Source organism: Equus caballus, chromosome 4 (assembly GCF_041296265.1).
Source record: "Equus caballus isolate H_3958 breed thoroughbred chromosome 4, TB-T2T, whole genome shotgun sequence".
Lineage (NCBI taxonomy): Eukaryota > Metazoa > Chordata > Mammalia > Perissodactyla > Equidae > Equus > Equus caballus.
The window spans coordinates 56419057-56563235 of record NC_091687.1 but is presented as its reverse complement, the minus strand read 5'-3'; the positions used below and the strand labels follow the sequence as shown (position 1 = coordinate 56563235).

Below are 144179 nucleotides of genomic sequence, written 5' to 3'. Positions count from 1 at the left end.
ACCTTTGCTATGTTCTTGGTTCTGCCTCCTCTGTATGTTCCAATCCACCCACCTTCAGATTAACAGATGCGTGGATTTCTCTGGCATCCTGATGTGCTGGGCAGAGGAACCTTTGTTGAGATATGGATGTTTTACTGGTTGTAGATTGAAGGGGAGAGACAAAGGGAGTGTCTCATGCTGCCATGATGTTGATGTTGCTCCTTAATTTTTTCTTTATTATCTAAAGTTCCATGTAAATGTTGGTGATTGCAAATTATAGTAACTTGAGAGTATTGAAAGTAGGCTATTGAATACACTTAAGTCTATCATCTGTATCTGTTATATAGCAAATCATTTTGAAAATGGACCTAGATTCTTGACAATTTTACTGGTAGAAAATAAACTATGTCTCCATATTTGAAAATAAAATGGATCTGGATTCTTGACACTTTTATTGATAGAAAATAAAGTGTGCCTATTTATGTCTGAAAATATGTGAACCTTTCTTCCCCCTTAATTCTCTCTGGACACATTGTTTCAATATCTTCCAAGGAAATTATAAGAGGAATGAGGAGTAAAGTAAGTGCTTGGCTATTAAATGTTTCTATAGATGCCAGTAATTTCATTTTACTAGCTTAAGTGCTTTAAAAAGGGAAAATCAAAGTGAGATCTCATTTTCTACTCATTCCTTTGGGGGACAGTTGTCATTTCTTGGGAATTTTTGCATTTCACTCTAAAAAAAAGATCTGATAAGGAATCATTTATTCATTTAGAGGAAGGGCATGCACCGTGGGTTGTTTTTCTGGTCGTGCCAATCAATTTCTGCTGGTTCTGCACACCCTCTTGCCCTGTTCCTGTTATGAAACAATGACTCTTGTTATGAGACTGACCAGGGTTGGGGTACATTCTGTAACCACAGAACAAATGAAGCCACTGGCTGAAATATGGACAGAATCTTTGACATTGAACCCTATTACTATTTTAACCAATGTGGAAACTACCAGAAGCTTTGACTTAGAATTCTCCTGAACCGCACGATGTGGCAGATAACACTATTTGAACATCATTATGATTAAAATGCCCCTGTTTGTGAAATAAAGTATAAGAAAATAGCCCACTGTTAAACCAGTTTTGGTACCTTACCTGCCTTTTGAGATTAATAAATTATTTAATTAATTATTCTAATAATAGCAGCAGCAGCAGCAACAATGATAGGTAACATTTATTTAGTGTTTCTTATAGGCTAATATTATGGGCTGAATTATGTCTCCTACCCTCATCGCCAATTCAGATGTTGAAATCCTAACTCCTAGTACCTCAGCATGTCACTCTATTTGAGATGGCGTCTTTATATAGGTAATTAATGACGTCCTTGGAGTTAGCCCTAATCCAGTATGATTGGTGTCTTTATAAGAAGAGGAGATTAGGATGCGACACAGAGGGAAAACTACGTGAAGACACAGGGAGAAGACCAGTGTCTACAAGCCAAGGAGAGGGGCCTCAGAAGGAACCAACCCTGCCACACCTTGATTTTGGACTTCCAGGCTCCAGAACTGTGAGAAAATAAATTTCTGTTGTTTAAGCCACCCAGTCTGTGGAATTTTATTATGGCAGCCCTAGCAAACTAACACAAGACATGCACTGTGCTAAACGTTTTACATTCATTTTCTCAGTTACTTTTCATAATAACTTATGGAGTACATGTTATTATTATTCCTACTATGCAAATGAGGGATCTTAGTACAAGATGATTTTTCAAAGGCTTGTGAGTGGGAAAGCCAGGTGAGAACCATTGCAGTTGGATTCTAGCATCCACAGACTTATCCCTGCAGACATATTGCCCCTCTCCTACAGTATCTCAGGTGATACAGTCAATAACACTGCCTTCATCAGGGAGGTACTGTTACTATTATAATTTTGTTGTTCTCATTTTACAGATGAGGAATTTGAGACCCAGGAGTGTCTTGTCTAAAATCACTCTGCCATCAAGTGCCTGAGTCAGAATCCCACGTCGGATGTGTCTGAACCCACTTTCATAAGTTGTTGAAAATCAAACTGTCCCGCCTTTGTTTCCTTTTGTCTGGAGAAAAGGAACCATGTCTTAATTTATTATTAGGTCTTTAGATCATTCTGGCATAGTGCTTGAACAAAATTGAAATTGATGAAAATAACCTACTTCATTCTACTTACTTTAATGCAGCATTTGAAATTTTAATAATTATTTATTATTACTTAGAAGTAAGGGGAAGGAAGAGATCTAAAAGGAAATCACAAACAGCATAGTCACTTCCTTCTGATAAAAGCAATAATTTATGGCATTGACCAGCTATTTTATATTTTGGTAATACTCACAAAAGAAAGGTATTATTACTATGTGGTAGAACATGGTGGGATGACTGTGCTTGAGCCATTTGATTAGTTTGTCTTCTACCCTATTAGGCTTCTATTTTTTACGTCCACAAAAAGCGTAATAACATTTTCTTTTAGCTTACTTAGCAGAGGTTTTATGAAAATTACTGAATAAAATAGGAATTGGGAAGCAATAATAAAACAATTTTAATTTAACTAAAGAAACATGTAATGGGGGGAAAAATTCAAATAACCTAAAAGCACTTCTGTTAGATCATTAGGTGATCCATTTAAACCCAGCACATTTACATGCATATCTTTAAAAGTATCATCTGGTTTTTTTTACAAATTTTTTTTTAAGATTATTTTTCCTTTGTTCTCCAAAGCCCCCTGGTACATAGTTGTGTATTTTTAGTTGTGGGTCCTTCCAGCTGTGGCATGTGGGATGCCACCTCAGCATGGCCTGATGAGCGGTGCCATGTCTCAGCCCAGGATCCAAACCGGCAAAACCCTGGGCCGCCAAAGCAGAGTGCTCGAACTTAACCATTTGGCCATGGGACCAGCCCCTAAAAGTATCATCTTTTTAAACTGTTCTGTCATATTTTTAAGCCCCTTATCATAAACAACAACAAACATTTATGAAAATTCCAGGCAGATGCAGAGAGATATAAATATGGATGGAAAATTTCAGTTATCTGAAATTTGCTCTAGTAAATTCCACTCTTCAGAACCTGTTTGAAAACCATGAAGTTTGGAAAAAATAGGCCTTGTGCTTCAAAAAGACTTCACAGAATCCATGTGTTAAAGTTTCTGTGCTCAGAACGTATTTCCTCCTGATGCATATCAGTATAGAGTGTGGCTTTTGCAGACAAACATTCCTGCCTACAAAATCTCCATTTACCACCTGTTTAGTTCTATGACCCTAGGCAAACTATTTTAAATCTCAGTGTCTGTTTTATCATGTGTGAGATGAAAATAATACACTCTAACTTGTAGAGTGATTGTACGGATTAAATGAAATAACTTGTGCAAAAATGCCTGGTAAATATTTGTTTCATTCTCAGGCCCAAAAACACATCTCTGTGTATACTTCTATAGCTTTCAAAACTCACGGGATCCTAAAGTAGCTCATATTCATAATAATGACTGATACTGGATTGTTTTGAAAATAGTAAAGCTAGATACAATATATTCTACTTAAGAATTTATGCCAATATGTAATTTACGTTAGAAAAATACATCAAAATGATTATTGTTTAAGTCATCCCTGGAATGGGTTACCTAGTCCATTTTTCTCTTTGGCTCTTGACATTACCCTCTGGGAACTTGTACTCTACACTCTCCTCCTTCTAGGACCCAAGAAGATAGGGCAGCTCATGTCTCAAATGTTGCCAAAGCTGCAACACTATGGAAACAAGCGCTCTGGAAAGTCTCACACTGGCAATTAAATGCTCTTGCCCAGAAGTGACACATTGCTTCCATTTACAAATGCATCACTGTCACACGACCTCATACAACCACAAGGGGCCAGGACGTGAAGTCCTGCCCTCTGCCCAAAAAGTGAAGAACTGGAAATATTTGGGGAACAGCCATATGACTGAACTCAAAAGAGACTGATGTATAAACCAAGTCGCCAATATATTTATTTATAAGGATATTTAGCATGGACCAGATTAGCTGCTAACGTTCATCTATGAAAAAATTTGTTCCTTTGCCATTTTATTTGTTTAAAATGGGGAATATCTATGTCTAGTTTTTGGATTGTTGATGTTGGCTTCCCAGGGAACACTCTTCAGGTATCAGAGCTGAGAAGCTGGAATTAGAAAATTCCTTGGTGGGTGCAGAATCAGATCTCAGGGACTGGATAATTTGGGGGAATGATTTGTCTACATTTTGATAAAGCCTAATAAACTATCCTTGCCTCCCAAGACAGAACACTTCTCTAACAGTAGTAATCCTAGATTCATTGTCTCTCCTTGGTAGATTGTGGTGAATAATCATCAGCCAATTTTATATTTCTGACTTTTTTTTTTACCCTCTTCAACCTGCCTCATCTTTTTTGACAGGTTTCCTTCAAGTTTATCAATAATACTTTTTATGAGGCTTAATTCAAGCCCTGCTGTTTCTGCTTTTGTGGGATTTTTTTTCAGCTTATTGAGGTAATTAACAAATAAAATTGTAATATATTTAAAATGTACAGTGTGATAATTTAATATACATGTACGTTGTGAAAGGATTCTCACTATTGAGTTACTTAACACATTCATCATCTCACTTATTTACCTTTTTATTTTTCTTTTTGGTAGGAATACTTAACTTTTACTCTCTTAGCAAATTTCAATTATACAATATTGTGTTATCAACTGTAGTCATTATGTTATACATTAGATCCTCAGACCTTATTCCTCTTATAAGTGGAAATTTATACCCTTTATCAACGTCTCCCTAATTCCCCTACCACCTCCCCACCCCTTAGCCCCTGTCAACCACCATTTTACTCTCTGTTTCTATGAGTTTGACTCTTTTTTTTAGATTCCACATATAAGTGATTCCATGCAGTGTTAGTCTTTCTTTGTCTGGCTTATTTCACTTAGCACAATGCTCTCCAGGTTAATCCATATTGTTGCAAATTATTGGATTCCTTTTTTAGTGTTGAATTATATTCCATTATATGTTTATACCACATTTTCTTTATCTGTTCCTCTGTTGACAGGGACTTAGCTTGTTTTCATTCCTTGGCTATTGTGAATAATGCTGCAATTAATATAGGAGTACAGATATCTCTTTGAGATAGTGTCTCATTTCCTTTGGATATGCAGCCAGAAGTAGGTTGCTGGATCATTTGGTAGTTCTGTTTTTATTTTTTTGAGGAACATCTTTACTCTTTTCCATAGTAGCTACATTGGTTTACATTCTTACCAACAGTGTACAAGGGTTCCCTTTTCTCCACATCCTTGCTAGCATTTGTTATCACTTGTCTTTATGATAATAGACATTCTAAAAGGTGTGAGGTGTATCTCATTGTGGTTTTGATTTGCATTTCCCTGATTATTAGTAATGTTGAGCATCTTTTCATGTACCTATTGGCCATTTGTATGCCTTCTTTGGAAAAATGTCTATTCAGGTCCTTTGCCCATTTTTAAATTGGGTTATTTGTTTTTTTTGCTATTGAGTTGTGTGAGTTCCTTATATATTTTGGGCATTAACTTCTTATCAGGTATGCGGTTTGCAAATAATTTCTCCCCTTCTATAGGTTGCTTTTTCATTGTGTTGATGCCTTCCTTTGATGTAGCCCCATTTGTTTATTCTAGCTTTTGTTGCCTTTGCTTTTGGTGTCAAATCCAAAAAATCATTGCCAAGACCAATGTCAAGGGGATTACCCTGCTCCTGCTTTTATGTTTTAATTGTTGGTTGTTTTGTTGTAAACAAAGTATATTTTTCTTAAAAGTTGTCTCCTGCATGTATCTGATCTCCTTCTTCATATTTGGCTTAACAAGCTTTATTTTAGGGTTGGGATTTGTCTCTGAGAGAAATGGAAATATTAAATAGATTTTTAAAAATCTCACTTGCTGGATCTGTTCACTAGGTTGTAGGTACTGAAAGCATTCGGTTGAAGAGGATTCTTGGGTTTGATCTGGGTTCACTGGGGAAGAATGGTGAGATGGATTAGTGATGGGACCATGAATCAGGAGGAGTGATGACTGCACATGAGCCTCATATTTGTCATGTCAGGGCTAAAGCAATGATGGGGACAGATTAGCACTGTGCCCATATCACATCTCTAGATAATGGTGGTATTATTAGTCACCAGAATTGTCAGCCCAGGAGGAAGAGAGGTAGTATAATTTTAGAGCAGAATGGGCCTTGTTGGCATCACTCAGTATTATTCTGAACATTTTTATGTTCATGACTGTGATCAATAAAGGCTAAAAGACATGCTGATTAAATATATTTTCTTTAGAAAAACAAATTGTATTTAACTTACCACATTTAATCATAAGCTTGTTAAAGAATATGGAAAGAATGTTCCTTATTTTATAACCAGAGATGAAATCAGAGCCAAAAATGAACTCAGTACTTACAAGGTCAATACTAGTTGATATGTTTCCAAAAAGTTCTCAACATTAGTGTACAGAATAAGGTTTCAACATTTCATTGAGCAAAAATATACAAACTGCTTGCTTGGGAGCAGATCGTCCTTGACTAGAAAAAATATTCCAGGGTAGAATAATCTCTGCTCAGTTTTCCTGCTAACACAAAGTCTTGAGATATGGGATATGGCAGAATATTGCCAGTAGGAGTACTTTTCTTGATGCCTAACAGCTGCAGCACCTTATAGAGCAAGCTTCTACCTCTACACTGAAAATGTCATGGAGTAGGTGGCCAGGATATTTGACTCACTCTCTACTAAAAATGTCATGATGGGGGTTATAAGAAAAGTAATTGTGTGGTGAGAACTAAAACAATGTCAGTACTAGTTCTCATGTTTCTAAAAACATTCTCAATATCAATGTACACGAAGAAAAGAATCAAATATTTCACTGAACAAAAATGTATATGCTGTTTCCTCAGGAATTTGATCATTCCTTGACTAGGGGAAAAATTTATGGCGAAGAATTGTTTATTTACTCTAGGAGTCTCTTGTTTCCAACTGTTCTAGAGAAAACTTAATGTGATGCTGAGCAGATGCAGGATCAATTAATCATTGGATGCAGTTCCCATCATCAGACATTTCAAGTTCATTACCCTGCTACATCCCGTGAAGTGAATAGGAACACCAGCCTCTCAGATTTCCCTGCAATTGCTTATGGGTTTATAGCAAATCACATTCTTAGTAGTTAGCATTTGTGAACTGGCCTTCTGATGAGGCTGCCTGAAGAGAAGAAGCCTAAAATTTTAAACCAAATGACAAAAGCTCCAGGGTATGTTCTCTCTCTCCAGCTCTCTTTGTTCATAATGCCTGAGTCCACTGTGGTCTTGGGTTTGGAATTATCCTGGGATGCAGTGAGCTTCACTGAATCATTAATCCTACTCTAAAGCTGATACTTCCCAAACCTGTCTTTAGGAGTTTTCATTCAGCAACATTTATTTAACACTTACTTTGTGCCAACCCCTGCCTTGAATGTAGTATAGACATTTTTTAAAAAGAAAAGAAAAAGATACAAGGAGATAACAGTTTGTTGAGGGGGAGGGACAGACATATAAGGACATAATTATAATTTAAAAATTATAATAAAAATTTATTTAGCTAGGTCCAGAATTCTGAGGAGACCCAGAATAAATGGGATATTGGGCAAGTTTCCACTGGAGAGGTGATGAAATTGCTGGATCTTGAAGATGAGCAGTTTGTCAGTCAGAAAAGGTGAGGTGCAAACTATATCAAAGAGCCTGGAGTACTCAGTGAAGTGAAAATAGGAGACAGGTCAGTGCACACTGGAAGCAAGATCTGTTGGTTGGGAGGGGGAATAGTTGATGAGGAATCGGGGCAGGAAAGGGAGATTCAGATCATGTCATGAAGACTGAATTCCATGATGAGTGTTTAGAACTTTATTCTGTTGACAGCAAGGGGCCCACTGAAGTTCTAAAGCAGAGAATGCCATGATCAGACCTCTTCTTCAGAAACACCCCTCAGATTTACAGGGAGGGTAGACTGGAGGTGGGGAGAAGCCTGAGCAAGGAAGATGGATTAGGAGGCCATTATAGTATCCCTGTGAGAATTGATGGAGATCTCGTAATTGGCTGCTTAGAATACTGAATCAGCAGGATCTGGTGACTAAAGAAGAAGAAGATACATTCTTACATTCATTCAGTAATTGTTTGTAGACCTCCTATTCTGTGCCAGACACTGTTGTAGATGCTGGGGATACTGAAGTGAAACAGACAAAGTTCCTGCTCTCATGAAGTTGCATTCTAAGTGAGAGAGACAGAAATAAATAAGTCCACTAAAGTACATCATCACATCATGTCATGTGATGTTAAGTGCTGTGAAGAAAAATAAAGCACGTGATGGAAATGATGTTATGTGACTTCTGAGCTTGGAGCTTCTGCTTTTGGCCTATAGAACACTGCCTGCGATGGCCACGTAAGGAAGCCAGCCTAGCAGATGGGATGGATGATCAGAGGAAGAGGAGATCCTGGGCATCCCAGCAAGTAGCCAGCGTTATCTGCCAGAATAAGGAACATTCTAGCTCAAATTTCCGCTGAAAGCAGCCTCATGAATGAACTCAGAAGAAATCAGTAGAACTGCCAAACCAACCCACAGAGTCATGAGAAATCATAGATCTTTGTTGCTTTCAGCTATTAAGATTTGGGGAGTTTTATTACTCAGGAATAAATAATAGAAACAACAAAGAATGAGAGAGATTTACCATTCAAGAATGATGTCTGGATCCCTGACATAAGTGACAGGCTAGCCAATGGTACCATTAGCTAAGAGAGGCAGAACTTAAAGAAAAGGAAATTCGTAATTGCCCCAGGATGGAAAGTCTTTGGCCATTCCAGATGGGGGCAAAGTTTAATTGGTATTCTTTGGTATTAGCTTTGAAAGGTCGGATTTAAGAAGAACATTTTTTTTTAACTTGAGAAAGTAAAGTCGTCAATGAGACAGTTCATTAGTTTGCATTTTTAATTAAAGAGTAATCACTAGTCAATATATAGCTATAATTGTTCATCAGATCTTTCCATATTTGAGTTTGTGTTGTTTTGATTATTTAGGTAGAAAAGGGGCAGGGAAAATGAGGAGAACAACAGGGCTCCAGAAATGGGTAGAAATGAGGGGGGAGACTAACAGCAAGAGGAGAAAGGATGGAAACAGAAGGGCTTGGGGAAAGGACAAAGTTTGCCTTTGTTAACTTTTATGCACTTGTATAAAAGGCAGCTGACGGCAGAACAATGTTTTGTCATCTAGTCTACTTTGCATGATTGATGAATTTTTTTAAAAAAGATTGAGTTTTCATAAAGTAGCCATTATTCTTAGGGTCTATATTAATCCTGGAGTTACTATCATGCATTTTTTTAAAGTGAGAAGAACTTATGTGTTTTTTTGGGTTACAATATACCATACTGTGTCATAAATGAGTGAAAAAAGTCTTTGCCAAATATTCTCAATTTCTTTTTCAGAAATTCTAATCTAGTACATTATTATTAGTTGTAACACAGTTGTAGTCATTTGTTTTAGATACCAATAAGGATATTTCATCCTTTAATTGGCAGCAAAAGTCACAGAAATGTCTTATAAGAGATTAGTAAATCATCCTTGTCAGATCCTATTAGTCTAGAAATTGTTGCCCAATGCTTTTGTTATGGGTTTTCCCTCAATCTCAATGAGATTCAGTGCAGAAAGAGAAGATCATTTTATGGATGATACACTTGTATTGTGAATAGAACATTTGAACTTCAACAAAAGAAAAAGTAACCTTGGCTTATCCATCTACCCTGTGCAAAAGGTACCTAATTTGGCTTTGATATTGACCTTAATTCTCCAAGTGTGCACTTTAATTTGACAACATGATCTAAGAATGAAAATTCAAGATGAATCCAAAGCTTTTATGTGTCCCCCTTCTCCAAGCTGAATTTATATGAAAACTCCTCCAAAGAGAGGACAATGATAAAAATAGGAGGAAAATAATGAAATAATTAAGTCTGTTGATTAGTGCTATGGACTAAATGTTTGTATCCCTTAAAATTCGTATGTTGAAATCCTAACCTCCAATGTGATGGTATTAGGAAGTGGGGCCTTGGGTAGTAGTTAGGTCATAAACATGGAGCCCTCATGAATGGGATTAGTGCCCTTATAAGAAGAGAGAAGAGAGAGTTTGCTTCCTCTTTCTCTTCTTCCCCACCATATGAGGATACAATGAGAAGATGGTGATCTGTAAACCAGTAAGAGAGCCTTCTCCAAGAGCTCAGTGAGGCTAACATGCTAGTCTTGGACTTCTAGCCACAAGAACTGTGAGAAATAAGCGTTTCTTGTTTAAGCCACCCAGTCTGTGGTATTTTTGTTATAGCAGCCCAACTAAGACAATAAGATTTTTAAATAGGAGGGAAGCAATGACATAACTTTGGATTTTTAAAAAATTGTGTTTAACATATACTTTTAAACAATGGAATTCTCAGTAGTGAAATTATTAATCTTGTCAGAAGAGTGACCTTGACACCTGTTGAATAAATTCTAAAAGGAATGTGAACTTCTGTTTTCCTTCCAAAGTGCAAATAAAGTACTTTGGTATGAAGAAGCAGCTGCGTTTCTTGCTACAAATGGACGTAAGAGTGTCTGCATTATATAGCTTATCACAATTGGCCTTGTTTTGTAATTATTTATGTCCATGTAAGTCTCTCTCATTAGATCATAAGCCCTTTAAAAGCAAGGAGTACCTTTCCTTCATCTTTATATGCCTGATATTACCTAGTACAGAGCCACACACATAGAATGAGATGGATGAATCAACTGAAGTCATACATTTGTTTCTCAGGTCTTAGCTCATAGCACTTATAACAGTAGTAATTATTGTATTAAATGTGAGCATTGCTGTTTACTGCCTAAGCCCTCAATGGACTGAGAACTTCGTTAGGGCATGAATGGTATATGTCTAGATCATCACTTTATTCCCAGGACAAGCACAGTGGTGGAGTATGGTGGCTGATTGGTAAGTACTTCTGTCATAGTTAAATGTATGAATTAGTAAAGAAACATAGCTTCAGTGTACCATCTGTCTTGGAGAAGGAAGGGCCCAAATAGTGCTTCTCTTTCCATGGATGCTAAAGTTCATCCTACAACCTTTTTTTCACAGTAACAATATCAGCTACCAAATCTTTCTGTTTGTTATCCAACAGCCAAGTTGTGGAAAAGTCTGAGGATTCTGCTCTTCCTGGGCCTCTCAAGGGTGTAAAGTAGGGTTGCCTGATAAAATACAGGATACTAAGTGAAATTTGAATTTCAGAAAAACAATGAATAAGTATGCTAAGAAGTATAATTATATTTCGATTAAATAAAAAAAATTGGTTATCTTAAATTCAAATATCACTGGGAATCCTGTGGTTTTATTTGCTAAAGCTGGCTACCTTAGTGTAAAGCCATTTCCTGTATAGGGCTAGGAAGGGTCTGTCTGTCCTGGAAAATCATCTCTGAATTCAGGGCCATGTTCCTGCTTAGGAGCTCTGCTCCCTCCACACAGAGCTATGTGCAGTGCACAGTTACGGAGCAAGAGAATCTCCAAGACCCTCACCTTCAGAGTCTACAAGTTGCTTTCCTATGTGTCTCCTTTTCTTACAGGAGCCCTGCAGAGATTTTATTTGCCTGGCTTTGGCTTCTTGGAAGTATTTGGTCTCATAAAATATTACCTCATAAAGTCCTTCCTACAGAGACATGAATGACTGATAAGGTTAATGTGTAATTTCTATCAGGCGCATTGATATTGTAAATAAGTGCTATCAAAAAATTAATAATTTCAAATCGTGGAATTTCAGAATTTCTCTGAGTTGTTATTAGAGGTTGTTTCAGAGGTAAAAGTTGTTTTGTTCTCTTGAAATTAAGCATTCAGTGTTTGACTACTATAGCCTCTCAGGTGTGTACATGTAAATTTGAGATTCAGGCTCCAAAATCCTGGGGATTGTTAGAGGGAAGGAGTTACTCTAAACTATTCAAGGCTTTTTATCCAAAGACCAGAGAGGAAAAACAGACTGTTTCTAACTTAAAAATAAACACATTTATGAAGCGCCTTCCATTTGTCAGTGTTCCTTCTGCTAAGGGTTCTCACATGTCATTCTTGGAAAAAGTCCTGTGAGGTGGACGATATTGTATCCACATTTTAGATGGAGCAATTTAGGGTTTTTTGACTTTGAGGCCAGAGATCTTTCCATTACACCACGGTGACCACCCACCCCACAGCCCCCTCTTGGGAAGCCCCAGGATCCCCCTGAAACTGTTCAGGCTGTGGGCCTAGCATGTGGTTGTTGGGTAGTAAATGCCCCGTGGTTAAATGACTTTTGATTGCAAAGTTTTCAGAAAAAGCAATAATACCAGATTACTTCAGTTTCAGAGATGGGAAAATGATTCAGAATCATGTGTTGTTGGGCAACCAAATTTGGTTGCAAGTTTTTCTTTTCAAGAAGTTGGATTGCTCTTTATCCATGAGTAAAGCCACGGTGGAGAGTACATGGATCATGACACCACCGTTGAGATCCATTTCCAAGACTATCGGGCAGTTAAAGGGGAAGTGAAGCAAAACTGTGATGTAAGGGAACTTTGTCTTTGCTGTCCTCTCACTGACCCTTTAAGGCAGCTTCTTTCTTCTTCCTTAGCCCTGCAGAACTTTACTGACAGTTTTGAAAGAATCTGAAGAGTCACTCTACTGTTGTATTAATTTATGAGTGCTCAAAATGGAACCTCACTTCACAATATGAGAACTTTAATAAGGGATATATTAAAAAGTAATAAAGAGTTGAATTTCTAAGTGGTGGCATCCTAGTAGGTCAATGAGGAAGGTCTTTTTGGGTAGGAAACTACCAGAACTACACTTAGGTGGTACCAGAGAAAAGTGACTATGAATTAGAATTAGATAATTTTTATTGTGCTGGTTAGTATTATTCAATTAGTAAATTGAAGGCAGGACCCCATGACTCAAAGGTTGTAGAAATATGGTGAAAATCAACAGCAAATTTTAAAATATGGACTTAAATACCATAAAGAGTTGATAAATATTGAGATAAACATTTGGTCTGTGGGAAATAAAAGCAAGACATAATTTCCCATATCAAGTAGGAATTCAGGGATTTGGCTGAGTATCTTCATCTTTATAAAATAAACAACTAAGAAAAGACAAAAATGAATAGGATTTGGTGCAGAAAGAATTAATGGGACATTTTAATGTTGGATTTCGTGATGGAAAACTGTCTGGAGTTACTGGAATTTGCTACAATACTTAACACTTAGACTAGCAGGTGGTATGATATAGTAGAAACAACCTAGTTTTGGAATCAGATAGAGCTGGCACTTGTTCTGACATTATGTCAATTACTTCATCTCTTTGAACCTCAAATTCCTCCTCAGTAAAATGGAAACACTAATACATAACTGAGTTATTCTAAGAATAGTCTAAGAACTAAATGAGATGCTATTTATAACATACCTAGTAAATGTATGTATAGGACTCAGCTGTATTCTCATACTTCTCTTTCCCTTTATTTTAATGAACAATTTATAAATAATCCTGCCTAAATATAATAAACTAATTAGTTATTGTTCCTAGATGAAAATCCTACCATCTAGCAGTGAAATAACAGTAAAAAGTCTTGGAAATTAAGAACAATGTGCACATAGGGTTAAAAAGACAGAAGAATGGTTTTGATTGGAGGAGGAAGCCATGAGTCCTGTAGGGGGCCGAGCTGGTGTGCAGCTCTTCCCACTGAGAGGAAGGGCAGCCACAGTATCAGATGCTTTGTTGTCTAGAGTGATCTGCAGTCATTTTTGGTCAATCTTGATCTTGGGCTATGAGTTACTTGTAAGTGAATGAATTCTAACTGATTTATAGGCATTCAATAAATATTAACTAAATGGCTAAATGAATAGGAAAACATTACTATGACATAATATGCAGCCATTAATAGTGGTGAATCGGAGCTATAAACATGATGTATTTATTATGATTTCATATGAATATGCGTTTATATATGTATGTGTATGTATGTATGTATACATATATATTTAGTAAATGTCTATAATATATGCTTATGTACATAGAGAAATGTACATATGTCCATATCTTTATCCCTTTTCATGCAGTATAGTAGGTACTGGCAAACCCTTGAATGACTGAGCACTAAAATGCTAGTTCGGAGTCTTAATCTAAGAAGCAAAGTAGGTTCAGGTCCTCATATCAACCACCAGGTTCACTCCAAATTCCAACTTTTCCAGCCTGCTGAAGACACCTTTCTCTTTAAGGTCCCAAACATTTGTTCCAAGGCCTCTTTCCAAATTTCTGCTCAAAGCTCTCATCTTATTTTGCATTCTCTCTACCAGTGTTAAGTACTTCAGGAAGTACTTACTTGTTCCCCAAATCCAGTGAGATTTGTGCTTTCCAGGGCCATTTCTGATGATAGCTCTGGACATTTTTGCTCTCTGCATCCTGCTGCTTCCTAATGGCCTCTCCAAACTGCTGCAGCTCCCCATTCTCAGACCTTAATTCTCAGTGCCCAGTTGGCATTAGACTGTGGTTTTAACATAGCTTTCATTAAGGCTTAAGGACACTTGAGTTTACAATGCAGACAAGAATTTAACACTGCCTCAGTAGTCACTGCTCTAGGTCAGGCTTCTTCAGAGAGCACCCCTACTAGCCATTGCCAGGGGACAGCTTCTCTTCCCGCCACTGGAGAATCTCCTTCAGATTTCCTCTTCTTTCCTTCCTCTCTGGGCCACAGCAGAGCTCCAAACATTTTGGCCTTTAGCCTAATCCAAAGGAAGGAAAATATCAACACAAATAGACAAACAAACAAACTAGCACAAACAACACTGTAATTGTCCTCGGGCCATTGGGCCTCAAATGAAGCCTGCCTTTTATATCGTGGCACAGATGGATTAAGGCTTTAGTCTGAAACATCTGCATTTACATATTTCATCACTACTGGCCCTTCCTGAGAACAAAATCTCCCTCTGCATTCCTTCTTCTCTGTTCATTGAACAAATATTTATTGAGTGTGTACTACATGCCAGACACTCTACCAAGTAGTTGAGATACAGTGGTAAATAACAGATACATCCCTTATACTCATAGAACTTACATTCTTACAGTTAAAAGACTCAACATGGTAATTCCTCCTAGACAAATTAGATAGAGTTGGTCCCAAGAACCAAGACCAGTTTCTACTTTAAAATGCAGAAATTACTTACTATCCTCTTAATAGCAATATCCCAGCTCCCCTGCTCAGGTACAGACACCATCTATAGCAATAGAAAATGATGCCTTGCTACATCGGTAATGAAGAATGCTAGTGGGGTAAATCTCTGAATTGTGTCCATAATAAATAATTTAGTCTAAGTGAAGTATTTTTCCAATCCAAGGTCCAAGGATAGAATGCATCAGAAACACTTGGGAACTTAACACACACATACTCAAAACACACACACCACATACACACATACACCCCCACACACACACGCATACAAACCATCCCTTTCCCACCCACACATACATGATAGAGCCATGTATGACAGAGCCATGAAACTGTTGAAATTTCAAAGGAAAGTATTAGGCTTGGGGTGAGGGGTAGGGGGTGGGGGATTTGGAGGCAGGAAATCTGTTATATTAAAAAAGTGACTGGAAATCCTAATTATATACCAGATTTGGACACTAATCCAGTAGAAAGTTCAGTTGATTGCGAATCTGGAGAACTTGGTTAGAGAGATGGTGACCATGTTCTCTGTGGTAATCTACAGGGCATGGGGAACTAATGCCCCCTTGAGATCCCATCTCTCCATAATTGTACTGCTGTCCCCACCCTGACCCATAATTCAGATATGATTACCATTGCTTTCCCAAGTACAGAACCTTGCTTGTCTTCCTCAGAGCATATGCACATGGACCATGGTGGTGGAGGTAAGTGCCCTTTCGTTGAAAGCCCAGAAAAATCTTACATGTAATGCAGCATAGGAATTCTAGAAGTTGTGATTTTATGTAAGTTGTATATTCTTGCATTTGCTAGAATGTAAGCTCTTATAGACCTCTTCAAATCTCCAGTTGATATTTCTTCTCCATCTTTGGGTAAGGCCAGTTCTGGCCATAGGAAGAGAAGTTTCCAAGCCTTGATACTTTCTTCTTTGTCAAGCAAATTCCAAGGCCTGGGGATTTGTCTGGATTCTAATGAGGCTCCCCACTGCCCAGCCCTAGTCCCAAAATCAGAAGAGAGACTTGGATTCAGACCTGTTCTATTTCCAAAAAGAGCCTAAAAAGCAAGCACACATTGCCAAAACTGGGGCCTTATTTTTTGCCCTGGACACAATATATTAAGAAGGTGCAATCCTGTTGTATACATGTCTTGGATCAAATTCTTGGCCTAAAAATAACGCTGGCATGACTGGATTATGGAGCATCTGAATTCCTTTTTGGGCCTGGGTTGTTTCAGGAATCACCTCATTAGCTGTGCGTGGCTCTGCCTTAGCCATCCTGATGATGGCACCAGCTGCACTTAAGTTACTTTTTATTTTTCTAATTAAAAATATTTTAATTACAAACTACTTCAACATACAGAGGATAATACAACAGATGGTTATATTTCCATCACCCAGATGTAACAATTCTTGGTTTTCCTTCTTTTTTTAATGAAAAAATTATAGATACAGTTAAAGAAACCTCTATCCCCAACACTTTCCACTCCCTCAGTCCCAGCAAGACTCACTATTCCAAATATGATGTGAATACACACTTTATTTATTTTCACGTGTTATGTATTCATAAATATTTGTATTTGTGTTGTCTTAAATTTTAGATGAATAATAATAAACAAGGTTAAATTTAACTAGATCTCCATGAATTATGATTAATACATTTTTAAAACATAATGTTTAATTTAAAAAAATATCTCCTTATTTAAGGAAGCAACAGAAGAATGGTTTTAATTTTTTCCATCACATATATTCAGATAAGTAGCACCAGACTATATTAATGATGCCCATTTTAAAAAAATAAAAGAGATCACACACAATATCATATTTGTATATTTAAAAACAATTAAATGCAAGGGGAAAAACATCTATCCTCAAAAAACAGTAAAGAAAAGAAATACACTTTTCTTTACTACCAAAGAACTGATGACATGGTTAAGACAGGATGACAGCTGTAAACAGTTGGGAAAGTGCTTCATCAGAAAGTGCCTCATAAGTTAGCAAACACAGATTTGAGTTTGGGAAACCCAAAAAGCATATTTGGAAAAACCCATCATCATGAAGCAGTTTACAGTTGCTTCATGATCTTATTAGATTGCAAAACATGAAGAAGAATAGATTAGCACATAAAGTCATCACTTTGGCACTGGGAAAATTTTTGTTACTGTTAGACATATGAGCATTTAGTAATATAAAACGTAGATAAAATAATTTGATAAAAATAATGTCCAAATAAAGTAATTTAGAAATCTCGCATGAGGATTAAGAAAGACTTGAGCAAAAAAAAAAAAAAAAGACTTGACCAATGGTTTGAATTCGTTCTATTTCCTCTTCATTTTTTTTTCTGATTTTAAAAACCTGTGTGTATTTCTCATACAAAGTATAGAAGATATAGAAAATCATGATGGGGAAATAAATTGTTCACTATTCTTTTATCCTGACATAATCACCAGTAACATTTTTTTCAATTGACATATTGTGAACATTCACTTTAGTATTATTCTACAACCTCGTTTTCTTTCATAGTTTTAAAATTATAAATTATATGATTATTATAAAAAATTCAAGCAACACACACACATACACGCATTAAAAAGTCTATTCTTGACTACCACTTTCCATGAAAATTTCACTCCATCATTTCAAACACTGTTTAGTATTTATTCTTCCAGATATATTCTATGCAAGTTTTTTTCAAACAATGGTTATCCTGTTATACTCTTCTGCTTTTTCATTTGTTAACTTAATAATTGTGATAGACTGTTATATTGGAGACCCCCCCAATAAATCACGTTTCCTGGAATTCACACCCTTAAGTAGTCCTCTCCCACATTGTGTCTAGACATTGGCCGTATGTCTTGCTTTGGCCAATGGGACATTAGTAAACTTGATGCAAGCAGAGGCTTGACAAGAACTTGCACAATTGAGTTTGTTCTCTTGAATCACTCTCTTTTGGAACCTACCTACCATGCTGTAAGGAAGCTGGGCTAGACTTCTGGAAGGAGAAAAGCTTCATGGAAGGGAACTGAGGTGTTTCAGGTGACAGCTAGCACCAAATGACAGATGTGTGAATGAAGTCTTCTTGAATGTTCCAGGCTCTGTTCACCTGCCAACTGAATGCAGCATTCTGAGTGGCCACAGACAACAACAGAAGGAGCAGAAGAACACCTCCAGTCAATGCACAGCATCCTGAGAAATAATAAACAATTGCTTTATATTTTAAATGGTTTATTTATATTTGAATGGTTTATTATGTAGCAGTTGATAACTGAAACAATAAATCAGATCATTTTCACCCACCTCATTCTTTTTAATTTCCACTTGGTGTGCAATTATGTGAATATACAACCATTCATTCAGTTCCCACGTGATATTTTGCTTGTTTGCACCAACAGTATTGCCATGGACATCACATTTAACACTAAGACCATATCTCAATATACAAATTTCCATGTGTATATATGAATATGTCCTTAGAGTAAATTTCTAGATACTTCTGTAGCAAAGACTAGTCAGTGTTTAAGGTTGTTGTTAGATTTTGCCAAATTGCTCTCAACAAAAGGTGAGAGATCTTTATTTTTCAGAATGAGCACACCAAAGATTAGAAAGGCCACAACTAATAACTGACAATCAGCTTGGACTCTGGCCTAATTACCTTAACTAATTACTTGGCTTGAGGAGATGGAACATAATTGTGGATAAAGAACAAACTTCTTTTAATGTCTGCTGGAATGAGGATCCACCCAGAATCAAGCATTGTTGGAGTTGAAATTTATGTTTGGTAACATCTGTTTAAAAAATTGAAAGAAGAGACGGGTTGTGAATTTGACCTCTTTCAAAACAATTTTTCAATATCTAGTTTAGTTGAAGTTGCACATACCTTTTGATCAGAAATTTCACTTCTAAGCATAACCTATGGAAACTCTTATGTGTGAACACAGGTTTAAAAACATTTAGAACAGTATTACTTGTAATGGCAAAGCAGTCCTGTTTGTCAATAGGAAAATGGTTATATATTGATATGATGGAATTATGCAGTGGAAATGTTATTACAGATCCTTCTATATCAGCATGGATGAATCTCACAAACGAAATGATCATTCTAAAAAAGAAAAGAAAAAAGCAAGTTGCAGAAGTGTTCATACTGTATGAAACCATTTACATTTAGTTTTGGAAACATGAAAAGACTGTGATATATCTTGTTTAGGAATGCATTCAGATGGAGTAAAAATATAAAAAGTATATGGAAATAAGCATCAAATTCAGAATACTAGTTATGCTGTGAGGGAGTGAGGGGCATGTGATCAGGAATTAGTTATCAGAGGCTTCCAAAGTTTTGGTCATATGCTATTTCTTTTTTTTTCTTGAATATGATAGTAATTAATATTCTGTAATACAGCATGGCAAATCTAGTTTTTGGGTAAATGCAAATCTTTACACATCTCAATATCTTCAATGTGTTTTATGAAAATAGTTAAGAACAAAAATTCTACTTTCAAATGAAGGAAATTCATGACGTGCATCTTGGGTTTCGGTTTAATCACTGTATACCCAGGAAGGTATCGACAGTTGTCCCGTGGAAGCTATTAAAGTTGCTGTCCAAGGTTAAATGAAATTGCAGTTTATCAGAGCAGCATTGAGAAAATAAGGGAGTCTGTTCATGGCTCCTGATTAATGCCAACCGTGATCAACACAAGGGGGTTCATTAAGCTATACATCCTGTGGGTAATTTAACATGTCATTGTGCCTGCTGTCTGCTTTGACGGTAAACAGCCCTGGGTGTCAAGTCATATCTCTGATGCCACTGAGTTCTACACAGAAGCATCCCTCTTACTTATTTTCCTGTACATTTTCTTTCTTTTCTTTTTCTTTTTTTTTTTTTTGAGGAAGATTAGCCCTGAGCTAACATCTGCTACCAATCCTCCTCTTTTTGCTGAGGAAGACTGGCCCTGAGCTAACATCCATGCCAATCTTCCTCTACTTTTATATGTGGGACACCTGCCACAGCATGGCTTGACAAGCAGTGTGTAGGTCCACACCCAGGATCGAAACCAGCAAACCCTGGGCTGCCAAAATGGAACACGCGTACTTAACTGCTGCGCCACCGGCTCGGCCCCATGTACATTTCCTATTATGCCTACTTATTTTTTTAGACATGTTAAGCATTTTATATAAATTATTTAATGCATTTTGGGACAAAAAATATACCTTAGCTTTTTAATGGGTTCCCCTAACACTATGTGTAATAAAACTTATTAGGAAACTGTTCTCCTCTTGAATTTTTCTTTTACCCTAATTGTATTTATGTCTTAAAATCTCACTAATATGCTATTTCTTAAGTTGTATGTCTTAAATATTCTATATATACATTTTTTAAAGACTGTGCTTGGGGGGCTAGGTAATGGGGGAGGTGGCAGGTGTCTCTTCTCTGGTGTACTATTTCTTTGTGCTGAGATGGGGAAAATAAAGGTGACGGCTGGGAAATCCTCTGTCATATGTACAATCAATTCTTTGGTGTCTGGTCCCTGCTGACTGGTAGAGGAATCCCCAGTATTTTGGAAATGTTTAGAATATCAAGAAAGTTTTCCAGTGGATAGGGCCTTTTCTCACTTCCTTTAAAGTACTTCCTAATGTCTCTGTATCATGACAATGTATTTTTGGCTCACTTGGGAAAATAATCTGTAGTTCATGTCTTTACCCATTGAAGGGTCAATCCTTCACCTTCATGTATAAGGAAATTAAAAGATAGTATGGTGTAATAGACAGAACATGAACTATGAAGACAGATCATCTTAAAATCAGATCCTGGCTTCTGCCCCTACAAGCTATATTAACTTGGGCAAGGAGGAAATTACTCAATTTTTCTGATTTGTTGTGAGAACCAAATGAGATACCCTTTGTAAACTGCCTGACATGCAGGGGCTCGGTCATATTCTACTTTTTTCTTAAGCTGTCTACAATTTCTGCGTCATTTTAATGATATCTATAATCACAGAATTGAGTGTTTGTGTTAAAAAACTATATTGAAAGCCATACATTGAAACCAGACCAGTGATCCTCGAGGTACTTGTTTTTGCCTTCTAAGCATTAAAATAGTATGCTGAAAGAGTCAGTTAGGCTACTCTTTCATCTTACTGTTGAGTGAGCTGTTGTTAATCAAAGCTAAGGACTTCCCCCTCATATGCAACTGCACAGTAGAAGGTTCCTTTTTATATTAGAACAGATAAGAGTACATGTCTTGGTACTTGTACTTTCTATTTGCAAATAGGTTTTATGATATTTTCTTTTAACTAAAAAAAATGTAGCATTTAAATCCATCAGAATTTTAGATTTTAAGTGGTCTTCAGAGAATATTCCAAGTCTATCATTGCTACTGTTTCTTGGCCCCTCTCCATGGTTTGTCAGGACCTACGATGGGGAGGGTGATCCCTAGGGCCTGCTCACAAAAAGACTCCATTGATTCATCCTCAACAGCATCTTTTTCCTTCCTTCCCTCTCCTAACTGTGGGGCCCCAGTGACTTCATTCTCTAATTATCACACTCTGTCCTTTTCCTCATTTTGCTATGGTTTTAAGACTTTAGGGAAAAAAAAGTTACTCTTCTTTGGGAGGAATTTAGATTTTCCTTACCTCCTCTAAGCCCCCTCAGCTTCTGCATCACTGGTCACTGAGTCTCACTCTTCATAGCTGCTGTTCTGCTTTGATTCCCATTACAAACTTGTTCCATTTTAATTAATGGCCTTTATAGAGAGAAAAGATAAGTAGAAGTTTAATAGAAGCCAAAGAAGGTTAAGCTTTTTTTGTCTTGACAAATTTGAATGGCAATAAAGTTGAATTAATTGGCTTTTTACATTCACAGGGAACTTATGCCAACAGAACTGGTGCAGCACTAAAGCACTAAAACAAACTGAGATAAGGCAGAAGGGAAAGCACCAAAACACAAGGCACCAATTAGATAAACAAAATTCCATTATTTTGATTTTCTTTCCAAAAATTCTAGAAGGTCAGCTCAATTATATTTGGCTTTTAAACAAAGGAAATATATGTTAATGTCTCATAGCGCACACTTTTTTCTATTTCTGTATTCTCTGGTTGGAATATCGTTTGCGATCTATGTTTTCATTTTTTCTTGTTATTCTTACATTTTGTTTGATTAGCTAATGCTATGTCTTCCATTATGGTAAAAATTCCAGAGAAGGAAACTAATCATCAGATGAATGAAAGCAAAATGGAAAGAAAGTGTGACATAGGTGGCCCATTCAGCAAAGTAATGACTAAAAGTTCCACGTCTGTAACATCAAAAACATTCAGTTTCACATAAATACATCTTTCAGAAAATTGAAGATAACTGTTTTAAGCACATTAATGGAAATATTTGTTAAATATATCTGGAATAAATGCATCTTTTTCATAGTATAAACTTCAGTGAAATTTTTTATTTTTTTTTCCCTTGGTGAGGAAGATTGGCCCTTAGCTAATATCTTTTGCCAATCTTCCTCTATTTTGTATATGGGATGTTGCCACAACATGGCTTGCATAGTAGTGTGTAGGTCTGCAGCTGGAATCCAAAACCTGCAAAGCCCGAGCCACCAAAGCAGAGCACGCAAACCCAACTACACTATGCCACTGGGCCGGCCTTAGTGAAATATTTTCTTGATAGCCTGAAGGAATATTTATGAATCTAACTTTCTCTTTAGATGTTCCTGTAGAGTATCCACTATACTAATGGGCTAAGATGGTTATGGTTTTAGAAGTCAGGTCTACTTTTCATAGATCTTCTCTTTCACCTTAGCTTTCTCTCAAATATTAATAAATGTTCCCCAATTTGCAGAGACTAAAATGAGACATTTAACATGTCTAAAAAATGTGCCTGGTATATTAAAGAATTCAATAAATGTTACTTTCTGAGAAGTTGTTTACAATTAGGTGTAGAGTAAAAGTTTGTAGGTTGATCTGGAGGGCTTTTGTATAGGTAAAATATGTAAGCTTTATTCATGGATTTTTTTTGATATCTGTTTTGCTTCTATTTTTATTGATTACTTTTTCAGTAAGTAAATAAGCAAAAGATAAGGGATATAGTTCCACAGGAAATCATAACAAAATTTTCAGAGTAAGTTTTCCTAAATTTTGTAAGCCTTTATGACAACACTAGTACTCTGCCCTGGCTAAAACTCACTGCTACAGTGACTTCCTATTAATGCAAAAAGTGTGTAGTTTAGATGAGGGACCTTGGGATAAGTTAGTTGTTCATGTGGTTCAAGGAAAAAGGACAAACTCAGTGCCAATTAAGGAAAGACTTAGAGTTGAGATTCCAAGAATTAGATTTATGTAACTTTATGTTTTCAGTTGCTTTTAATTGGAATTCCACTTACTCTATATTTGTGGTAGAAGTTACGCATATCACAGAAAATGAGAGACAACCAGAATGTCCAACAGTAAGGGAATGAGTAAATAATTTATGATACTTTCATATGAAGGAATATTATTAAAATTAATTAGTTTTAGACTAATATTTACTGAATAGAAAATGCTCATGATGAAATAAAAAGTGGAAAAAAGTACGAGAAAAATGGTGTATGCACTTGGATATCAAGAAAATAAAAATATGTGTATGCATAGAAAAAAACCAAAATAGTGGATAATACTTGACAGTAATAATGCTGGAGATTTGAATGGTTTCTTTATTTTCATTTCCCAAGTTTTCTAATATATATTGTGTATCTGTTATATCTATCTATCTATCCTAATATATATACAGTATATTAGGTATATGCATATATTATTGGGAAACTACCTTAAAGAAATAGGCAGCTAACATCCACATACTACTACCACTACTACTAGTAATAACTAACAATTATACCTAGTTATTATTATCCTTAGCACCTTGCATGTGTTAACTCACTCAACTCTTCCAACAACCTGTTGGAGACAGTCTAACATGGGTCTCTTGCACTGCCACCCATCTTGCTGGGAATGCCAAGAATGCAAGGCCTTGACAGCTCTTTACTCGGGTCACTTTTCAGGATTGTGTTTGCAACGACAACCTTGGGAGATGAGGTAATATCTCACTCTGGGACAAAGAATAAGACTGCTTACAGACTGCTATAAAGCAGCAACTTCCCTAGGCCCAGTATTCCTCTTCTGTAACACAATACACTGTGTATACAGGCATCCATCTAGGTAAACCACAGTGCCACTAGGAACTTGGGTTCAGGGAACTGACACAGCAATGCTGACATTCTAGCTACTGCTTTTGTAGTAAAGTCTTTTGTCTTTGATCTAGGAGTCTTGTTTCTTCTGTCAGTATTCATGAAATCGTGGCAAGTTAATTTGTTAGCTTGCAAGTAAGGTAAAATCTAAGACTGCTCGCAATTCTTGACAAAATCCCCCTATTATTCCCGTTATATAGTTGAGGAAAGAGAGACATAGAGAGGTTAAGTAACTGGCTTGAGTTTATATAGCTAGCAAGTGGGGGAGTAATATGTGAACCTGGCAGACAGGGTTCACTGTTCAGGCTCTTAATTACTACTGTATACTGTCACTTTTAAAGCAGCTGAAACTAGGGCGCATGTCTACCAACTGCCCCATGCAGTCCACAATCCTGCAAAAGAGGGCTGAACTGTCACTGTGCACGCCTGGGAAAGCAAGTCATAGGTCCCTCTGTTTCTATAAGATAAATTAAATGTAAAAACAAGGGAGTGGGATAAAAGCGGAAATGTTCTATCATCTTTATATTTGTCATTATTTTATGTTATTTTATGCTTGCTATTTTGTAATATCTCTATTAGTGACTAGAAGAAGCCCTCCTCAAAGAGAAAGGAAAAGTTATATTTGGACATCATCACTGTCAATTATCTTAGTTATCAAAAATGAAGGTGGGTCTCCTTATCACTTCAAAGCAGTCACTAGGTTCAATTTTCAGAGCTTGACTCTGAATGAATCTCTAATTGTACTTGGATCCAGGGCTGCTGCTTTATACAATTCCTGAGAGCACCATTCACACCTACACAACGTAAATGGTCCCGTCTATAATTGTGTGATATAGGGGTATTATTTAACCTTTGATACAGTTCTCAAAGAGGAACATCACTGACACTGGGCTTAAAAAAGACCAAAACAGTGCAGGTAATATCTAATTTTTAGTTAATGTCATCTTGAATTTGAAATAAAAGGATTTTGTTGGAAAGCACTTCTGAGTGAGCTGTCTCTCTTAGATTTCTTTCTCCTTTGCCTTTGTTTTTCAGATGAAACCTTTCCATAGCATACAAACTATTCATATTAAAATATTATAGGCAGATCCTGGTTCCCTGGGTTTGGGGAGTGGGTTGAGATGCTGCCTTTTTAACAAGTTTCCAGGTGATGTCGCTGCCCCTGGTCCATGGAATCCTCAGTGAATAGCAAGATAGCATTTCACAAACTTCTCTGATGATGAGAATTACTGGGCAGCTAATGTTTAAAGGTGCTCTCAGGCTCCACCCTTAGACATTCTAATTAGGTGGCTCTGGGGTATGGCCTAAGCTTTTCTTAACAAGCAACCTAGGGGAGATATCATCAGGCAAGTTTGGATATGCTGTTCTAGATCAATGATTACCAAATCTGGCTGTGCTTTACTATTGCAGTAGGTCTTGTTAAAAAAACAAAGAGATGCCTATAACCAATAATGAGGCCCAGGTATCTGTTAGGGGTCTAAGAAATTGTTACTTCTATCAGGGCATGGACAAAAGTTATTTTGTTCAGGGCCGTATCTAAAGGGCTTACCGCAGTGTCTGACAAAGTGAATGCTCATAAAATATTTTCTAATTGCCTTGTTCTAGGCTCCCCACAATCTAGCTCTGGATTAGTCATCAGTCTTGTGATTTCAAGTGACAAAATCTCATCTTAAACCAGCTTATCCCAAACAAGGGAATTTTTGGGTTAACAAAACAGAACAGTCTAGGGTTGTTCTGATTCCAGGCATAGATGAGTTCACATGTTCAAACAATATGATCAAGTATCAAGTTTTCCTCCTTCCCTCCTTTCTTCCTTTCTTTCTTTCTTTCCCCTGCTCTATTTCTTTCTTTTCCTATTTCAACTCTGATTTCCTCTGTATTTCCAGTGGGAATCTACATGGAAGAAGATGTCCAGGGGTATCTCCATGTCTACATGGTCCTTAACTCTTAAATATCAATGGAAGAGAGAGTCTCTTTCCATGATAGTGCCAACAAAATTCTAGTGAGGAATTTAAATGGTCTTTTCCTATATGTGTATATATGTTTGGGGGAGGGGATACTTTGATTATTGAAACCTGGGGTTAATTCTGACCAAACCATATGGATTGAGAAAGATTAAATGGAAAAGGTGGGCAAGTCATTCAAAGCTGGGAGGTGGTATTATGCAAATAAACATATGCCCACCATAGGCTCACTCAGTCTACATTTCCAGCCTTTTAGCCTATTACTCAATGGCGTATGACTCGCCCTGAACTAGTTGCTGATCTGTGACTATTCTGCATCTTCCCAACTCTATCCCTTCCCCCAAGGTATTCTCTTGTTTTAAGATTCCCTAGAATTGTCCCTCACTCCTGCCAACTTATTGTAGTCATTCATATTATTGTTGAACTCAAATGATCTTTCTCTCTGAAGCCTTCTTTTTTTAAAGTTTTGGTAAAAAACACATGACATGAAACTTATCTTAATCATTTCTAAATGTGCAGTTTAGTAGTGATAAATATATTCACATTGCTGTGAAACATCAATCTCCAGAAATTTTTCATCTTGCAAAACTCTATAGCCATTAGACAATAATTCCCCATTTTCCCCTCCCTCCAGGCCTTGGCAACCACCACATTACTTTCTGTTTCTATGAATTTGGCTACTCTAAATACCTTACATAAGTGGAATCATATACTGTTTATGTTTTTGTGACTGGCTTGTTTTGCTAGGCATAATGTCTTCAAGGTTTACCCATGTTGTAGCATGTAGCAGAACTTCTTTCCTTTTTAAGGCTAAATAATATTCCATTGTATGTATAAACCAAATTTTGTTTCTCCATTCATTTGTCAGTGGACACTTGGGTTGCTTCCACCTCTTGGCTGTTGTGAATAATGCCGCTGCAGCATGGATGTACATGAAGCCTTCTTTAATCCCTCCTTCTTCTTCTCTCTCTTCCAAGGAATGAATTTCTCCCATTCTTATAAAAATGCTCGTTCTTCTCATGCCATGATCTCATCTTACCCATGCCACTCTGCACTACATGTACATTGATAACTTTTAAGGTGAGGCATATATGGGATTTGACCACTATCTGTATTTCTCTTGACATATTTATTGACATCCATTCTTATGGATGGCTAACTAGTTGTAAGATTCCAGAAAAGAACACCATCACAACTATGTAAAAGCCAGTCTCTATTTTTTCCAGCTCATTGTAAATTTAGATACTAATTTTCTTTTGAAAACTAGGAATGAGCAGTTGAAAACTATGAGGTGAATGGTTAAGCCAGATGATCTTATAAGGAAGACAAATGTTTAGGACCATCTGTCACAATTACTTCTCCATTTTGCATGTTAAAGTAGAACATCCAGTGTGTGAGACTGTGTGTGTATGTCTATAAAGCATTTGATTAACAGATTTCATGTTTTTGTTCAGATTAATTGCTATAAATGATTTGCTAAAGAAAACTTGTAGTTTATCCATATTATCTATAGTTAACAAACTAATTCCTGGAAATATATTGCCAGACCCCAAACCCCATGCAGGAAAAGGCATAACCAACTGCATGGGAGTTAATGGTTTTGTATAGTTTTATATAATGGTTTTGTATAATTTTATATAATGGTTTTGTATAATTTTAGTCCTAACAACTCTATTTGGGAGTTTTGGCAGCCATCTGAAACTACACATAGGGGTAAATCCTTAAGTTGTAGCAGTTGTCTCTCCAGTCTTTCTTGCTTTCAGAAGCTAATTTCAATTTTGATATTTTTCCATAAATACGTTTTTTTTTTTTAAAAGAAAGAGGCAAAAATAATACTACTTGAATTAGAGGTTAGATATTTTTAATTTATAAAACTTGAATAAATGCAAGGTTGCAACCTTCTGTTAAGAGCATGTTAAGTATTTCTTTTTCTTTCTTTCTTTCTTTTTTTTTTTGTGAGGAAGATTGGTCCTGAGCTAACATCTGTTGCCAAATCTTCCTCTTTTTGCTTGAGGAAGATTGTCACTGAGCTAGCATCTGTGCCAATTTTCTTCTATTTTATGTGGGGTTCCACGACAGCATGGCTTGACGAGTGGTGCTAGATCCGTGCCTAGGATCCAAACCTGTGAACCCCTGGCTGCCAAAGCAGAGCACACGAACTTAATCACCATGCCACCGGGCTGGCCCTAAGTATTTCTTAATTTGTAGCAGGATTGTTTAGTTAAAAGGAAAAGGATTAGTGATATGTACAAAACTAATCCCGTATCTTCTTCAATGGCTAGGGACTAAATCATGCAACATAAAATACAAGCGTTAAATAACCTAGAAAACATTCAATACTGCAGAAGACCTTCTGTTTAGTGCTATTTCACCTTTTCCAACCAGGTAACTATTTTTAGCCATGGATAATTTTCATTTGCTGTTATACTCAAAATCTATGAGGGGAATTTGTGTATTTCTTATGAAAATCAGACTCTGTATGAAAGTAGATAAGGCCTACAAGATGCAGAATATTTCCTCTAAAATAAAAAGTCTGAGAAGTCTGGTCTAATGTGGAGCCCCTTAGTCTGACTATCAAAAGGTACCTCTTTTCTGCCAAAACCTTCATCTGCCATATGATAATCAGAATTAAGAAGCAAGTTTGTGGCAAATTTCCCTATCTCTCAGAAAGTTGAAGAATTTAACTTGGCAAACTGAGGACAATATTTGCTTACACTGCCTAATTTTCTGTTTTAACATAAAGGTATAAGATCATATCAAAACTGTAATTAAAATTCAGGTAGCCTGTGTCAGCAACCAACAGAGAACACAGGATAAGTCTTTAATCATGTCCTCATCAGAAAGGAGTGTCTATCTAGTGCCCATCAATTGTCTGCCTGAGAAGAAGGATATTTATAGATAATCATTTTTGGCATAAGTGGCTCACTTTGAAGGTAAAGTCCATGAGGGCAGGGGCTTTTATGAATTACTCGGTGCTCTATCCCTGGAAACTAGGACAGGATCTGTTCACAAAGTATGTGAACACAAAGAATATTGAATAAATGCATACATTCAGGTGTGCTATATTGCTCCTTGGATAGATCTCACTCCCAGGACAACCATGATCTAGTCCTTTCAATTTTGTTTCCTAAGTGACTCTCAGATCTTCCCACAGCTCTCCAGATTGACCATACCAACTCCTGTAGCCTTTCTACTTGCTCTGCTTGCCTCCATTGTGGTCTCCGCTGTGGTAGTCAGACTCCAAAGATGACTATGTCCTAATCTCTGGAACCTGTGACTGTGTTAGATTATAAGGCAAAGGGGAATTAAGGCTGCAGATGGGATGAAGGTTGCTGATTAGCTGACCTTGAGATGGGGGAGATTATCTTGGATGATCTGGGTGGGCCCAGTGTAGTCAGAAGGGTCTTTAAATGTGGAAGAGGGATGTACAAGAGTCGGTAGCAGAGGGATGTGATAAGAAAAAGACTTGATTGACCGTTGCTAGCCTAGAAGATGACAGGGGGCCATGAACTAAGGAATGTGGGCAGCCTCTAAAAGCTGGAAAAGGCAAGGAAATAGATTCTATCCTAGAGCCTCCAGAAGGGAATGCACCAGTGTTGGCAACTTGATTTTAGCCCGGGGAGACCCACTATAAACTTCGGGACAATAGAACTTTAAGATAATAAAATGCCTTTGTGTAAACACTTGAATGATTTTCCTATTCCTCTTAAAGTGAAGACCACATTCCTTAATGTAACCCATAAAGCTCTGCCTGGTCTGCCTTTTTCTAACTCTATGGTTTCACCTTCTTCCGAGTTCACCCTCAGCATCTGTCTGAAGTCCAGGCACACCAGCCTTCTTAGCTTCCTTTAGTTCCTTCTAACACTGGGTCTGTTGCCTCTTGCTGCTTCATTTGGCTGGTTGCTACTCTTCATTCAACCCTCAGAAAAATAATCACTTCCTCAAGGAAGCATCTCTGACCTCCATAACCAGGTCCATTTCTACTATTAGAAGCTTCAATAACACTGGAGAGTAAGCGTCTCTTGTGTGCAGTTATCAAAGGTGCGATTTCACGTTTGTTCATGTGATTCTTTGATTAAAGTCTTCAATCTCATTGGGGTCTTTCCCCCCATTTCATAATACTTCTTATGCCTAGCATAATTCCTGGCACACAGTAAGCACTCAATAAATATTTATTGAATAAAGGAATGAATGAATGAATGAAGCTGGACTACCAGAAGACTGGGTCCCAGGGTTGTTTGTGGTTAGCTGTTACAGAATCATTCTCATGGAGAGGTGTGTTAATGTTATCCTCTTATCAAGGATACAGTAAAAAACAGCCCCATGAAATCTGTTAACTGTGTTTCCTGTAGGGCTGTTGGGGAGAATTTTTTCCATCATATTACTCAGTTTTCTATATACCAAATAATAAAAAATAATTTATTTTTCATCCTGTTTTGGAATAACTTTGCTTTCTCAGAGAGAGTAATCTATTTTCTTTCTTTTGTAAGTGAACAGTAGGAGTGCAGCCCCAATCCATGACCTTCCGGATTGAAGCACATATAACAAATCTCCTGGGAGAACTAACAGCTGATAACTTGCAAATAAGACCCTTCCCACCCACCCCAATTGCCCACTGCTGAAAAGAGCCACCTGGCCCAACATTACTCTACTTCTCAGGAGCAGCCTGCATAATGACTGCCCAATCTAGGGGGCGAGGGGTGGAGTGAGAGGTATAAAGCCTTGTGTTATCCAACTGGAACAACTGGCAGAGCCACCCCAGCTTCAGTGCTCTCCTTGGGGAGCTTTTGTTGCTTCACTGCCCAGTTCCTCTCTCTGCCCATTGGACTTTCCTCACTCCTACACAGGTGCTAATCCCAAGAGCCCTCCCCAATAAACTTCCTGAATACAAATCTCTGCTTAGAAGTCTACTTACTAGAGAACCTGACTTGTGACCTTCTCTTTCTCCAGAATGAGAACTGAGTGATTATATGCCCCTTTACTTCACCTGGCAACTCAGAAACCCAACTGAAGAAGCTACAGTGATTTATATGATCTGCATATTAATAAATTTGGGCTAGGTTCTCTATTTATATGCCTGTTCATATTCTCTCTTCTTATTCATATTATATAATTATTTTTATTGGTCATGCTCTGACTTTAAAGTGTTCTAACAACTTTGGTGTACAAGGCAGATTTCAGTGAGCAAACAAACCAAATAAAGTTGGGAGACAAAATGAACACTAAGCACAGAGATTTAGGGTTACCTAAGGCATATTGAGATTTCTTGCACTAAAGGGAGACAGATACCTCCAAATATTGGGCATCTTGATTCTTTTCCCTCCAGGATTCTGCCTTTAGGGTACAGTTATGACTGTTGGAAGTAAAAGTTAGCTGGGCAGAAAAAGGAGGTGTGAGTGCATTTGTCTTTTCCTTAAAATTTACCTCCTGCTTAAGAAGTGACCTGGGAGAAAAGAAAAGCTAGCCATGAAATGGGAAAGTCAGGAGGCAGATGGTTCAGTCAACCTTCCACATCCTCCCCCTCTTAGACAGATGTCCTTAAATAACCTTCATCAGGATGTCTTGATTCTGCACTATTTTGAGCCATTTATCTCCTGAGAAATGAAGCAATGTGCAATGTTAAATTGCTCCTATAAAGTGGGTATGACTCTGCTTCTCAGTTCCTCATTTTTTAAACCCTTGTTGTGACCAAAGTTACTAGACACAAAAATAGCTTGAGAGTTAAATAACAGAAACATTTCCTGATACAGTCATTAAGTTCATTTACAAGAGTCTCATAGGTTCAACATTTTTAGCAAGTAGAAAGCAAATCTTTTGACACTGTATTTTGGCTTGGGTGAGTGAGCTGTGGGCTCACTAACATTCCTGATAGATTGCTTTCGTGCCCACATCAAAGACATTTACATTTTGTTATTCTATTTCCTCATGGGAAGGTTTTCTGATCCTATTTCCTCATCTGAAATTTTGTCTCGAAAAATGAGATCAGAAACACAAACTTCCTCATGTTGGGGGAAATGCCAGGAACTCTTTTTTTCTTGCAATTAAGGTCTTCCTTGAGAACACTACATCTCTTGATAAGGGAACGCTTTACATAACCTAAGGAACATTGAATATAGTGCATTTCCTATCAATGGCAAATTACTTCTTGTGGCCAGGAGTACATATAGGATGTTTAAGGTAGACCTCAGAGACCATTATAACTTGAATACTTACCTTGGTAATATCTGAGTGTCCTAGCAGAGAAAAGGTATGGATTGATTCTAGGGATTCATTAGACTATTTGCTAACTTATTTATTACTCTCTATTATGAATTAATACAAATTAAGATCTGTTTATGGAAATAATAGAAAATATAGTTACCAATTTATTTTAACTGCCAGGCAGTAGAAGGATTTCTCCTTCAAGATAGAATTGATCTAATAATATAAGTTAGCAAAAGAGTGCTAAGTCATAAGAAAAATATGCTTTTTAAATCAGTTTGTTCTGATAGTCATCCTAAGGAATGTTGCTTCTTTTAGAGATAAAGGATTTTTTTTTTTTTAACAAACTTTGGGAGATTAAAATAGTTACTTAGCAAAGTTAAGATGGTGTTCAGAAACATGGCTTGGCGAAAAGAATCCTGATGTAAGAACACTACCCCACCCCCTAGGAAGATAACAGGAAAAAAATGTGACAGTAAAAGTTGTGACATCCTTAACCCAATTACACTTTTAAAAAACACCATCTCAGTCTCACAATTTGGCAATAAAATTACTAAGTGGACTTACTAATAGAGGATGGAAAGGAAAAAAGAAAAGACTTAGAAGAATTTAAAAGAATGTCATTAGAATGTAAGATGATTTCAATTAAAAAAGAACTGCAAGGGATCCTGACACTAACTAGGCCTAACTTCACAGATTAGCAGCACAGTCCTCTATAAGACTGCCTTCATTTTGGGCACCAGCTGCAAGGAGACCCCAGGCTACCCTTACTTCTGACCAGCTAGCTACAAATTTAGGCGTTGCCACTACCCCTTCAGGTGTGATAATTTGCTAGAATGACTCACAGAACTCAGAAAAGTGCTCCACTTATGGTTGTAGTTTTATTATAGTGAAGAATATAAATCACATCCAGCCAAAGGGAGAGATGCATAGGGTGAGATCTGGGAGGGTTTCAAACACAAAACTTTAGTTGTCCTCTCTGTGTGGAGTCAGGACATGTTACTTTTCTAGCACATCTAGTATATGACAGTATATGTATTGCCAACCAGGGAAGCTGACCCCAACTTTGGTGTCCAGAGTTTTGACTGGTGTTTCATTGTATAGGTGTGATTGAACTCCTTCTCCAGTCCCTCTCTCCTCAGAGGTTGAGCTGATATCACCTGGCTCAAAGCCCAAACCTTCTAATCACATGGTTGGTCTTTCTGGCATGGCTAGCCCCCATTCTGAGTCATCTCATCAGCATAAACTATCCAAGGGCCTACCATGAGTCACCTAATTAAAATAAACACAAGTGTGGTTCCAAAGGTCCACCATGAATAGCAGAGATACTTCTGTAACTCTGGAAAGTCCACGGGTGTAGAGGATACCTCCCAGTAAGCAGGGACAAAGACCAGCTAAATTCATTATTAAATAAAAGGGAACCAAGATATTATAGGAGCGTGACCTTATAAAGAAAAGAAGATAAAAATGTGACATCACGCTTGAATTTTTAGATTATTTGTGTAATTACAATTATATAAGTTACTCTAGGGCACAGATGGTGTTTGTGCTTAATGAGTCCAACTACAAGGTGAAGGTATTGCTAGGCATTTATTGCACTGACTGGTAGTAAAATGCATTTTTAAGGGCTCTTTTATTTTTGAGAGTTTCAAGTAACCAACATCCATTTTCATTGTACAAAGAGTGACTTAAATTACCAGGACAGCACAAAATACTGAAGGTGTTAGATGACTTTCCGTGATAAAGAATATGGCAATTTTTTTGTAAAATATAAAAAAAGCTTTCATTTTGATACAAAGTCTGCCTCATTGTGTAAATTAATCTGATTTTTTAAAACCAAGTCAGTATTAAAATTCTGACCTATTTTGTGTTAATCAACATTTTGCACAGGAACTATGGTTTATTGAAAATTACTCAAAAACTAATATATTCCAACTTATGATTAAAACAATGATGTTTAGCCACTGAGTTTTGTATTTAAATGTTTATAATTAAATGTTTGTGTAATGCTAACTGATTTCATTTTTTCTAATAATCCATTCTATAATATATGAGATTTTAAAGGTTTGACTTTGCTAGATAAGAAAATAACAGATGGTGTTCACTTGGTTCCAATTAAGAAATATGTGCTTCTAGCTTTGCATTTTAGGATTTTTCATTTTCTACCTAATGATTTCCAAAACATTAGACTGTGCTAATCTTATTTTATTTACCAAAAAGATAACAATGAAAGCTATTCCCAATTAATTTTGTAAAACTTAGCTAATTGGGTTTCAAAACAAGTTTTGAACTTCAGTCATTTCACATCCAAAGGCTTTTCTAGTTTTCAGAAAGTTACTTCCATCTGGAGAACCCCCAAAATAATTTTTCCTCAAAGATATTTAGGAAGATGACTTGCAGGAAGGCATATTGATTAAAGAAAAATAAAGCAAAATAGAGAAATGAGAATTAGATCTGATTCTTACATTGGAAAAATCCCTTGAATTACTAGCTGTATGAGTTTCTTCCACTTTTTTTCTTCCCTTCTCCTTCGCTCCATTCCTCCCTGTCTCCCTCCTTCCTTTTCTTCCTTATTTTCAACAACATGGTGCTTGGTGAGAGGGAAGTTTCAAATTTGCAGATATTGACAGCTTTCTTCCTTCTAGTCATTTATAGTTATTTAAAATGCTACTAATATTCTACCTAAAGTTGTCTCCTTGTAATGTTAAATTTCAGCACTTTTTAAAAAATTACTCACTGTCTTAGGATTCTAGAGTAAAAAGTAGTGAAGCTCTTTATTTTTGTGTGTGCTAACATACTTCCAGAAACTAAGCAAAATGCTTCATCATCATAATACAGCTGTATAATAATCAAGTCCAGAATTTTCTACTATTCATATCCCGAGCATGCAGCTCTAGGCAATTCAGAAAATGTGTGTGTATTGAGCCAAGTTCCTTGTGAAAGCATTTCTCACTCTGTTCTTTCTTGTTGTCAAATCAAGTGGAAGCAGTAGCTAGATGGAGAGCTGGAAAAGAGCCAGGTTGATAAGTGGGAAGGCCACTGGAGATCAGAACCTTCCCTAATCAACATTGCAGAAGAGTGGATGGTCTTTGGTATTTCCCCAGCAGAGATTAATAGCTTTGTTCATATCTTACCTCCACAAGCCTAGAAACAACCCCCAGCCTTTTCTCTACCAGTACACTTTGTCCTTTTCCTGTTAATACATTATCTCAATTAATAACCTCCTATAAAGGATCTGATTAGTGAATTCACACTAATAAGTTAATAATGACTGATAAGAACCAAATATGTTCCTTCTCTCCAGAAGGATATTGTACCTTAGACATGATGTTTTGATTCAAAGGAACAAATGTTTAATGATAAAATTTTATGAAAGCAGAAGAAATGATCATTTTTGCAAATAATTTGGTGATAACCTAGCTAGCACAAGAAAATAATAAAAAATGCTAAGAATTAAAAAAACAGATTAAATATAATAAAAGAAACAAAAAAATCAGTAAGTTTCTTGTATGCAATTAATATCTAGCTAAAAAATATAATGAAGAAAGAGAATGGGATATTCCTTATTGAATAGCAAAAAAGAAAGCCTTGTAATATATCCAGGAATAATCCTCCAAAACATTTGTGTGGCCTATGAATAAAGCTACAACGATGTATTGAAAGGTATAAAAGAAGAGTTGAATTTGCAGATTTATACAGAAAGACTGCTTTTGTTTCTAAAGAGGTCAATTCTTAGTAAATTAATTTTTGAAACCTAATAGAATTACTAATAGAATTTCTTTCTTGGATGGATGTGGGACTTGATGCAGAATTCTGAATTTCTTTTGAAAGAATGAGATTAGCTAAAAATAGTCTGGATAAAAATATAAAAAGGAGGTATTTTCCCTAAAATACATGAGTATCATGATTAAAATATTGCAGTAGTGCAAGAGTAGATTGACAGACTAACAGATCAGAGTACATAATTACCCTAAAATAGATAGAATAGTTGGATAGATCATCCTAGTGAGTATTCACACTTTATTCACAGCAATCATAAGGGACTTATTCCTGAAGATTTCCTGTAATTCAGCAACTCATTCAAGATGAATCCTGACTAATGGCATTTCCGTTTACCAACTGAAGCAGAAGCCTTCAGTCCCAAACCCAGACCCCTGGGCCTCACTATTACAGTACTGAAGCCAGGTCTGCCTCCAGAGGTGGCTGGAAGTGCTGGAGAATTAGCACCGTGGCCAGTAGCTTTCAAATATAGACTGATGCGAGTTGCTGCATAACATCTCCAGCTCCTTCATCCCTAGGGTGGACAACTCCGAGCAAGGAGGTCTACACTGACTCTGACTTACAATTCCAGTTGCCCACAGAGGTAAAGAGTCTGATCTATTCTTGAAAGATTTTTTAATTTAGAGTGCAGGTATTAAATTTTCTGCACAAAATGATGCTTTACTAACATTTTCATAGTAGAGTACGTTTTAACATTTTCTTATTTCAAACTTAAAAGCAAGAATACAACTTCAATTTGTGTAGTTACAGTGATTTCACATATTAGTAAAAGAAAGAATTACATGATAAATGGTGCTGGGACAATTAGTTAATTATTTTGGGGGAAAATCAAGTTATCCCTAACCTCATATTTAAAGCAAAAATGAATACCAAGTTGATCAATGAATTAAATGTAAATAGAAGGAAAAATACTTTTAAGTATCTAGAAAATATTGCAGAATATGTTATTTTGGGGTGGGAAATGACTTTGAAAGAAACTACAAGACATTATTAGATATTACTGCATAAAAATGAAACATTTCTGTGTCATAATTAATATAAACAAAGTTAAAAGGCAAATTATAGAGTGGGGAAATATTTTAAGTTTTGACAAAAGGCACTAAAACACAGTATTAACATTATGGACTTTAGAGATAGAAATGGATAAATTTGTTGGTTTAATATTTGACTGTATTTTCTAGCTGTGTGACCTTGGGAAAACTAATTAATCATGATAAGTCTCCATTTTCTTATCTTTAAAGGGAGATAACATATCTATTCATAAGGTTGTTTTGAGTATTAAATGAGATTATCTAGATAAAGTATTTTGCAGAATGACTGGAACATGGCAAGTGTTCCATGAAGTTTAATTCTAAGTATTATTATCTTTACAACTGGTTTACATCTTTTATAAATAGCAAATGCTTACAATCTTATTATTTTTTTTTAATATGAACATGTCATAGAGAAATCAAAAAAGGACATGAACAGTTTATGAAAGAAGAGATTCAAATGATTAAGTGCTAGGCATTTATTCTAAGTACTTTACAGGCATTTGTTATTTAAATACTTAGAACAATCTTATAAGATAGGCACTATTTTTATTCTCATTTTTATGGATGAGGAAACTGAGGCACAGAGGGGTTAAGGATCTTACCTGTGATCATACATCTAGTAGTATTATAGTTATTTCTTAAGAAGTTTCAGTGATTATCAAAAAATATAATTTGAAAATTCCTTTACATAATTCAAAGCACCAAAAGATTTTAACTATTTTATAATCAATTTATTATTAATAATAAAAATGTTAAAAGTATTTTTTGATGGAAATAGGTAAAATTCTTTCCTTGGGAATAGCCTAAAAATTAAATTTGATTGAGTGACTTGAGTCCTTCTACTTTATCCACTTTCTTCTCAAAAAACTGAAAATATTTGGTGTTTGTGGAGAAAGAAGCTGGGTGACTAGGGAGAGGAGGGGGAGGAAGACTCAATAATAATAAAAATTTTTCCAATAATGTCTAAAATAGAAAAAATATTGATGATCAAACTAATAAAATGGACAACTGGAAATCTAAAGGTCAGAAAAAAATAAGAGATTATATAAGGAAAACTAATTTACTCATATAAAAATGTCTCAAGTATAGGGAGGTACTTCATTGTTTAGGTGTAGTGACAGCAAGAGGTTCTAAGTCTGGGGAGCTGAACAGCATAATCTAGAGCCATCTGGAATCCTTAAATACCTGTCATTATTCTATACCAACCAGGACAGCAAGTCTAAGAGTCAACACTGGAGGTAGTGGGGATGGGGAGTATATGGGAATTTACCTTGTTGCAATGGAAGCCTGCAAGCATACAACCAGAGAAGCTTTCCCAGAGGTCACGGAATAGAAAGACTCAGAGATTAAACTAAAATCATCAAAGTTGACGGTTTATTGACTCCATATAAAAAAAAGAGTGAGAAGCAAGAGAAAAGAGATGAATAAATTAACACACTTAGGAAGGGGTAGAGGGATGGAATGACCGTACTATGTGAATTCTATGTTACACAATGTTTCTATGACTTATCTCTCTTTCCACTTATCAGCCATCCCCACTGTCAGTGTGATTACAAGGATCAGAACTGAAAGTGAGCAAGGAACTCAGCCGATGGAAGGTACCTAGAGTCAACAAATGCTTGTGCTATAGGAGGGACACAGGGGCAAGTAAGCCTGGCTGTAGCTTGCCCATTAGCTTGCTGAGCAGTTGTAGATTTTATCTGCATGTCTTAGGCAGAGGACATGTGAGCCAGAATGCGTGTCACCAGTAGGTGGGGGGCAATTTAAAGTCTAATGAGTATTGAGTATCTCATGAATATTTGGTATCTCTTTTGTCTCATAAATATTTGGTAGAACATGAAGCTTTGGTGTCTCATGTGCCATATGAATATTTGGTGCCTTTGGTCTTTCCATCTCCATCTTTGTTTATTATTTTTGTTCTTCTTACTTTATCTATGTCTAATGTATCTCACAGGTTACTAACTTAATGTCTATATTTACATATTATGAGTTTCTTGTGGGTCTCACAAGCTACTTTTATACTTACTCTTTATATTTAAGGTGTCTTATGAGTCTCATTGATTACATTTGCTTTTCTTGTTGGGTGAAGAGGGACAAAGAGGGATCAGGGGTTACACGGAGGGAAGACTTCTGTGTGTTTATGGATTAGTTCCTCAGTGTGGTATGGCTCTGCAGGAGCTGACAAAGGGTGAATGAGGTACTCCTCTTCCCTCTGGGTACTTCCTACATTCCCTCTTGGCTCAAATATCCTTGACTGTCTATACTAGTTTTCATGGATGATTTATAGACAGGCAATGAAGGAGACTTTTCACATAGCTGTAGACTTTAAAAACATTTCTTTTATATACTGTTTTATTCTGTTTATTCTTCTACCATTACATCTTTACTGGAAATAATAAATTATTTACTTTAGGTTGACAAGGCTTAACTAGAAAACATACCAAAAATCAGAGTATCAGAAGCTAGAAGAAAGGGGAAAACAGAGACTTTCTCAGGCAGATAGCTCCCAAATTATTAAGGTAGAATTAAGACTTGCACACAGAATTTGATTGTGGGAAGCACATAAAATTGGGATTTATGAAGTATTGTAGTCTATAATTCCTATGGCAATTGACTTGTATTTGTAATTCAAGTCATACATTTGATGTTGACCATTGAGTGCTGTAAATTCCAGCTGAACTTTAATTAGCTGAGTTCTAATATAAGAGAGAAAAATCCCCACTATCATTTACAGGATAAGACTTTCTTCTTTGTTTTTCATCTTGGATCGTGGAAATCACCAAAGTTTTACTGTTGTGTCTTAAGATTCTGATCTGAGGGGGGGTAGTGCTAATCCAACATTTGGCAATTTCTGTTTTCCCAGGCAGTTACTATGTACTATGTCTGCCACACTAAGACAAATAAATTTGAAAAAGAATATTTACAGTTTTCAGTTCCTTGCCCTGGTAATTTAATAATCATCTGGAGACTGTTATTAAGGCCAAAACCGAAAATATCGAAAAGCATAGGTGGCAAAATACTTCCATGAAAACAGGTGCCAGTTTCATCACAGGAAATTCCAACAGCGCCAAAAGCTGCACTGTTCAGAGCTCCCATACGGTTTTAATTTTAAAAGCTGGCTTTAACCAAGGTGCTTTTCATTTTTAATTTTTAATGAAAACCAGTTTGCTATATTTTAAATGGGTTTTCTATTCAAAGATTATGAGAAAATATTCAAAATAATTTTTACAAATTAAGAATTATATTTCACAATTGTTTGATAATGAAACTGGTTCTGTAAAATTATACAAAATAGTGCTAACTTGATGTTAATAATGTGTTTATATGCCATATATTTTAGTATTTGTATATTGCATAACACTTTTTAATGGGTAGAAGGAAGCTGAGTGTGTGTGTCTGGGGTGAGAAACTACAAAGGAATAAAGATTTCAACACAAGAAAAAATAAGTGTATACAGAACATTATGTGTAATTTTAATTCAGGGATATCAAATACTTTTTATTTTTGTATACCCTACAGAGCTCAACACAGTGTTAATTACAAGGTACTGCTGAGCATTTATTGAATAAATAAATATAACATTGTATCTTATTCTTTTATCCATATTTTTACAAAAGATTTTCAGAGAAACAGGAGGCTTTTTTATCTTTGCAGTTCCATCAAAAAGAATAAGCATAGTCTTCCAGAATTGTTCCAAGAGCAGTCAGGGTGGGAGGAGGATTATCTATGAGCATAACATTACTGGAATCTCCCCAGAACTAGAACAAGAAATTCCCTGTATTATTGTACTAGGAGAAAAACACCAATAGTGATACTCAAATATTATGCTACCCTGCCTCCTCAGTACTATCCTCCACTGATTCTTATCTCAACCCCCTGACCCCAGCAATTCCTCCCTCTTCAGGCCTTGTTATTAAAAAATATATTGAAAGAGTGCTCATGTTCAGATGATTGGCCCATGGAGAGAGAATTTGGATAACTGGAGAAAAGTTAATGGAGGAGTTGGAATTAAACTAGACCTTAAAGGGAAACAGAGATCCAGATGGGTGGAGGGAGAAGAGCGTTGTGGGTCAAAGGATGAGCATCAGTCAAGGAGGATAATGAGGTATCACAGCTTAGAGTTTGTGATTGCACCTTGTGCAAAATATGGCTGAATATGTAGAGCGCTGTTATACTGTGGGAGGTCTTTAAAAACAGCTAGGTTAGTTCAACATTCAAAATAAAATCAATAAATGTAAATCACAATATCAACAAGCTAAAAAATAAAAAAATATAATCATGACAACAGATACAGTAAGACATTAGAAAAAATTCAACATCCATCATGAAAGAACTCTCAGCAAATGAGGAACAGAAGGGAATTTCCTCAGCTTGATAAAGGGTATAAATATAAAAGCCTATAGCTAACAACTTGCTTAATGGTGAAAAACTGAATGCCTTTGCACAAGAGTTGGAAACAGTGTAAATTGTCTGCTCTCTTCATTCCTATTCAACATTGTAGTGGAGATCTTACCCAGTGCAATAGGGTAAGGTAAAGATATAAAAGCCAGAGACTTTATCATCGTGGCAGCATGGAAAAATCCCTTTGTCTCTCTCCTTCAATCTACATCCAGAACCCAACAAAGGCTACATTGCCCAGCAGACCAGGACACTGGAGAGATCTACATACTGGTACATACAAAAGTGGGTGGATTGGAGCACATGGAGGAGATTAAATGGAGGAACAGCAGAGGTAGATCCCAGGACCCTAGATCCTGGGCTGCAACAGCTGAGCCAGCTGCCCTCAGCCCCAAAAAACTTAGTGGGTGGCAGCAAAGGCATGTGTACAACTCTGGCTGGCACCTGTGGCTATGGAAAGCAGAGGCAGCAGTAGAGACAGAGCCTTGTGATCCTGAACCCTCAGCTGTGGCTTGAAGCCTGGTAGCAGTGGAAGTGGTATGCACAGGATTCTGACATCCCAACTATAGTGGTGCCTGTGGCCATAAGGTAACAGGAACAGCTGAGGCAGTACCCTGTGAACCCAGCTCCCTCCTTACCTTCCTCCTCCTCCTCCATGACAGTGGAGCTTCCAAACCAGGTGATCCACTGTGGAAGTTAGCCATACCCGTGCCCCTGGTGGTGAAGTCAGTGACTGCAGTGATACCAGTAACAGCAAGGTGTCAGTGACCTGTAAAGGTGCAGGGGGTGAGGACAAGATACTGGTGACACCCCAAATAGAGGTGGTGGAGCATGGAACATGCAGACCCTCAAATATAATGAGAGGCAGCTCAGGAAAGAGAAATGAAAAACTAGTGTTATAGCACCACATTCTGAAAAACAAAAGAAAGGCTTTGAATCTCCAAGTGGTCAAAAAGTTTGAATCAAACAAACAAATCTGTACCTAAATAAGAAATGTATTTGCTCCAACAAATGTGCCAGCAGAAGAATAACTCAACAAGCTCCCAAAAAAGCCACAGTAACATGGCATTACAAAAATAAAATGACAGTTCTCTGGAAACAAACATAAAATCATGGAATATAGTGATCTAACTGATAAAGAATCCAAAACAGCTATCATGAAGAAACTCAGTGAGCTCTCAGAAAGGCAATTCAATGAGCTTAGGAATAAAATCAATGAACAGACAGAATACATTATCAGAGATTGAAACTCTAAAAAAGAACCAAGCAGAAATTCTGGAATTCTGGAGCTGAAGAAGTTAATAAATAAGATGAAGAATGTATTAGAAGGCACTGGAAATGGAACAGGTCATACAGAAGAGAGAAATAGAGAGCTGAAAGATAGAAACCTAGAAATGACACATGTAGAAGAGAAAGAACTAAGACTTTAAAAAATGTAGAAAATCTGTGGGAATTATTTGACTCCATTAGAAAGGGCAACATAATGATAATTGGTATCCTAGAAGGAGGAGAGAGAGAGTGGAGCAGAGAGCTTTTAAAGAAATAATAGCTAAGAACTTCCCAAACCTAGAGAAGGAACTGGATATACAAATCCAAGAAGCTAGTAGAACACCCAATTACCTCAATGCAAAAAGACCTTCTCCAAGACACATGATAATAAAACTGTTAAAAACCAATGACAAAGAGAGAATATTAAAGGCAGCCAGGGGGAACAAAATCAGTCACCCACAATGGAATCCCTATTAGGCCATTAGCAGATTTCTCAGAAGAACTGTACAGGCCAGGTGAAAATAGAATGACATGTTTAAAATATTAACAGGTAAACCCGTAAGCCAAGAATACTCTATCCAGCAAAGGAAGGAGAAATAAAGGCTTTTTCAGACAAGCAAAAGCTGAGGAAGTTCATTGTCACTAGATCTGTCTTAACAAGAAAAGTTGAAAAGCACTCTCCTAAATGAAATAAAAAGACAAAGGTATACAAAGCTTTGAGCAGGGTGGTAAATGGACAAACAGAATCAGAAAATTGCAACTCTGTATCAGAATAGATTAGTAAACACTTAATTATAACAAAAATGTTAAAGGGGAAGGAAGCATTAAAAATAACTATAACCACTTGAATTTGGTAATTAATTCACAACAGAAAAATGGATAATTTGTGATAACAAAAACAAGCAGAGGAAGTGGAAAAGGACAGAACCTGCATAAGAAAATTAAGATAAGACACCATAGGCAGAAAAAGGACTATCTTATTTATGAGACCTTTTATGCAAACCTCATGGTAACCACAAAATAGAACTTTAGAACGGAGTCACAAAACATAAAAAAAGAAGAAACTGAGAATCACATCACAGATAACCACCCAACTGAAATGGCAGACAGAAACACAAGGAAAAAGAAACAATAGAAATATAGAGCAACCAGAACACAAAAGATAGCATGGTAGAATTAAGTCCTCATATGTTAATAATCACCTTAAATATAAATGGATTGAATTCACCAATCAAAAGACACAGAGTGCCTGGATACATAAAAAAAAAAAAAAGACTCAACAATATGCTGCCTGCAGGAGATTCATCTCAGCTCTGAATACAAACATAGGCTCAAAGTGAAGGAAGGGAAGATGATACTTCAAGAAAATGGTAACCAAAAGAAAGTGGGTGTAGCCATACTCATATAAGACAAAATAGACTTCAAGCCAAAAAAAGTAACAAGAGACAAAGATAGACATTATATAATAAGGGGGATGATCCATCAAGAAGACATAACATTTATTAATAATGTATGCACCTAACATAGGAGCACCAAAATATATAAAACAATTATTAACAGACCTAAAGGGAGAAATTGACAGCAACACAATAATAGTAGGGGACTTTAACACCCCATGTACATCAATGGATAAATCATCCAGGCAGAAAATCAACTAGGAAACTTCAAACTTAAGTGAAACATTAAACCAGATGGACTTAAGAGATATATACAGAATGTTCCATCCAAAGCAGCAGAATACACATTCTTCTCAAGTGCACCTGGAACGTTCTCAAAGAAAGACCATATTTTGGGACACAAAATAAGTCTCAATAAATTTAAGAAGATTTAAATCATATCAAGCATCTTTTCTGACCACAATGCTGTGAAACTGGAAATCAACTACAAGATGAAATCTGGAAAAGTCACAAATACGTGGAAACTACACAATGTGCTACTGAACAACTATTGGATTGGTGAAGAAATCAAAGGAGAAATAAAAAATACCTGGAGACAAATGAAAAGGAAAACACAATATACCAAAATATATGGGATGCAGCAAAAGCAGTAATAAGAAGGAAGTTTATACCAATACTGCCTACCTCAAGAAACAAGAAAAATTTCAAAAAAACAATCTAATATTACACCTAAAATAACGGCAAACAAAAAAGAACAAATGAAGCCCACAGTCAGTACAAGGAAAGAAATAATAAAAATCAGAGTGGAAGTAAATGAAATAGAGATTATAATAACAATAGAAAAGATCAATGAAACTAAGAGCTGGTTCTTTGAAAAGATAATCAGAATTGACAAACCTTTGGCTAGACTCACTGAGAAAAAAAGAGAGAAGGCTCAAATAAATAAAATCAGAAACAAAAGAGGAGAAATTAGAATGGATACCACTGAAATACAAAGGATTATAAGAGAATACTATGAAAAGCTATATGCCAACTAATTGGATAACCTAGAAGAAATGGATACATTATTAGAATCTTGCAACTTTTCAAAATTAAATCAAGAAGGGGCCAGCCTGGTGGCTCAGTGGTTAAGTTTGCACATTCTGCTTTGGTAGCCTGGGGTTTGCCGATTTTGATCCCAGGTGTGGACATATGCACTGCTTATCAAGCCATGCTATGGCAGGCATCCCACATGTAAAACAGAGGAAGACGGGTATGGATGTTAGCTCAGGGCCAATCTTCCTCAGCAGAAAAGAGGAGTATTGGTGGCAGATATTAGCTCAAGGCTAATCTTCTCAAAAAAACCCCACTGAATCAAGAAATTGAGTATCTGAATAGACTGATCACTATTCAATCACAAGGAGATTGAAACAGTAATCAAAAACCTCCCAACAAACAATTCAGGACCAGGTTGGTTCTCTGGTGAATTCTGCCAAATATTCAAAGAAGATTTAATACCTATCCTTCTCAAACTCTTCCAAAATATTGAAGAGGAGTGGATGCTTCCTAATTCATTTTATAAGGCCAGTATTACCCTGTTACCAAAATCAGACAAGCGCAGCACAAAAAGGGAAAATTACAGGCCAATTTGTTGATGAAAATACATGCAAATTCTTCAGCAAATTATTAGCAAATCAAATACAACAATTCATTAAAAAGATCATACATCATGATCTAGTAAGATTTATTCCAGGGATGTAAGGATGTTTCAACATCTGCAAATAGATAATGTGATACACCACATTAACAAAATGAAAACTAAAAATCACATGATCATCTCAATATATGCAGAGAAAACACTCGACAAGATTCAGCATCCCTTTAGGATAAAAACTCTCAAAAATGAGTGTAGAAGGAAAATTTCTTAACATAATATGGCCATATATGACAAACCCACAGCTAATATACGCAGTGGTGAAAAGCTGAAAGCTATCCCTTTAGCAACAAGACAAGGATGTCCACTCTCACCACTCTTATTCAACCTAGTATTGAAAGTCCTAGCCAGAGCAATTAGGCAAGAAAAAGAAATAAAAGGGATCCAAATTGTAAAGGAAGAAGTAAAACTTTCACTATTTGTAGATGACTTGATTTTATATATAGAAAACCCCAAAGAATCTACCAAAATTATTAGAAGTAATAAATGAATATAGTAAAGTTGCAGGGTACAAACTCAACATACAAAAATCAGTTGTGTTTCTACACACTAATAGTGAACTAGCAGAAAAAGAAATCAAGAATACAATCCCATTTACAATCATAACAAATGAATAAAATACCTAGGAATAAACTTAACCAATGAGGTAAAAGACCTATACACTGAAAACTATAAGACATTGTTGAAGGAAACAGAAGATAGAAAAAAATGGAAAGATATTCCATGCTCATAGATTGGAAGAATTAACATAGTTTAAATGTCCATATTACCAAAAGTAATCTATAGATTCAATACAATCTCTACCAAAATCCCAATGATTTCTTTTGTGGAAATAGAACAAAGAATTCTAAAATGTATATGGAACAAGAAAAGACCCCAAATAGCCAAAGCAATTATGAGAAAAAAGAACAAAGCTGGAGGTATTACACTCCCTGATTTCAAAGTATACTACAAAGCTGTAGTAATCAAAACAGCATGGTACTGGCATAAAAACAGACATGAAGATCAATGGAACAGAGCTGAAAGCCCAGAAATAAACCAACACATTTATGGACAGCTAATTTTCTACAAAGCAGCTAAGAAGATACAATGGAGAAAGCAAAGTCTCTTCAATAAATGGTGCTGGGAAAACTGGACAGCCACATGCAAAAGAATGAAAGTAGACCATTGTCTTACACCATACTCAAAATTAACTGAAAATGAATAAAGCACTCGAATGTAAGACTTGAACCCATAAAACTCCTAGAAGAAAATATAGGTAGTAAGCTTTTTGACACTGGTCTTAGCAATATCTTTTTGGATATGTCTCCTCAGGCAAGGGAAACAAAAGCAGAAATAAACAAATGGGACTACATCAAACTAAAAAGCTTCTGCATGGCAAAAGAAACCATCAACAAAACAAAAAGACAACCTACAAATTGGGAAAAGATATTTGCAAATCACATATCTGATAAAGGGTTAATATCTATAATATATGAAGAACTCATACATCTCAACGATAAAAACCTAAACAACCCGATTAAAAAATGGGCAGAGGATATTAACAGACATTTTTCCGAAGAAGATATACAGATGGCCAACAGGCACATGAAAAAGTGTTCAACATCACTAATTATTAGGGAAATGCAAATCAAAACCACAATGAGATATCACCTCATGTCCCTCAGAATGGCTATTTGTAAAAGACAAGAAATAATTGTTGGAGAGGATGTGGAGAAAAGGGGACCTTTGTATACTGCTGATGGGTATGTAAATTGCTGCAGCCACTATGGAAAACAGTATGGAGATTCTTTAATGATTTCATTCATATGTCGACTATAAAAAAACCAATAACAAACAAACACAGAGATACAGTGAACAGATTGGTACTTACCAGAGGGGGAGAGGAGTGAGGAAAGGGCAAAACCTTAAAGGGGGACATTTGTACCATGACAAATGGAAACTAGACTTTTGGTGGTGAACACAAGGTAGGCTATTCAGAAGTTGAAATATAATGATGTATGCCTGAAATTTATATAATGTTATAAACCAATATTACCTCAATTAAAAAAATCAAGGTTAAAAAAAGAAAGAAAACTGTACAGATTGGAAAAGAACGAATATTATCTTTATTTACAGGTGACATGATTATCTAAATCAAAAATCCAAAAAAGTCTACAAAAAATCTACTGAAACTAATAGGTGAGTTTAGCAAGGCCACTGGATAAAAGGTCAATACACAAATTCAATTGTATTTCTCTATGCTGACAATGGAAAATTAAAAATTGAAATTAATAAAACAGTACCATTAAAATTGCGTTAAAATATAAAATACCTAGGGATAAATCAAACAAAATATGTGTAAGATTTGTATGTTGAAAGCTATAAATCATTAATGAGAGAAATCAAAGAACATCTAAATAAGTAGAGAGATATGTCTTCTTCATGGACCAGAGGAATCAAGGTTGTTAAGATACCAATTCTCCCCAAATTGATCTATATATTCAATAGAATCCTAATCAAAACCTCAGCAGGCTTTTTTATAGAAACAGAAAAAACATATTTTAAAATGTATGTAGTAAAGCAAAGTACTTAGATTAGCCAAAACAATTTTGACAAGGAAAAACAAAGTTGGAGAATCCATCTAACCTGATTTCAAGATTTATGTTCTAAAGCTAGACTAATAAAGCCAATGCAATATTGATATGAGGATAGACCAATAGATCAATGAAATAGAATAGAGCCTAGAAATAGAACCATACACATGTAGTCAATTGATTTTTTTTCAAAAGTGCCGAGTTTATTTAATGGAGAAAGAATAGTCTTTCGTAAGATATGATGCTAGAGCAATCAGACTTTCAAAAAATAAACTCACACCATATTTTAAAAAAACTCAAAAATGGGTCATATATCTAAAAGTAAAACCTAAATTTATAAAATTTCTAGAAGAAAACATAGGGAAAAAATCCTTCAACTTTTCATTAAGCCAAGAGTTCTTAGATATGACATTAAAAGCATGAACCACAAAAGAAAAAATAGACAAATTGTACTTCATCAAAAGATAAAATTTCTTCTCTTGAAAGATTCTGTTAAGAAAATGAAAAAGCAAGCCAAAAGCTGGGAGAAAATATTTGAAGAACACCTATTTTATAAAGAACTTATACCCAAAGTTTACAAAGAACTCTTTTAACTTGATAATGAGAAGACAAATAACACATTTTTAAAAACAGACTGAAAGTTTGAACAAACATTTTACCAAAGAAAAGATATGAATGGTGTGTTAGTTATCTATTATTGCGTAACAATTTACTAACTAATTTGATGGCTTAAAATAATGACAAACATTTATTTCATAGTTTTTGTAGGTCAGGTAATCAGGAGCAGCTTAACTGGGATTGTTCTGACTTTCTTTGAAGTTGTAGCCAAGACGTTGGCTGGGTCTGCAGTCATCTGAAGTCTTAACTGGGGCTTGAGTATCTGCCTTCAAAATGGCTCACTCACAAGACTGGTAAGTTGGTGCTAGCTATTGTCAGGAGACCTGAGTTCTTCACCACATGGTTCTCTCTCTAGAGTTTTTCCAATGTCCTCGTTACATGTCAGCTGGCTTACTTCAAAGTGAGTGAGCCAAGAGAGAGCAAGGCGAAACTAGCAATAGCTTTTATGATTTAGCCTAGGAAGTCACATACCATCATTTCCACAATATCCTACTTTTTACAAAGCCCTATTAAATTTAGAAGGGAGCTACATAGAGGTATGAATACCAGTATGTAGGGATCATTCCGGGGACATCTTGGATGCTGGCCACAAATAGCAAAGAAGCACATGAAAAGAAGCTCCACATCTTTAGTCATTAGAGAAGTACAAATTAAAACCACAAAGATAGAGCAATACACACCTACTAAATGGCTTTTAAAAACCTGACACTACAAAGTCTTAACAAGAATGCAGAGCAGCTGAAACACTCATATATTGCAGCTGGGAATATAAAGTGGTACAGCCAACTTTGCAAAGTAGTTTGGTAGTTTCTAATAAAGTTAGCCATACACTTACCTTTTGAACTAAGAATTCTGCTCCTAGTATTTAAATAAGAGAAATAAAAAAAAAATTTCTGCATTAAGGCCTTTATGAGAATGCTGGTATCAATTTTACTCATAACCACAAAAACTAGAAATAGTCCAAATGCCCTTTCAACCAGTGAGTGGATCATCAAATTGTGGTACATCCATACAGTAGAATCTTACAATTCAGCAGTAAAAAGGAATTACTTATGCATGCCCACGTGGTTGAATCTCAAAAGTATTATGCTAAGTGAAAGAAGCCATACACAAAAGGCTATGTACGGTATAATTCCATTTGTATAACACTCTAGAAAAAGCAGACTATAGGGACAGAAATCAGGTTAGTGGTTGCCAGGGGCTGGAGATAGAGAGAATTGACTATAAAGGGGCACTGGAAACTTCTGTGTGTGAAGGAAACATTCTGTATCTTGTTTGTGGTAGTGGTTATACAACGATATGCATGTGTTTATCGAGATCCACCTGAAAAGAGTGAATTTTTCTATGGGGTAAAGTATACTACAATAAACCTGACTTTAAAAAAAGCAAATGTAATTTATTTAAATATTATGCTGGCTTCCATACTTTAGTATTGCTTTGAAAAGATTGGGTTTGGGTAAATGTCAGGTGAGGGGCTACTAATTCTGAGGGGAATTACAAGTAAGAAAGCTGTTTGGCTATGTTAAGAAAAATTGGTGATTGCATGAAAGGGGAGGTATATTGGGTTCTCCAGAGGAACAGAACCAATAGTATATATATATATATTTTTTTCCCTATATATATATATATATATATAGGAAAAGATTTATTTTAAGGAATTGGCTCATGTAATTGTGCAGGCTTGGTAAGTCAAAAATCTGACTGGGGAGACCAGTGTGCTAGAGACTCAGGAAAGAGTTGCAGTTTGAGTCCAAAAGTAATCGGCTGTCTGCTGGAGAACCAGGAAGAGCTGATGTTGCAGATGAAGTCCAAAGAGCCAGCATTGCCCCACAGGCAGTCTGCTGGAGAATTCCCTCTTGCTCAAGGAAGATCAGCCTTTTGTTCTATTAAGTGATAGAATAAACTGGTTTGGCTGTGACTTTAGCTGATTGGATGAGGCCTGCTCACATTATGGAGGGCAATTTGCTATACTCAAAGTCCACCGATTTAAATGTAAATCTCATACCAAAATGCCCTTACTAAATATACAGAATAATGTTTGACCAAATATCTAGGCACTGTGTCCCAGTTAAGTTGACACATAAAATTAACCGTCATAGAAGGGGATAGATTGGAAAGGGGGATAATGAACCTTCTGAAGTGACAGAAATGTTCTATACCTTAAATGGTGTGGTGGTTATGTAGGTGTATACGTTTGTCAAAACTCATCAAATTGTGAACTTAAGATCTGTATATTATATTGTGTATAAATTATACAGGAGGAAAAAAGTCCTAAAGGGGTCCTGGGCAGCTGTGTCATGACTAATGTGATATCTCATACAGAGTATATGTATGGGAGTATGTGGTTGTGTTTGTGTGTGTGTGTGTGTGTGTGTGTGTAAGGGCTGATAGATAAGTGGTGATTTTTCCTGCTGTGACATTTTCTTCCTCATTTGTCTCTCCTTTATTCATGAACCACCCACACACATCATACTCACTGATGCCTTCTTCACTCACCATTATTTTTAAGGATGCATTTATTTTCTCCCCAATTCTTTGGAATTGTGTGGGTTTCTTCTTCTATTCTGCTCTTGTTTTCAAATAATTACTGACTAATTAGGCCATTGTCTACCCATTACCAGAATAGAGTTTAAGAAGTATGCTGATTCTTACTAAAGGACTAAGGAGCTAGGAAGAAACTTAAATTGCATATTTATCTGTTATAATAGAAGAAATTTAAAAGATGACATATATAGTTATTCTAGTCATCAATTTTGACTCAAAGAGTTCTACATATTTTTTTACTCAAATAAACTCAATATCATCAGAGGACAAGCTAATGAAATCTTAAAGCTTAATAATTGATCTTTTCACCATTTATCCAAGGACAAAGGAGAGCACTGTGGTCATTTTAAATGTTGAAAAACATTCTGTATTTCTATTTTAAAAAATAAAAGCTCTTAATCAAAAAAAGGAAGCTAGGAAATTGCCAAGTGAAAAGTAACCAATATTTGCAAAATCAATCTGTAGATTGAGGTAAATATTTTTTATGTAATCTCATAAAGTTTAAATACACTAAAACATAAATTTGAATTAATTTTAATAAACATAATAAACAGTATTATTGGAAATGTTTTAATACATGTCTTTTGTTCTTTTAAGATTCTCTGGTCAGAGGAGAGTTGTAAATTATATCCAAAGGCATTCTTGAGAAGAGTCTGATATTGTTTTGGTATTTGAAAGGAAAGAAAATGACACATTTATTCTGTTTGAAATTATACTCTAACCTGTAGAGTGACAATAGACATTTGAGTTAGGATAGACATACCTAGTACTAGTCATTTATCCCCTTTAGTTTTCCTGAGAGGAGATAGAACCTAGGCCATAGTCATATGTGTTATCAGCACTTATCTATGATGAAGCCTCTTTTTCGGGCATGAGCCAGGCATCAGACTTTTCTGTCTCCCAAATGTAGGGAATACATTTCAGAGCTCCTAGTGGTTCCCTTGAAGCCCCACTAGGCTAGAGGTTAGAGAGTATATCCCTCACCCTATCCTGAAAGAGTGGTGGAGTGGAGACTCAACACAGGGAGCTCTCAAAAAATGTTTTTTAACAATCTCCTTTCCCTTCCATCTCTGCCCTCTCTTTATATCCTCCAGGGCAGGGCCCAAGGGATTCAGAGTCACAGATCAGGTTCTCAGTACCATTTCTTATTCTTTGGGTCTGCCTGACCCTTACATACACGTATGTATATATTTTCTTTCTCTTGCTATTCATTAGCACTGTAGGGGTTATATTCCCTTCTCCAAGCCCACACTAATGCAGACATACTACAAAAATAAGTGCAAAATTTAGTTTTCTAGAGGCAAATTTGGATACGTGCCTGTAGAGCTACTTTTTTTTTTTTTCAAGGTAAGATAAAACTGGATCTGGGGCAAGGGAGAAAGGGATGATTTAGACCTGAGAGAAGAAGAATAGACAAAAGAAGAGTAAACAAATGTGATCCTCAGAGTAGGAGAGAGCAGAAAGATTTTCTACTTTAGTGACCAGGGAGTGGAATGGAAGGGATGATGCATCCAGCTGTCCTTGGCATAGCTGTCCCCCTTGTATTCCCTGAAGACAACCAACAGACCTGGGCACTGTGTCTCTGAACAGAGGAGAGGGAGAGAAGTTGTATACCTTGGTGGATATGAGAATGTGAAGAGAAGATTTTGTCCTCTGACCAAGGTGGAACTCCATGGACGATGTTAGGAATTTTCCTATTAATAAGGGCATTGGTCGAGATCCACCAACTGTTTCATACGTGCACACAAATCTACATGCATTTAGCTTTTGGGAAGGATAGAGAGGGTTTCAGTGATAGGAAAATGAGAACTGGCTGTGGATAATAAAAATATTTATTGTAGGCCTCTACAAACACTGGAGATGATAGGCTTATTATAAAAAGTAATTGAAGTCAACCCTACTTTTTTAAACAACTTACCAATCATTTTATTACTTTGATTTTAACTAAAACAAATGACAAATTTTGAGCACAGTCTTTTCTTAGGGACAGGTCTGAGGGGCTCAGAGAAAACAGAACATTATTGACTCACTCAACACTTATTTATTATGTACACTGAGTATTGTGTCAGGCACTGGCCTAGGTGCACTGGTAAGCATAATCTATAGCTTAGGGTCTCTTGAGGCTAGTTTTCATTCTTCATGGAAATGGTTCTCAAACTTTGGCAATAATTTCAGAATTACTTACAGAGCTTGTTAAAACACAGATTACTGGACTGCATTCCCAGAGATTCTGATTCAGAAGATTTGGACTAGGGACCAAAAATCTGCATTTCTAACAAGTTTTCGTGTGACAGGGACACTGCTGGTCTGGGGATGACTCTTTGAGAACCGTGGACTTATAGATTATCCTGAATTTAATGGAGGAAAATGTGAAAAAAAATTGTTGTTAATGGCAAATTAAGATTTTCTTAAGTGGATAACTCTCTCTCATGACTTTAATGATGGTTAGAATGTATTTTGTAGTCATAACAATGGAAAAATAGCATACAGTATGACAAAGCCCAATAAAGAAAGAGTTTTCATCTTACCACTATAGTCTGAGAATTTTTTTAGACCTTAAACCAATTCACTGGAAGAAGTCTAAACAGCATAGAGCCCTAAGTACTAAATAATGCACTGGTCCAAATCAGTGCTAAAGGATTGCCAAGTTGAAATCCAACATGTCATTGTTTTTCTCATGCAGCCCACCACTGCTTCTAATTATAATCAAAATATTCATATATAAATAACTAGATTAAAAGGAGATGCTGCCTATCTTGCAGTTAGGTTTATTTTGATAATATTGAAAACATGATCATTGACATGGTTTAAAAATTCACAGCTTTAGTTTTGTGTGGCCAAATATTTTGATGAAGTTAGAATTTAGTCTAAAAGTCATGGATTGTCAAGAACAATGTAGTTTGTGAGACCAGATTGGAAATTTTATCCCATTTGGAGAGAAATCTGTAGTGCTTTCAGACTTGGCATTAGAATTCTCTTCAACTAACTTCTTTCCTTATCACCCGGGTCTAGCCAGTCCTAAATTCTCTCAAATCTTCCTTGCAGCAGTAGCTCATATTCCCTTCCCTTGTGCTTTTGTGTAGATCTTTACTTCCTCATGAAAATTCTCTAAGCTCATTTCACTTACTCCTGTTTATCACAGTTTGAAACACCTCCCCTATTATAGCTTAGACCAATCCAAACCTTCCCAACATAAATATTTCTCTCTATTTCCCTCCTTCTCCTCTGCCCTTGTAAATATGCAAATCTCTCCCATTCAGAAACAATGTATTTAACCAATCTCCTCTTGTTGAATACTGAATTTGTTAACCAGTGTTTTTATTTGATAGTATATCCTGCTCATTCTTTTTCTCAATGAATATAAGAGCTATTATTGTGGCACATTCATAGATGGGATAAAATCTACCTATTAAAACAATGTTTAAATCTTGACATGGAAAGATGTTTGAAGTATTTTTGAGGAAAAAAATATCCTCACAACTAGAAGGACCCACAACTAAAATATACAACTATATACTGGGGGAACTTGGGGAGAAAAAGCAGAAAGAAAAAAAAAAGGAAGATTGGCAACAGTTGTTTGCTCAGGTGCCAATCTTTAAAAAGACAAAACAAAAATATCTTTATACTAGACAATTTATAGCATATTTCTTTCTTAGCTACAAATAGGTATATGGCAATGGTCCGCTCTGGGTGGTTGGATTGGAGTAAGATTTAATTTTAATGTCTACTTGTTTTTGGATGTTTTCTAATAAATGTGTATTATCTGCACAATAAAAGTTATTAAGTACCTAGAAAAATAAAATGAAAATATGCCTACGTGTGAAAGTGATAGCAATTAGGAAGTTGAATTTTTTCTGCTTTTGTATATTAAAAATTTACTTGAAATTCAAATTTAGTATTAAATAGCATTTAATAGTATTAAATAGTATTTACATTTAGTATTAGAGGGTATAAAATTAATGTTTAATTAAAAATTATATTTAGTTTATGTAAATATATGCCAAACCATGTATAATTCCAATAATATCACTTTTCTGTGAAGAAACTTCAGGACTTGCTTTTTCCTGGTAACCAAAGTTCAAACAGCTTAGCCTGTAAATCAAGCTCTCCATAACCTGGGACCTGTAGATTATTGCCTTTCATTGTCCAATACTGCATCTCAACAAGATTTCAATGTTTGATGGAACCCCCGCTCTTTTCTGCTTTACCATTTCCCTAACTCTCCCTGACCTCACCTTTCCACATGTGACACTCACCTTTCCTCCAAGGCTTAGGGCCAAATGCTATCCTCCATGGACCTGGTCTAGTCTAACTGCAGTATCTGAGTGCACTTAGTATTTTGTTTTTCATTTTTAAGGTCTGTTCACGTCTTCCTGTGTAGTATGTATGCACATGTATCAGCTCCTCAACTTTATTTGTTATACCTGCTTTTTGGGGTATGGGGATGTAGTTAAACTACTAAAACTAGTTAAACTAGTAAAATCTAACCTCATGAAACATATCACCAGTCAATTATGGAGAGAAAAACAGATTTGGGTATGAATCCTGCCTTGGCCACTTACTAGCTGTATACATTTATACAAGGTTCTTAACCTCTCTGTGCTTTGATTTCCTTATTTGAAAAAAATTGAGGGAAATGGTATTTAGTATTGCTGAGGAGTCAGTGAGACAAATTATATAAAGAATACATCATTAGTTAAAGTACAGATTATCTGCTACAACATCAAATGCTGTGGTTTAGCTAAAAGGATTGTTTCTCTACCAGGGATCAGTCTTGAGGTGAGCAGCCAGTAGCTGAGGGGGAAGCTCTAACCATTTCAGCACAGGGTTTCCTTTTCCAAGACAGATGCTCCAGTTGTCCCAGACAACAAACAGAGGGAAAGAGGAAGTGAGACCTGCGGTTGTACATATCACTTCCTCTCCCATCCCATTGGCTAACATAGTCCTGTAACCACATTTAGCTACAAAGGAGTCTGAGTAGTCTCAGGTGTGTGCTCTGCTGAAACTCAGGGGGTAGGTCCTATTACTAAAGGGGGAAGGGAAGAATGGGGCCAAATGACACTCATAACAAAATCAGGGTTCTGAGCCTGAAAGATATAGCCCAAACCCAACTGGGATGAATTTTCAAAAGTAAAAGCCTTGTGGGCCGGCCTGGTGGTGTAGTGGTTAAATTTTCATGTTCACCTTCGGCAGCCCAGGGTTCTCTGATTTGGATGCTGTGGTGCTGTGGCAGCATCCCACATAGAAAATAGAGGAAAATTGGCACAGATGTCAGCTGAGCGACAATCTTCCTCAAGCAAAAAGAGAAAGATTGGCAAAGATGTTAGCCAAGGGCCAATCTTCCTCACCAAAAAAACCACAACAGTGCAACCCTTCTATCTATAGTTGTGCTACACATAACTTTTCCTTCAAACTATTAAAACTCCTTAAAGACAGGGAATCTTTCTACATGTCTTAAACTTTTAATGTGTCCCCTCACCTACTTTACTTTCTCCCTCAGTTAAATAAAGAAAAACTGCAACACAAGAGTATTTCATAAATTTCGGTTGTTTAAATATGACTCTCAACATGATATATTTGTATCAAGGTGATGGTAGAAGTCTCTGGCTGGTAGAAAAAGCCTGATTTATCTTTTAGCTAAGTTTTCAGTTCTTTGTAATTAAGATATTCCTTCTGCTTCCACCATTGGGCAGCTGTTGAAAGGGAAATACAGCAATTAGGATAGCCCCACGTCTTTACCATTGGCCCTACAATTTTCTAGAAGTAGTAGCTTTTTGGAATTATGTAATGTCCTTTACCAGTGACAAAATATGGATGTTATTACAGTTCCTTGTGTGACGTGTGCTGTTGTCTTACAGCTCTGAGGGTCATGCAGCACACAATGGTAAATAAAGAAGCATTCTGTTCATTCTTAGATCTTTACATTTTTATTTTAAAACATAAAATTTCATATCGGTTAACACCTACTTTTAAACACAATGATGCATTAATTAAATGCCTTGTCATAACTGTTATAAGCTCTGTTAGAAAAATAAACATCTCACAACAAACTACAGTGTCAGCTCTTTAATAAATACATAAAACAGAAGTTAGTAGTCAATCAGAATTATATGAACAGGTTCATAGTATATTATGTAAAGTTATCATATTCCCCAATTTTCTGTGTCATTTAAGGCGACTTAACTTTATGTATAATTCAAAGCCAGAAATAATAAGAAACTTGTTTAATGAGAATTTGTTTCCTTTTTAGAGCTACTTTGTATTCAAATATTTTAATTTAAAAATATTCTATATTAATTCTTTTTACAAAAACAAGACTTGTTAAATGAAACAAATAAGGTTATATTATTGATAATTTAAAAACATTTCTAAAATTTTTTTATAGAGGTTTAAAAAATTTAAATGAAGTAGCTAGTAAATGCAAAATAGTTTTAAAGTTACGTTAAATATACACAAAATGAATTACTATATTAATATGTGCAAATTTATATTTTCTTATAATTTAGAATTAAAATATTTTATATTCAATATTCTTAATAAAATCTATGTACCATACTTGTCATTGTGTAAAATACTTATCAAAATCACATTTATCCATGGTACAGTGTAAAGTTAGCAAAAGTTCTTTACACGACACACACATTTTCCATCCTTGATGACTGCAGTGTTTTTTTTTTAAACTATTGTTGGATAAGATAATTTTAACTGAAGTAGGTTGTAGAGATTAGAAACCTGATTAATAGAGTTAGTTTACAAAGATAAATTTTATATGGGAAAGTATTCCAGGTAGATAAAGGAGTAGTGTTATTACTCTCAGGTATTTCGTTAACAGCTGCCAAGATAGCTAAACAATTGTTTCATATAATTCAAATAACTTAAATATGCAGTTTTATGACAGTCATTACATGGGCTTGAAGGTAAATTTATCAGAGCCAAGGAAAAAATCAAACAAAAGAACAGAAATGGTAAAGAAGAATTAAAAAAATAGGAGGACTAGAAAGGCAAGTATTTTTCCCACAGCACTGATTGGTTGTATCATATTTTTCTCCTGTCATTGACAGAAGACATACAAGATGCTGCAAAATCTAATTATGATGGTTTCATGTAATATTTTTCCAGTTCATTCTGTGTGAAAATGAGATGATCATATGAAAGTATTCCTTAGAAAGGAATAGAAAGAATAAAAATTTGTTAATGAAACTGGGAGAAACCTAGCATGAAGTATAAACGAGAGGTTGAAAGAGCTTTTACAACCTAAAGGTCTGCAGGATCTGAGCTGAAGTCAGACGGTGAGTCTCCACGTTGAGTTGCATGTGATTCAGTTATACTGAAAATTGGCTTCCTATGTTATCACATATGGGTTCTCAAATATTTATAAGAAAAGGAATGTCCCTATACCCTTGAACATTTAGTTAAAGATGAATTAGTGTAATATTTACTCAAGCACAACCTTAAACACTGCATCTAAGATGCCAACGATTGCAAGATACATCACAATTTCAGAGATATTAAATTGAAAAAGTGGATGTCTTAGAATCAATGATATATAAATATGTATAATCAATTACCCATAATAAATTTGCCATAGAGGAATTATAAAAGAAAAGGGAAGTGATCTGAAAGAACGCTAGTTTCTTTGAAAATATATATCAGTTTAAATTGCATGAAATGGAGTTCTTAAGTTCACTATAGATAAGGATAGTTCTAACTTAAATGTTAAGAGTAAATAGAACAATACAATATGCACATGATTGAACTCTCAAGTAGCTATATTTCACTTGATACTTTTATTAAAATATATAGATCTCAAATCCTTTAAAAGTGAAAAGCTCAAACAGTTGTAAAAATTTAAAATTCTTAGTTTTTAATGAGTCTGTCTTTCTTCAGGTGCATAGAATCAAATGAGTTTTAAAATCATTGAGATGTTTGAAAATGAAGAACTTCATTATATCATTACATTTATTTTTCACAATTAGGATTTTTGAGCTTGAAGTTTTAGGGCAATCTCTTAGGAGAAGTGAGTGGAAAAAAGAGTAAAGAAAGGAAGGAAAAGCCACTGAGTCTCATTTACTATGCCAGGTACCAGGAGGAATATAATTCTATGGAGAAAAATTTTCAGAGTCTATCATAATCATATTTCAGTGTCTCATGGATGCCTGTTGTCATTACATATGAATATCTTCAATGAAGATTAAGTATATATTTTAAAAATACTTGGAATTTATTCTTTAGTGAAGTCTTACATCTGATGTATCCACTAATTTTGAGTTTTAAAAAATTTGTCTCCAGAGAAATCTATTCTGTTTAACTTTAGACTTTTTTAATCTTTATAAACCAAAGCTAAATTGAACATTTAGAACATAGTAAGATTTTTAGTGAATTTTTGAGTCTTGCAGAGAATACCTATGACTTCATAAATATTAATAAATTTCCAAAAAAGATATCAAAATGCTTGTAAATCCATGTACACTGCAGTGTAAAGATGTCCCCAGAGAAATAAAATGCATGGAGTTATATTGTAGTGTATATATGGCACATTTCTAAATCATTACAATACTTTAGGGCACAGAAATACTGTCGTACCAAAAAGTGTTCAAGTTCTTAACTTTGTTAACTATTTAAAATTTCTTTACTTGTGTTTAATATCAGTGAATCTCAAAAGGCTCCTGTGGTCATATTAGTTGAAAATAGGTTCTATTTACATAAATTATTTAATCTAAGAATACCCTGTTCTCCCTTACCTTTTAATTAATTCTAGCTAGTCAAACATTAATTCTCTTCTCACAAGCCATTATACAGGAAAATATCAATTATTCAAGTAAAATATAAGCTCTAAAATGTTTAAGAATTAGACCTTTAAGTAAAAAAAGAAAGAACAAGACATCACAAACATAACTGCAATCATCATCTAGCATTGAACTGCCTATCAGGAAGTTTGTCCCTTGCTAAGATAACAGCCTTGGTCTGTTATCAATTAGTGCAAACTAGTCAGAGTGTAAAAATATAAATCCTTGATTTTTAAGGGTTTCGTTTTATTATGCTCTTTTGGATAATTCATACCACATGGAAATTAGTTTATGAACATTGTAATGTTCACTTTTTAAAATGTCAACATTTTAATGAATGGATATTTTTTACTTTTCCCTTTTGAGGGGCTGTCTACCATTTATTTTCCTTTAAAAAAGGATGCTGTATGTGACAGGCAAGCCAAAAAATATGATTTTTAAATTATCCTTGGTGATTAAAAGTATTTTACACAAGTGAGTCACCATACTGAATTATATTAATGTCCCCAATCTCTCATTTGGGGAAGGAAATACAGTTCAACTTAGCGTCATAATTGCTTCTCTGTAGGGGACGGCTAATGGAGCTGCTGTGTTTGTTGGCTCCAGAACAACTTATTATATGTTTTTAAATCCTCTTTATGGTAGAATATGGAGTGGGGGTTAGTTTTCATTGAAATGCAAATATCTAGTAATTTGATCAACTCAAGTGCTGGAAGACAACAAATCTGAGAAGATAATTATAAAAAGATGTTTTAAATAAATTCCTTTTTTTATCATAGGCAAAGCTCTGTACTGCACACAGGACTGTTGGGCTTCTAGTCAATAAAATCAGACTGAGTATGTCTATAGGGATATGGTAATTGTGAAGAAGTTTCCATTGGGGAAGTTAAATGTTCATGGCCTCTGTAGTATCAAGCTCTTGGGCTGAACACCACACAACTCCAGGGGGCACTGTTCACACAGGCTATGGTATGACTGGGTTTCCCTGAAGTTAGGCCATGCTGAAGTCTCTCGGAAGCTAATTAGCAGGAAAGACTGGAAGCCAATCATGGACATTTCAGTTTGAATTACTCTTTTCTGCTTTGCTTTGTAATTTTCTCATGCCCATATACTTAAGACTTGAGTAAAACACATTTAAAAATACTTGCCAATTGAACATTTTAAAGATTTAAGAGGTAGCATGATATTGTGCAATGAACACTGACCTGGTAAGAAGATAGAAGTTCTCTTCAAATGCTGCCGCTTAATCACTTGGGTGGTTTTTGAGAAATCATTTAAACTTTCTGAGCCTCGGTTTCCTGACTGACTAAAAGGGTGAATTAGCTTATTTCTAAGATATTGTCTATCTTCCTCCAATTGTATACTTTTAGAATTCTGGTGAGTGGAGTTGAGGTGATTCAGGGAAAGAACGTCCTTAGGCTTTATTGAAGGGCAAAAATAATATAGCTTTTAATGTAAGAAATGCTAATATCAGCTTGGAGTAAATATCTAAGAAAAATCATTAAAAACTGTGGCACTTTGTTTGAGGCAGAGTTTCTAAATATCTTGTGAATTTCAACCTGATGATTAGATAAATGAAGTGGTGAAGAATCTATCCAGTTTACCAGATAAGAAGATATAAAACTCTACATCTGCAAACAACGAAGCTGTTCAGATTTTGATGTTACTTTACAGTGTCCCTTATTAAATATTCAGCTTTTAAAGCCAGTATTCTAATAAAGTGACATTGTATTATCAGGTTTTTATGGCAGTAGTAACTTAGCACTTATTTAATCCAGTCATCTATGACATATATAAACTTATCCTGTAAGAAAGAAAACCAAAATATAAAGGCAAAGAGGAGAGAATGTTGGAATTAGTATCCATCTTGTAAAAAGAAGAAAACATAAACACACATGCATCAAACTACACAGTTTCAAAAGCAATATCCCTCAAGATTAACATTTTATCTGTTCACCTCTTGAATGAGTGAAACACTAGCCATTATTCGTTTAGCTGTTCTTGTCTGTTCACTGCCAATTGTTTAAGTGTTTGGCAACATTAGTATAACTGCATTATTATTTTTTTCATCCAAATGTTCAGTGCAGGGTTTATTATACCCTTGTAGTGACACAATGCCGAAACTATCTCACAGCCTTGTCTCTCTCTGGGAAGCATAGGAATAGTAGGTACCTGTAAAGTGTAATCAGTGCTCTTCAGATGATCTACATTCTATGCTGATCTAAATAAGTTATATATTACAGTAAAGTGCTACAATGACACTAGTCTCAAACAGTAGTAAGACACATTTTTCTCTGAAAAATTCAGCAGCGATATGAGTCACATGGTGATGAGGATGCTTGTCAGTCTTCATTTGAGTGGACAACCAGCAATCAGCATGATCTGGAACAATTTGTCTCCTCCTGTGACTTCTAAAATTATAATTTTTAGGAGCAATACTAAAAGTTCAGTTTCCTATAAAGTACTTTTTATCTTTTAAAAGTTGCACCTGAACGTTTCATGAGCATTTAATTTGCTGATATCCATTTTTATTTCTTCAGGTTTCTCACGTCGGTAAGTTACTGCTCTTGTGCAAACACTTTGCAGAATCAACTTGTCCTTGATGGAGAAGAAATATTACCATCAATAAGGGCCTACATATTGGAAGTAGACAATGACATATTGATAGTAATTCTTTTTTAGAATTCACTGACCTTTTTTGAGGCTGACACTCTGTAATCTGCTGAGGACTTAATTTTATTACTATTCCATTGTAGTATCACCTGTCTAATGATAAGGACTTTAAGCAACCCAATCAAGAATGTAACTATGAAGATGATGAAAAATATTCTCAAGTAGCTTGGGCTAGAGAAACATTCTGCAATGAAGCAAACAAATAAATGGATTTAAAAACTGAAATGAGTAAATCAAAGAATTCTAACAAGTAAACAACGTTCACTATCTCATTGAATAGGACCAGAGATATCTGCAAATCTACGTTTTCAAAACAGAGGACTGCCATTACTGTTGACTCTAAAAATAAACTCTCTAATTTTTATTACACGTTTATTACTAAAATATTTTCAACAGAAAACTCTCCTTTGGAGAATAGCCACAATTAAGGTATTCAATAAAATGATTTCTTTGCAGCTCAATTCTTTAATTGTATTAACTGGAATGTGTCCAAATCCCTTAGCCAAGTATAATTTTATCAATGACAGAGAGAGGGACTGTTTGTGATGCATGCTGTTGATCTCTAAGTGGAAGATAGGATTTAAAAAATTATTTAACAGCTCTGCATATTAGCATATGTTTCTCTTATTATGCTTGCTCTTCGTTTGTTGCACATCAGTAATGGAAAATAAAGTAAACATCTGCAGAAGCTAAAATCACTACTACTTTAATAGACAAATAAATATTTCCTTTGAAATGGCAGTACAAGTTTTCGTTATTGTTACACATAGCTTCTCCAGGGAACAAGAGTGTCCAATTCGGGACAGTATGCAAATCTCTTTCCTCAATTTTTATTAATTTATTTTTCACTTGTCTGTTAACCAAATCTATCCTATTTTGCTTTAAAAAATTCCACTGTGTATTTTTTCAAGAACAAATAATTACTAGCTAGAAAAGGAAATACTGTGTTAAGAGAGGAGGCATTCTAGATCTCTGTTTTAGCTCCAGACCTTTGGCAAATTCTAGCTGGAAAGTCTACAGGCTCTGTGGCTGCCAGAGGTATTACCCTAATCCAAGAGGAACATGGTTGCACAATATGTAAATATTCCACAGAACCCACCAGCTTCCCCAGACTCACAAAATTACCTTCTGGCCTAAAGGTGCATGTTTTCTGCCCATTCTCCAGACTTTGGGGGCTTCACCTAAATGTCTGAAGGTCTCCCTGAGAGGGCCTTTCAGGAGGAGATCTGCCAAGGCTTAGAAGAGCGATCACATAATCATGGGTGATTTATGTCTGAATTCCCAGGGATGACCAAGCATGCTCTTGAATAAGCCAAGAACTCAGTAACAAGGGCAAGGGCTCCTCTCCAAATGGGAAGACTTAGAGCCCAGTTTTCTTTTGGTCAGTCATAAGGTTCCTTGAAAGAAAGACTAAAGGGAGGCTGGAATACTGCTAATTGGAATAGAAGCACCAAACGCTAGTGCAGGTCTCCCTTTGTTACAGGTCTCACACACAGAGAGAATCCAAGATGCTCTAGTCAAAGGTGGCGCCCTTGGGGTCTTCCATGGCAACCTTCAAGTTCATCACATGCACGCCTTTCCTTCTGACAGACTGTCATTTCCCTTGGCTGACTTAGAACTACTCAATCAGCTAAGGCAGATCCTCAAGGGGAGCATGGCTTGGTCCCACTTACTGGCTTCTTGCCCAGTAGGAGCTTAGCCAGGAAGACCAAAAGAACACCCTTTAAGTGTGATTGAGTGGATAGATAATAGAGGTGGCTAACAAATGCCCTTTCCCTCTCCTTGCACAATAGTTGGGAAGGGCAGGGGAGCCCCCTAGCTACTGATACATTTTAGAAATATTTCTAATGGGTTAGGGTAGAGGACATTTTCAGGGCTCAAATCTGTGTGCATTACTTTTAAATGTCATTTTGGATAGCCAAACATTTAGCCCTGGCCATGAATCTTTTCTGAGTTTAGGTCAAGCAAGCTGCGAGCTTTAAGGGGAATACTTTTTGTAACCATGCTTAGGTCAGAGTAGGTTTGTTTACTTAACATAATAAATGACATGCTGACAGTAAGGGCTCTATTTATTAGAAAAGGCACTTGGCTTTCTGGAGTGATTTCTGCAGCCCCAGCTGGCAGCACATGGGCTCTTTTCAGAGCCAAATTCATTATGGGCTAAGAACAGTGTGGATGAGAGGGAAGAAGGAAACAAAACTCTGGAGAAAGTTATTCTGTGCGATCTCTCTAAGAGCTAGAATTATTCTTACAAGTTGGAGGAGAGACTGAAAATAATAGCAGCAGTAGGCATGTCTTCAGTGAAGACATAATTTCAAGCTTCACTTCTAATTCACGTGTCGTTTAACAGCTTTATCTGAGCAAAGAGGGGTGCTGGCTTTTGGGTTCTAACGAACTTTTGTGTAAAAATGATCTTTGGGTACAGCTCTCACATGTTTCTCTCATGTTTATGTCATATTTTAATTTACATGCTTCTTTCATGTTCACTGGCTCATTTAATTTCACACAATTCTTTGAGGTTGGTATTACCTCCATTTTACAGATGAGGAAACAGGCTTAGAGAAATTTTGTAAGAGAGCTGATATTTCTTAGCTACTGGTGTGAAAGGGCATGCCTTAAGCCAAGGTCTTCAGACTAAAAGTGCCATACCTTTATTACAATTCACCCCTAAATTATGTTTATATCAGAATGAAAAGTACCAGGAAAGAATGGCCCTTTTGAAGTTATGTATTTTGCAAAAGCAGATCATTGCTACTCAGAATTTTTTGTCTTTACCTGAAGCTTGAAAGTCAACAATGGTTTGACATGAGGACGGTTATAACTGGAAGAAAGTTTGGGTTATAAAGGATAATTATGGCTCCTCAGATCTTGTCTCTAAGGGTGAAAGGGACTCTAAACAGGAAATTCTTACTCTTGGCTCACTGAGGCCTCTCTAGAAAATCTGTGGTGTGCTTCTACAGAGGTACACAGCATGGAAATTTAGCTGTGTAGTTAAGATGGGAGATCTAAAAAGTCAGCCAAAGCATGGCGAATATACTCAGCTGGTTTTATAGAGTACCATCTCTGGGAGATTGAAAACACTGAAGCAGTTAGTCCTTTCTTTAGGATGGTTGATTCTGGGCGCTTTGGGGGAACAAGAGTCTCCACAGATACTCTTCAGTGCTTTGATTATTAAGCTTTGGTTTACCTGATGTTTGGTCTACATAATGCTGTTCCATGAGAGCACATGAGGTTTTACACCGATCAAGTATAGCTTGAGACAGATTGTGAGGGTGAAGGCATTGCACACAATTCCTGTAAGGGGAAACAAAAGTGAAGACATTGAATCTTTAAAAAGGCTGGAGACAGGCCTGGTGGCACAGCGGTTAAGTGTGCACGTTCCACTTCAGCGGCCAGGGGTTCACTGGTTCCGATCCTGGGTGCGGACATGGCATCTCTTGGCAAAGCCGTGGTAGGTGTCCCACATAAAAAGTAGAGGAAGATGGGCACGGATGTTAGCTCAGGGCCAGTCTTCCTCAGAAAAAAAAGGAGGATTGGCAGCAGTTAGCTCAGGGCTAATCTTCCTCAAAAATAAATAAATAAATAAATAAATAAATAGGCTGTAGCCTGCAGTATTTTCTGCAAGAAATAAAATACCGAAATAGAGTACTACTTTAAGACAGCAGCTTTGTAAAACTGGGAAAGAAAGCTATGACATTTATTTGTAATCTTGGCTCAATTTAGTGCCATGACAAAGTTACATTCGAACCATTTAAAATATTTTAATAATGTATAAAATCAAAATAATGATTTTTCTGTATTGAGAAGAAAATGCCTAGAAAATGAATAAAATACTCTCACTACAAAAAAAAATATGCATAGATGGTTTAAAAGATGAATATTATGATACTACCAGAAAACTTTGGCAATGACTACACAGTTCAAATTTAGTTGGGTTCATTAGAAGTAACTCCATCGTTATGTTTAACTGCTGTGTTTCCAAGTGAGTTACATAAATTACTATGCATAATTTAAACAATTTTACTTGAGCTACCAATCTGAGAAAATGATGTCTTAAAAAATTTGAATAAAACAAATTGGAAGGCACAGTGATGTTTAGAGTAGTGGTCTTTGAGCAGGACTCAAATTGTTATTAGAAAATTAATTATTGGCACAAAACAATAATGCCACCTTCATTTAACTCATCACTTTTCATTTAGCTATCATTTATTTCTAGAGTGCTTTATAGCCACTATAATTCTTTATCTTTAAAATAATAAAAATAAAACAATAATAACAATTAATGTTTATTCTATGATGACTGTGCCCCAAGAACAAAAGTTTAGGTTTTTTTTTTTATATGAATCATCTAATTTGATTCTTTCACAGAACTATAGCAAGGTATTATTATTATTATCCTCGCTTTCGATATTAGGAAACTGAGGCACAGAGAACTTCAACCACTTGCCCTAAACTAAACAGCTAATTAACAGTAAGCTGGGAAGCAGGCAGCCCCTAAATCATCACGTCATACACCTTAAACTTACACAAGGTTATATGTCAATTATATCTCAATAAAGCTGGGGAAAAAACCCCACAATGAACCCTTATGCACACTGAATATTATTCTTTAAAAAAACTCAAATCCTATTTCAAAAAAGCTAAGGCTTTAGCTTTTTATCTAGTGAAAGCCTAGACAAATTCTGATGCTTCCACAGCTTTCTAGTGGCCAAAGATTAGAATCTAAGTCTTCTAATTCCCACATTCCCCATTCAGTTCTTTTTTAGTGTGATGATAGCAATTTATCTGGCGGAGAAGATCCAACAACTTCTAAGAATAAGGAAGGCAGAATAAAAAAGGAAGGACATAGCTATAACAAAGGACCGCTTTATGTATTTTTGGAGTCAGAGAACACATACCAGTTTTCATTGCAGGCTGTGTGACATGTGGGGCAGTGTTCACAGAAGCGGCCGATGCTCTTGGGATCGGTGCACTCACACTTGCCACATACACATGTGCCTCTTCCACTACATACTTGGCCCTTTGGGTTGACACAGTGCTGGGCTGATGCTGATGGGCACTGGCACCGATCCCCTTCCCAGCCACTGAAGCACTGGCATCTGCCCGCTTCACACTCTCCGTGCCCTGCAACAAAGACACTCCAGGACCTAAATTATTGGGGCCACCAACTTTGTGAAGTGTTCCCAAACATGAATTCCCCTCCTATCTCCATGGAAACACACTGACAGTCAAAGTGAGTAGAAACAGCATCATTTTCTACTTGTCTGACATACACAATTCCAGGCCTTAGGAGCATCTCCTATCAAAGTTGTTCTATTATAGATCATCTCCCAATGCTAATCTATTGTGCTGACAGTTGGGAAGTCTGCCCTGCTGCAGTTGCCGCCCTACTACTTGAAGGTCACTGTACATTCAGTTTTAAATTAAAAGTACACAATTATAAAGAAGCTATAAGGCTGAAGTAATGTTAATTGTCTGACTTGAAATCTGAAAAGCAGGGGTCTTTGATTAACAGCTTCCATAATTTATTCTTAGTCTCTTGTTACTGCTAAGGGCCTGGCATAACTTTGAAGGTCTGTGAGGCAGACCCTTCTAGTGCTTCAGTTCTGTTAGTTCCATGTTTAAAGATAAGATCCCCGGGAAAGTTGAACTAGTCCTTTCACGTCTTCAGCACATTATTTAACAGTAGTGGGGCATGTCCTAAATTATGGTGTGAGCTGTGTGTTGGGATTGGGGGCATTTATGCAGACAAATAAGTTGAGGAAAAACACTGTTTATGTGTAATTAAATGGATTTTAGATTGCAGGAAGTCTCCAAAATTTAATATGCTTATGAGGGGGTACATTTTACAGGGTTATATAGTGTTTCTCAAGCTCATTTGGACACAGACCTCCCCTTCCCTCCCCACCCCACCCTTCCTTCCTTTCCTCAATTCCTGACTTCTTCCCTCCCTCCCTTTATTGTGGAGTACCTTACAGGGTAACTGTTCCATAGAGTCTACTGTTGGATTAGCTTAGTTTGCTAAGTGAAAAACTAATGAGGTCCAGGCCAAACAAATGCCGGCCAGACGTCATTCCCGGTATGTAGGCTGCACGCCTAATCCTAGCCGGCTGATCTGTGAACATGTGTTTTTATTCTCAAAGGAGACTAGTGAAGAAAATGCTTGTCAGCCTACAGTTTGCACTTATAACTTACACATAAATAATTCAAAGCAGATTCTTAACTGCCTGTGGGTCAGTAGTACCACAGTGACATAGAAGGGTCAGTACATTGATTTTTGATTTTTTACTATAAGCAAAGACTGGGATTCTTAATGTATTTCAGACTTCTTTGAGAGGTTGACAGCTGTGGGAAATGATCTCAGAATTATTTTTCTTCCCTATCCCAAACAGGATTAGGTCTAAAAAATTAGCAGATAATTGCTGGTTTGTTCTAAAGTCATCTATAATTTGTTCTATCCATGATACCTGGTACACCTGAATAAATGTTTAGAATATAAAATATTCTGTATATATAATAAAATAAAAAAGGCAATTTTCCATCACATATTTATATGATATAGGGCAAATTTTTAGTTTATACAAGAATAGAAAATTTATTTTGTATAGGTTTGTTACTTTCTATATGCTTATGACAATGAGATATTTCAGTTCATCAGTAATTTAATATTTGCTTACCAAAGTGTAAACACTAAAAAAGTGTTTTAACAATAAGTGGATTTAGCACACTGTCATATAAAAGATAATTCATTTAAAAACAATTATTTTGTGTTTTCAAATGTTGCATAGATTTTCTGGAATCTAACCTCTAGGTGGCAATAAACTAAATTAGCTAAAAAATACTTTTGATATTTTATTTTAAATTATTTCATTTTTAAGTTTGGTCTGCATGTAGCTTCTGGAATTAATCTTTTCAATTACTTATGAAACCAGTATTTTCTTGAAGAATGCTGTCTTTGACAATTCCGTTGCTGGCATTGTTCTAAAAATAAACTGGAGATGTTTAAATTGCTACAGATTTACAATACCCTCTATAATAATGCATTAAGAATTTTCCAAAGAATGAAAAGTATATTTTTATAGCTCACTATCTGAGCAAACTGGAGGGAGTGACCACTGATGAGAATGGATCAGATCATTCTAGAAGAACACCCCGATTATAGAAAACTTGTCAGACATCATCAGTAATTTCCTTTTCTGGTATATATCTTTACAAGGTCAAGGCATACTAGAGAATAACAATTAACTTTTGGTTTTTATTTTTAAGTATTTCCTGTACAAAATAATTTAAAATATAAATATCAGAATCATGTGTTATAAGTCTGTTGCCATGCTCTAATTTCACAGACTTTGAAATTTTAAATATTAAATCTAGATTCAGGGTTGGTAATTATAAAGATGTGATTTAAAGATACTTTAACATATATGGTAGTTTAATAATGACTAGTAAAAACTTCATGTATATATTTATACTCACCCGCACACAGATTTCCCTGGTGGTATGGACAAGAAAAGTCATCCTTTTCACAGTATTTTCCATACACTTTTCCAAGCTTAATTTTGTGACATAAACATTTCCCACAAATACAGACTCCTCGACCGCTGCAAACAGGTTGATCCTTGTGTGACTTGCAACTCTCAGAAGGAAATTGATCTTCATCAAAGTGACATTTATTCTCATCACACTGGAAACACTTGGCATCTAGAAAAGTTTCATCTACACACTTCCTTTTAGATCCTCTGCTGTCATCACACTGACAGCTGCAGTTTCTGTGTATATGAATTTTAGTGGTTTCATTGAAACCAATAGGTTTGATTATTGCATAGCTTTTTCCTTCTGTGACATCACATTTTTTCATTGTAACTGTTACATTGAAAAGAACCTTAATTTGAGAGAGAAAGAAAATATATTCATATGTCTTGATTATTTTTATTACCAGTATTATATCTGTTAATTATATTTTGAATCAATAATATACTCTTATAGAAATTAATATTTATAAATTACATATGCACTCTCTTTCATACATAGACATAACATCCTTTTAAAGTTTCATTTGTTTCCTAATTAATGAGCTAGAGAGTTAAAAGGATGCAATGACTGCTGCTTGCCTACATTGTACCATTAAGTGGACATGGGTTTAAGCCTATTTGAAATGTCTACTCCAATTCTGATGATTAATTTATGTCTTCAATTGATTTCTTCACAAACTTAAGAGAGAATAGACCATTTTTTGGACTCAGCCCTTAAAATATGGGGTTACTGAATATTTTGCATTAGTGATAGACCAAATAAACTAAAGGTTTAAAACCCTGAGATGAGATGTTCAAATGAGCAATTTTTATTTTGTTCTTATTTTCTAGGGGCCCAAGTAAAATTTCAGAATTAAATTTTAGTTTATACATGGTGTTGGAAGAAAACATGAGGCTTTCTCTCATGTTACTCAATGGAAAAAGATTTAGGACTCTGACTCTTGGATCTCAAGATCTCAATACAAGGTCACATGTTTGTCTCCGTGAAGATGTTAGCCCAGAGCTAAGGATCTGGGCTGGCAGGAATTGGTTTCCCTCATGAAACAACAGAATTCCTTTCTCCTGCCAAATTTTTCCTTTTTCTCTATTTTTTTCTTTTTGCACAACACAATTGGTTTGTGTCTTTATATTTGTTAACACACCTTACGATCTTCAGGTACTTTGGAAATAAAAAGGTTAATGCTTTTTCCATGTTAGACTGAGATCCATTACAATTTGAAAATAATTTGTGCCAGGGTTTTTGGTTGGAATGGGGATATCTAAATCTCTATCGATCTATAGAGAGATTCATATAGATATATAGAGAGAGAGATGGAGATATATATATATGGAATATATATATTCTATTCTATTCATGTATTCCATTCATAAACTATTAATAGACATATTCTTAGAATGTGTCTATTCATAACATATCTATCCATATATATCTGTTCATATATATATATATATGAATCTCTGTCTATATAGATATATATCTCCATCCCAACCAAAAAGCTTTGCACAAATACATATACATACACACACATACACAAACACACATACACACAATGATATGAAAGATCTAAATTCAGGCTTATATATTATATATATGCATTAGGAATTAAAATCAGTGTCATAATGTTAAAATCAATACAGCTGGTGGTGTACTTGAAATGTTTTTTGTCTTTAAGAATGTTAAGGATTAACAGATGTACAGAATAATGTGGTCACTACCAATATTAATAGTAGAGCAACACTTTGGATTTATGTAATTCAGAGGTCATATGACTCTTCCTGAGAGTCAAACTATTTATACTACTTGGTTGAAAGTGAGGGGAAAGAAGAGATGTGGATAAAGAGAAAGAAAAAAAATGTAAGAAGTAAGAAAAGCGATTCTGCCAAGACCAATTTTGATAGGAAAAACTTCCAAGAGGGTAAGCCTTTCTCTGAAAGTAACTTAGTGCTATCTTTTGCTAGCACCAAGTTTTCTCTATATTTAATGGAAATCAAATAGGTATTTTGTTAACTGCTATATTATGTCTTTTGAACAAAATCTAAGGAGTGATTATGGAGGAGCCTACAGAATTAGAAACTAGCAATAATTAATTTCAAATAAAAGCTTGTTGGAGCAACTATACTACCTGCAGAAATTCTAAACTTCCCAAGAAGGAAAAACTATTCTAACTAAACAGAAAGAAAGAGTCTCTTTTATTCAGTCTTAGAATCTTAGGACCTTTTATCGCTTTCAATAGCTCTTCTTCTTCTTCCTCCCTATAGCATGACATTGAAATAATAATTACATCATAGAACCTTAGAGATAGAAGGAAGAGGGATTAGAAATATTCGAGTCCAAGTTATTCATTTAAAAATGAGGCAACTGATGCATCAAGAGGTAAGTGACTCACTGAAAATCACTTCATCCAACAAGAATTCCCTTTCAAAGCATATTTCTGTGTGTTTACTTTCTATTGTGCCGATCCTGGGAGAATCCCTATCTTCTCTGGTCCTATTTCCTGACACTGCTATAATCTGGGCCTCTCTTTTCCATATTTCATCCTTTTTAGTTAAATGTTGACCCTTCTTTTTTATTGTTCTTAACACATTTCCTTACCTCCTCCTAGATCATTGTGAGTGTATTGGGACGATCACAAAGTGAAAGATTTTGGAATTGTTAGTTTTATCAACTGCTCCATCACTTCCATTCTATTCTGTGGCTTATTACCTTCAATTTCACATTTACTTTGAGAATTTTCAGATTTGAAACCAAAAAGAAAGTATCATCATCATAAGTATAGACACTACTTGTTTGATGAGATGCGATTTCCTAATATATATTCTGTGACGCCTAAGTTTAAAGTTATTATTAAGTATTTAATGTAATATATATCTATTTATTTTAACTTGAGAGTTTGAGAGAACAGTCAATGGAGATAAAAACAAGTAGGGACTTTGCAAAGAGACAATAAAAATTACATCGAAGTGTAAACAAGATCATTGGAGTCAGTAGCAAGTAAAGTTTTTCAGAATGGTTTAATTTTCTGTGGGAAAGCATGCTGAAGAACTTAGTTTATGTTAAATGGGAAAAACGCACACCCACATACCTCGTCATTGCTTGTCACATTTCCACATCCGTCTGTGCCTGGCTTTCTGGTCCCATCTGGGCAGATGGCAGTAATGTTAAAATAGATGCCTTTTGCCTGGTTTTCCACCTGAACTTTCACTTCTGAAATGAGTTTCTACAGAGACATCATTTTTTAATTGTATACGATAGCAGTTTCAAATGTAAGCAACTAAACAGAGTCAGGCTTATTAAACCATTCTAGATTTAATTTTTAACTAAATCAAAGGGTCTGTTTATAAAAAGTATCAATAAGAACGGTGTTTCCACATAATGACCCAATTATATTTGAAATACATAAGAAATACTGAAGGACTGGACTACCTGCATTTAAATTGCTCTATTTTTTCGCATATTTCTATGACTATGGTTTTGATCACTTCAAAGCTATTTCTCACTTAGCCTGTGTTACAAAAATAATCATTTTTAATCCAATAATATTTATATTTTGTGATGAAATTTAAATAAAACATTGAGAACACATATATCATCACAGAAGGTAAATCTTAGCTAAAAATCTGAAACATCCTTCTGACATTTACAGCTGTTAAAGAAATGTTTCAGTTTCAAACACTTTAGACTATCACAAAAGCTAAAATGCCTTATTGATACAGAATTGAAACGTAAATTTTTGGGAGGCCATGTCTATATTGTAGGCATAAGAATTACTTGCCAGATATGGATCTGTCAATTCTCAAAGAATGGCCTAGGATTTTTGCCAAGTCCCTGGGGTTCACTTGTATCAATCAAATTTGTTCCAATGCTTAATGCTAAAATGGGGCCCTTTGCTAAGCAGAAAACGATGCACTCATTTATTCACTCATTTATACAATCATTCAAAAAGCATCTATGTAATGTCTATCATGTATCATGCATGGACTAATCTTTTCCATCACAATCTCTGAGTTCCAAAAGTTTTGGCTACATTAAAGATATACTGTAGATCTGTCTGTATTTTATCTCATAAAACTAAGAGTCTACCACAGACAAAACTCCTTAATTTATACTTGTAAACAAAAGGAAAGGGAAAAGATGAAGTATGTACCTAAGGAAAGAGAGTGAATAGCAGGGTATAGAGAAAAAAAATAATTTCTAATGGCTTATAATTCTTTAAGTGAGTAATTTCTCTTCTTCAACTGTATTATTGATAAAGAGAGTTGTGCTTACTGATTAATAACTGATCATGGTATTATGGTAGTAAATCTTTAGAACAAGATACTTCCTCAAATTAGTAAATTTTATTTGGATTAGGTAAGACTATGTCAGCCACATGTTTTATCTCCCAGAGAGCTCCTTCCTTATTTTCATTATTCTTGGGAACAAACTACAGATGGGAATGAATTGTACCCGCATTTGATTTTTATTGATAAGAAGTCCCTCCAGTCATAATATTCTTTTTTAACAGTGAGAAAGAAATATAATTAAAGATGCTCTTCCTAACATTCATCCAACATAGTTTTCAGACAGAACAATTCCTTGGCAAAAAAAAAAAAAAACTCACAAGATTTATTTTCCTTTTAAAAGAAGAAAGTTTAAACAAATCCTTCATTTTCTAGCCCATGTCCTGACTTTCCCTTTTGTACCTGAGTTGAAGTCAAATGCTACATGGAGAAAATAAGAGAAGCTTGAGGTTTACAATGCTTGGGCTACTATTTCTGCTATTCAACTCTACTGTGTCAGGAAGGGTATCAGAGAATTTTGGGAAGTGAGACTTGATCAATGGTCGATAAACTCAAGGTAGAATAAAGCATATCTTTGGACACTATGTTAAAAAAAAAAAGACAAACAGGTGATATCATATAGGAGGAAGACCCTGGAGTTAAGGAATTCCCAGGTTCTGATCCTGCTTCTGCTTGTAAGCTATTTGACATTTGGGTAACTTGCTCAAGTTCTTTAAAGTTCTACAAATACACAATGGGAATACTAACACCTGCCTTATTGGTTAGTTGTGAAGATTAAATGAGCTCATGGATAAAAAGTAACTGGCTCTTAGGGTATTAAAATAAAAGTCATTATTATTACAATATCTTAACAGAGACTATTCCATCCAGGAATGAAAGAGCAGATGTTTCTTTAAATCTTCGCATTTGGCACCCACTCTTCATAGACAGGACGGCATACAACTGCCAACTCAATAAAACAGTCTATCTCTTCAGGTGATTCTTTTAATCAAATTAGTTTGATAAAACTGCTAAAATAACTGATTGAACAATGATGTGATTGATCTAGGAGACCTCGACAGAGTCCTCTTGGTAATCTCTATATCCCAAATAGTTCATTTTCCCTGACATGTTGCTGCTTTAAATAACAGTGTGGATTTCTTACTTTATCTTTACGACATAGGAAATTGTGAAATTTCTTGGTAATAAAGTGTATTCTATAACTATGATTTGGTGACTCACTGAACATTTGATTTGGAAGGAAATTTAGATAGCCTCTAGCCCAACTTGAGTTTACTTACTACCAGTGAAACACAGTGAGGCACAGAGAGCTGAACTGACTTTCACAAGGTTCCATGGCTAGTTAGTGGTAGAGCTAGAGCTAAACTCAGCTTCTGAATTTCTAATCTAATGTTCTTTCCACCACTCTTCTCAAGATGATAGGGCACTACTTTGTACCTTGCCACAGAAATTGGGGTTAAAAGTTTATTTGAAAAAATTGTGTATAATATATACATACCTGATAGGCTTCTACTACCAAATTATTGAGGTTTGCAGCCTTTGATTCTATTTCACCAGCAATTGTGCCAGGCAAGAGGGGTAGAAGGTCCTAGAAAATATACCAGTACATTTACTTAATGACGATAGTATACAATGGTTTAGCAATCACCAAATATTAAAAATTCTTGTAGTTATCAGTGGAAGGTGAGCCATTTCATTACTCAAAACCTGTAAGACAAAAGAAAAATGTAAGCAACCAAGTAGGCCAGCCAAAACATAGACATGTGATATGGTAGTGTGTGAATGTGTATGTGCATGAGAGTGTGTTCGTGCACCAATTAACATGCTGACCTAAAAACCTAATCAAAGTACAGACCAGTATTTCCCAAAGTATCTTCCATGGAACATAGTCCTAAGAGATTTTAAACTTGAAAAGGATTGTGAGGGTGAATAAGTTTGGGAAGTTCTGCATATGATTTCTTCCACTTAGAGACTCAAAATGCTCACTTGAAAATGAAAGATTCAGAGAAGTCCTGCAATTCAGAAATAATTTAGCATTATTTAATGCAGTATTTCTCAACATTTCTTTAGTTACAAAACTCTTTTTTCTGTAACATATATAAATATTTTACAGAACTACTGTTCCATGGCACAACCTTTAGGACATGTTGACCCAAACCAGAGCAAAAAATCATAGTTACAAGTGGACGCTTCAGGGAGCAGGTGTTCTTGATGGATGGTACTTAATAATTATGGAGAAGATTCTAGGTATTCCTATTGAGAAAATGAGAATTAGCAAAGGCTTAAAGGTTTACCTGACTTGTAGATGAAGTAAGAAGAGAGAGGAAACCAGTCTGACTGGCGTGAAAGGTGCATATTTATAGGAATTAGATTATGAGAAGTCTTGAAATCCATTTATACGCTCATTTTCCCATTCACAAGTATCATTAAGTTTCTCTGTATGCCAGCCACTACCTAGACACTAACAATTTGGTATCTTAGATAACAGTGAAAATATATCACTTGTAGATTTTTAAAATCCATTCATCTAAACCATTATTGAGCACCTACTGTGTATCACTTTGGAGATGCTAAATTGCTAGGCCATACAGTTGCCATCTTAAGGATCTCACAGGTATATAAATGAAAATTTCAAAAAACAATGTACACATGAAGCAATAGAGGTATAATAACTTAATGAGAGGGATACTCAGCAAGCATTTGAGGGCTGGGGAAGGTTGTCAGAGACTATTTCCTGGAGGAGGTGACTCATGAGCTGTGTCTTAAAGGATGAGTAAGAGTTAGCCAAGTAAGGAGGGAGAAGGGCTTCCAGGCATGGGGGATAGGTAGCAAGAGCAAAGGCACAAGGAAGAACAGAGGAAAGAAAGAATCCGGTGAGTGCGTGCACAGGAGAATTAGAAGAATGGCTGGAGGGACAAGTGTAAGGCAGAGAATAGTGAGGGATGAGGCCAGAGAGGCAAGTGGGGACCAGATGGTCTCTTAGGCCACGCTAAAGACTTGATCCCCTAAATTAGAGGGAACCACTGGAATATTTTACTCTAGGGAGTGCTGTGGTCACACTTGTGATTTAAATAGATCCTGCAGCCAGGTGGATGATGGATTCGGGAGATGGGCTAGGAATTTGTTACAACCCTGACAGAGGTTATTGATAAAACTATCTCTGGGCAGCCAAAGTAGGTGACTGTAAGGGCAAACACAGGACTTACAGCAGAGCTTCTCAAGCTTTCAGAGCCTGTTGATTCTTACTCTGCACACAATTCAATTAATAATAAACCTGGTTTTATGGTTTATCAGTCATTGGACATTTTTTTAAAGGAGTAGGGAGAAACTACTAGAACCAATAAGACTGTCAAGAAATAATAAATAGCAGAGATAGACGAGGCAAAAGCAGTAAAAAGCTGAACAATAATTTGAAATTCAACTATTAAGATTAGAGGTTAAGAACACAGGATTTAGGCTATTAGGGAAGTTTGGGCAAGTATATAACCTCCCTAAATGTATTTCCTCATCTTTACAAATGGGCATATTAGTAATACTGCCCACATTGTTATGAGTTGTTCAGAGTATTAAATGAGTCAATATTAATAAATTCAGTGCCTGACAATAGTAAGTACTCAATAAGTGGAAACTGTTACTGTTGTTAATAAAGTGGTTTGGGGATTTAATTGGGGCCAGAGCCCTACTTCTGTGGATATTAACAGCTGTTACATTAAAAAGGGGTTCCATGGTATAAAATTTGGGAAAACAGGGAATTAAATAAAGTTTCACTAAAGATTTCTAAGGGAAGAAGTAGGATGATTAAAGTAGTGCTTTTGGATGATAAATATGGCAGTTGGGTATTAGAGAAACTGGTAGAGGGAACACCAGCTTTGTAGCAAATGCAAATGGGTTCAAGTATTTGTTGAAGCTGAAAGAAAACGTAGTCTCTTTGAAGCATTAAAAAATAAGTAAAAGACATTAGGAGTGGAAGGAAGAAGCAAATACAATGAAGAGATGAAGAAGACAACCTGATCAGACATGTGCAGTGAAAATTAGGGTATCAGAGCATCATCTTTTCTTTATAGAAAAGAGAGTTTCCTGGAAGAAAGAATCTAAAAGACTGAAATAAAGCTATAGCAGGGGCCGGCCTCGTGGTGCAACAGTTAAGTTTGCACGTTCCGCTTTGGCGGCCCAGGGTTCGCCGGTTCCGATCCTGGGTGCGGACATGGCACTGCTTGGCAAGCCATGCTGTGGTAGGCATCCCACATATAAAGTAGAGGAAGATGGGCACAGATGTTAGCTCAGTGCCAGTCTTCCTCAGAAAAAAAGAGGAGGATTGGCAGCACATGTTAGCTCAGGGCTAATCTTCCTCAAAAAAAAAGCTATAACAGCATCACAGAAGAACAGTTCAATGTGGAGTTGGGGGGAGTGGGTTCCATGACACTGCCAGAGTAACAGAGATGCCAAATATCCATTCTGCTTGTGGATCTCACCTGGCCAGAAGGATTCTGGACAAAACTAAGATGTATTCTTATGGAGGAAGACTTTGACTGGGTCAACTGCTTCCTTGGCTCTTCTGTTCCTTTATTAGATGACCTACACCAAATCTAGCTATGTGCTATTGAAAATTAAGCTGATATTCCTCAACGTAATCTATTACAAGGATGTGCCCATGGACCAGAATATATGTAGGTCTCTGAATATGAAAGGCGTAGTTGGAGTGTGAACAACTTTTCACCTGACTAAAGTCTTCTCCATATTGTTGCAGTCAGTATCACTCTAAGTATCAGTGCTCACCCTTGGTTTTAAGTGTTCCAAACATAGATAGAATTTATACTTAAATGCTAACTTAAGACAACACGTAGTATATATTAGTTAATACAGTATTAAATTTAGATTGTAAAAAGTACAATAACTCAAGAATCTTTACCTGGGGTTCAAAGAAGTATTCTAATTTCAACTACCAATGCAAACATTTTAATTTTTATATTTTGGGAATTAACATACCTTATACCAATGAAACTGTTTTCCTTGAACTGCAAATATGACGTTAATGTTGTTGTCTATTAACTTTTCTGAAAGTTGGCCTAGTGAGGGATGTTCCTGGAATGGATAATGACATAAAGAAGGGAGTGAAATTTAGTGGCTCAATTCCACACATATCCAAACATCTATTATGAAGAAAACCATATGACTGACAAAAATGTACTGTTGGGAAGGATTATGGTTTTAACTAGAGGCATTTAAATTCTTTTAAAAAATAAGATCAAGAACAATGTATTAAGGATATTTGTAGACAAAATCTCCATTAAAAACCTACAACAGATGAAGCGGGCTGAATTAAACATAGTACAAAGAATGTTCAGCACCTTTTTGGATTAATATTGGACTCAAAGTGATATAATTGAAAGACAATTTAATATTCTGAAACAGACACATTAGTGACAATCACATTCTGAAGTGGAGTTCAGCACAAGTGTTGAAATGCAATATATGCATGTGTATATACACATGTATACATACATATATATTTGATATAGAACATGATATAGTATAAACTCTGTTTAAAAGCAGAAAACCCTGTACTCAAAAATCCCAGGTTATCACTTTATGATAAAAATTCTCTTAGGTCCATCCTCTGTATCATGTGAATGACATCTGCCTTATATGATTGTTGGCAAGATTAAAAAGATAACAATAGTACATGAATTATTTAGTGCAGTTTCTTGCATATATTAAGCACTCAAAACTAATGGCAATTATCATGATTTTTACTTTCAACAGCTCATATAAAGTATAGGTTACAGATCTCTCAACTTATTATCATTATACTTTATATATATTATAAATCTGTTTTACTTTGATAAATAAAACTTATGTAGAGCCAACTGTGACATTCTTTCTGGTAGTTAGAAAACTGGGGATGAGTAAGACAGGGAGAATAAAATTTAGTTCAGTAAACATGAGAAATCTGACAACTATAGAAATTGCTATCTACAGTTATATAGTTAGACGTAGTACTTGATACTTTTCTTTCTATAAATGCTTTTCCATATATTCAAGTGATGATCTCAAATAACAACTTCATACCTAGACACCTCTAAGAGAAATAATGTCAAACTTCACCTGCAGTGGTCCCACCTGTTTATTGGTGCCTAGTTGCATCAGCCAACAATCGTGTGACTGAGCCTAATTAGTATCATGGGATTCAAGTTCAAATTACTCTGTAGTTTTCACTTGCCCTTTCAGCCTCCAATGCTAACTGTGTTTTCTTCAAGGTAAAATTTTGCTAAACCGTCTTGCTTAATATTTCTGTCTTTTGGCAACTATGTGAACTTAGTAAAAGAGTTAATTTTACTAGTTTCACTTATAGCCCAAGTTCTGTAACCCACATATTAAACTTATATACACAGACATAAGAGATAGCCTTATGCTTAAAGATACTATCACTAACATGAGTAACTGCGATGATCTGAATATTCATGTCTCCCTCCTTAAATTCACATGTTGAAATCCTAATCCACAAGGTGATGGTATTAGGAGGTGGGCCTTTGGGAGATGATTAAGTCATGAAGGTGGAGCCCTCATGAATGGGATTAGTGCCCTTCTAAAAGAGGGCCAGTTGAGAAAGCTCCCTCACCCCTTTCTCCATGTGAGGTTACAGCTAGAAGATGTTGTCTATGAATCAGAAAGTAGGTTCTCATCACACCCTGAATCTGCCAGCGCCTTTGATCCTGAACTTCCCAACCGTCAGAACAGTGAGGAATAAATTTCTGTTTTAAGCTACCCACTTTATAGGGTTTCGTTATAGTATCCCGAATGGACTAAGATAATAACCATAACAAATATCCTTTTGCCTTTATATAATCTATAATTGCTTTGGTAGAAACAAATCAGGTTTTCATGAACTGCATTTAAATGTGATATGAAACCAATTTATGAAGAGGTTTAAAAAGTATTAGCACATGGATTTTCAGAAGAAAAATTCTGCTCAGAGCAATTCTTGAGAATATAATTTTAAAGTAATAGAAAAAGAATCCTCAAAATATAAATTCTGACATATAAATTCTTATTCCTTATTCCTAATATGTATACTCTTAAAATAGATTTATGACAGTTTGCACAATGCTAGTAAATTAAAGAGGACAAGTAAAGGAAGGGTAAATCTAGCTGTATTTGGAAATTTTTTTTAATGGCAACAACTACTTTTCAAATATTTTTGCTTTGACAAAAAATAATCACAGTTTGCCAAGAATTCCCCCTTCTTAATTTTTAAAACCATTCATATTTTAAGGAAAATTTAATCCATATGTTTTTAATCAGCTTACACTTAACTCACATAAAATCAATATTTAAAGAATAGTCCAAAATGTAAGCAGCTTTTGGAGCCTTCTTAATCTCTTTCCTCTTTTCAAAAACAGGAAGTCACATTGACCAAAAGTACACAAAATTTAAATCTAGAAAGTTCTAGTTTGGTCAGAAGCTCATTAAGAAGGTCAGTTGGATTTTTAAGCTTAAAAGAACACATTATTTTGAATGCTAGAAGGAATCTGTTTTAAAAGAAAATTCCAAGTACCTCGAGGCAAATTTGTTAAAATTACAAATGTTTAGCAGATGTTTAAATAAACCACTGTTGACAGGAGAGCTGTGGATTAATGACCATTCTTGAAGCCCCTTCCCCTTTCCTCCAGGAAGCGTATTATCATTTAAGTATTTTATCTTTTATGTCTTGTATTTCACTAGCAGGAACACTCCATCTTAGCCAGCTGTTCTGGTGACATCACTCCTCCTCATCTCTAACTCCCCCTCTGTCTAAGCCATTACATATTGTTTCTCTAAGCTCTGAAAAGAATTAGTGGAGATAATAGGCATTTCAAGAGGCAAAAGGGAGAAGGGAAAGCAATGTGCCAAGACAGCTGCTAAGTAATTAAGGGGAAAAGGATTCCTTTCATAGTTTTCTTCTTCACCAACACCTTCGCTGTGACTTGTGGGAAATGACTTATAAATGTCAGAAGGGAAAAGAAGATAAGAAAGATTCATTGGGAGCAATTTTGGTTAAAGAGATAACTGTGTAGAAATATATGGGAGAATTTTAATAATGTGCCTATGAACTGCCGAAAAAAGAAGTGTCTAAGATTCTTTTCATAAAAGTAGAATTCATAATAAAAATTTTCATAAGATAATGTAGAATTTATAGTATTGACCATCATAATGAGATACAAAAACACCCCCAATGTCTTGATTAAATAAAGTACTCAATTATCTGGATTTTTTTTTGCAGTTTACTTTTTAGGGGAAAGAGACAACATGAAAGCAGTCTGATAGCAGAGATTTATTTAGAGATGAAGACTTTGAATTATGTGATCTCAGTCCCCATCTATCGCAACAGCCTGTTTTCTATCTACATGGCTGCACAATAATAATTGCATAGACCAGGGTTTCTCATCAGTGACACTGTTGACATTTTGGGCCAGGTATTCTGTGTTGCAGGTGGGGAGCTGTCCTGTGCATTGTAGGATATTTAGCAACATCCCTGGTCTCTTCCTACTAGATGCTGGTATCTCCCTCCTCCCGACTTTGGAACAACCAAAATGTCTCTGTAGGGTGAAATGTCCTCTGGGGGGCAGAATCACTCCAGTTGAGAACCATACCAAGAGCAGGGGCTCTCGAAACCGACCACATGGGGCTTCAGCTCCTGGCTCTGCAGTTACTAGTTATGTAATACTGCGCAGCTGTCTTAACCTCTCTGCCATCTAGTTTCCATACATTTAAAACAGGTATAAATACTAATGTCTACCTCTCAGAGTTATGGTGGGGATTATTGGTTAATATATGTAATAATTACAGTGTGTTCACTTACCATTGTGTAATTATTAAGCTCAGACTAATGGTGAGTAGGGGCTCATGTCCTGATGTCACACTGCTTGGCATTTACTATAGGCACTACTACCTAGGGCTGTGTGACCACAGACAAGATCCTGATCCTTTTAGTACTTCCATTTTCTCGTTTATAAAGTGGACGTAGTAGCAATATCTACACCTCAATGCGATGGTGGGTGGTATTAGGTAAATGTAAAGGGGCAAACACCATAGGACTGCTTAATAAAAGTCAGCTTTCAATGAAAGACTGCTTAATAAAAGACATTTGGAGACAATTACTGAAGTCTAGATGTTGGGCTCCTGCATGTGCTTTGTTTGACTTGCCTAATTTATTTACCCTTTGTACCTGGCCCCTAAAGTGTTTGAGTTTGCGACTCCTGCCAAACACAGTATCAATTATAATCATGATATCCTAGTTACTGAAGGAGGGGCACGGACTTATAATTTTTGTAAGCTTTTCAATGAGAGTGGTAATAAAAATTTTCTGCTTAAATATAATTTAACCAAAACATAATTTAATTGGAACATTCCATTTCATAAATATTTTCATCAAATTTTGTTTTTATTGTGCCACTTTTGTAAACCATTATTTTTTTCTCATTTTTAGAGCCATTATAAAAACAGTGCCAGGCTACTTTGAGCCTGGCCAAGGTGATTCTGTGTGCAAGTTTTGCTTTCAATTTAAAAAAACAAAATAAACTAAATATTGTTTGCGGAGATCATTTCCTGGCTATTTTTCTGCAAGCATGAGAAGCATTCAAATTAGGTCTATTCTAAAGTTGTTATTGAAGTCATTATTGTTCTCATAGCATTTACAATTTAAAACAGATAGTTCAGAGAGCAGTAAGCTGATATCAGGCATTTTGTTAGTTTTAAAAGTTGTGACAATATTTTAAGAAAACCACATGCACGTAAACTTAAAATTTTCTAGGTGCATTCTGCCTGGGTGGCATTTCCTTTACTTTCCTGATTGTGCATGTTCATAAAACTCAAAGGTGCTAACACTCTAAACTAATCTTATCTCTTTAATTAATTTAAAAAGTTGCATTTTTAATGTAACATTAAGCAGAGAAAAACAAAATAAGAATCAGGAAAGAAGATAAAAAGTTTTACTATATGCTTTAGTTTAGCCATATTAGAATTACTGTTATTGTTCTCATAATTACAAATCAGTAATTTCCATGAGGCTAAATCAATAGTAATTTGGTTTTCGATGGCCTCTCCTTTTGACCTTAAATCGCTGCGGTGCTGTTAAGCCTCAGTCTATAACGAAAGGTAGCAGATTTGGGGTTATTCTAGGCCTTTTTTTTTCCATTAGATATAAGATTCAGTACTGTGCAAAATTAGGAATATTGTATAAACTTAGGCTTAGGAAGTACATCTTTTTCAACTATTTAAAATAGTAAGAAGAATAATTACTTTGAGAAGACTCTTCAGAGTTGAATATGCTTAAAAATACTTATTAAAATGACTCCTAATATAGCTGCCTTCCAGTGTCATCAAAATCACTAGCATACACTGGTTTCTCAAAGGCAGTCAGTACTGAGTCAGTATGAAGATTGTGGCTTAGGAGGCAAGCTTGAGATCTGAGAATCAACATGTTTACCCTCCCTCTCCACTTCATCCATTACAGATGGGTATGATGATGCTTACCTTGCCAAGTTAACATGCAGATTTAATTAGCTAAGATATAGAAGGGTCTGGCAGATCACCTAGCTCAGTGTCAGTGGTAATAAATGGAGGGAGCCAGCACAGCATCAGGTTGAAGCACATCAATGGATTCTGGCATTAGATAGCTTAGGTGTGGAGCTTGACTCGGATATTTGTAGTAGCTCTGTGACATCACATAAATTAATCTGATGTCTCTAAGTTTCGGCTTCCTCATCTATAACATGGGTTGTCATTAAAGATTGAATGAGATAACATAAACAATATGCTCAGCATGGTGCCCTGCACAGAATAAGTGCTCAATGAATTAGCATGTGTCTGGGACAAAGAAGCAGAGAAGAAGAAAAAGAGAGACATTTAACACTTTCTGAAGTTGAAGAGACTATTTCTTAGTCACAGAGCAGCAAAAATAATTAACAGATCTCTTTACTAAAAGGTTAAAATTGTCTCCTTACATAGAATACTGTCTGATGTCAGCATTAATTAAAATGAGTCTCCCAGACTTTAAAAATTTCAGAAATAGCCCTTTCAGAAAAAAAGGAACACAAATAAATATAATAACTTTTTGAAAGTTTGTTAACTCAGGTAGCAAAATTATGGATTAAACTAGTAAAGCATCTTCTTGAGCTCCCTTTCTTCGTCTGCAGTTCTGGAAAAATTGAATATAATTCCAAATAGTTGAAATACATGATAAAAAGAAAGCTTCTTAAATGGCTTATTATAAATCAAGAACATGTTAAACAAAATTGCATGAGAAGTCAGAAGCAGAATAATGACTGTTTTTACCTAAAAAGAAGCAAAACTCTTTAGTAATACCTAATGTGCTTTCTGCAATTCAGCTTCAGTCCTCTAAGATGGTGATCAATTCAGCATCTAGTCTATCCAAATGAGGCTGCAGGAGAGGGGATGAACCATGAAGCCAGCAGAAAGGGAATTCTGAGGAATTGTATAATAGGATGAGTGAAGAATCACTGACCATAATATGATGAGGCACAAAAAAAGGCTGAATAGGGGCCGGCCTGGTGGCACAGCAGTTAAGTGAGCACGTTCCGCTTCTCGGCGGCCCGGGGTTCGCCGGTTTGGATCCCAGGTGCAGACATGGCACTGCTTGGCACGCCATGCTGTAGTAGGCATCCACATATAATGTGGAGGAAGGTGGGTATGGATGTTAGCTCAGGGTCAGGCTTCCTCAGCAAAAAAAAAGAGGAGGACTGGCAGTAGTTAGCTCAGGGCTAATCTTCCTCAAAAAAAAAAAAAAAAATTTAAAAAAAAAGGCTGAGTAGAGAAAGAAACACCAAAGTTAAGGTACTGAATACAATTAGGAGTATGCTAAGATCTTGCCTGTTTGCATCTCTTCATCCAGGACTGAGTCAGCGACATTTGAAAATCCCATTAATAAAGGTTCATTGCATGACCTGTGTGCCTCTTCTAAAAACTTGCTCCTTCTCCACGTTTTATTGTTACTGCAGACCTTGGTGTTGTTCTTGGCCTCCACCAAGGGTGGGGTGAATGGTTGTGAGGAGGGCTCTGAGTAATATTGGGAATCACCCTGGAGGAGCTGGGTGGGAAGACAAGGTGAAATTCCAGACCCTCTGTATTAATAACTTATCTTCTATACCATTAACAAGTTTTACAGTAACATCTACCATTTTGGAAAGACTGCCATAATTTAAACTGCCATTATTACTGGATAAATGATAAAACTGCATTACTACTCAAGTTTTTCATTCCAACACTTGGAGAAAAAGCAGTGGAAAATGTAATTTATTCAATAGTTTAACATCATTTGCCAACAGCCACATAGAACTATGTAACAATGTGTAAATATAAATTATTTTAAATTATATCTTAAATATATATTAAATTATATATTGTTTTATAATTTATGTAAGCCAAATTATCTGCTTTATTTCTTCCGTAAGTAAGACTGCAGCCAGAAAGTTAGAGCAGAAATGACACCAAGAACTTCATTGCTCTAGTTCTTCTACTTTTCTCAAGACACTATGGCAAAGGGGTTAAGAATACAGATTTTAATGTAAGATTGGACTGGATTGAGCCCCAGCTCTGCTACTTATTAACTTTTTAGCTGTCTGTCCTCAATCAACTTTCTACCCTGAGTTTTTCTGTTGGTAAAATAAGGATAATGATGACTACTGTACAGAGTTGTTGTAGAGATAAATTTGATACTGTGTGCAGTGTTTGCTACAATGGTTTCAGTTAATAAGTACTCAAAACATGTACTTATTATTCTGGAGTTCACCTTGACCCTCCTGAAAAAGTTATGTGTACAAGCTGTAGAACTCTAGTCCCTGTCATTTAGACCATATAGAAGGTCTTTTATCAGTTATTTCCTTTTATAAATAAAAGAACCAGAGTCTTGGAGGAAGAAGTTCCAATACCATTCAACCTTACTGGTATTGGCTGCTGGAGATAAAGCCAGGAAGCGAAGTGTTTGATTGCTTGTCTAACTTATACCTTTTTAAATTCTTCTATAATGGCCAAATAGGAGGTGATGAAGGTCATTTTAGAATGAACAGGTACATATGCTTAGAAGCAGCTTCAGAGTAGCTTTGGATATAAGAGGTTTTGGAGCAGTAGCACATCTTGTATATATAAGTGCATAGTCAAGGGATCAATCAAAATCTTCAACTTCTTTTGTTTTAAGGCAGTGTCCCTGGCAATGAAGGGAATGAGAATTCTTAGGAGTAGGATCCCTTAAAATACACACCTGGGATAAATGAGATAAAAGTGTTCTTCTAAGGTATTAATAAACATACTGCTCCATTGGTGACATGTGGAAGGTTCATTCTTTTAAGTAGATAGAACAATGTTCAAGAAGGCAAATGAAGTTCATGAAAGACTGTCTAAATTCCTGATGTCATAAGAGCCCAAACACTGTGTAAAATTCCACCAGAATTATAATTTATTTCTGTAAGGTTATATGGCATGGCCTGTATCTCAAATTAGGAGAGCATTTCTTTGCCTTAAGGAATCCTTCCTAGATGAACAATAGCACCCTCTAAAATACAATTATGGAGAGATGACTTCAGTGACTTGGCAAAACTTCAAAAGAATAATACAAGGCAATTTGAAAATAATGTGATTATTATTTTTCCTTAAAAAATATCTTCTCCTTGTCTCACAATAAACTAGTTCCTCTTGTCTCCTCCCCCACTCCTCAGTAAATAAGTTAGAACTCCATCTCAGATTAAAAGAAGTTAAATAGAAGGAAAGAAAGATAAGAAATGACTAAATGGAAGTGAGTGGGTCTACCAAAGTGAAATGTGGCTGAGTAGAAGAGAACTAGCAAAGGGAAAGACACTATTGGAATAACCTCAAATCGCAAATTTTTAAATTCAAACTCTAGTTACCTTTTTTTTCTTCTTCTTCTTCTCCCCAAAGCCCCCCGGTGCATAGTTATATATTCTAGTTGTGAGTGCCTCTGGTTGTGCTATGTGGGAGGCCGCCTCACCATGTTCGTGCCCAGGATCCAAACCGACAAAACCCTGGGCCGCCCAAGTGGAGTGTGGGAACTTAACCACTTGGCCATGGGGCCAGCCCCTACTTAACTTTTAAAATCTTTAAATTTTGAGGCTGCTGTCAAGAGACTAAACCAACCAAGGGTTGAACTTGTTTTATGTGGTAATACAATTGCTGCTCTAGACTTTCAATAAGTCTGGTAGGGCATTCCAGATTAACTAAATTTAAACTATTTAAATTTTGCTCACAGGAAGCACAAATATTTCAGCATAATTTATACATTTCTAATATTGTAGTTCACAAATTGTGTGTGAGGTTCCTTGGAGCACCACAGTACACTCACCAGGGTGCTTTGAAATATCTTAAATTTCAAGGGAAACAGTGATACCTGGCATCTGTCAGGTACCACTGAACTACTAGCTGGAGGTAGTTCACAGTTTTAAGATTACACTTGACTCTGTTCCTTTAGATGACATCATATCTTTACAAAGCTGGGCAGCACGAAAATCAGTGTGGAACAGGAAATGAGGGTGGTGTTGTGCCATCTGATTCCAAGGCTTGGGAAGTTCCCATTAGTAAGTTATTTACTAAGAATGACACACATACACACACACACACACACACATATTTTGTGTATATATAAATATGTGTGTATATATATACACAGATATAATACATACTGTATGTATTTTTTATGATTCATATGTATTATTTTTTTAACTGGCTTCTAAGTTTTTAGGACATAAGTAGTTAAGATATTTGGAACTAACGACTTTATAAACAGAACTGTCAGGTTTTGTGTTTGTTTTTTTTTGTCCTGGGGCACCAGGAAAAGAATTACTGAGACACTAGGGTACCAAGATCTGAAAAAGTTTGGAAGTTTCTGTTCTAACATTTGTATGAATGTATAAATAGATGTCAATATCAGAAATAAATGATGCTTTGTGCAGTTGATTTTCCACATGTAGAATAGGTAATGCTGGGAAAGATATGGTTCTAGGAGATTGTATTTACATATGTGATTCAGAGCTGAAGCTAACCCTCAGGAAGCAATCCAGATATCCACTGATTTAAAAAAAGAGTCCCTAAATATAGATAAGCTTCAGAGGAAAGGAGCTAGGTACAGAATATTTTTTTTTCCTAGTCTCTATTTAGATTCTACCTGTTATACTATGAGGACTCCTCAGGCCGAATATACTTTTCTTACCAATCCTTAATACATTTTTAGATACCAACTCTGTAGAACTAGTCTATTTATATAAAGCAAAGGTATGTATTTTTTATTTTTAAGATCCTTCAGTTGCATAAAAATTAAGCTCTTGTATCACTTTCATTTTCGTAAGTAATATAGTGCTTTGTAGCACATCAGAGAGTCAGCTACTAGATATTGTCAAAGTATTTTAGCCTTATATTTTATTGATCAGCATTTATAGATTGCATTGTTCCATACTTCTCTTTCATGGCTTATCCTGACTCTGAACCATGCTCCTTTAGGTAATTTCTTGGTACAAGAGCAGCTGAATTGCCCATTTAAACTTAAACTTTAATCAGAAGATCCATAACTACTAAGAGGCTATTGCTGCATTACCATGCTTGTTGATCTGACATAGACGTTGTTTTTCAGATGGCAGTTTCCGTCATTTGGCACCACGATGCCTGCCAATTTGCTATCAAGAGCAAGATGAGATGTCTGATCTGTCATCACCAGCAGCAATCTTTTAGCTTCTTTTCGCCATCCAATATGACTCTTAAAATAAAGATGTAATTAGCCCTTGTACAATAACATAGATCTGTACTGTGGTCTTTATCTCAAGTAAACATTAAGTTCGAGTTAACAAGCATTGTTAGGCTAGAATGATGTGCCCAAACACAATGCTGTCTCATAAATAGCGTTAACTTTTATTTGTATATCCTCTATTTTAACAAAGTCATTTGACCACACTAGCTCCTGGCTAGAGACTTCTAATGTTCCCCTAGAAGAAGAACAAGCCAGGTTTGTGAAGTTCGTGATGGGAGTAGGTTAACAGGCTATTTCTGGTTCTTCCTTAGAAAGTAGTGAGGAAAACAGCGGCCCTTTTGGAAAGGGTTTTCCAAGTGAATAAGTTATTTTTTCCCTTTTATCTTTTCCTATTTATAATCCTCTCCCAATTTAGTCCCCCTGTCTTGAACACATACCAAAATGAATAACTTTGGTGACGAATAAGAGATAGGAGAAGAGTGTATCCTTCTATGCTATGTTTTCACTCCATAAATCAAAGAGAAAATAAAAATCCTAAATTCTTGGAGGATTTTGCATCTGAACAAACACTCAATAATGTGAAACTTCTTACCTCACAGACAGCTGCCTGAAGCATGGCATCAAAACCTCCTTCAGGCGTATCTATATTTCCAGAGATCTTCTGTCTGTGTACTGCTTTTTCAAACTCAGTGATGTTCTCCGTCAAAGACAGCACATGGATGTATCCATGGGGAGGCATACAGTCTAAATTGTAGTCACTATATGAGAAAAGAAGAAATGTAAATTCTATTTTGCTGTCCTTCCTTCAAAGATCCAAAATACTATTCACAGTAAAATTGTCTGGTTGGTGTGAGAAGGGAATACTTTTTTTTTTTTTGCCAAGGAAATTTTGTTAGAGAGAATCTGTACTTTATAAAATCAGAGAAAAGTTCAATATTGGCAACTATTTCTTTGCAAGTAGGAAATAGGAATATAATGGTTTGGTGTTCAAAAAATAAAGAAGATTAAACATATTTCTTTAATATAGAACACCTAAGGGCTTTTATTATGTTAATATGCACTGTTAAATTTTAAGGGGAGATAAGAACTTGCAGTGATTTCCAATCACATTTGACCACAGGACAGCTGAAAAACACTTTTTGGGAAATGGTTTTAGGAATTTAGTTAAAATACTATACTATTGTTATATATTTTAAAATGTGCTGATTTTTTAAGAGATGTTTGGTGTGGAATTATTGATGAACAATCAAAATTCATTAAAATTGTTTTGAGAATTCCATGATGTCCCAAAAAATCGTACTCATTCCTCAGGTCCATCCACATTCAGGGAGAAAGCACATGAAGCTCCATGAGGAGATGTGTCACTCCTGTTCCTCTACAACAGATAGCAGAGTTATCTTGCTAAATGAGAGTGTGTACTGTAAAATGATCTGAGCAATTTATGGAATTGGGAATGAAGATGTTAAAATGAAATGTTTTATTAAGGAAGAACTGAACATCTATTTCTCTCTGAAAATTCAACAGCCCAATTAGAATATTGTACGAGAAACTTGTATCTTTAAGGTCAGTTCTCATTTTATAGTGGGGCATATGCTATTTAGAATCAGACTTCCAAAATGATGAGAAAAAGGGCTCTTTCTAGCAGGCAAATTCTCATCTTCTGACCTACCCTCCATGTGCTAGCTGAGCTTTCTTTGAAGTCACATCATAAGCAACATGATTACAAACATAGTCACAATAGATTAATGGAAGGATAGATGCAGTACTGGCAACATAAGTACTTTAAACTTGATAAACTTGATTCAGTAAATTTGGAAAGATCAAAAGGAGAAATACAGAATTTTCAAAGAGATATTTATATACATGGTAGCCTGGTTATTGAAGGTTCATTCAAAATTATTAATATTGTTTGTGGGTTTTTTGTGATAAAAACTAATTGAATGCTATTTGAAAAAATAAAAAGTCCAAGCTACAGATAATCTCAGAAGTTTTCAGACAGGAATATACCTCCTCTCCCAGCATTTTCATTTCTCATTTAATAAAACAAAAATGTAAAATTTAGTGAGTCCTTTATATAAAAACAAAATGAGATTTTATAAGGAAAAAATTTATTTAGCATTCTGAAATCCACATTGAACACTAGATACCTGCATTGATTATGAATCCTTTCTGGGTGGATGCTAATGTATGGTGAAACTGTTTTATCAACATATGAGCCAAATCCAAGGCGGAAGTCACGGGAGAAAAATGCCATTTTTCTAGATAAATCATTTCCAACGGAATTTAATTTTTCAATATTATTGTGCATTGATGCTGAGACGTCAACTAGATAATAAAGATCCACAGGATATTGCTTCAGAGGATGAATTTTCAGCATAAAATTAGCTTTAGCTCCTAGTTCAAAGAAAGACAAATATATGTAGTATTCATTTTAAACATCTCAGGATAAGCTGTCAAGAAAAATCAGTCACATTTTAGATATAGAACAATTATAAAAAATTTGTGCATAATAAATGCAGTTATGGATATTCTGAAATAATTTTAAGGCAATTTGAAAACCATACCAATTTATTAGTCTGCAACTTCTACAATGCAGTTCTCACAATTCTATAGGGCAGACAGAGATAATAACAAATGGGCCAGCACAATGTAAATGTAATAGGGAATATATTGTCACCATATGAAACTTTATTTCTAGTATCTAGAAAAACACAGCGCAAAATAGCAAGCAGCATTCTATCTCAAGACAGAGTAGGTGGCTGTGTTTATTTGTAGGTGGCTTTCAGGTTTGAAGAAAACCAGAAAAGCATCTTAAGAAAAATTACCCCTTACTGGATGCCAATATAAATTCACTCTTTTGGGTTAAGGCATATTTGCATATGAGATGTGAAAACTCTGGTACTGAGAAGTACATTAAGCTACTCAAAATATTTAGTACTTCATCATGAATTATTTGGTAAGATTCTTCCCAAGAGTTAGTTGTAAGAAGGAATGAGACAGTGGTCTAAAGAATGGTACCTAGCAGTGCCACATTGTGGACCTGGGCAATGTGGGAGACAGCATTTGTCCAATGCATAGTGGGTGCCTGATACACATATGTTGAAGAGGGATCACGGAGGCAAAGGAACTGGATGAGAAGAGAGGGTCATCACAAGGAGAACTGTGGGAGCCTCCCAAGGACAATGGTCTGCAATACAGTTCTATTTAGTTCTCTGTCCATTATCATTTGATACAAGGATCTGTATCCCTGCATACAAAAATATGGCACCCTACAGAGTTGGTAGCTCCCTAGTTAATTTTTTAAAGTATATGGTGAAAAGAAAGCCAACAATTTAAATACAGGCAATTTGTGAATTTTACTTTTTTAAACAATTTTAAAATTTTACTTTTGTAAGCATTAACTGTTTGTCCACAGAGAATATTTTGAGTGGAAAAATTTTTTTAATAAACACCAATTTGTAAACATAATTGGTAGTCTGATCTACTTATTTAAGGAATCCTCTAATTTATTCATCTCTGCTTTTTGAGTATCTGGTGAAAAACCTTGCACACATAGAAGTGTCCTGTAAATTGGGGTAGAGAAGTGCAATTCAAGAGAATGATATAATCAGATAGATAAGGCTGGGTTGATGAGAAATAGAAATGGAGCACAACTAGCGAGGATGGTTCATGTGGACGAGCTTGAACTTTAATGTGTGGGTCAGCATTTAAAAATTTTTTTACAAATTGTGTAATTGTCTTTTAACTGTCGACTTGGGCATATGGCTAAAGGCCTTAGGTACTGGCCACATGGTATTTTCATCTTGGTGGATCGTTGTAGTTTATGGTGGTTCTGTCTAAAGATGAATGGCTATCTGCTTTTATAGAGACATTGCAAAATGCACCAGATATTCAGCATATTGTTCAGGTTGTTATATTGTTGGTTGGTTATTTCAGTCAACAAGCAGAGTTTGTGTTGCATCAACAAAAACACAGTCCTTGGAGGCCTGAGCTATTCAGGGAGGTCCAACCAAATGATAGCCACACAGGAGCTTTCAGCATGCACCTGCTGCTCATGACTTAGCAAGCAAATCCTGGTCTCACTGGCCTCAGCAGAGAAAGATGTGTAAGGAAACTTTGCCAAATGGTCATAGTTGGAGGGTATAGGCTGCTGTAACTTGATTTTGGATTATGTAGATGCTGGCATTAGCACATGTATCTGGGTCAGTTGAAGACAGTATGGGCTGACACTTCAGTAAGACAAGTTTTCAATAGAGGAGAAAAGAGAATCTTTCCATACACAGGCCTTTTAGTCATTGCTGGAGAGAATGATAATTGCTACTTTTAAACTGCAAGGCAATTATGTTTCCTGCAAGGTTCTAGCTTTAAGTAGTTAGCTCAAAGTAAGCAGCCCTAAATAGGCTCACCCAAACCCCACTCTGCTTGTTAAGGAGGAAAATGAATGGGCCAAGCTTAGATTACCATGTTTTGCCCATGAGCTTGAGACAATCCCCACAATATGCTCTCAAATTGGCTTTGAATTGGATAATTATATGTGAGGGAGAGACCTTCTCTTGGAGGCAGTAGAAATACCTTTTCATGGAACATGGATACTCTATCCCTAGATAAAATCCCCATTCAGTTCATATTGGGGTGCTACCAACACAGGGCTCAAAGGGCAGATGACATTAAAGGCTTTGAACATATTGAATGAAAAAGAAATATCTAAAAATAAGACAATATCTGTGGCTGTCACCATTGTAAGGTTATCAATGCATGCAGCAGCATCTTAAATGCTACTCAGAGGGGGGCTATGCAGAGATAGATTCTTTTAGTGGCTAAGAACTACTAAGTCAGGTAATCTATGTAAAATATTTACCATGGTGTTTGGTACACAGTAAATATGCAGATGTTAGTAATTATTACCATTACTATTACTAGATTCTAAGTAACATTAGGGTAAGAACTGTTTGTTCATCTCTGAAGCCTCTGGGTTTGGTACATGCATAGCCACTCATAAATGTTCTTTAACTAAATCATATTTGAAGCATTTTTTGATACAGCATTTCAAAATGCTCACATATTTATCACAATAAGAAGCTAATATCTATGCGTTCTTTCCCACAGTTTAGGGAGAGCTTAAATAGTTTCTCTCTTTAAGAGGAAAAGAGTATCATCTGGCCCCAAAATATTTATGCCACCACTTATGTTATCTCCAGGAAAGCTTCATCCTCATACCTTTTGAGATTCTGAAGGCTGAGATCCTTATTCCTGTCAAGTAACTTTGAAGGGAAGAAGTGAGTCTGTGACATAGAATAAGAAAGAAGACTTGGAGGAAAGTTGAGACCTACTTAGAGCTATTGCCAGTATTGGTTTGAATAGCTCAAAGAATAAAAGTTGTTAGAATGAGTTTTAAATCACTCAAATAATGGTGTGAGTATCTCTGAAGAACTGGCTGCAGCAAACATGACTAGACATTAAGAAAAGATAGCTAAAAGTTCTGAATAAGATGAGGCTGAAAAACCATAAGAAAATATGGAAAACTGTGGCAGGAAGAAAGAGCAGCCAATTTCTATTCATTAGATTTGGGCAAGGGGAGGAGAAGGCCGAAGAATGAGACTGGTTTGAAACAGCAAGGTACAGACTCCAGCACATTTCCGAATTTCTGCGGGGGCTAAAAAGGGGAATATTTACCAGGGGGTGAAGGGAAAATATGCATGATTTCTATATTTTTATGTTTTTTGAAAAAAAGTTTTAATTTAGGAAGAATACCTGAAAAATCTTACATTTTAAATTAAGCTACACTAAATTAAAGGCTTTTTTTCTTTACAATATTAAAATGAATCAAGTTTGAAACATTTTCTTGAATTAGTGAAGTATAGATTATACTAAGAAATTATCATATGTATTGTATTACTTCTGAAGCAGAATTAAAGAGTTCCTTTCTGTCTCCTACCTTCCTGAAGATTTCACTTCAATGTTCTTAAGGAACACAAACTAGGATCAGTAGCCTATTTCTGTTATTACTTTCCCATAAAATTGATAGGCAAAAATAATAAAAAAAAGTATAGCTTAAGAAGTGAAAAGTAAAAGAAAATATCATTTTTAAATCTCATTTTAAAGATCCAGTTATATATACTTTACATAGTCCTACTATTATTCTTTTAAAAATTTAGTTGGCTCACAACTAGAAGGACCTGCAACTAAGATATACAACTATGTACAGGGAGGGTTTGGGGAGATAAAGCAGAAAAAAAAAAAAAAAAAGATTGGCAACAGTTGTTAGCCCAGGTGCCAATCTTTAAAAAAAAATAAAAATAAAAATAAAAATTTAGTTGGTATATGATATAATAGAAATATCCATGAAAAATTTAAAAAACTTGATAGATGCTACATTGAAGTTCATGAATTTTTATCAGATAAGAATAAAGTGATTATCTCTAAATAAATCAAATAAATAAAATTCAATATTAGGGGATAAATGCATTTTACACTTAGGTATGCATTATATTAAACCCTTGACTCTTATGTGTGTCATGATGGAAAGGACTTTTCCATCATGAGGAGTGATGTTTCTAAATACCTGGTGTTGGTAAAATTATAGCTTTATATACTATGATTCAAAGCTGGCATAGGAAAGCTTAGGAAACATGTTCCAGCTTGCTAGTACTAGGAAAGAGGCAAAAGAAAACAGCTAATGGACTGGTTACACTTAAACTGAAGAGATTAAAAAGAATGAGAACAGGCAAGGTTGATTCATGAAAGCCTTAACTGGACATCATTTTTTCTTGTGAATAATCTGATAATATACATTAAAAACTGAAATAAATTTACATATATTTGACCTAGTAAATCTATTTCTAGGAATGTATCCCAAATAAATATGCTATTATATACAAAGATACATGCATAATGAGTATCACTGAAGATTTGTTTTAAAAAACTGTATTCAGATTTGATTGGGATTGTCTTACATTTATTGATTCATTTGGATTTTGTTTCATTTATAAAATATGTTTATAGAAAACTCTCATTGTTATAATATTGTCTTCCTATTCAGGAACATAAAATCCTTCTGCATTTATTCATATCTTCTTTTAGGTAGCACAATGGCTTCTACACATTTTTTAAACAGTTTATCCCTAAACAGTTTACTTTTTAGGTCGCTGCTGTAAATTGATCCCCATTTTTCATTATACTTAATGCTACATGGGAAATTCATTGATTTTTGAATATTTTTAAAAAACAACCTGCCACATTTTTTATTTTTAATTTTAATAGTTTTAGTTGATTTGCTTGGATTTTCAAGGTAGACATATAATGATAATTTTGCTTTATCTCTTCAAAATGTTTATAATTGTATTCCGTTTTCTTGTCTAATTGCCTTTATGTAAAACTTCCAGAAGGATTTTAACATCTATTAAGGAAATACTCTTCAATTTTGATTTTGGCAGGAATGAACACTAAATTTTATTGTATGATTTTTCAGCTTCTATTGAGATAACAGTACATTTTTTCTCCTTTTGGCAAACTGAGATAATAAAAATATATTTATTTCAAAATAATCAACTACCCTGGGTTTTCTAGGTTAAATCTACTTGTATGGTGCTATTGTTCTTATTATCACATACAGTTTAATTTGATTTCCTAAAATGCTATTAAGGGTTTGATACTAGGGTTATGCTAAAAAATTGAATAGCTTCTAGGCCTTCTCTAAAACTATGGAAGAGTTTACTTAGCACTGGGATAATGTGTTCCTTGAATGTTTGGGTGAACATGAAATCATTTCTCATGAAAACATTTAGACCTAATGTCTTTAGGGAGCGTTTCTTTTACAATTTTCTTAACTTATATCTTTATTAGATTCCTTAGGGTTCTACCTCTTCTTGAGTCAATTTGTCATAAGTAGTTTCCTAGAAAATCATCTACATTATCAAGATTTATACATTTACTATAGATTTTTGTGCTTACTATTTTCTTAGTCTTTTTTTCCAGTATATGTTTCTCTGAGTATAGTCTACATAATTAGGTTATTTGCTTTTGTCCTCTTTGCTTAATTAGCTTTGCCAACAATTTATCTGATTTTTTGGGCTTTGCAAAGAACCAGCTCTTGGCTTTATACATTCATTTTACTTTTTTATTTCTCTTTCGCATTTCATTAATTCTGTTTGTTTCTTAACTTATAAATTCCTTCCTCTTGTTTTTCTTATGGTTATTTTGTTTTTGTTGTTTCTATATCGTTATTTGTATTCTTAGGTAATTTTTGTTCATTCTTCTTTAATAATAAAAGTATTTAAAGTTTTTAATTTTTCTAAGAGCAACTTCAGTCATATATCCCATATACTTTGATGTGAGTTGTTATTGTTGTTATTAAATACTCTATGACTAGAGTTTTGATTTATTCTTGAAGATAAAGTTTATTTAAGAGAAGCTTCTCTGAGTTTCTCTGTTATTTAATATTTGTTTATCCTCTTGTACTGACTTCAAATTTTATTGCACAGTGCTCAGAGTTGGCCTATAAAAATAGTTTCACTTTTTGGAAGTCAGTTTTCTTGAGTAAAATATGATTAATTTGTAAAAATATTCCATGGCCTTTAAAAATATTATTTTATATATCAAGTGCTATGAACTGAATTGTGTCCCCCCCAAATTTATATGTTGAAGCTGTAACCTACAAAGTAATGGTGTTTGGAGATGGGGGTCTTTGGGAGATTATTAGGTTTTTAGATGAGGTCATGAGGGTGGGACCCTCACGATGGGATTAGTGCCCTTCTAAGAAGAAACACCAGAGAGCTCTTTCTCTCTCTCGCTCTCTTTCTCTGTCACTCTCTCTCCCTCTCTAGTAACTGAATCCAAATCAGCCAGGACCTTGATCTTAGATTTCACAGCATTAATTTCTGTTGTTTAAGCCACCTAGTGTATGGTATTTTGTTACGGCAGTAATAGAAGGAAGAAAGCACCATAATCTTACCAACCTAATTACTTTCATTTTTATGTATCTCTTTCCAGCTGTTGCTAATACATGTCCATTCTGGGATGTATATTTATTTAAATGGTGAAGAGCACAGTTTTAATTGGAAGGTGGGAGTATGCCTAAGGCCAAGAAAGAAACAGACTTTGTTTTTCTGGTAACCCAAGAGTCTGGAAGAAAGAGCTCAGCTTTGGAATAGGGAGGTCATGTGTCAATAATGGTTATTAAAAAACTTAATGACAGGACAAGACCACCCAGAATGAAATAATGAAGGCTTGAAGGCAATTGCATACTACTTAAAACGAAATGCTTCTAATTGAGTGATGCATACCTGTGTGCCTGAACTTATCTGGCCATATGTAGTTTGTACACTGGGATTCTCTAGCACTGGAAGAAAATGAATTATTTCCAGTGGCCTACTACATATAGCATATAGTGCCAAACTGTGGAATACAATGTGATGGAAAGGCAAGTACAAGAGAAGCATAGGAGGAAAAGTGTGTATTGATCTCAGGGGCCATCACAAAGCAGCTCAAGTTAATTATGACAATTATGAATTGTAGTTTTCTGTTTAAAAGTTTGTCACAAAGGCTCTGAGGACTTAGCTTAAGCTAATTCACATCTCTTACTAATTAGTTAATCAACCAATAAATTCAGCGAATACTTATGAAGTGTTTACTACATGCCAGGACTCTGCTAGGCATTGGAGAAACAGAGTGGAATAAAACATATTCTCTTTCTTCCAGAGCTGGCAGTGGAGTGGGAACACAATTGCACTACAATGTGATCAAGTCTGAAAACACATAATTATAATATACTGTGGTCAGATTTGCAAAGAGTGCCTGAGGCCACTGTTAGCTGTAGGCACAATAAAGACTAGAATTCTGATTTCTTGATTCTGAGCCCACTGTTATTTCCACTACACCAATACTGCCCGCCACAAAATATTAAGCAAATAAAACTAAATGTAATTTCAAATTAAGAATCATCATAGATTTATTTGAAAATAACCAAACCTGGACGCAGCTGGATCGACACTTCTCCTGGTGTTACCTGGGTATTAATTTCATTTTCACTTGGCATTACATGTACAGATGGGTATTCTATCGAATCAATCAAGCAGCCTTTGCTTATTAAATTGGAAACAATATCACAACGTACACTCCTTGATCCACCTGAAATGAAATCCTGTTTAAAAGAAGGAAAATCACTCATGTTTTTAGTGCATATCATCTCAATTATAACCAAAGAAAACCACATAACAAATATTGCAAAGAAGCCATCTTCCAATATTGCACAAATTATGCAACTATTCAGAATAGCTGCATGTTTCCAGAAAGAGTACTGGCAAATTTGTCTTAAATAAAGCTTTAACTTCTAAATCTATTTAAAAAGATTTAAAAAGTACTTTAATTTAAAAAGTACTTTAAATACTGTTAACTGATCACTGTAAAATTATGCCACCTTAATTCTTTCTAAACATTTTACTTTGGAAAGATTGCTCCAAAAGAAAATTAGCCAAAATAGACCCTTCAGTGGTTCCAAATGTAAGCCTCAGTTCTCAAAGAACCCAACTGGTATGTTTATTATGTACTATTATGTTTGGAATATGAGAGCAAGTCCTCAGAAATCACATGCCTAATTAGGTACTGAAACTTCATAAAAGAATGAATTGGAAATCTGCATTTCGTAGACTATGAAATCCTCCAACTTCTTATACACACAAACAGCCTTTAAGTAATTCAGTAAACCAAAGAAGTTGCTCATATGAGGCTGGGCGATGTAAGATTGCAGCTCAAATTCTCCTGATTTTGCAACTGAATCTAGAACTTTCATAACTATTCAGCATTGGGTAGTTGATGGTTATCCAATAGTCATCCAATAAACTTGGAATTAATGGAGCAAGCTTAAAATTTAATTTATCTTGACTGAGAAAAAACTGATATTTTTATTTTTCATGTAACCATTCAGGTTTTTTCCTAAGAACAGGAAATATATTGAAAAGTATAGAAATATATTTTATTATATATAATGTTGGCCTGAAGTATTTGGGATATTTGCTTACACATTTGCTGGATATTTGCTCAGTGATCTTCCTGGCAGTGGCTATTTTGATCTGGTATTCAGTCATTCCTCTAGTTCAGCTGGTTCTAAGAATTGGGTTTCCAATCAATTAATGATTCAGTCAAAGAATGTTGATTGAATACTTACTCAGGGACAGTTATTTGTTAGGTGCTGAGGATACAGAATGGAACAAGACAGATGGAGTCCTGGTCATCAAAGAGTCAACAGACCATCAGAGAATTCAGCCATTAAGCAAGTAAATGTAATTATCATGGGCCTTAAATTTAGGGGAAGCACAGAATGTCATAGGGTTATGGAAGAAAGGAGATTATCAAGTTTAATATTAGTTGGAAAAGAGACCACTAATTATGAACAGGGACACCCCTGGCGCTGGTGAGTGAGTAATTAGATGGGATGATGGTGGTAGGCAATATAAAAATATTCATACAGGATTTTAATTTAATTCCTCTCTCTATTTAGAACAAGGGTTGGAAAACTAGGGACAGTGGGACAGATACAACCCATGGCCTGTTTATGTATGGCTTGAATGCTAAAAATTGCTTTTTACATTTTTAAAATGCTATAAAACAACAAAAAAGAAGAATGTGCAACAGACAGTATATGGCCCACAAAACCTAAAAAATTTTACTGTGTGACCCATTACAGTATATGATCCAGAATTACAAGTGCGGAGTACATTTGTAACATAAATATAATTAAAAGACAAAAGAGAATATGTCCTTCTCAATCAAGATTTCAAGGAATCATTTGTAAATGACTTCATGGGAATAGAAAAATTCAATTTGCTTTGCTGTTGCCCATACACATAGATTTTAGCCTGAAGGTTAAAATGTTCAAAGCTTTAATTTCTTATATCCAAATTTGTCCTATCTATTGACAAAACTTAGAGGTACTGAATGTGAGATTTAGTTTATAAACAACTTGGAGTTCCTCAGAGAAAGGTGGTATATACTGCTATTGTACGTGTCACTTTCCTTCAGCAAGCCTCAGGCTAGAGGCGGGGAATCCCACCTATCCTGGAGGAGCCTGGGGAATATGAGGATGCATGAGGCTTGGTATGTGTCTGCTCATTTATGTCTCACGTGACAGACCACAGACCAAGAGCCACAGGTGTTTTACAGATGTAAAAACCCCAAGCCTTCAAATCAGGAAAGGAAATAAAGTACACGTAACTTTGATTTTTCTTTTCAGCCAGGGATTTTGGGATTTTGTTATTTTTGTATACAGAATGGAAAAGAAGGGAGTGTGGTTAATCCACTGCAACTATACATTAAGCAATGCCACTTGACCTTTAAATGTCAGATCATTTTGCTGAAATAGACAAAATAGCCTCAATTATTTTGCAATGTCTGAATCAGCATGGCTGTTTTTACTCCACTATGAAAACTAAGTTAGGAAAACATTGCCAATTTGACAATTAGGTTTGAAAAGGGAAGAAAAGACCATGGCATCAAAATAAAGAATGGAATGCTGCCCCTACCCACTGTGGCCTACTTTACACTTTGTATAAAAGAAAATAATTTGAAACCACACCCTTTTCATTCTTAGTGTTTTGTGTCATTTAAATTTCTTCTAATTCTTATGTTTTACTTTTTCTTCAAGAAATACTCAAGCAAACTCATACTCCAACTGTCTGCATCTAAAACCTATTTGAGACTGAAAAGCCCAAGTTGAAATTACTCTGGTTGGCTTTTCATAAGTTGTTACTTTCACCCATTTAATGAAAAATCTGGGTATATAAATAAGAAAAGTTTTTTTTCCTACTCATTTCTGAGTCCTTCTGACTTCCAGACATCGCAATCTTCACAGAAATGAAAGAATCCTATCATCTTCCTTTTGACAGTAAGTGCTCTTCATATCATACTTTAGTATAATTATACTCCGAGGCTGCCCTCTAAACTTCTGGCTATGTAGTCACAACCTGTATCTGACACATCAGGCAGGAGAGGAAGAGAAGTCTTCAAAACTTGTCAAGTCTTTCGCATATGTTAAAAAGGAATATGAGACATTAAACTAGGTAATATTGATAAGATTCTGACTATTCTAAATATTTTCCAATTACTTTTATGTAGCACAGACAGAAAGAGAAGGCAAAATATATAGAATGGCAGATTAACGTGCTACACAAGAATGTAGGTAAACTGAGTATACCCTGTGTAAATTTTTCAGTGATCCTTTACTGTTGACCAGCTTTAAAAATTATACAAACCAGGCTTAATTTGTTACTGTTTATCTCTTCTAGTCATGAACAGAGAAAAACCGCATCTTTCTTCCTTGTCCCTCCACCCTTACTGGTTGAGAAATAAAAGACATCAGTTGCATGTGCCAAAATGGTGGGCGATCTTTCAAAATTAATCTACATTCTTCCTGTCAATGAAGTCAGGTCAGCCTGTTGGGAGTGGACAGCTCCTTCTGTTAATGATATGACTAGTGGCTGAGTCCTAACACTGGTGGTTCCCCGAAGTTGTGTTTGTAACACAGGCAATACTCTGTTTCCTAAGCCTGGGTGAATTGCTCTAGAGTCTTACTGAATTTCTTGTAGTAATGACTCTCATTTCTTAAGCAATGCCTGTGTGCCACATGCTTCCCAAAGCCTGTTTCATTTAATCTTCACAACAGTGTGTCATGGGTACAGTTATTGTTTCCATTTTAAAGCCCGGGAAAACTGAGGTTCAGACTGGGTTGGTTAACATGTCCAAGTTTATACAGTTAGAAACTGATGGGACTAAAATCTGAATCCAAGTTTATCTCATTTCAGAGCCTGCTTTTTCAACACATAAATTAGACCAGCCAGCACTACATAGAATATTTTTGGGACATGAACAACTGAGTCATTTCTGAGTGTTTTCTGAGATCCCCTTTTGAGGATCTGACTAACAGCAGACATAGGTTTGCCTTCTCTGCTCTGGCAGCCACCCCACCTTTCCCGCTTGGTTTACCTCCCTCCATTTAACCACCCATTCCTCTGAATACTCAAAATCCCTCCTTCCTCCAGGAGGACTGACATTGCAACACCCATAACTGTGACTCTCCAGATTTTTCATGCCAGGAGAGTGTGAGATGGAGAAGGGGTCCCTCTGGAACCTAAAATTCTATATGGCCGGCATGTTGCATTTAGCTGACAACTGGTTTTCTGAACCACCTTTTGAAAGTTCCTCCTGACTACACTCACTAACATTCTCAGGCAGCTGATGTTAAGTTGGCACAAACTTTACCACTCTAAGGATATTTCTTAGTGATGCAGGAAAAAAGTAAAGGAAGTATTGAGTTAGGATCAGGAAATATCAAGCCATGAAGCCTTCTTGACAGAGAAAAACCTGGAAGTAAATTCCAAACTCAGTTTATAGAGATGAAGAAAGGGACACTCAGAGAATAGAGTGAATTCTGTCTAGTCACTTGGCTCATAGGAAGTGATGAAATTGGTCCTAGAAACTATGGAATTGTCCTTTCTGGCTCCGTGGGTTCTGGTGAAGCACTGCTTAATTTTGAGTGACATCTGATTTTCTCACTGGTAAAGCCCAGAGCATATCCAGGAAGCCTTCAGGCTGTCAGTAGGAGGGATGCTTACTTCCAGGCACAGCTACTGTTTCATGAACCCCTCCCCTGCTGCTTTTCTGACTTGCTTCATAGAAGAAAGTAATGTCCACCATCCTTTACTACTTTTCAGCTTTCTTTTTCCTCCTGAGGGATGCATAAGGGCAAGCAGTAACAGGAGAGGTTCGAAAGATGATGGTAAGTGCAGTTTTTGAGCTAAATCAGAGGAAGCAAAAGCTAGAGATTTCTCTTCATGTCAAGCAAAAGACTGTTAAAGATCTATTTATTCCAATTCCCAAGAGCTACATAAATAAATGTAAAATTACCTAGACAATTTCATAAAAGAACTTCCAAATTAGCAGATGGCTTCTTCACTGCAACTTATTATATAAAGTAGTTCTGATTGAAGATTACGAACAAAAGAAAAAACTCACAAAACAACTTTAGAGACAAGAAGGAAGGAATGCATTATACTTGCTTTACTAAAAATTTGTTATTGGGATATGTTTCTCTTAGAATATAAAAACAAGAAACATTTCTGAACTATTCTCCATCCCACGCAATTTAAATGTACACAGTATTGCATGAAGAGAGTCACATGTCAAAAGAAAACCATCCCATTTTCCTTAAGTAACTAACAAATTGATGTACAATGTTATGAAATGGAGTAAATCACTTATCTGCAAGTATTTCAAATAAAAACAGATGAAATGGACCAGTAAATTAGCTTGCTTTTCATTAATAAGCAAGTATAAGACAATGATCCAACTTGGATATAACCTAATGCCCCAAGCTGCAGCAAGAATTTCACGCGAAGCCTACTGACCTATCAAAAATTACTATCTGTGTTTGCCAATTCTCTCTATAGAACAGATGGAAAACATAAAATGGTTTGCACTTCATTGCAAAATTACCATAATTTTCCTAATAAAAAGGTTATATTTTATTTTATATTCAGCCACATATGCTGTTTCCAAGCATAAAACCAAATAAAATTTTCCTGATGCTCAGCAATATCTTTCTTTTTCCTGATGTACCTTCAAGGCATAGAATATTAGGGCAATGAAATCATTCTAGAGAGAAGGTCAACTGTTAGGAAACGAGAAAAGAGCAAAAAAAGAAAGAAAAAAAGACACACCTCTTGTGCACACCATCCACATTCCGGACCCAGCGCAAGGCACTTGGTGCAGGACGCTGCATTTGAAGATGCACATCTATTGTCTTCTGTAATGGAAGATAAAATGAGGTGTTATGGTTCACCCTCATATTGGGAAATACATACAATTATAGGTGAAAATGTATCTTTAAAACTGAAATAAGCTGGCAATAGTTTTAGTACATGACATCAAAATATATATATATTTCTTTGGGAAATTAAGTCCACTCACTGCAATTAATAGATACTGCACTTCCTGGATAGTTATTATTTGGTTTTATAAGGTTGGGGAAAAGGAGAGTGATAAAAATGTGATTTTAGTTAGGTTTTGGGGTTTGGCTTGAATTCTGCTGCAATAGTAGAGGATCCTCCAAATTTTTTAGTTTGCTACAGTTTCACTGTATTTCATATTATCTGAATCAATGAGACATTTTTGGATCTAGAATTTTTCCTGTAAAAATAATCATATGCAGACCTCAATCTCAACATGTAAATCCATGTTGAATCATAGTGAATGAACTTTCTGAGAAATAATCTGGATGGACAGAGTAATTAGCTTTGGAATTTGGATTGTGTTAATATTGATTATTTTTGGCTTGAAGGATATCAAAACCAGATATAATGGCATGATTTAGTATTTTAGAAATAAAGTTGTTAAAATGAATGAGTTGTTTTAGTTAACCCAATTTAATTCCTCTGACTGGATCACTTTAAGATCATGACCAATCTACTCTTCCATAGATACCCCCACTTGGCTGTGATACTTTAATAACATAGTTGTGCCAGGAAACTATTTACCTTTATCCCTCCAGCCATTAACTACTTATATCATTAAAAGGAAGCTTGTCATTATAGACCTAAATGCATAAAATATAATAAAGAATGAGTCAGAAATAATTTCATCATGAGTTTTTAGTGGAACAATTACATGCTTCCTACATTCCATCCTTTACTATGAAATGTCCCAGGAACGCTGGAAATCACAGCATTCTAACCAGCTTACTCACAGGCGCACAGTAAATAACATCCTGGCTGTAAGTAGCTCACAGTCCAGGTAAGGAGAGAACTATATAAGCAAATAACAAAATACAGTGTGATAAGCTGAACAAGACAGAGATCACCAAGGCACCATGGGAACATAGTGAGGGGCTTCTCACTCGGCTTTAGAGGGAAGGGCAGAGGTGAGGGAAGAGAGCATATTTAAGGATGGCTCCCCAGAGGCAGTGATATCTAGTATGTCTCTTTGCCATCTCGTTTTGTTTCTTCTAATCTATGTTTTATCTCCTTAAAAAAATGTCATAGGCATGAAAGAAGACTGTGTGTACACAGTAACACGTGGACATGGTCGTTTGAAAGGGGATGGAGACCACAAAACCTCTAGCTGTCCCCATCCAATTGGTTCCTTTTTTTCTTCTCTGTCAACTTCCTCCAACATTCTAGAATACATGGTAAGCAGTTCTGACCCGGAGGTGGCACACACAGACATTGCCAGTGGGAACAGAGAGAAGGGAACTACAGGGGCATAAACATAGAAGAGAGGTGCTGACTGGGTGGTAGTGAGCACTCTTCCTTGTATTTCCCCAGACACCCATGAATTAAGCTGAAAGCATCCTTCCCTAACACCTCTGCTGTTCTGTTTTCTTTTCTCCATGTCCCCTTGCACCCTTTGTCCTTGGCTTTATATCAGCTTTTCAAATACATTATTCAAGACTTCTCCATTGATCTAGATGCACTGGGATAGAATTTTCTTCACTGGCCTAGAATTCCAAGGACTAAAAATAACAATATTTTGGGCTCCTTTAACTACCAGTGTAGCCACCTAACTATGAAGACTCCATAGCCTAAAATCCTTTCATTTGGCTTAGCCTGAAAAACTGTAAAATCTGCTTATTCCTAAAGTATTCAGAAGAGGGAGTAACCTTTTTAGTTTTGTTCCAGAAAGAAAAGCAATTTAGGTCAAGAAATCAAGCACATTGGCAGACCTAACTTGACCTTTACCAACTCTTAAACCTGACCCAACTGGAACATGGAATTAAGTCTATTTCAGATCAGACTTGACCAAGCCTTTCACTGAATAGGTAAGAGTTTTGCTCTGGCAGTTAAGACTGTAGTTTCCTGGAAGGGGAGCTGCAGATTCTATGACTCTGGTCTTTGTTTCTAATGGTTGTCTGACTCTGTCCTAAGTTAACCCAGATTCAAGTTCAAATCAGGCTCCTACTTCCATAGTACATGTGGTAAATAGTGAATTTACAAGCAAAAAATCCATTTTCTTTATATTCTGCTTTTTGATTGTTTTCTTTAAAATGTTATCGTGCCAACCTCTATTCTCAAACTTCAGATATCTAAGGATGATGACCGAGAGGGATAGAGACTTTGGTTCTGTCAATACTTCCCCGGTTCCAGGACTGACATTTCCCAGAGTCTAAAACTACAGGAAAAACGATCCCATAAATGGATATGGAGGAGGTGGGTCTTGTGGTTCTGCAGAACTGGAGGAAGGCCATAAATTGAACTCCATGGGAATGGTGTCAAACACTGCTGGAGAGTGTCAAGGTTAGACTTTAGAGGAGACAAGCCACATATACTTGGTAAGCAGAATTTTGAGGATTTTCTTTTAAATTTTAAAATATGCAACCAAGTAAATACCTAACATAAAAATATTACACCAGTAATATTATAGCAGTTCTTTACACTGAAGGGACATGCTACCGTGGGGGCTATTAGTCACTACACGTTAGGAATCTGTGTGTGTGTCTCTCTCTCTCTTACACACACACACATACCCACACACATAGCCTTCTGTGCGAACAGAAATATTCTTTACACTGTGCACACATCAATGTGTGACTGTTGTTTACAGACACTGGTAGTTTGTCATCAGCCTCCAGGTCTACTCAGTTCATTCCCATCCCTGACACAACATCGCAGGAAGGCTGCTTTCCAGCAGTGGTTCCCTAGCAGCCCTCAGTGCTGACACGTCATTGGAGGGTGTGTCTGAGTGGTTCTTGTTCCCACTCTAGGGCAGTGGTAGCTCTTGTCCAGCTCTTTGTCCAGTGATGTGCATGAAGCACCTTGTCTTTATGTTCTAGCACTGCGTTTTTATTAAGGATAATTTTTCATGGATCCTAATGGAAATTCTTAGGCCAATGGAAGCAGGATGATAATGAGTCTTACTTTTTCTCATCATGTTATAACTGGAGGTAACAGGTGAGATGAGGTAGCATTGCTAAGTTGTTACTGGGAACAAAGTTAAAAATTTCCATAGTGCTGCTACTTAGCAGCTATGTACCCTTAGGCTAGTTACCTAAGTTCTCTGAAGCTCCATTTCCTCTGCTGTAACACAGGGCTAACTATACCTGTATCAAAATATTGATACGGGATGAAATGAGCAAGTATAAGCATGCCAAGCATAGTGCTTAGGTTATAGTAGGCACTCAGTAAAGGGACTATTGTAATCTTATTATAATTAACATTATAATGTTATATGTGTATATATACATAGATGTATATATGTATACATACATATGTGTGTATATTTAGTTCTAGCTTCCAAAAAAGGGGAAAGCATTATGTGTCTTTTAATTTATTGTAAATGTAATTGGTTGTCTTTAAAATGAAAGTCCCTGGGTCATAAAGACAAAGTTTAAAAAATATAGCTAATATATAGAAGTAATTATTAAGTTAAAAGTTACTGCACTTATTTTAATTATTTAAAAATGATTCTTAAAAGCCAATTATATACACTTCAGTCCAATCTATTACAAATGCAATTTTGGCATGACTATATTGGATTTCTGAAAATCTCTTAGAACCCCTTCATTTTGTTTGCATTTTGCATAGTGAACATTGACTTAATCTGAATAATTTTTCAATTATTTCCCAGAATTAAATGTTTATGACGCATGTGAAATGACCTCTATAATTCTGTCATTAAGTATAATAAATATCCATCGTCAACAGGATAGGGAACACAAAAATCAGGAAACTACATATTTGTGACACTCACTTAGGTATTTCTTTGTTGTAGATGATGCATTTATTCATATTATTTTGAGAATGTTTAATCTATAGAGGTGAAAGGAGGAAGAAAATGGACAAAAGAAAAAAAACAACAACAGCTAGAGAAGACAATAGAAGGTTCAATGTTTAGATTGGGATCTTTCTTCATATCAAGTGAGAGTTTTAGGAAACATTTCTAATCTTTTTCTGCCCTAAAGTCTAAACCACAAAATTTGAACCAAATTTAAAGGATGTCCATGGTTATCTGAAGAAGGAACAACTAAAACTGATAAAAATTTTAGTCCTTGATATTCAGGATCAATCATTCTAGATTCTCCTGTTACTCCTAGACAGAATGATTTGTGAAAAATGCAGAAATGCACTTTTTTTCCAGGCAGTATCCTTTTCCTAATTGCATTTACTATACAAATTAAATTAAACTTAGATAATCACATAAAGCTACTTCCTTTTTAAAAAAAACAAAGTAAACACTTATAATGAGTGCATATTCTCCTTTGATAACAGTCAAAACCAGGCAAATTGAGCACATAGAATAAAGTTTGGAGTATAACTTTGTATATCATGGTCATGTAAAATATTATAGATATCTTCAAATATATTACCTGATTATTGAAAGCTCTCTTTTAAACATTAATTTAATATATGCTGTCATTTGATAGAAAAATCAAATCAAAGAAATAGATTAGCATTCTAATCACTTGCCATTACCCAGTTATTCCAAGTTCTGATTGAGAAACTGCTTCCTTAAGGTCCCTACAAAAATATAGGGAGGGAAGAGGTGATTAGGGCTATTTCTTTGAAAATCAGGCACAGGAAACAAAACCAAAGTCAGTTAAATTTTAATAGGGATTAAATAAAGGGGCATGGGAGAAAAGGTGGAAGCTTGGGAAGCTCTTTTGAAAAGGTAGAGCTGAATAGGGACGCTCTGAAGAGCTAGAGATGTATCATAAGAAAGTTAATGCTTGAGGCAGTATCTCAAAATTGGAGGGAGCAAGGAAATAGTACAACTACTTGTATTTCTATTTTTTTCCTAGTTTTTTCCTTGGAATTCATATGAACATAATATAAAACTGCATTTTTTATTATCATTTTTCATTTGCTCTTTTACTTAGTATTCAGAATATATGAAACATAACTTTATTGTTGTAATAGACAAAGAAGTAGATATAATTAAAAGAATTAATACATCTATGGCAGAACTTGAGCTTACTAAAACATTTTTTATGCAACAAGTGCAGGTTTCAACTGTGCTCATATAGAATTAGTTGAAAAATTCACTTTAATATTTGTAGTTTGCTACTAAATTATACATTCAGAAAATACCGCTTTCTAGCAGCAACCCCAGTCTAGAGTATTCCTCTCCTCTGCCTTTACCATATTGTTTGTTTCAACCATGTAGCAAATAAGCATTCAGCCCATAAAAATGAAAATTAATATCTTTATGGGGAAAACCATTTTGTATAAATAATTTTGCCTCTACTTGCTCTTGAAAAAACATAGACCCATATTTATTTTTAGTGAAAAGCAGCTTGGATTCCTTTCTTTCTTGTCTTCTCTGTTAGCTGTTCCAGTGGTCAGGTTTGATAGTCTAAAGGTATATTTGGAGGAAAAGGTATGATCACGTTCAAGTCTTATATAGTGGCTCAGGAGACAGGGTGAGGGAATGAGGACATCATAAGAAGAGATAATTGTCTTAGCTCCCCAGAGGAAGAATCTGAGGTAGAGATTCTTGGCAAGTGATTTATTAAGAAAGGAAGTGAAGTAAGAAGGTCAGGACAGGGCAAGGCACTAAGCAAAGATGTGGATGCAGTAGAAGTCTGGTCTCAGCCTGATCTCACCCAGAACTCGGGGCACAAATGATACAAAGTTGTCACACCTTGAGGCAAGGGAGGTCTGGCTTTTATATCCTCCCATTAGTAGGTCATTGGCTGAGGGCAGCCTGGAGGGGTTTTGGGGGTTAGGGTGGGTTAACCTCCAGATGCCTCAGAGCCACGTGGCTCACTTTGGTGGAGGCCAATTCTTCTAAGGTGACAGCTGTAAGCCACTAACAGCCAGAGTTCAGAGTGGTTGGGGATGGTGCACCAGCCCTATGAAGGGAAGTCTAGACCAGCAGTAGCCATCTTCAGACCTGAGGGAACCTTTCCCATGGAAGAACAGCAAAGGTAAAGGGAGCCCAGGCCACTCACAGAACCATGGAGTTGTGGCCTCCATTCTGGGTTGTCTCTCAGAACTGTTTCCGATGTAAAAGAAAAATTCACCTGAGTTTTGAAAGATAAATTAATAAGAGAAAGACTTGAGCAGGATTAATATAAATGCCTTTTTAGAAATGTTAAGCATGACATTATGGTAGACCATCTACTCTGAAGAGATGTTTTTTTTTTTCGTGTTTTGTTTTTCCTTGGAAAAGTAAGACTACTAGTCTGTCAGTTTGTGGAGGCCAAGTGCTTACACATATTTTCTTTCTATCCCCAGTATTTGAGCCTAGCACCTGGTACACTCTCAATAAATGTGGGGTGAATAAATGATATTCTAAGTTGCAGTTGATTTATCAGTTTAATTTCTTAGGTTTTTATAGCTCTTGATTATTTAAATTTTAAAATACTATTCATAGTATACCTGAAATTTATATAATGTTATAAACCAATGTCATGTCAATAAAAAAATACTTCATTTCCAAAACCTATTTTTGCAAAAAGCAATATAATTATGTTTACTTAATGATACACATCTGGATGAACTCATCTTGATGTTTCCAAATGTGAAAAAAGCATACCTATAGTGACAAATTTATTTGCTTTACATTTGGTCTTCTGATATTGTATAGTTACCGGAAAGAACTAAAAACTCAAGACTGTTTTCTTTCTGAAGAACTCTGAATATATGATGGAAGGATGCTGAATTGAAATTGCACTTTTTAAGGCTACCATTTTCACATGCAAAATCACCAAATTCATTTATTTTTTTCTTATAGCTCAGATCTAAAGCAAATTTCAATTCAGCAAATGTTCTTTGCCCCTATAAGGTTGCGTAATTTCTTACTGAGCAGAACTTCCTTATAATGCCAATGTTAGGAAATAGCACTAATATATCTTCTTCTCATTAGCCAGGTTTATTAGGCTTTTATTACACATAATCTTCATGTTTCAGGACAAGTTTCAAAGACCCTTGTTATATAGCAAAAACTCCATGTGAGTTCAAAGGGTTTTATGCTAGCATAAAGATTTTTGGAGAACAAAATGCGGGGAAGAGGCACTTTCAACACTGGGCAGGTTAAGAAATGTTAAGGCAATGCTACATATTCCATTAGTCTGCCCTGCCCTGTTCAGGGCAATCTCGACATGAGTCAGAACTTAAAGTGTGCTGTGATGGCATTAATCAAAACTCTAGTTCATGAAGGAATTTACAGGAAGAACCATTGCGAAGTCACTGATGACACTTGTTTGTGTTGAAACGGGCCATCACAAGAAGGCAGGTCTGGTGGGGTCACATCACAACCTTTCATTGTGATTCGTTTACACACATTTTAATCAACTTTACTTTGAAAAATTCTGATTGCAGCATACATTGAAATATCATATAATTTATGCTGTACATCAGAAAACTTTTTAACTTGAAAGGGGGCACTGTTAATTACACTCATGTTACAGGTGTAAACTAGAAGGCCTCAGGTAAGCTGAGGTCTAAGATCACCCTAAATGTGCAGTAGTTTGGTGGTGTAAAACAAGAAATAAAAAAAATAAATGGCACTCCATGCTGAAGTGACAGGAAATATGAAAGGAGAAAGAATGCCGTAAGTAGGTGATGAAGGAATCTCTTTACATTAAGGAGGGCCTGACAGGTTTTGAAGGATGGGTACAACACAGAAATCTGGTTGAAATTTGTTTGATTGTTTTTAGATTATAAGCTACCTACATTTTGAGATATATTCTTGGATGTGGCAAGGAGATGAAAGAGTATTTGTCATTTGCATTTAAAAATGACTGAGGTTCATATTATGTCCTAGACAATAAAGTTTCTCTTGGTGGGCCAAGCAGGTATTCAACATACCAGCAGAGTTTCTGAGGACGATCAAATTCAGTTCTGCAGTTGTTCCTTTACCTAAGTACATCAGTTTGTCTTCTGACACTCAATTACCTGGTAGGAATTGGTGAGAAAGTGAGAGAAACTCAGGAAGAAAAATGGGGGTCAAATCACAACAGCTCTCAGTATAGCTTTCCTACTTCAGACTCGGAACTTCAAAAAGGATCAAAATCTCAAGATTCAGAGAGGGCTCCAGAGGCCCCTCTGAGGCAAATTTTGGTTAAAGCTGCATTTGTCTGACTTGGAAAAGCAATATTAGTCATGTGCTTTGTATCTTGTTTTAACTGGAACTTTTCCATACATTCCAACTGTCCTGTTTATGAGGCACACTCCCTTTTTATAAAAGCCAAAATATTCACCGGTTTCCCACTCCATTCCTCTAAATAATGTTTTTAATCGAACACATTAGAGGTTCCAGGGGCTCTTCCTATTTTCCTCTCCAACTCTTGGCAGGTATGAATTTCCTTTCTCCCACTTAAAAAAAAATCACACTGCTATTCATGTCAAAACCTCAAATGGCATAGTTAAGAAGGTAAAAGAAATGCCCCAGGATAGTAGGAACATGTTTTCTACATTATATTTTTTAAGCCCAAAATGACATTGCAGGTGTGCACTTGATTAGAGCAGCAAAGAAACACCCTATATTGTAAAGAATTTTGTTCTAAGTAAAAAAATGAATTAAAATCCAAAGTGAATTTTAGTTTATTTAGCATTTGGTTTTCCTGTAATTACATTTCAAAGACCAAAAAAGTATTTATATTTGACTCTGCCACTTGAAAAATCAAATCTATATATACAATAGGATAAAATTAGGGAAAATAAATAGCAAATATTTATTAAGTGGTTACTCTATTTTATGTCCTTTACCAAGCACTTCATATGTATTATCATTGAAACTTTAGAAAACTCCAATGAGGAAAGCATTACTATGCCCATTTACAGATGGGGAACTAAAGCTTAAGCAAAGTCTCATCCCAAAGTCACACAGCTAGTGAGTACAGAGATCAAGTCTGAACCCACTTCTGACTATAGAGCCTTTCCTCTTAAACACTGTCTATATGGAATAGAGAATAACATAAAGAAAGACAATTATCCCAAAGTTTGGATTTAAGACCCTTGCTAATTGTGGTATTATTAGTCCTTAAGTGATGACTCAATAATAATTCCCATTATTAGCTCAAGATAATTCTTTCATACAAGTAGTACGTCATACTTTTCCTATCATCAATCCCACTAGAGAGATGAGGGTGTTAGATTCTCCCCAGTAGGATTATTTTCTATCCTCAGTGCCAAAGATCTCCCTAAACACTTCAGTGCCCTTTTCAAAATTCATTTTATTTCCATGCACAAGGAAACTTTGAGTTTTAACACCAAAGGCCAAGCCTGAACATCTCACCCAGTGCCTGAATCAGATTGGTTGGCACTTTTTCAGCATGGGGGAAAGCTTCTCCTTTTACGACTGTGTTTCCCCAACCTCTTGCCAGGGGACAGCTCTGGGCTGCATGCTAATGAGGCAGAAGCACTTGAAATGATGTTTGCAGTTGCTGTTTCCATTTGTGAATTTCCAGTTCTGCCCTGGAAGCCAAATCTGGAACAGGGAAGCAGGCAACTTGTTCTTGTCCTAACTCTGCCTATTCTCTGACTTTGGCTTCATAAATTAACTTTGCTGAGGTTTTGCTTCCTTGATGATGAGGTAGGGAAAATGCTCCTCTTTATGTGCTATATGTATCCACTGAGCTGTAAAAACACTTTAAAAAGTAGAGTATGAGTTAAAATGACAGGATTGGTAGAGAACATTTGCTTTATAGCATGTACAATTCTGTTAAATTATGGGAATATTTTAAGATACAATTTATAATATGAAAGATTTATTTTAAATGGCCACTCAAAACCCTGTCTGTTAGGTATATTTGTTAGTTGCCCAACAGCTGCCCAGTAATGCAGAATCATTCACCATTTTATATTTTAACATTGTCAGCAAAGAGGCACAAGGAAACTTTTTTGGGGATGGAAGTGTTCTGTATGTTGATTGTAGAGGTAGTTTCACAGGTCTACACATCTGTCAAAATCGATTGTCACTTTAAATAGATGTAGTTTATTGATGTAAATTATATCAATAAATTTAAAACTAGCGTTGTACATTAACTTAGAGTAGTATTTGTTAGCTAAAGGACAATTAGTGTACAGTGAGGAAATATATACCTTTCCTGATAGTATATACAAAAATATTAAAGTACTTTATATGGTTTTTAAAAAGTAAGCCAATGACACATTATATAAATCTTTTGACTTACAGATCATTTTGTGGTTAACTAAAGTCATTTATCCCTACACTGTATTTACCTGATTTACATAATTTCTATTCAGATCAAAAGGTAAATTATTTTAATGCTCCTTCGGATTGACTCAGTTATGGGATGGTAAAACTTTCTTCAAATTTAAAAATTATTATTTATATTCTACTTGGAATTTCTTGAAAGCCCTCAGCAGTAAGAAAAATTGAAAAAAGTAGGTAGTAATACCAAATGTAAGATTAAAAATCTTAGTAATTAGTGCTATTATTGTCACTAATAATACTAACATAGTTTGAAGTACACATTAATAATATTTTATTAATATATTAATTTATTAATTTTATTAATATATTTTATATTCTATTCTCTCCAGTAAAACCTCTTCTATCTTCAATGTCAAAGATGATCCTAAATACTTTAGTGTCTTATAAAATTAATTTTACTTTTGGGCTCAGGCAAAGGAAATTCTGATTATAATCAAGATTTTCACTTATCTTATGGGAAATGAATTTAATACTCTATAATACTTCAATTGCCTTAAACTATTACAATTAATAATTGCCCAGTTTAATTTCATTGGCTGTAATTTGACAAGGTACTTCTTTAGATATATATCTCAATTATCAATACTTTACCTCATAGTCTTCAGTGTGTACCTCCTAAGAACAAGGATATTCTCTTACAAAACCACCATGGAGTTGATGAATTCAGGACATTTAATATTGATACTATATCATGAGTTAATCTATAGTCCATATTGTCCTATGAAATTCTTGCTCCATGTTCTCCATATTTCCCGAAGTCATCCAACTATTACTTCTCCTTCAAAACTCAGCTTTATCAGAGTTCATCATTGTTTGGGTAAATATTCAACCAATGCTATAATCTTCTCCTCACTCTCATTGGCTACTTATAGGGTTATCCCTCATTCCCCATTTCCAATAGTATCAACCTCTATTCTTTCAAAATTTACAGCTCCTCATCTTTGTTACTATCAGCAGATGCTTTTCTAAATTATACAATGTATTCATCACCTTGCTCATGGTATTCAGCCTCACCTGATTCCATATAATCACCTCCACATCTCACTACATCCACATTAGGAAGAGTTGTTTGGAATCCTTGGGGCCAGGGACTGTGGCAGGGAATTCTCATGAGCTGCAGGAGCCACTGGATCATGGAACCATGAAAGAGTTCTTTGACCCAAAGACCAAACAGAAGCAGGATGAGTGACAAATTCAGGAGCCAGAGGATGGGACAGAGGGCAGGCTCCTGAGCCAAGAATTCTAAACATGAAGTTGAAAATAAACAGAAGTAGGTCAGACACAAATAGAGTGATGCATCTGAAGCAACACTTTAAATCTTAGCATCTGAAGCTCCTTTTATGGGGCACTGTCACCAGCCTACTAAGGATTGGGTCTCTTCCAAATTCCTATCTCACCTCACCTAGCCCCTAGGCCTTGCTTTTATTCACCTCTTGTTGACTTTCCATCATCATTTCTCACATACGCTATTCTGATTCTCTCTCCTCAAATCCCCAAACACTTCTCCTAAGTAGTCATATTTAAGATATGACCCTAACTTACCTTTATATTGCCTAAAATATCTAAATTACTGTCTTTGTTCTCTTTTTGGAGGAAGGAGAATTTTCCTCCTTGCTAAGATCATTTCCTCTATCTGTCTAGTGAATTGCTCACTCCAAGTCAAACAATAATTTCCTAATTATATTTAGTAACTAGCATTTAGCAATGTTTAAATATCCTCTGTCTTTTAACAGTGAGTATGCTTTCTATCACTTCTTCCATTCTCACAATTAATTAATTTTTTATATCTTTGGATACTTTGACACCTCTCTAAACTCTATACCTTGATAGCTTCATGAACTAACACGACTGTAAGTCTCACCTCCTTGCACAAGACCACCAAATTAGTATCTGCAGTTTCAAACTCTCACCCAAGTTTCTCTCTTGAATTGTCAACAATCTGCTAGATATCCTAGTTAGATTCCTGCTGGAACTTCAAAATCTGCAAGTCTCAAATAAAAATCATCTTCCCATCCACCAGTAGCTCTTCCTGACTTAACTGACCTATTTTCTGTTAGTTACTTTATTCTCCTAGTTATTCTGCTTTAAATCTTTGTGGTCAATCTTGACTCCTTCCTCGACCATAACAACCTGTAAGTCACTAAGACTTCTTGCTTTTACCTCAGTCTCTTTAGCATTCATCTCTCTGTTAGTGGACTTCACCCTAGTTTAGACCCTCACTATTTATCATTTGCTTTACTGTAACAACTTTCTCACAGTCTTTTAACTCTGGCATCTACCACTAAAATTCATTGTATAAATTATTGCCAGATTTGCTTCCTGATACAGCATCCTTAATGTATCACATTACTACCCTACTAAAGAATCAAATTAAAAGCCTTCAATGACTTCCTGCCAGCTGAGTAGTAAAGTTCTAACAAATCTGCCTAGATCTAACTCTACTGCTCCCTCTTTCACCTCTCCTCTGATGCCCTGTGTTATGGACAATATGTATGCCTCCTCTCTCTGCCTGCAGAGTCATCCTGGGCATTTCCCTCCATTACAATCCTTCTAGTCCTTCAGCATCCAGTTTAGACACTTATCTCACACATCTCTGCCGTCAATTCCTTCCTGTTCCCTTCAGGTATAGCTGATCTCTCCACTTTCTAATCCTTATAAGAATTTGCATTGTGATCCTTACATTCTGATTGAATAATAGTTATTTGTATGTATGATATTTAGTTATTTGTGTTTTGTTTATTTAGTTATGTGGTATGCAAGTGTGTGTATAATTTACATATTTCACATATGTAAATATAATTAACAAGAAGCAAATCATCTCCTCCCTTGTAATTACCAGGGAGGAGATGATGTTAGACAGTTTGAAAGTCTTTGCTAAACCTTTTCACTTCCAAAGCATTGTTGGTTTGTACCACCTTCAGGTATAATCCTCAGGTATTGTACACTTCCTTAGGCAATGAGCTTCATCATCTGGGGTCAAGGGTAGCTCAAGGCATCCAGAAAAATCCATCTCCCACTCGACAGGAAATAGGATAGACTGAGCCCCTCACAGAAGAACAAAGTCAGGCTTCCTCAGACCTCTTCCCATCCTTCCATAGGTATCAAGAGCAAGCCCCAGAACCTCCCCTCCCTGTCACCACTCAATCTCATCATTGCTGTCTACCTTGAGTTCACAAAGACTAATCTCACTTCTCCCTGTTTACATCAGTCCCTTTAAGGAGTCTAAGATTTGCAGATGTCCCTCATTTCCCCCACATGCTCTAATCCCTATAAGGCTCTACACAATCTCTCCTCTCCCCATCTGCACTCCTTTAGAACTCCAGAAACCCTCTTCTTGTGCTCTCCAAAATTCATAGTCCATTTCCGGAAGAATTCCCTGTATCTCAGTCTCTTCTCTGAATGTTCCCATCCCTTCTTGCTCTAACATAACCTGGCTCTCCCCTGAGGACACGGCTTCCCTTACTGACCTCATGAGTGATGACTGATATTTCTCCCAAAACCTTCATGGCACTGAGCCTGGAAGCAGATAAGTGTCCTCCTTAGTTCTCATTGCCATTTCCAGGGCATTCTCCTTCCCTCATCCCTAACCCTCACCCAGCTTTGACACTCTTAACTCAGATTACATCACCCACTACTCGGAATTGCTGCAAGCATTTACTGACCATGAGAAAGGTGATGCCGTCTCATTTCTAGAGAATTTTGACTCCTTGATCATTATCATGCTCTTCAACACTACTATTTCAGTTCTTGGCAATTTCAGTATATATGCAGATCATCTTTGCAATACCCAGATGCCTCAGTTCTTGTTCTCTTTTCCTCCAATTATTTTGTCCTCCACTCTGATTTAGCTACTTTCTTCCATGGTCATAGCTTTAGACCTTGTAATTACCAGTAACTGCAACACATCTACAATCTCAATTTAACATATCACCCTCTCTGACCACCACCTCCTGTCTTTCAATCTAACCCACTCCTTCTAGGATCCAGACACCAACAATCTGCCACCCCCAGTCCTTCTATCCTCCTACCTATTTTACATCTCTTGCTATCTAATCTCTTCTTGACCCCTCCTCCAATTATTCACAAGGCTAACTCTCTCACTGCCTTCAAGACTTCAAGGAATGCTCACACCAGTACTCCTTACTCCCAATCTAAGTTTGTTTGATTCTACAGAAGGTGCTAGACTTATAGCACATTCCAGCATGGTACACATTCTATTTATTTTGTCTATGGTCTGCCTTCTACCATTAGAATGTAAACTCCATGAGGGCAGATATTTCTGTCTGTTTTGCTCATTGCTCTATACCCAGGGCTTGGAGCAATATCTGGCACATGGTAGAGACTCAGTACATAATTGTTGAATGAGAAGATGAATGCATGTCTCTTCTATCAACCAAAATGTCCTGTTTGCTCTTGCTCTTTCTTTAACTTGATATGTTTACTTCTGTGTCACTCAGATAACTTTCTCTTAATTGTGTCCCTTCTCTCAGTCAACTGTGGCACTCTCCTTTTGGGGAAGCTTTGTCCTGTTTCTGCACTTACTCTCTTTGGCCATCTGCACTGCTCCCCAACACTCATACATAATACTTTTTTTTTTTTGACAAGTTGGCCCTGAATTTTACCACTTTGATATCCCTACTCTACTCATTTTATAAATTAATCCTTGTACTTTTGTTCTTCCCATCTTTACACACTGATTTAACAGTTTCTGCCAATAGCTAAAAACAATGTAAGTAATCATGTATACTATTAGGGTACAGGATGCACAACCTGGATTTTGCTTCATGCTGATGCATTTTATGACAGTCCCTAGGAATACACTGTGCCTAAAAAGGTGAACCATATGTATAGAAAGTCTAAGTAGTTGAAAATTTCAGTTAATCAAGGCTCTATAATTTAATTCTCTGCTAAAGTATAGGAAAAATGAAAACTAAGTTTTAATATTTAGAAGAGACTTTGAGGTTTTGTCTTGGCATCAGGACACATTTGACCTATATCCTGTCTGGTTCAGAAGTCTAAAGTGCTACAGCACTAATGACCCAGACTGCCCACCTCAGCCCCACATCACCACCTTGCTTTGTGTGCTCACACAGTGCCCCAGGCGCAGCTATCCCATCTGCATGGTATTTTCCTTCTCCTCTGTCCCCATAGCAACTAGTACAATGGCAAATGCACTGAGTAGGTGCTCAAGCAATACTTTTTGATTTATTGGTTGAATAACTGTGAGGCTTTCCTCAAATCTCAAAGAAAGTTCGAATAATGTACTTATCAAGGCAGGAAATTTTATAAACACGTCTTGAAAAGATTTTCAAAAGAAAGAGTCAAAATATGAATGATCATGGATTGAATTAATTAATTCTGCTGGATCAGTAAAAGCTGGTGAAACAGCAGCAACCCACTCAGAAATTAAATCGTCACCCAATGTCCAACACTCCAGGTCTAATCTTTCATATCTGAACCCACTTGTTTTCTACTCAGCTTCCCCTTGGACCTCAGGTCTCTTGTTTCCCAACGCTTAACTACCCCATTCAGGTTCAACCCCTACACTTCTGCTAAAGGCCCCCAAGCTGCCTTTTTTAATATACAACCAAGTATGATTATGTTTGCGTGGATAAATGGGAGGTACTCCCTCACCTTGACTGAGGCTATAGAGTGTATCTATACCCTATCAGACTCATGTTGCAGATCCATTGAGTATGCAGAGATAACTCAGTTTACCTACCCCTTCTGGCCTGGAAGGCTCTGCTCTATTCTGAAACAAATGACAACCAGACTCTGTTCCTCAGCTTCTGTGCTCTCACATGCAGCATGCATACCTGTGGTCATTGATTCCTTGCCTCCTAGTCAACCCTGAAACACCCAGATTTCCACTGCACTTCACTTTTGCATGCTAACAATTTAGAAAGGAGATGAATGAAAGACCCTTTTCCAAATATGCCATAGGTATGAACATTACTGGTAATACCCTCTTAGATTCTGGAATTCCCTGCCAGTCTCCCAGTGTTCATGTGCTATCTTCTGTGAACTTTTGGATGGAGGGAGTCACTGTATATCTGGGCAACATTCAACAGCCTGCCTTGTATAACCAACTCATTTGGACCATCCTGAGCCACTCACTGTGCAACATCCTCAAAGCCCTAGAAAAGTGAGTTTGTGCTATTAGGGGTAATGTTCTTAGGAACTCAAGTTCCTTGTAGGAAATCGTATCTAAGAATGCTGCTTTACCGGAGAGTGAGCTTCCAAAGTTTAGATAATTCTACATTTCTTGGGATTTCCTGTGTGTTCGGTTCCCTGCCTGCCAATAAGGAACTGTAACAAATATCCTAAAGTGGACTGATCAGTTAGTAGGTCCTCTGCCACAAGGCAGCTCTGTAGAACTTGAAGACCCAATTCTGCTGTTCTCTGGAGCTTGAAGTTTTAACACAGGGTTAGAAACATCTAATTTGGCGAAAGGGCCAAGAAAATCGTGATTCCATACATGGGCTTTTTTGTTTAGAGAAATTATACCCAAAGGAATTGATAAGTACCCCATCTAGGAGGAAAAAAACCCAAGTCATCTGGGTAGTGTTTGAGAAGTCTATCCTGTCGGGAAGAGGGATGTAACATCCAGTGACAGTTATAACCAACCAAACATTTCTGCACTGCCAAATAATTCAGTCAGAAGGAGCACTTGTCTTTTGTTAACTTCAAAATCAAACACGTCTCTGAGAGGCAGAAATTGTTAAAAAGGCCCTGATATCTGACTCTTCATAATGCCTGTAAGTCAATTTCTGGCCCAGTAAGTCTATCACCAGATAATCTAGCCTGCAACCCTGTTCTCAGAGAGCAGTGACCTCTGGCATCAATGCTATGCTGAGCTCCAAATAGCCAAGGGTCAGTCCTGGACATGTGTATCAACACCATGTGCACCCTAACAGGAGCACTGGGCTTTATTCTACAGCTGTGTTATATTGCCTTCAGCAGGGCACAGGTACATGCTCAGGAAACCCCCTCCCCTTCTTCTACCCCATCATAGTTCCATCATATGTCACTGAGTATCATGTGACCTTGGTTTCTTCAAGAGGCATCAAACATGCTACCTCCTCTGAAGTAGGGACTGGTACTAATAACTGGTTCTCACATTTCCATTACCAACCTCAGAGGGCAGGTACTGTGATTACATACATTGGCCCTCACCTTAGGGCTCTGGTTCTACACAGCTGTGGTTGAATCACTCATGAAAAGGGACCTTTTAAACCAAAATTTAGAATGTCTGAAACTGACTCCTTTCTTGAGTGCCTCTTTCAGTGTTACTATCTTCCAGATGAATTTTCTTGAAACTTAAGCCCTATGTATCATTTCAAGAAGGTTTTCTTTTCAAATTATGATCTATTTGTCTTCAATTCACCATAAAAATCCAAACCAAATGTACAAAAAGACAATACAGTGATATCTTGGAAGGTATGCCTTGTACTAAGAAAAAGACTAGCTAGGTCATTTTTCTGCCAATAATACAGTTCTGTTACAATGAGTTCCTTTGTTTCCAACTAGAACAGCCAGTTCTACAGCAATTCCTGCACACTCCAAAACTTTCTTGTGTTCTTAGTTCTACCACAATCAATGAATACATCACTAGGCATAGCCAGCCTGGCCTCCTAGCCCAACTTGAGCTGGCAATTAGGAAAGATATTCCCTAGTTTGGCACTCCTTAAGATACCTCCTGTCAATCTAATCTTGTAGAATTTTGAATTTTTCTTTTAATTGTTTTCTTTGGTCAACTTTATTATATTCTAAAGCTTCTTTGGAGCCTTGCGGTAATCCCTCATTCCTTAAGGATAAAGCTTTCCACCCAGCTCCTTTCTCTACACAGTATCTGTAACAGACTAGGGAATTATACTAAATATGGTCCCCACTGAAATCAGGAAAAATGCTTGTACCTGGGAAAATGTTTGCAGTTCAATTCTAAGGATAGGATCTTGGCACCATATGTATATGTGGAACAAACTGTACCTTAACTGTGGGTGCATTTTACCACTGGCATATGTTGCAATATCAACTTTCTATTCCAAAAGGAAGTTGCCTCCAAAACCATGGAAAACATTAAAACATCTCTGGCCTACAGCCACTGCACACCTCACATACCTAATAAGACACAGTTGGCACGTTTCTTCAGACCTGACATATTTCTTGTCTTCTATCCTCCTGTCTTCATTGCCAGCCTTTCCCTCCACTTCCAAACTTGATCTATCCCATGGACTTTGGCTTGAATTAGCCCTTGGAAGCTATTCTGGTTCCTTACTTTATACTACCTGGGGAAACTCTCTAGAATATTCAAACTGCACCAGTACTGATCTGGAGTGGCAACAGACTCTGTCTTTGACAAATGTGACAGTATTTGTTGATTAAAACAACAAAAACACCTGGGAAAGAGAGATAAGATGTCTCTAAAACCAGTATAGTAATGATGGTTGGCTCATTGATAAGGTTACTGTGAAAGGCCACTTTTTAAGGCCTTATGTGCTGTTTTAAAATATGAACTTTTAGTACTTTGAATAACAGCACTCAAAAGCATCTTTTAAAGTCGTCTTAGGAGTATATATTCAATAAGACCACTATAATTTAACACTGCCATTTCGATTTAATGATCCTATTCTTATTAATTAAACTAATTTTAGTTGGGAACTGATTTAAATAACTCATGGAGGATAACTTTAATATACCTGTTTAATATTAGTAATTTCCTAGCAAGAATCGATTCTGGTACTTTTGTTGAAAGGTTGGACTGTTTTAATTAAATTATAAAATCCTAATGGAAAGGATTTTGACTTCCATCATATTTTTCTTTGATCTGTAAATTATACTAATTTACTTACTGTGAAAACAGAAAGTCACATTAAGAGTGATTTTTAAGTTGAAAAATAATCCTTTTAGTCCATGAAGGCAGTATGAAAATGTTTTTTCTACATATTCATTCACTTGTACATATTAAATATATGCTAGTTGAATAATTCAATCAAAGTTGGCTTATTCATATAAGTAAAATGTTTTCTGTGACATGTTTTAAATTAATGGGGGAAATAAAAAGTAAAACTAAATTAAAAATATGCATTCACTAGACTCTCACTACAACACTATTTGCAAGAATAGAAGTCAGTGTAATCTGTACACATCTTAGAGTTTACCAAAGGCATTCAGTTCCCTACATATAAAAGCACCTTGACATGAGGTGGTTCTCCTTATGCAGTCATCTCTGGTGCTTCCATTGTTTGCCACCCTTCCCCCTAATAATATGTAAAATACTAGACAAGTCTGCCCCTAAATTTCTTAGGGCCACAAGCAAGGATACAAATGGTGGCGGGCATAACAAGACTAAATATTTAACAGTTACAACCTAAGATAAGAAACCATTAAGTAAAATGATTTCTATATTCCCATCTTGAAAAATATGCATTGGTAATGCGCTAGAAGGCTAGGTCTGAATTTAGAATTTCAGACTCTTTAAATTTCTGGTTGGGAACTTGGCACTGTGTGAAGTGTTGCCCCTGTAGCCCTTGATCTGCCCCTCTTCTCTCTCAAATCTAGCTTTATTCTGCATTGAAAGTAGCCTATCATTTACTGCATGGACACTCCTGCCCTGCATGTCCAACCTCTGTGTACTTCTCTTTCTCCTAGGTTTTGGCATACGAGTGGCACAGTCTACCCACAGGATGGCCCTGAATGTATTTTGGGGATGTTTGGGCAGAGAATTCTGGAGATTTAAGACTATGGATAGGCTTGCCCTATGGATCCCCTGGCTGTGGGGAGGGCCAGAGCAGGGTAGGAACTCTTCTCACCCCTGGAAGATAGTCTTTAATGGTGATTGAGAGAGTGCAGAGTCAAACTCACACAGGCCTGAATTCTGGTTCCATTACTTATTAGTGAAGAGATCTTGAAATAGTTATTCAATGTTGTTTAATTAGTTGGCTTACCTATAAAATGGAAATTATCAGAGTACATACTTCAGAGGGTTGTGGGCATTAACTGATATATTTTCATACCACATGTACAGAAGGACATACAGAAAAATACTTCACAAATGTTTACCATTGTTATTCTTTTAACTCCAGAAGCCAAAACAGTGCCTGACACAAAGCTGTAGGTGCTCTAAGAAAATATGAATGAATAATGATTAAATGGATTAGAATAGTTTCTCTTTTCATTGCTTTTCTTAGTATTTTGTTAAAATGACTACAAATTTCAGTTTGTATAATCTAAATATAAATCCATTTTAAAATACACAGTGGTAAAGGATCATGATTACTTTTTATACTTAATTATCAACGATGAAAATAATAATTATCAGAGAAATCTGAAGGCAAAACAAATTTGTAAAAAGTAGACTAAAAAACACTAAGCCTCCATTTTGATCTTCACTAAAGATTTGCCTATAAGGTCAAGAGACTGCTTTTTGGAGTGGACTGGAAAGCAGAGACAAGTGTCTTTTATGGTGTTAAACTTTGTATGGTAGAACACACTTTTTAAAGAAAACTGCATTTCTTAAAGTTCAAATTCTAGTGAGGGTTAGAGCTGAATAGGGCTTATTTGCTTAGCTTCCCAGTTTTAAACTGATGTCCTCACCTCATTTATTGAGTCATTTACTTCAAATAATTTATTAGGACCTATTGTGTTCTAGGCATTGGAGACACAGAACCAACAGGCAGTTTCTCCTCTCAAGGAGGTCACGGGTGGGTATGGAGACAGGACATGAACAAGGAGTCAGAGTGTTAGGCATGGGATGCTCTCGAAGGGATTTGTATACCGTGTAGAGGAGCCTGCAGACAATGGGAGCCATGGAAGATACTGAGTAGGGAGGTAAAATGTGGACAAAGGTTAGACATGATGGAAACTGGTTAGGAAGCTCATAGAATGAAAGATATTTGAAGTTTTCTCTGTCCTAATGGCATTGTATTAAAAGGAGGGGACAGATTTGAGAAACCATTATAGACAAAGAGTTGATGTTAAGAAACAAAAATCTCCATTTTCGTTTAATCTTCTTACCTAGTATCACCCACTTATTTATCATCTTGTCATCCTCCCTTCACTACCTTACAGCTCTTTTCTTCCTAGCCATAAGTGAGAATTTGATCACCTTTAATAGCAAAGAAGAAAAATATTCCTATTACTGTTATCAGCTTGGAAATCCTAACATATCTTTCCCCCTTGTTTTTCTAGGAAAACGTAAACTATAAGAAAGATTGTGAAATGCCTTAAGTGGACCACAGAAATAAAAAACTTAAGAAGTTTAATGTCATATTATTAGAATGGCCTGCTCTGACTATCTTATATATATAATAGCAGCCTGTCCCAGTCCCTCTCAGGTCAGTTCTCTCACTCTGCTTTATTTCTTCTTCTTTTCATCATATATATAGATACATATATACATATATATTTGATGTATATCATATATGTTATAAAATATACATGATGTTATATATCATATTTTATCATATATATAATATACACCATACATATATATATACATATATACACATGCATACATACATATATTTGTCCTCTTTAATTAGATTGTAAGTGTCATGTGAGTGGGGACTTTGATTTGCTCTCTGCCATATGACCAGTGCTTAGACAGAGCATCAAACTTCTGCCTGAAGTGACACAATCCCTTGTGCTCTCTGGATAGATCCCACAAATAAAAGTGGCAAGAAGAAGGGCCATTTTGCCAACAATGAGGTGGTGACCAGAGAATACACCATTGGCATTCATAAGTGCATCCATAGAGTGGGCTTTAGAAATGTGCTCCTCAGGCACTCAAAAAATTTGCCATGAAGGAGAAGGGAACTCCAGATGTGCACATTGACACCAGACTCAACTGATCTGTCTGGGCCAAAGGAATAAGCAATGTCCTATACTGTACCCATGTGTAGTTGTTCAGAAAACATGAGGGTGGACATTCACTAAACATGTTCTATACGTTGGTTACCTACATAATTGTCACACTTTCAAAAATCTACAGACAGTCAGTATGGATGAGAACTAACTACTGATTGTCAAATAAAGTTATAAAACTGCAAAACACACACACACACAAACAGCAAAAAGTTCTGCCTGAAGGAAGCATAGCAGTATACACCTTTAGCCTAGCATATACTGGAAATGCCATGCTCTAAATGACCAATATTGCTAGACATGGCTATTCACTGCAAATATTTAACAGCCAGGGCAACACTTACTTTATTAAAAATGTATGGAGAAGAAATACTCTGAATATATTAAACAATATAGAATATCAAGCTATAATAGAGTGGCTCCAAGCAGCTAGGAATGCGGTGAGCCCTATGTTGATCAGTAGTCTGACTTGTGTACTATAACTTTGTCCCTTTGAACACTTTTGACTGAACTGGTTACCAGCTACTTAGCAGGTCAGTTGCTTTCTTTTTCTTTCTTGCTCATAACCACAAGTCATACACATTTATATAACACACTGGAAATCCTGTGGGAGGCAGAGTTACATTCCGGGTTATTTCCATAAAGCCACGTGTGTTCTCTCTCTTTCTCATTCCCATATGAAAACAACCATCGTGAGGTATAATTAAGATGAGTTAAGAGTATGTGGGGGCTTCAACAGGAGGTATGCTTTGACCATGCCTTCAACTCACAAATCTTTATCCTGCCCTCTGCAGTTACTCTGTGAGGGCAACAATGTTACAGGGCAGGGCCCGGGAATCTCCAGGGAAGGACTGCGTGAAGGTCGTCTTCTCTCTCACAGTCACACTGAATGTTTGTTAGAACAACTTCCAGAAAATTTTTGAAGAAAATATGAGGCAACATAATAGTGTTCAAATCCCATCTTTCCTCCTTACTAGCTAGGTGACTTTGAGCAAGTTACTAATCTCTTCTGTGCTTCAGTTTCCTCATTTCTAAAACAGGGATAATAATTCTACCTATCTCCTAGTGTTAGTATGAAGATGAAATCGCTATGGTAAAGCATTCAGATCAGTGCATGGCACAGAGTGACAGCTACCCAACTGTTTGTTAAAATACATGAGCATTACACTTTCTTTCCACTACATATAGAAGCCATGCTTATATGACATCTTTAGGATATAATTAGAATAGTTACATTTTTAGAGATTAATAATTAGGCCATCTACTTAAAAAGCTCAGTATTTAATTGTTCAACTTAATAAAATGCAATATGAATCAACATAAAATGTTATTTTTTCTATGGCTTATTTTATTTTATAATCAATATATAGCTTACAAAATATATTTCATATATAATTGGAGAAGATACATAAGGCCTCACAGTCCTCATGCTGGCAAAACTCCTCTAAATGTGTAGACGTGGGCTGCAACGGGGACTAGAGTTTTGAGGACCAAGAAGGGCTGAGCACCTACAATACAGGATTGGTTATGAACATTGCTAGGTTATTCAATAAACATATTAAAAAACTATTTCCTGATGTCAATTTGGTTAAATAATATTACAAGTAATACAATTTTTATATCAGTTACTCACTGAGACTTATCAAACCAGCAAAAAGACATCATTTAAATAACTGAGAATGCTATACAACAGGCTCTTTCGAGGAGGATGATTTGAGCATCTTTGCTTATAATGTCCAAACAAGAGAAAGACTGTATCACAAGGTAAATAGTTTATTACTTTTAAAGAAAACTGAATGGTCTCTGCATAGGATCAGAATTTGTTAAAGTTTGAAGAACCTTAGATCAAAACACTACCCTCTGACAACCCATCTAGTGATCAATAAAATGGCACTGGCAGGGTGAACAAAGTGAGGAATTTATTACCAAACTATTTATACCTGGGTAAATCAAATTTAACAGGTGAGGCAGAAAACGCTCTAAACTATTAAACAAAGACCAGATTATCTCAAATATTTTATTTGCTTTGAGGAAGGTTCATTCAAAATGGAGTACGGGAAAATTGCAAAGGTAATATAGTGTTTCTATATCATGATATTACTCATGTCTGATAAAAAATAAAATTGGAATGCTAACTGATTATTATATTTATCTTATTAATTGTCTGTATTCAATCCTATTAAAAATGTCCCTTTCTCTTCTAAACTGTATCCCTTGACTTCCTCTGGTTTATTAAAATTATTAACTAATTTTGTTTTCAGTCTAATCAAGGCTTAATTAGCTTAGCAGGTGTATATATTCATGAATAAATAATATATCCTTAAAACTTATACATTTAAAAAATTATCAGCTGGTAAAATTATTCTGAGAACCTTTCTATCTGGTCAGTCCTCATATTTTTTATAGTCCTATATATGGTTCTACCACATGAGGATATACTATACTTTTCCAAAAAAAGAGGTTACAGGATTAAGTCAATTTTTATCAAATATGAATGGACAAAAAAAAGAGGAAAATTGGCTTATTAGGCAAACCTTTTTTTTTTTTTTTTTTGCATGCTTATATACTACATGTAGGAATACCTTTATTATTTTTTCTTCTGGAAGAAGATTCTGTTATTTTCTAATAAATATAATAGAACTTAATTCTTCAGTTCATCCATTTGTTGCAAAGAGAAGAGAGACTGATAGAAAATAAATGAAGCCCTGTCTTGGAATGAACTGGGAATCAATCTGATGACAAAATCAACAAGAAATTTACTTATTCTTTCTTTCGTTCATTCAACAAATGTGTACTGAGCACCTTTTACAGAGCTGGCATTCGATAGTTAGAAAGAGAACAAAGTACCTTCTGTCATGAGCTGTCATCTAGTTGCTAGGTTGGGAGAAGAGAGAAGAGCAGTAAACAAACAAATACATAATAGATCAGGGATGCTAAGGTACATAAGAGAAAAAGGTAACTGGGGTAAGTAGGCTACACAGTGTTGATAAGGAGGACAGAAACAACCTCTCTGATAAGATGATATTTGAATAGACATCTGGAAGAAGTGAAGGAGAGGGAATCAACAAAATATCTCAGGGAAGCACATTCCAGGCAGAGAAACAGTGAGTTTAAGATTGGAGGTAGGATCATGCTTGGTGCATCCAAGGTATAGCAAGGACCAGTGTTGCTGGAGCAAAGTGAGAGAGGGAAAGAGGGTAAGGAGATAAGGTCAGGAAGTCAGCTGGATCTTGGAAGCCATGTAAAGACTTGACCTTTGATCTCAGACAGATGAAAAGCCATGTAGAGTTCTGAGTGGAGGGGTGACAGAACCTGAGGAACATAGTCTGGCTGCACCATGGAGCAGAGAAGCCAGTTCAGTAGGCATTCAAGAGTTCAAGCAAAAATGGCATAGACCAGAGTGGTGGCAGTGGAGGTGGTAAACTGATTGTGGAATGTGAGATAACAGAGAAATCAAGGATGCTGCCAAAATGTTACTCTGAACTACTAAAAGACTGAGTTATCACTTACTGAGATGAGGATGAGTGTGAAAGGAACAAGCTTAAGGGAGAAAATTTGAAGTTTGGTTTTGAATATGTTAGGGTTGATTTTGCCTTTAGTCATACAATGGAGATGTTGAAGAGGCAGTTTGCTATACATTATAGAGATTAGATAAGAGGTCAGGACTGGGGTTGTCAGCATAGAATGGTATTTAAGACCTAAGACTGGATCAGTCCACCTGATGACTCAGTATATATCCAGAAGAGAAAGTCTGAGGACTGAGCCACTCCTACATTTGAAGGTTGGGACATGAGGAAGAACCAACATCACAGATGCAAAAGGGGCTTAAACCAGAGAATGTGGGTCCAGGAAGCCAAGGAAAAAAGTGTTTCGAACAGTGTTAACTCACTGACAGATGATACGTCAAGCAGGATGAAGACTATGAACTATAGGCTATTGGATTTGGCAATAGGGAGGTCACTGTGATCTTAACAGAGTGGTACAAGTGCAGAGGTGGTAAAGAAAGCCTGACTTCAGTGAAATCAAAGAGAAGGTGAGGAAGGTTGGAGACAGCACAGATGGACAACTCTTTCAAGGTTTTTGCTATAAAGGAGAGTGAGAAATAGAAGAAGAAAGATATTACAGCATGCATGGATGTGCATATGCTGTAAATGACCCATTAGAGAGGAGAAAAACCGATGACTCAATAGACAAGGGGAGCACTCCTTAAAACGAAACTCAAACAAGGTATATACCTGCTGTGATTCCATCGGGATAAAGTAATTAAAGTTTGTCTGGGGAAGTAGATTTATTCCTGTTATTATTTCTTTCTATTCATGTTATTTCTTCTTCTTCATATACATGCGTACCAAAAAGCTGTTACATATGCATACTTTCAAGAAAAATATTTTTAATGGAGCCATAGTAGAACTGTTGAAAAGTAAATGGTTGAGCATGTCTGTCTTTGCTTGCCTCCTTCACTTCTGCATTCCTCCCTTTAAAGATAGTGAACATTCTTGTGGCCCTAACTTTCAGCTAAAATAATTCATGTTGTGGGATTAACACGCATGACAGTGTGTTTCTCCTCCAGTAGTGTTTTGATACCAAAATATTTTAGGATAAAATGATATGAGAGATTTGCTTCAAAATAATCTAGTTGGAAGGAGATGAACTGGGTAGGGGAAGAGATGCAAGTTGGCCTTGAGCTGATAGTTGACGAAGCTGGGTGATAGGTATATGGTGATTCCTTATACCCTTGTCTCTGATTCTGTATGTGTTTGAAAATTTCCATAATATAGAGTTAAAAGTTAAAAGAAACATAGTGTCAATATCATGCTTAATCCAAAGAAATCCATTAAAAGGTGAAATTTCAGATAATTTGGTAACAGGTGAAGGAACTATTTGGGGGCACAAAAATTTCTCTGAAATTTTTCAATTCTTATCAGCTATTGTGCTTTCATCTACAACACAAACATAGACTTTTCATATACGGCACCAACTTTTTTATCAAAGTGTCTCAGTTGCTTTAAGATAGAATTATTTTGTATGCTTATCGTGCAAATAATTTGGAAGACTGGATTCTTAAAAATGAAGCCTTGGTTCTCTCTTTAGGTAAGCATAAAGAAACCTGAAAATACATGCTATGAAATACTTCTGAGGTAAAGTAATACCACAGTTACAAAATGATGCTAATTTAGTTGATTGTTATTTAAAAGAATAAATAGTTGATTATGCACAAAAGGTGAAATTTCATTGCAATAATATTTACCACTTTTTTAAAAGAAATTTGTCACTCATATTGCTATATAAAAATGCAGGTAAAAGAAATTTTAATCTTTCAAAACTAGTAAACATAGAAAGAACAGTGTTGCTACATTAACTCTTCAAATATTAACCACTAGGTATTCTTTAGTGTTTTCCAGTTACTCATTAACCATTTTATAGTGTTATTGTTCCTCTCATTGTCGGTAATTTCCACCAGGGAAAGTTGAAAAACAAACTCCAATAATGTTTTTCTAGATCAGAAAAATGTTCAGGTTTTATTAATAACATCTCCCTTGCTCACTATATATTCATGATTAAGAATCCACTAAGAATTGGGGACCTATAAATTCTACTCAAAAATTAAACCCAAAGTTATGTTGTTGTGCAGTTTATGGTTTCTTTTGTATAGCTTTATTGCCCTCAACATTTCCTTGGTGTAAACTACTGAGCGAGGGAACAAGATTTCTTTTGTAACTGATACCTAAATTTCTCTTCTGCTTTAAGCATCTAATTTGCACTGTGAAGACATATAATTTGAGACTTGTAGCTATATCATGAAAGTACAACAGTTTATGCTGATCTCTAATTTTCTGAGTTGCACTGGCTATAATTTAAATTTTTTGCATGTTTTTAACTGCAACGCAAACCAGTGTACATCAGAAACCTTTGTATATTGACAGAGACTGGGAAAAGGATGCCTTGTTCTAATTTTGGATAAGCATTCCCTTTTCACAACTGCAGGTGCAAGGGAGCCCATTCATAATATTTGCTTCAAATCAGTTATAGTCACTGGATAGAAATACAATGCTATTACATGAGAACTTGACTAATCTTTACAAGCACAATGAATACTAAAAAATTATTACTATTATTAGCAAATTCTAGAGGCAAGTAGGATTTTTTCCTTTGCCTATGTATTGGGGACAAAATGTATTCTGTTGGCACAAGTTTCGGTCATTTTACTATTGTATATGTGTTTACTAAATCTAGAAAAATACTTTGTTCACTTATTAACACAGGATGGAATTATGCTCAGTGGAAAATCTGCTGCAACAAATGGGTGTTCCACTTAAGAGAATCAATAACGAATGTTACTTTTTCCTTTGCCTTGTTTCACTTATTTTGAAATCAACATACAAGTCAAAAAATAACCACAAGATAAAAATTTACTCTGATTGCTCTCATTTCACATAACTGGGTGAAGCTACTTTTGAAACAAATATTAGACAACTATATATACAAAAAATACGTGAAACTAACTGGATGTTTCCATTATAAAGCCTTATTTATAAAGTTATGACTTGACCATTTTAATCAGCTTCAGGCAGAAACTTGACACATCAATTCAAAGCTAGGAGAAAATGTTAGCCTACAAACAGTTACAGCAATTCTTCAACGGGAGGTCAGAGAAAGGCTCTAATAGTATGGCAATAGTCATTGCGTTGGCAAAAACAAATGTATGACCTATATTTAAAACCGTTAAGAACTCATCCTAAATTGATGATTATTGCTATTACTTACTGTATGCTTTACTGTTTGCTAACAATCCCATACTGCCACCTTATATTTGCATATAATTCAGAAGAGCCAAAACACCTTTTCATACGCTATTTGACCTGAGTTATTCTTTGTGATTTAGGCAGGTATTATTATCCTCATTTGTAATATGAGGACAATATACTTTAAAATAAGTATGCTCTCCAAATCAAGGTAATTCTGACAGAAGTGGCTTGTCTGGACTGAAAGCCGTCAATCTTGGTACAGGGTTCTGTTTCAGGGTCTCAGTCTCAGGGATTGATCTCACTGGGGGATCAATTAGCTAGGAATTTTTTTTTAAGCTGAAAAAATGGTGATTTAAAGTAAGGATATTCCTTAAATGTTTTTAATTCATTCAGGCCGAGCACTGTGATAGAAGAAACTTGTATACTGCCATCCTTTTCTTTCATAGTTTTCTTCAAAAAACAGAAGACTCACTCCCATTATAGCGATTTATCTTCAGCCTTGAATCAAATGCAAGCTAGTGATTAATGGACCCACATGCTAGAAAGATGGGAAGCATCTTCAAGGATATCTTCAAGGAGGATGCCTTCAAGGATGGAGCAGAACCCCTAAATTGGCTTCTGGAAATACTCTTCCAAATTTCCATTCTCGTATTGCTTCCCCAACAACCGGGAGCAACACGCAGCGTCTCCTTGTATAAGTAGTTATTGCTGTCACTCCGGAGCGGAAATGCTTGACACCTGGCCTCCCTCAGGCCGCCTGCAATGGAGGACGCTGTCACACACCCGCCCTCACGAAGTTCTCAAGGCAGATGGAGGCTGACACCGGGCCACTTACCTGGCCGGGATGCTCTTTGTGACAGCCCAAAACCTTTGGGGAAGAGAAGAAAACAAAAGAAAACAAAACAACTTACCACTTTGGCCCAGTCCAAGAACAACTGAAAACACCCAGGCCGCCCGAAGGAATGGGGCAGGACCTGGCCGGCAGTTTTGCAGGCAGACAAATGCGGCAGTAAAAAAAGCCAGGGTCGAGCGGCACATAATGCAAAGCAGCCCGCACCGCGCCCGCTGCCTGGCTGCTATCCGGATGCGCGCTCGCGCCTCCCGGGCGCACCTCGGTCCCCGCGGGCCAAGTGTCGCTAGGACCTTTCCCGCAGGCCCGGCAGGCGGACCCCGCGGCTCGGAGCAAGCGGTACAGGTACGCTGGCTCGGGCACCGCTCGGCATCTCAGGGCCCCCGCGGCCCTCCCAGCTCGGCACGGCGGGTCCCGCGACCGCCGCGAGAAGCACCTCCTCCGACGGCCAATGGCCCGGGGCGGCGACTCGAGCGAAGTCTCCGCAGTCCGCTCTGGGACAAAGAAAAGAGCTTTTGTTTCTCTCCAGCCGATGGGGCTTCTGCTGCATAAATCAGCTTAGCGAAGAGCCAAACACAATCAAACCCAAACAAAGCCTGAAGCTGGGGGGAAAAACCAGCCTAATGTACATTCACTGGGTGATGCTGCATCTGTGGGAGGGGACGCCAGCGAGGCCGAAAGGGAAAAAAGTCGATGGCGCATCAATCAGCGGGAGCTTCTTCCACAGGTGGTCAGGGAGGCCAACTCCATTTAGTTGCAGCTTTGCAACCTCGTCAGCTGAGCAGCAGGCAAAATCGAAGCGGCAGCGTCCTGGCTGGCGAGGGAGGAAGCTCGGGGTGCCAGCAGCCGGGGTAGGAGGCTCCAGGAGCGCCCTAGAAGCCCCCGCCGGCGCCCGCGGACACAGAGCGAGGCATCGCAGCTCCCTGCTTGGCCGGGAGTGGAGCGCACGGCCGCGAGCGCAGGAGAGGAGGTTCCGCGGGGGTGCAGGAGGCCGGCCTCGCGGGCGGGAGCTTCGTGCTCTCGCCTTTTGGCCCCAGTGTGAGGCTCAGGCGTCCCGCCGTCCAGAACCTGGGCAGCTGGCGCGCACTGGGGTGCACCCAGCGAGGATGCGAGGGAGACGAGGCTCGTGAGGGGCGGGGGAGGAGTGGTCCTGCCCCGGCCCACGGGGTTGGCTCCCAATGTGCCGATAGCTGTGCGCTCTTGGGGCCGCGAGTTGCTAGGAAACCGCCCCACGCTACCGAGCGCCTCGCCCCGGCCTCCAGCAGGCGCGGCGGCTCCGGCGGCAGCAGCAGCAACAGCTCGAAGCAGCGTGGGCGGGACATTGGTGAGGCATGAAGTCACTGCGGCCCACACTCGCTCTTTGTTTTGCTCACTCCAGCTCTTTTTCTCCCCCTTAGCTCTGATAGTTGCCATTCCCATCGTTCACAAGAACTCCTGATGCATAGCCGCGCACTAGGAATCGCACGCCCTGTTCCCTTTCCCCGTCCTCCCCGAATCCCTGCACCCCAACGCTCGCCTAGCGGGTACGGAGTCCTGCTCAGCACGAGTGGCAGCTGCGCGCAGACCCCAGCCTCTCATCCGGGCCGCTGCGCGCTCCTTTGTTTGGAGATACTCACTGCTCGGCAGCTGCCGAACACAAAGTGGAGTCCAGAGGCCTCTCCCCGCCCCCAACACCCTCGGCTCGCTGGTGCGCACTGCCTATTTTGCTTGCAGAGTTAGGAGCTTACCCTTTGCCCCACCCCAAGGCCGTCCGGCGTCTCCCCAACCCCTGGAGAGTTGGGCCGGTCCGTGGGGGCTGTACCCGGAGGTGCTGGCCGAAATTTCTCGCTGCTTTTCTCGACTCGTAGCCTCAGCCCTGGGTTGGATAGCCTCCTCTTCCCAGAGTCTGTTGGTGGTGGCTCAGGGCTTTTGCTAGTTACGGTGGGTCTTTTGACCTTAAGCGTCACCTTCCCAATAAACGGAACAAAGAAGTTAGAAAGGGCAGTGAAGTAGGAGAGAGAAGCTAAGGAGAGGAGGTGGGAGGGCATTTCTGCCTGCTTGCAGCTCAGAAGTTTAGGTGCCATTGGGGAGGTGGTGTTTTTCTGGGCAACCGTCAGGGAAGCCGCACGGCTCCTTGGGTCCTGTCACTACCACGCTAGGCGGAAGGAGGGAACCCAGTCCCCCGGATTGAAAACAAGGCAGTTTCCAATGTGAGACGCAGGGTGATGGTTCTCTTTTTTCCTCTAGGGGCAGGAGTGGCTCTCCTTGGTAAAGTCTGACCTCTCATTTTTCGCTAGCAGCCTGCTCGACCTCTTCCATAGAGCACCCGCCTCTCACAGGCATCAAAGGAGTCCAGCCAGGTCAAGGTGAAATATGCGGGAGTTTCCCTCCTTCTTATTTGTTTAATAGTTTCCATCTCCATATTTGGGGTAACAAAACAAGTAGGAGGCTTTCTCTCTTTTTTCTTTCTGTTTTCTAATTGTTCACTGAGTGAATGGAAAGTACCTGGTTAATAAACCACAACATTGAAAACTCCCCCTTTTCAGGTATGGACTGCACATTGAGGCCCACAGAATTAACCAAGCAAACCGGGAACTCAGTTGGAAAATTACAAGTGCCCTGGATCTGTAAAGCAGGTCTTTTTGAGAGAACAAATGAATGATCCAAACTTGAAAAACTGATATTTGTAAACACCATTCCACTATAGGCAATGTACTCTAAATAGGTAGAATTAAATCTAGCTCAGCTTCATTATTTATTTTCTTTCCTTAGTTCCAAATTTGAACAGCTGTAGTTTTGCTTTCGGTGGTCGTAAAGGAAGGGCCTGCAAAGTGCCTGGGATGGGGATGAGGACTTGACATTTGAACACAAAAGGGACATATTCAAGCTCTAATTAGTGACTCTTCAGTGGGGCAACAGGGGTATTTTCCAGAGATTATTTCACAGTCCTGAGGAATGCAGCCCCCCTTGAGACAATGCAGTGCCACAATAAAGAAAAAAGTCAATCCATAATTCCTGTAAGGATGTGTAAGTGCACTCTGCATTGTAAAGTGACTATCGCATCAGAGTTCCATGACATTTTTTAATCTAACACTTGATGTTGGAAATGTAAGTGGCAATTACAGTATTAAATAAAAGTTTATGCAAATAGGTGTAATTTTATGAAATTGATGAGGTATGCACTAATTTTTTAACTCTATGTTGTTAGATGTCAATTTATTCTATATATTAAGTCAAAACAACTGTGTAGCAAGAAGAAGAAAAGAAAGCTTGTGAATCTGTTACAGGAAATTTTGAAGCCCTTTAGAAAGAAAGACTTCCACGTTTTATTATGTGAAGCTCATGCAAATGTAGGTCAGATGCCAGTTTTATGGAGTTGTTGAAGAATAAGCACAGTGCCATTTATCACCACTTCCCAGTTGTAAAGAGGTTATAATTCTGGTTATCAAAATAAAATAAGACAGAATATTCCAGCTGTGACACCATGATCCTTGCAAGTTATTTTCAAGCAAGTTATCTGTGTGTTTTGGGCTATAAAAATAAAAATGAATTCTCCTGAGCCTGCAAATAATCGGTAGGGTTTTCTTACAATAAATATAACTAGTGGGGCCTGACCTGGTGGTGCAGTGGTTAAGTTCGCACTTTCTGCTTCTCAATTGACCGGGGTTCGCTGGTTCAGATCCCGGGTGCAGACATGGCACCGCTTGGCAAACGCCATGCTGTGGTAGGCATCCCACGTATAAAGTAGAGGAAGATGGGCATGGATGTTAGCTCAGGACCAGTCTTCCTCAGCAAAAAGAGGAGGATTGGCAGTAGTTAGTTCAGGGCTAATCTTCCTCAAAAAAAAAAAAATCTATCTATCTATCTGTAACTAGTGGCCCAGAAACAAAAAGTTTGCTTGTTTCCAATTAATGTTATTGGTCACCACAACTCATCCTTTTTCTTGTAGGAAAATGTATGGGATATTGTGAAGAAATGCAGTGTTGTTATCTTCATCATATTGCCTAAAGAGTTCTAACAGAGAAAAAGGTACTCCAGAAGATGGTGAATTGATTAATTCCTGTTTCTATCATCTTCTGCTGTCTTGCTTTGAAATTTATGACAGCTAATTTTTCATCATTTATGGTAATGAGAGCAAATGAAATTTACAGATAGTTTAAAAATATTTTAGCTATTCATTCCAGCCATCCTATCATCAGATTCTTTTAGTTGCTAAGTCATAAAATTAGATGAATTGAGTTTCTTCCCTACTCCTTTAACCTTGATTTCTCACTAACTCAGTTTAGTTAGCAGGCAGTTAGCAGGAGTGAGAGAGACATCTGAGAGACTGCTCCTTTTAGTGTGTATTAAGCCTTTAACTAGATTTTGTCCAAATTATAGACTTTATTGACTTTAGTTACAGGTAAAACCATATTCACATTTTAATGTTATATCTTTTTTAAGTTGGAATCAGAGATAGTAAATAGTTTTAAGCAGATGTTCACAAGTTGTCTGTGAGCTTGCTTTATCTACAGCTCTTAGGAGATGATGAATGGTCCATACAGTGGGATGTATTATTGTGACCATGACTTCTAGCATCTTCCAATGATAAAGAACATAACCTACTAGAAGATACTTTTTGCTGAAATATCAGTTTATTCATCTATGCAATGATGAAATTAAAATAACTACTAAAATTGCAAATTAAAACAAGATACTGCTGCACTTCTGTTAGAATGACCAAAATCCCAAATACAGACAACACCAAATGCTGGTGAGGCTGTGGAGTAACGTGAACCTTCATTTGTTGCTGGTGGGAATGCAAAATGGTACAGCCATTTTGGAAGAGTTTGGTGATTTCTTACAAAACTAAACACACTCTTACCATGTAATCCAGCAATTGCACTCCTTGGTATTTACCCAAAGGAGTTGAAAACTTGTGTCCACACAAAAACCTGCACTTGGATGTTTATAGCAGATTTATTCACGTTTGCCAAAACTTGGGAACAACCAAGATGTCATTTCATAGGTGAACGGATAAACTGTGGGACCTCCAGACAATGGAATATTATTCAGTGCTGAAAAGACTTGAGCTATCAAGCCATAAAAAGACATGGAGAAACCTTAAATGCATATTGCTAAGTAAAAGAAGCCAAAGTAAGGACAGCTAATCTTCGACAAAGGAGCAGAGGGCCTACAATGGAGAAAAGAAAGTCTCTTCAACAAATGGTGCTGGGAAAACTGGACAGCCACATGCAAAAGATTGAAAATTGACCATTCTTTTTCACCACACACCAAAATAAACTCAAAATGGATCAAAGACCTAAAGATTAGGCCTGAAACAATAAGTCTTCTGGAAGAGAATATAGGCAGTACACTCTTTGACATCAGTTTCAAAAGAATCTTTTCGGACACTATAACTCCTCAGTTGAGGGAAACAATAGAAAGAATAAACAAATGGGACTTCATCAGACTAAAGAGCTTCTTTAAGGCAAGGGAAAACAGGATTGAAACAAAAAAACAGCTCACTAATTGGGAAAAAATATTTACAAGCCACTTATCTGACAAAGGGTTAATCTCCATAATATACAAAGAACTCACACAGCTTAACAACAAAAAAACAAACAACCCGATCAAAAAATGGGCAGAGGACATGAACAGACATTTCTCAAAAGAAGGTATGAATATGGCCAATAGACACATGAAAAGATGTTCATCATCGCTAATCATCAGGGAAATGCAAATCAAAACTACACTAAGATATCACCTTACACCCGTTAGATTGGCAAAAACATCCAAAACCAAGAGTGACAAATGTTGGAGAGGTTGTGGAGAAAAAGGAACCCTCATACACTGTTGGTGGGAATGCAAACTGGTACAGCCACTATGGAAAACAGTATGGAGATTTCTCAAAAAGTTAAAAATAGAAATACCCTATGACCCAGCCATCCCATTACTGGGTATCTATCTTAAGAACCTGAAATCAGAAATCCCAAGAGTCCCTTGCACCCCTATGTTCATCGCAGCATTATTTACAATAGCCAAGATGTGGAACCAACCTACATGCCCAGAAACTGATGATTGGATAAAGAAGATATGGTATATATACACAATGGAATACTACTCATCCATAAAAAAAGACAAAATTGGCCCATTCGCAGCAACGTGGATGGACCTCGAGGATATTATGTTAAGCGAAATAAGCCAGTCAGAGAAAGACGAACTCTATATGACTCCACTCATAGGTGGAAGGTAATATATTGACAAGGAGATCTGATCGGTGGTTACCAGGGAAAAGGGGGGGTGGGGGGAGGGCACAAAGGGGGAAGTGGTGTACCCACAACATGACTAACAAAAATGTACAACTGAAATCTCACAAGGTTGTAATCTATCATAACATTAATTAAAAAAAAAAGTTTATGTGCAAAAAAAAAAAAAAAAAGCCAAAGTAAAAAGGCCACATACTGTATGATCCTAACTATATGACATTCTGGAAAAGGTAAAAGTATGGAGATAGTAAAAAGATGGTTGCTAGGCTAAGGGGGGAGGGAAGGATAAATTGATAGAGCACAGGGGATTTTTAGGGCAGTGAAACTGCTCTGTATAATACTGCAATGGTGGATTTGTCCAAACTCATAGAATGTACAACACCAAGAGTGAACTCTAATGTAAACTATGGATTTTGAGTGATAATGATGTGTCAGTATAGGTTCATCCATTATTACAAGTGTACCACTGTGGTATGGGATGTTGACAGTGAGGGAGGCTATATGTGGCGGGATTTAAGGGGCATATGGGAACTTTCTGTACTTCCCATTCAATTGTGCTGTGAACCTAAAACTACTCTACAAAATAAAGTCTATGTAACACACACACACACCACTACCAGATAAGGTTATTGTGAGAATCAAAGGAGCGATCAGAAATGACACATGTTAGAATTTACCTTATGTTATTGCAAGGGTTTTTTCAGTGGTCATTTAGATTATTTTAATTTCACAATATAAACAACATTGAAAATACATAAATACGTATTTCAAGACCTGCATATTGTCATAAATGTAACATCAAATATCTTTGGTTTTAGTGAATACGTAGCTTTCCTTTTCTGGTAACTATACAATTCTTTACCCACATTAATAAACGTAGTGAGCCTGTCTTTATATAGTAATCCTAGCATGCTTTGTGACAGTCTAGTTTTATGTTTCCTTAATCAAACAAACTTGTCTGTAATCTTTTCCGCCTGAAGTCATCCTTGTACAGTTTGACATAAAACTGTATGAAAGCTTCACTTAGTTGCTCATGACAGGGACAACATACTTAATATTGCTTTTTATGTAAAATTTAACATGTTTAAACTTATATGTAATCAGGAGGGTAAATGAATATGTAATAAGTTTTAAATGTTATTGCTTTATTGCTCAGTACTCTAAATGTATAGCAATGTTAAGGGCCCACAGCTGGTTCTCCCAAATAAAGGTATCAGCAGACACTATAAAGACAACATTTCACCATTGACATAGTTCATCTGTTGAGCCATGGTGGTATGTGAACTGATTTGCACATCATTACACAACTAAAGGGTTTTCTAAACTTCAATAACTCAGAGTAAGCCCACGACTGAAATTCCCCCCTCAGCATTTTCTCATGATCACATCGCCTCTGGAGAATGAAGTCACTACAAAATTTAAAT

General features: G+C 36.4%; 2 protein-coding genes and 1 pseudogene across 2 annotated transcripts; 2 read left to right on the top strand and 1 right to left on the bottom strand.

Moving 5' to 3' along the window:
• Positions 1-57791: 57791 nt before the first annotated feature.
• On the bottom strand, positions 57792-137872 carry ITGB8 (integrin subunit beta 8). Its single transcript, XM_001497221.6, has 14 exons — positions 136590-137872; positions 106612-106697; positions 100871-101042; positions 93052-93298; positions 91497-91662; positions 90755-90913; positions 80146-80241; positions 76658-76747; positions 73962-74096; positions 70823-71228; positions 68245-68470; positions 66534-66640; positions 63367-63530; positions 57792-63271 (listed from the first exon to the last, which is right to left on the bottom strand). Exons 1-14 carry the CDS (start codon positions 136714-136716, stop codon positions 63149-63151), a joined length of 2304 nt encoding a protein of 767 aa, XP_001497271.1. The 5' UTR covers positions 136717-137872; the 3' UTR covers positions 57792-63148.
• On the top strand, positions 128657-129083 carry LOC106783040 (large ribosomal subunit protein eL31-like; annotated as a pseudogene).
• LOC138923695 (uncharacterized) lies at positions 137152-141806 on the top strand. Its single transcript, XM_070264301.1, has 4 exons — positions 137152-137518; positions 137578-137852; positions 138755-138873; positions 139054-141806. The coding sequence occupies exons 1-4, from the start codon at positions 137152-137154 to the stop codon at positions 139136-139138; spliced, it is 846 nt and encodes a 281-aa protein (XP_070120402.1). The 3' UTR covers positions 139139-141806.
• Positions 141807-144179: the final 2373 nt, after the last annotated feature.

What these genes read in the sequence shown, in the direction of transcription:
- ITGB8 (XM_001497221.6), bottom strand. Translation starts at nt 136,716, where the DNA reads ATGTGCCGCTCGACCCTGGCTTTTTTTACTGCCGCATTTGTCTGCCTG. An exon ending in TCTTGGACTGGGCCAAAGTG is followed by an intron (nt 106,698 to 136,589) that starts GTAAGTTGTTTT and finishes CTTCCATTACAG; the next exon opens with AAGACAATAGATGTGCATCT. An exon ending in ATGTCAGATCAACAAGCATG is followed by an intron (nt 80,242 to 90,754) that starts GTAATGCAGCAA and finishes TATCCATTCCAG; the next exon opens with GAACATCCCTCACTAGGCCA.
- LOC138923695 (XM_070264301.1), top strand. Translation starts at nt 137,152, where the DNA reads ATGTACATTCACTGGGTGATGCTGCATCTGTGGGAGGGGACGCCAGCG. An exon ending in GTTCCGCGGGGGTGCAGGAG is followed by an intron (nt 137,519 to 137,577) that starts GCCGGCCTCGCG and finishes TGTGAGGCTCAG; the next exon opens with GCGTCCCGCCGTCCAGAACC. An exon ending in AGGAGTCCAGCCAGGTCAAG is followed by an intron (nt 138,874 to 139,053) that starts GTGAAATATGCG and finishes CCCCCTTTTCAG; the next exon opens with GTATGGACTGCACATTGAGG.